The 124,717-nt window shown below is 40.6% G+C and overlaps 5 protein-coding genes and 1 pseudogene across 11 annotated transcripts in view; 1 reads left to right on the top strand and 5 right to left on the bottom strand.

Annotated features, from left to right (window-relative positions):
• The window catches only part of fam184b (family with sequence similarity 184 member B), a 25,738-nt gene extending 22,387 nt beyond the window's left edge, over positions 1–3,351 (bottom strand). For all 3 annotated transcript variants that reach the window (XR_004776489.1, XM_027016551.2, XM_027016552.2), the window contains exon 1: positions 2,854–3,351. Coding sequence is in view for 2 of the 3 variants with exons in the window: in XM_027016551.2 (XP_026872352.2) it covers positions 2,854–2,994 (141 nt within the window). In the remaining variant the exon portion in view is untranslated. The remainder of the gene's footprint in view (positions 1–2,853) is intronic.
• Positions 3,352–6,630: 3,279 nt separating this feature from the next.
• On the top strand, positions 6,631–17,134 carry LOC113581408 (receptor-interacting serine/threonine-protein kinase 3-like). 2 transcript variants are annotated; one of them, XM_027016535.2, is made up of 12 exons: positions 6,631–6,702; positions 10,348–10,511; positions 10,801–11,125; positions 11,329–11,480; positions 11,574–11,623; positions 11,841–11,996; positions 12,431–12,513; positions 12,822–12,885; positions 13,668–13,717; positions 13,860–13,899; positions 14,487–14,748; positions 16,340–17,134. In XM_027016535.2, the coding sequence occupies exons 1-12, from the start codon at positions 6,691–6,693 to the stop codon at positions 16,356–16,358; spliced, it is 1,377 nt and encodes a 458-aa protein (XP_026872336.2). In that variant the 5' UTR covers positions 6,631–6,690; the 3' UTR covers positions 16,359–17,134. The 2 variants fall into 2 exon arrangements, with proteins under 2 accessions (XP_026872336.2, XP_026872337.2); XM_027016536.2 differs by lacking the exon at positions 6,631–6,702 and adding an exon at positions 7,349–7,927.
• Positions 17,135–27,203: 10,069 nt separating this feature from the next.
• Positions 27,204–29,984, bottom strand: LOC118241964 (annotated as a pseudogene).
• Positions 29,985–65,718: 35,734 nt separating this feature from the next.
• fhdc1 (FH2 domain containing 1) lies at positions 65,719–93,801 on the bottom strand. The gene is made up of 12 exons (XM_027016537.2): positions 93,634–93,801; positions 78,412–79,307; positions 75,864–75,925; positions 74,632–74,734; positions 74,351–74,436; positions 73,990–74,090; positions 72,842–72,912; positions 72,500–72,607; positions 71,902–71,972; positions 70,779–70,896; positions 69,809–69,973; positions 65,719–69,411 (listed from the first exon to the last, which is right to left on the bottom strand). Exons 2-12 carry the CDS (start codon positions 78,850–78,852, stop codon positions 67,207–67,209), a joined length of 3,531 nt encoding a protein of 1,176 aa, XP_026872338.2. The 5' UTR covers positions 78,853–79,307; positions 93,634–93,801; the 3' UTR covers positions 65,719–67,206.
• A 974-nt stretch (positions 93,802–94,775) lies between these two features.
• On the bottom strand, positions 94,776–114,315 carry arfip1 (ADP-ribosylation factor interacting protein 1 (arfaptin 1)). 4 transcript variants are annotated; one of them, XM_035530173.1, is made up of 11 exons: positions 114,166–114,315; positions 112,120–112,637; positions 105,131–105,229; positions 103,458–103,566; positions 102,224–102,325; positions 100,540–100,652; positions 99,340–99,561; positions 98,303–98,460; positions 97,217–97,391; positions 96,807–96,989; positions 94,776–96,134 (listed from the first exon to the last, which is right to left on the bottom strand). In XM_035530173.1, exons 2-10 carry the CDS (start codon positions 112,447–112,449, stop codon positions 96,834–96,836), a joined length of 1,464 nt encoding a protein of 487 aa, XP_035386066.1. In that variant the 5' UTR covers positions 112,450–112,637; positions 114,166–114,315; the 3' UTR covers positions 94,776–96,134; positions 96,807–96,833. The 4 variants fall into 4 exon arrangements, with proteins under 4 accessions (XP_035386066.1, XP_035386065.1, XP_026872358.2 ...); XM_035530172.1 differs by having other exon boundaries at positions 94,776–96,989; XM_027016557.2 differs by lacking the exon at positions 102,224–102,325 and having other exon boundaries at positions 94,776–96,989.
• A 2,316-nt stretch (positions 114,316–116,631) lies between these two features.
• sfrp2 (secreted frizzled-related protein 2) lies at positions 116,632–119,722 on the bottom strand. The gene is made up of 3 exons (XM_027016534.2): positions 119,155–119,722; positions 118,844–118,924; positions 116,632–118,639 (listed from the first exon to the last, which is right to left on the bottom strand). The coding sequence occupies exons 1-3, from the start codon at positions 119,642–119,644 to the stop codon at positions 118,335–118,337; spliced, it is 876 nt and encodes a 291-aa protein (XP_026872335.2). The 5' UTR covers positions 119,645–119,722; the 3' UTR covers positions 116,632–118,334.
• Positions 119,723–124,717: the final 4,995 nt, after the last annotated feature.

Raw genomic sequence — 124,717 nt, 5'->3', positions numbered from 1 at the left:
GTGTGTGTGTGTGGCTGTATTTCCCAAGTATGTGTGCGGGTGTCCTGTAACGGTGTTTCACTGTTCCTCTCGTAAGCTTCCACACTTGTGGTGTCGTCAGGTTGCAACATCTCACTTACCCTGCCTGCGACTCATGTTGCTGGGACGCCAGGCTGTCTGTCACTAGTCCCCGGGGGCCGGGCATTCCATTTATGACGGACTGTCTGAATCTTTCACTGGCCTCCCTCACGGTGTTCATAACTCCTCCTGTCCTAGGTTTCTCTTTTTAATACTCACTCTTTTTCTCCCTCTCTCATATTCTACAAAGGTAATTTACAGAAGCAATTCATTCATCTATTAGACAGAAATGCCCCGAAGGGTGGTGTGTTTCCGTGCACGCCTGCGTGTGTGTTTGTGACAGAGGCAGCATCTTTTTATGTCAGCATATTTTCCTGAAAATCCATTATCAATAACTGAGCTCACAGAACATTGCTGAAATACTCATTTCTGGAGCTAAAATGATTATTTTTCACAACCTCATTAGAGTGGAGACATAAACATCACACCGTGGATTACACCTACACAGGTATTAGGAAAGGCACACTGTAGTAAAAGACTCAATCGGAGTAGTAGGAGGGTGAGAGTGAGCATATTTGTTTTGTTTACTGCCCTGGGCATTGCCAGGTCTCCTTAACAGGAATCGAAACATGAAGATCTCTTCCCAATCATGCAGACATCACTACCTCAAAACAGCAGCACTCAATCCTTACCCAAGTCTGAATTAACCATACGTTCTCAGCAGTTCTGTGTTTACTACAAATCAGAAATACACGTTGCATCCACAGCTCTCTTCCATCTTAAGCATCATAAATGTGCATCTTCTTCAAAGGTGGAAGTGAGCAAATTTACAGCTAGTTGAACGTAGTATTTTAGGTCTGGCCTTGTATCAAAGGCTAAGTAAAGCTATAATGACTATGAGAATACAAGAGTTTGCCAGTCACTATGTTGATGACATAGACAGTGGGCAACATGTGCTATCCACCTCGAGAATTCCTATTGTCTCTCAATGGATGTTAGTCTTATGGTCAGACGTAGCTAAATTAGAACCATGTACCATGTACTGTACATCTTCGTAGGGTAACGTTGGCAATAAAGTGTATATTCTCATACATTTCCTCCAGAATCTACATCATTATTCACCACCTTTGTCACTTAAACTTCAGAAACTGCACGTTTATCAAATGTAGATTTTTTTTCCCCCTCCAGAATTCTTTTACTAGTAGTCATGTTGTGAACATCTTCAGTTTAAATCTTAAGTGAGTCATTAGCTTCTGCTCAGGCTAGTACAGCAGTGCAGTCAGTCTAGGTAACTGTAGCTGTAAACCCTATGTAGCTGCAGAACTGAATGCTGCAATCAAAGCGTGGGACACAACTGTAGCCTGACCTCAGCAGTTGTCAGCCCCTTTTGATAAATTACAGGTAAGTAAAGCTGAGTGCAGATGCAAACAGGTGGTGTTTCTAGGCTGCACGAACAAAATCTTTAGATCAGTGGAGTCTAGTCATGACTCATAGGATTGAACTTACACACACACACACACGCACACAGACACACACCCCAACTGGCTAAACATAACCAGTAGGAGCATTTACATGATGCAAGAGGAAAAGACATTTCAATCTGCAGTTGCACTACTCTTGCTACACACACACACACACACACACACACACACACACACACACACACACACACACACACACACACACACACACACACACACACACTTCAGTAGACTTCAGCTTCCAGCCTTGACCTATTTTATTTATTGATGGTGTTGTTATATTGCCAAGGAATGCCATTTCGGCTTTATACCATTTGTGAAAGTGGCCCACAGTTGAAATATTCATGACCTTTAACCTATGTTAATATGCATGAGAACATCTGACATAGTGCAATATTAAAACACCTAATCAAAACCAGTTTCCTGTTAACAAACAAAAAACTTAACGAGCATGAGCATGGATGCACATTGTAGGTAGCTTTTTTGTTATTGTTGATTTGTTACATGTTATTGTTACATTTGTTATTGTTGATTTGTTACATTACATATAAGTCCAGCTTACAACAGGATTCCCCTAGTATTTTGCACTACTCGTGAGTGTGCGTACTGTCTTTACAGCAGAAAACGCACGACCTATGACCAAATGTGTCCAATTCCCTCATTCATTCATTCATTCATTCATTGTTCAAATATAAAATACTGATCTGCGCCTGCTAAGCCATCTGAAATCTACATACAACCCAAGTTAAGGCTATATTTTCTTTACATTCGCCAAACGGTGGTTTATTACTATTTAAACAACAATGAACAGTGAACGTAACATTATGAACTGCAAACAGGAGCAATCTCAGTGTAGTCTGTTATGACTTATATAAGCTAATGTGTGCAGATGTTATATAGATGGTCCCGAATTCAGTTCCAACAGTTGCAAAGTGAGCTTTAATACTAATAACTTAGCCAGCCCTGTGGTAGGCACTCACTTGTTGGCTGTAAGATCCGTGGGCTTGACCATTTTACCGTTGTTGTATTCGTAAAATGGGGACTCGAGTACTTGTGCATTATACCCAACCTCACCGTGCTTGCTCTCTCACTAACGCTGCTGTATACGGTAATGCCCTCTTAATCATTGTATGCCTATGGAATGACCCCCAGTCTACAGGCTATAACCTACCTATTTGTACGGCTTTCCTCACTGACGCAACGTCGGGCATATAGACAACGTTCAGGAACGCGCTTTGCCTGCATGTACAGCAGAGCTATTATTTATGTATACGAACGTAATCGTTTCCAAAACACCATCCTGTTCATTTCCTACCTTGGTAAGCTGCGCTATTTTCTTGCACATTTTTGTGTGCATTTGATAATCGTACAGCTCTTTTTCCATATTCGAGAAGTCCGCAGCAGTCCCGTTACATGCGCCCGGTGGCTGGCTTATCTTCCCAGAGCTAGAAGCCATAACCCCGGAGCCAAGTTTCCCGTTAGATCACGCTGATGAATCACAATTCAGACTGCGAAACGATCCATAGATAGCCTCTTTAGGTGATTCTGAAGACAGCGTGCTTTCGGCGAAGAAAAGCATTTTGTGAAACACTGGCAAACGGCATTCTATGATTCCGTGACACTCTCCTGTTCCGCTGTGAAGTTGGCCGTCCGTTGGGTGCCCCCGGTGCCCCGTACCGTCACAGTCTAATTCCATCGGGGACACGGAGGAGACTTCTCTTCGTTTTCCCCTCGTGGAAAAGGGCTCGCAACGATGGCATGCAAGCCTGTCCAAGACACCTGTCTAAAATCCAAGACGGTGACGACCTGACAGTTTTACATTACGAATGACATCTCGTGGTACTGCAATGTAGGCTGCTCATGCCCCTCCCATGCGCTACACACACACACACACACACACACACACACAAACAAAAAAACCCAGAAGGGTGTACTTAAAAAAATAACCTCTGTCTCTTCGGATTGCTGCAGTGAAACCTCAAAATATACTAAGAATGCATTCATCTTTACCTTTTTCTTTTCCTCGGCTCAGCTTCTGATCAATTATAGTGATCAAACTTGTTTATATATTCTCATATGTCCATGTAAACGGTTTCAGATATGGCAGAAAGAAGAAGAATGAGAAATGGAGGGGAATTATTGTAGTATGAGGTAAGCAGATTTCACGCTGTGCTGTTTACATCAGCAGTTTACCATCAGCGACATGGGCAACCCAAATATTGTTCTGGCTGGCAAAAAGGACTAATGTATTGTGGAGGCTGTATTCCTTTTACTCATGCAGTCAGCAGTTAACCTGTGTCAAAGTTTCTCCACCTATGGAGGATGACACAATTATGACTAATGAAAAAAACCTTGCTGGGGGGTTGATTGGGCAGAGTCTCCATCTTAGCTACTGATCCTGGCTCACTTAAGTAATAAGTAATTGGGGGAAAAACACAGGTGTTACTACAAAGTTCGGAGAGGAAATTCAGGAAGCTGACAATAAGCATGAATTTTAGACCTTTCATTGTATTTTCCACACATTATTTTACAAATGCTATGTCTGCAGCAAGAACCTCCTGTTCACCTGTGAAGTCTCACCCAATGTCCACTGTCCATTTCCTTGAGAAATAACATGCCCTCGAGGTTCCAAAGTGAAAGCATATGCCTAGTCCTTCTCCACTGTCTCTGCTAAAACATCAATTTTCTTCTTACCACCCTCATGGCCTTTCTCTGACCTACCTGCACAATTTCTTGCTGTTAATGCCTTATGGCTCCATTACCACTTATCTGGCCTCCAGCACATTGTAATTCCAAGATGGATACAATTAATTCTGCCTTATTCTTGCTGAGGTTCAAGTAAAGGTCTTATGGAATGTGTCTCTGTGCATCAGCATCCACCATGACACCATCTTGAAATATTTTGCCCTAGTCTTTAGTTTCACAAATGCTTACATCTCTCACTTTCCATGTGGTTGTTTCTAATGTCATATTGGGAAAAAATGAGTCATTTGCAAGCATCTGCCATTTATCCTAAATCACCTGATTTTAGTGAAGGATGTACTCAAGATTTACATCACCACTGAGAGGTCTGCCAAGCCTGGAGATCATCCCATAATCCTTGCCTCCTGAAAGCAGCTTTGTTGTCTATTTTAAATGCGACAATCCACTCAATGGCCACTGCTCCACATACCTGAGACAATAAACACCTCAGCTTTTCCATCTTTATAATATATTTCCCCAGCTAGCCTGTGCTCTCATTCACAGCCACTGGCTAGGCCTTTCAGCTACTTCAGATAATTCCTTCACAGCTATCCTTAGCTTAAGGAATGCAGGTAGTTTGAATTTCAGACTCTTAAAAAGGTTTTAAGTTTATCATTATAGCTCATATAGTCTAGTTAATGTCTGCGTTTATACAAGTACCCCCAACCCCACTCCCAGGGGAGTGGTATAGTAGCCACACTGTAAACAGCGGTGATTTGATATTACAAAGACACTGGCATACAAATAGTGACACCTAGAGGTCAACAGAAGTAACTGTAAAGAATGTGAGCATACAGAGTGTGCATCAGCGTGCAGAGACGAGCAAAACGTCATCTCCACTGTGGGTCATATAATGTTTTGTTGCAAAGTACACCACAGAATCTTGATGCAGTATTTGTAAATGGGCCATTAGAGTAGCAACATTTTTATTCATATCTGTATACATTTACAGTTGGTATTTTTTTTTAAAAGTCTTTAATTCATGATCTTAGCTCCAACAGATGTTTATGGTCAGTGCTTATAAGGCTCTGTCTGCCCTCAATAGCTTGTTGTATAATTTGGCATAATATCAAATCTCCCCTTTCATTCACCTCTTTCTCTGTAGAGAGTCCAAACGTGCCACAGCCCCAAAGATTCTGAGCTATACATTGAGGATGCATAAGACAAATTTTGATTTAGTGGTGAAAAATCAGTGTGGGACGTTGACATAAGATCAGGTAAAGTAACCCAACTGCAAAGCTATCTGTATAGTGGGGAATATCATTCATGAATTTGCCATTCTTGTGAGGTCTTTAGGCAAATAGAGAGAATGTTTATACTGGTAAAAAAAACTTGTTGTCTTGACTATTACCACAAAAATGAAAAATAAATAAGACAAAAATAGTCCATATATTTCTTAAACGTTCTGATCACTTGCCTTTTGTACGTTTATTTGGTCAGTCACAGTCATTAGTTAGCTAACATATTCTTGACCTATCAGGATTGAGAAATATGAAATCTTACTCATAAATATCTTCAAGCTTAAGGTAATTTTAGGCATTAGATTTTGAGGGTCTGGGTAATTCAACAAAGTATTGCTGCATTTCACCAATAGTGTTTCTGTATTAAATTTCGGTTTTATTTTAAATGTTTTGTTTTAATTTTTTAACAAAAACAAAATAAGGTTTTATTAACAAAATAACCCTCTGAGGTTTACTACATTGCCAATGTTGTGATAAAGACAATATGTAATAATCCTTTAATTAAAATAAGGAGTAGATTTACTGTAATAGGTGCAGGTTTTTGAGTAATTAGGCACATATAATAGTGATTTTATGGTAATGCACCTGTCAGTAATATCCTATTAAGTTGGCATCGTTGTGAGCGGATTGAGTGCAATAATGAGGCGTCTCAGCACTCTAAAGCAATGCAAGTGGCATTTTTACACGATTATTTAAATCATTACATGTACAAATATGATTGAATGAATGTTTATTATAATCTCAATGTCAGTATTTGTTGTCCTGGAATGCTGTGGAGAAAAATCTGCTGTGCTGGTTCTTTTTGGGTAGTAGATGTGTCTTCTATTTTGCTCATTAATGTTTGCCTTTTAAATATCGTTATTTTCCTGCCAGTAGTCGAGAGTACATTTTTCAAATTCACGCGGCACTACCTTCGCTCGCACCCGGAATATACACGCGCTCACTTGCGTTTGCTCTGCTCTCGTTCAGATTCGCGTCGCTCTGCTGCGCGCGCGCTCCGCTCGCGAACGTTCTCGCGCGCTGCCAAATATCTCCAGCCAATCAGAAAAGAAGTAGCGGATTTTGACCAATGACATTTTCGCTGCCCCGGATCTACAAATTCTATGGTTGTGGAAAGGCGCGATGAGCACATCTACAGATCGTGCTACTCCGAGGACCGATGTTGACCGATGTTGCCCCAAGTAATGTAATTTATTACTTTCATAATTTATGTGATATTGTTATGTCGTCTGACATTTGACCTGGAAGTGACGCTAAAGATGCCAACTAAATGGATGGGTTATGTTAGCTAACTAGAGGTCTTCTTTAATAGGGCTGGCTAGTTCTGATAAGGGAAGCACATCTGGCGCACAATATCTGTATTTGCTGAGTTTAACATATTTAGCAAAAATATGTTTGCAATGGAATTTCTCAGCCCTGGAATGCACATTTGCAACATTTCATTAGTGATTTCATTAGTAAAAACCGCTGTTTTTAGCTGGCTGTCAAGCCCTATGATAAACCTCAGAGAAACACTATATTGGAAAACCAGATAGTTAAAGATAGTTAAGATAGTTTAAGATAGTTAAATATATTACTAACTGTGCTTAATTACTAATAGTAATTTTGTATTTATAAATGTAGTAAAGTATGTGTCTAAACCAGAGCTCTTAAAAAAACACAAATAAATTATTTCTCTGCGCTTAGGTAACGTTATTTTGCGGTTAGCTCTGTCGTAATATAGGGTATACAGGCTTATTCAGATTTAAAGCGTGGATAGCCTGACCGTGGTCCACAACAACAGGCTTATCGTTCTTTGAATGATAAGAACACAAACTATATTTCTGTAAATTGAATTAACTGATACAGATTTTGCCTATAAATTGTTGAACCAAACTGAGGGCATAACTAGAAGTTTTCAGTGTAACAACAGCAGTGGACGATGCTTCATATTCGAACTTTCCACCTTAAATCGCCACGGGAGCAATATTTCGTTATTTTGCTATAATTAAAAGCAAGTGTAGGTGTTATCGTGTGGTTTACTTAGACACCCAGCATTATTCCTTGACTATTTGTTGCTGTGGTTTAAAGATTTCCAAACTCAGAAACTTTGCTATTTTGTTCTTTTACAGAATAAAGTCATTCTCATTGCAGCAGCAATCAATCTTATCGCAACGAACAGCCACCAAGCTATTTGATAACTCCAGTACCAAAATGGAGTGGAACCTGGGGCTGTGTGTGTTTTAGATCATATGAGAGGTGTGAAGACCTGAAGTGGAAGTCTTTTTAGCAACATTGTTAAGTCCTGAAGTGGAAGTGGTTTCAGGGAAGCACGCAATAGCTTCATGACGGAAGGGGTTGTGAAAAGGAATTTAGTTTCACTTCTTCTGTGGAGGATTTAGTAAGATCAGTCTATCTACAAAAAAGGTAAATTTTCAGATTAAAAAGTAATCTAGATTATTTACAGATCCTTAGAGTTTAATAGTATCGTCCTGGGATCCAAAGTATATTCTGACCTTTACTGCCTTCCTCAGTAAATCGAAATGGCTGCCAACCTTCTCTTCTGGAGAAGCTTCTCCAGAGAATCTAGATAACAAGGAAATTGAGTATGTTAAATTGTTTTTACAGCACGGTGTGGATGATTATAAAAAGAATTCCCTATTGTACACTGGAAGTTGCACCTATTCACTAGGTTAGGAGAGCCTACAGTGCTAGCAGTAAGGTTAAACCTGATCATATTCCATATATCCACAACAGGATCGCATATGTCGACATTACACTCTTTCTCAGATGCAGTATATGTCTTTTTCTGGGCTGTGATATTTACCATCTCCAGTAGGAGGCATCATTTCACAATGTTTGAGTTCTGGTTAACTAATTGCTTGTCTGTGAGTGTGGATGAAGGTCTTCTTGACATGTTTCCTTATACCCTGCATATAGGCTATTTAGCTGGGTGTGCTGCTGTAGTAGCGTTCCATTAGACCAATGTGATCAAACCCCATCTGTATATGGTTTGTTCCAGCTATCACATTATTCCAGATGACTAAAGTAGATACAACAAAAAGGTTTATCAGGAATACAAAAGAAAGTGTATTACAAAATACAAAAGAAAGAAAATAGTGGCGTGATTTGATAACAATTTATATTTTATACTGCTTCAAATGTTGCATATATGGAAACAAATAGAAATTTAACAGGAGTTTGCCATCCCATTATTGCAAATTTCTACAGTAAGAATGACGGAAACTCATATCATGGATACACGGAAAACTGCATTTCAAGAATATAGTGAAGTGATTTGATCATTTGTTTCATAAAATAAAACATTAAAAAGTGAAATATAGCGAACCAAATGGACATTTAACAGGGTATTGCCACCCTGTTACTCCAAATTCCTACAATAAAAACACTTGAAAGTCATATCAGTACATGAGAAAGCGTGTTTCAGTAATAAAGTGGAGTGATTTGATAACAATATGGTTCGTTTATTTTACAGGGATTCAAAAAGTGATATATAGTTGTCACGGTACGCCCCAAAAACGTGTGTGTGTGTGTATGTGTGTGTGTTTGTGTGTGTGTGTGTGTGTGTGTGTTTGTCTTTATTGCCAGGCCCTCTCGTGTCGTTCACTTGATCCTTGTTGTGTGGAATTGTCATGTGTGTATATAAGTCTTGTGTATTATCGTTGAGGTTGTCGGTGTTTGAAACTATAGCCTGCGTGCTACGTCTGGTTGTTAAGTGTGTCAATAAATGTCTGTTTCACCGTGCCTTATCCCCGCATCCTGCTTAAGCCTCCGAACGTCAGAATAGTGAACCTAACCCATTTTAAAGAGTTTGCCACTCTGTTAATCCAAGTTCCCACAATGGAAATGACCGAAACTCATATGATGGATACGTAGAATGTGTATTTCAAGAATATAGTTAAGTGATCCGATAACAGTTTGATTTGTTTATTTTATAGAGCTTCAAAAAGTGATAAATAGTGAATTGAATGGACATTTGCCATCCTGATACTCCAAATTCGTACAATAAAAGCACTTCATTTGTGAATGTTGGAAAGTGTTACCCAATAATATAGCAGAATAAATAGATAATTTGATTTGTGTTTTTATCTTATTTTAAAATATCCTATGGTGACCTGATTAGCCATTTGCGCAAATTTGCTATATAACTTCTCCATATTCTCACATTAAAAACATCAGGAAATCTTGTGAGTAGCTAAGAAAGTGCTCTTTATAGTGAATTTAACTGAAAAGAAATGGATTTTAACAGGGAAGGTTTGAATTTCCAACAGTTTTTCTCTTCTATATATGTTTTAACCCATTTTCTTTTCATACATTAGACGATAGTAAGATATGTTTAATTAAGCTGTAGTACACATCTCTTAGATTTCAATCTCCGCACTAAAAGTGCTAGATGTAGGCTTCAGTGTACATAGCACACCTGAGGTTTTTCGAAGGGCATATGGTGTGACCGCGATCTTCACCCAAGGAAGAGCAAGAAAGACATTACATCATACTGACACTATTTTGTCTGTTTGGCACCATTTCAGTATTAGAAACATCAAAAACCAAACAATGACATTATTTGCATTAGCATATCAGGGTATCAGTTTATGGGTAATTCTCTACACACGGATTATGTGTAGGGTAAGTAAACATGTTAAGTGACTTTGGCTATATGTCTAATAGTCCATTATTTTACCAAAACAAATTCAGTTATGCTAATTAAATTAAAATAATGTGTAATAAATTTTTAACCAGCACCTCAATGTTATTGCTGGAATTACCCTTTCTAAAAGGTCAATTCTAACCCTTCTATAATCAAAACAAATGTCCTTTTTACACAGGGAGGAATGGAACTGTTCAGCTGTCCTGTACCTGGATCGATTAATGATGAAAGTCTAGAGTCCTGGCAACTAATTGGCTCTGGTGGATTTGGACACGTCTATAGGGCAAAACATACAAAATGGGGGATGGATGTTGCAATAAAGTTATTACGTTGTAATGTTGGGTAAATATTTGTGTCTCATGTTTATGACTTTCTAGCTAAATGAGCTCTTCAGACATGACTTGTGTACCTTCTTACAGTACAAATTCTATGAAATAAAATAATGAAATGGATTGTTTTGAGAAAATAAATGTAACAATGGTAATCATTAGGCAGTCTAAGCTACTGGCAACCGACTGCTACTGAAAGCTACAGTTACTACAGCTACAGCTGCTACTGCTGTAGTTTGTCATATCCCTGATACCAAAACTCACATAATTTCTTCTCTGTAACACTTTTCTTTGGTTCCTAGCTCTGATTCCTCTCTTCTCCAAGAGGCGGAACTGATGTGTCATGGCGGGAATCCCAATGTGCTCAGAATCTTGGGGGTGTATGTAGGTTGCCCTCATGGACAGCCATGCCCCACCCAGTTAGGTTTAGTCATGGAGTACATGGAGAGAGGGTCTGTGGCAGACCTCCAGCAAGCTGTGGGCGGACCCCCTCCCTGGCCCCTCGCCTTCCGCATCATGCACCAGATCGCCCTGGGCATGAACTTCCTTCACCAGCTGTCCCCGCCCCTGCTCCATTTGGACCTGAAGCCCAGCAACGTGCTGCTGGACGACAGCCTCAACGCAAAAGTGAGGCTCAGGCTTCTGGCCACTATTAGGCCTCAGAAATAATGGGTCTTCTGAGGGCTGGGCTGTGCAATTCATGACAATTAATGGATGATTTTATCAATGGTATTCCAGTGGTCAATGAATTAAAAGAATGCTGTCATCTGTTAACAGTCTCTCTCTCTCTCTCTCTCTCTCTCTCTCTCGCTCTCTCTCTCTGTCTCCAGCTCACTGATTTTGGTCTGGCCAAACTGGCCCAAAGCCGTTCCAATGTGGACAGAGAGCAAGACGAGGAAGTAGGTGGAACCACAAGCTACATGCCTCCAGAAGCATTTCAGCCCTCTTCTTACACTCCCGCCTTTTCTTCGGATGTTTACAGGTGAAGCGTGTAAATGAAAACGTGCAGCTTTGACTATGAGTGGGTAGTATTGATATTTAGTGACCTTGTTTCTCTTTGCATATCTTCTTTTAGCTATGGTGTACTGTTGTGGTCAGTTATGTCTGGAAAGCCACCATACTATAGTGAGTATCCACTATATTCTTTAACTGCGACTCGGACACACACACACACACACACACACACACACACACACACACACACACACACACACACACACACACACACACACACACACACACACACACACTTTAATATAGGTAACAGCTTGTCCTCTTTCACTCTTATGTCCTCTCTGCTTCATTCTCTTTCACTCTCTCACACTTCACCTCCCTCCCCCAGATCGCCTCTCTAGCCTGGTGCGGTTTCGTGTCACTGAAGGTGACAGGCCTGATCTGGGATCTGTGGACAGCAGCCAGGCACATGGGCTCAGTAACCTCATTGATCTAATGAAGCTCTGCTGGCATGCCGACCCCACCCAGAGGCCCACCTTCATGAGTAAGTGGCTAGGACAAGACTAAACTAAAATGAAAGTCAGATGTATAAGCCTGGTCAATTTTATTCTAGTCAAATGATCCCTTCACTTGGCCAATAATGACATGTCTACAGCACTTACTATTTATGCTTGTAAACTTTTCTTGTGTTAGGGTAATCTTTGGTCTGTTCAGTCTCTTGGTTTAAATGTTGGCAGTGTTGGCAATGTACTTCATCAGCTCTAAAAAGTGTAGATTTATATAAAGTATATTATACAAATTATATTATTCACACTAGATTATCCAGTGTTTATTGTATATATTATACACGTATGTGCTTGGTTTACCTCTTTATTTTAGAGATGGTTAAGTATAGTTAAGGCCCCATGTTCTAGAACTTACCTTAGTTCTCCAGATAGTAATTTTAATGTCTCTGTTTTTTTTCTGTGTTCATTTCAGAATGTGTTAATGTCACTGAGAAGGTGTATGATTTTCACAAACGAAAAGTACATAACGCTGTCTGTGCCATTCTAGAAAAGCTGGTAAGAAATACTATTCCAGTCTTTGTTTCAGAGAAGTCCTGATCTGTGTAAGGCATTTTAGTATTGTTGAAAAAGATGGTTTTTCAACACCGCCCTGAAATTAAGTACCTTTTACATTATCATTTTAAATTTAGTCTTGAAGGTAATGTTCTCATATATTTACTGTTGCAAGGCTTCTTTCTTACTGTGAGTTTATTTTTTGTTGATTTCATATGTATTATTTGTATTCTAAGTGGTATGAATGGTGGTAAGTAGATGATACTTGTATAACTTTTAAACAGACGTTGCTCTCTTTCACTTCTCTGTAGGACAATAGTAACCAAAATAGTTCCAGTTTTAAATCACTTGGGATCACCTATAAAACAAACAAAGGTACTTTCCATTTTATACTTCCCGTGACCTGTCTCATTTGTTTATGTACCAGCCATTTAACCTAACATTTAATTATTATTTTTTTCTTTATTTCCTTGCAAAACCTCTGTCATTTAGCTTAGAGTTAATAAAGTCGTTTAGGAAAAGCCAATTATATAACTCATGCAGAGCAGCTTCCATGTGTAGCAGTGAGCGTACTGTTGCTCTGCATTGCAATTACATTCAGTATCTGGTAATCCTAAGACATTTTCCTGCAAGCATTGCACCATTCATTTCACATTTAATTGAATATTTTAATTTGGAAATACTTTTCTGCAGAATGTTCCTAACACATAGGTTTAGTAACCCTCATGGCATGTCTGGACATGCCTGTGCTAGGTTGCTACCCTGCTAGTTAGCAAACCATTCTGTTTTATATGTTAGGTATTAAAGGCAATATTTATGGAATTAACATTTCATTGTTGTAGCTGTGTCCATCAGCTGCTGAGGGTCTATGAGAATACTCAGTTAGTTTAGGGTCATAGTTAAAATCAGTGTGATTTAATTACTTATGGTGCTTCCTTTATTAAATGTTTGATGGCCTGCCACTGACAGCCAACATAAACACGATATTCCACAACAGTCAATTTGCCATCTTCCTCTTTAAAAGATTATTTGGCAAGTCATTGAGATCTAACAATGTATTTTTGTCTCTTGGCAACATGCCTTTTCATTTTGATAAGCATTTATTGTGGAATTCATATTATTTGAGTCATTTTTCTTTCTTTATTTCTTAACCATAGCATATATTAAAGAAAAATCTCATCATTCTGTGAAGACAACTCCCACACAGGTATTCTAAAAACTGATTTGAACAGCAAAGTGATCTTCCAAGCTGCTTAATGTTGGGGCGGATGTTAAAAAGGCAATATCTGCCGATAGCATGTTTGTTGTAGCTGGATTTGCTTAACAAAAACATGTGCTGTCTCTTTTAGGAGAAAGATGGCATTGTAATCTCCCAGTCCATGGAAACAGGTAATATGAGCCAGTCTGCTGGTCTTAGTATGTTGTCTTAGTATGGAGGCTCTTTATTTTGTAGATATTCCATAACAAAGTTTTAGTACTAGTAACTCAGCTAGAACAAATGGTTATGTCTCTACTCATAATCACAGCAATTGACACAACACCATAGGCTAATGCCAAGCTAGTCTTAGAAGAATTGTATGATGCCATCAACAACCAACTGAACAAATATCCAGAGGGAATGCTGATCATAGCAGGTGACTTGAGTCACGCAGAAATAAAGGTTGTAAGCCTACTGCAAATGCTACAGCAAATGCACCCTTATTTTTAAAGTTATTAAGTATGCCCTAATGATCTGCCACAGTGAAGCACTAATGCAGATAGAAGGTTTTTCCTGTTCTCTGTGGATAGTGTTTATGGAGAAAGTTTGTTGGTCTTGGTAATTTTGATAAGCCAAAAAAAAAGCAGCACATGGAACTTCTTCATATTACAAAAAATATTAAACAGCCTTATATCATGCAAATGAGTTCACCAGTTTTTTTTTATACATTTAGTGAAGTTTTCTTTCCTAAGATATAACTGATCAATCTTCCTTGTAGTACTATCAAACCCCACGGGAGTGAGGTTTGTGGAAATGTACGAAGCACAGCTCATTCAGAGGGTCTCACTGGTGGACCCTATCGCAGATGATCTGAAACCATTGATCGGGGATGAGAAGTACGCAAACATTATAAGGTCTGGAACATCTCAAGGCAAGATGAGGGTACTCTACTCTTTCCTGTCTGGAGGAGCAGCAATAAAGGAGAAGTTCTACCAGAGTCTAGTGAAAAATGAGCCGTACCTGGTAAAAGACTTGGCTAGGTAAGGCATCCATGTGCAGATAAATTAACTGCAGCTCAGAATTTGTGAAATCATTTAGCTGAATGTTTCTGTAAGAACATTTCCTTAACATCCCAAACGGTACTAACACAAACCACTAGCTGAAGTTAATTGTAAAGCTAATTGCATTTGTAAAGCATTTGCACCTGTTGGTAAGCACTGATTTACATGACCTTGCCAAAGTACTTAAAAATCATAAAAATCATCAGATTCATATGGCTTACTCTTGACACTTGGATTGCTCCAGACAGTATTTTTTTGTAGACCAATGTGCTCTTAAAAGTACATTTCCAAGGTAAAAATGTATTATTTATCAACAAACAAGCAAACACCAAATATAAGAGTGCTGCTTACATAAGTATCCAGTATGTAGCAGGTACCACCTTAGGCTTTTTTAAAAAGCACCACCACCAGTGCCAGGGCAAACTACAGGTTTATTCATCCGATTTAAGAACCATTAAAAAAAACAATGAGTGGAAAATGTGGTTCTGAGCACAAAGGGCTTTACTGAGATTTAACATGGTCACCATCACACATGTGCATAAATCACTTCATCAGTACAATTCATGATAAACTTTAAAATATTTCCACACCATACCTAATAAACTACCTCACAAAGCTACCTCACAAAGCTCACAGAATCAGAAAACACTCATAGTGGGAACAAAAACGTGACTCAACCCCCTGTGCACAAAATACAAAACAGACTATTCCACATCATAAAAAATTAAGCACAAATCAGCAAACTTTAAAACACATCATATTTAAACACCATATCACCTTACATCATATTCCATATTTACTGAAATTACGCTTACCCGCTTAAAATGTTTTTAATTTTCTCACCTCTTTCCTTTCATTCAGGACGCAACCTGCTCCTTTGTCGCATATACAACACATACATCAGCACTTTAAACAAAACCTGACTCCATACCAGCACCGGGATCGGGTCACATTAGAAAGAAAACTCCAGAATCACTTGCCGCTGCAACACTACTATTTTCTCGTGTCTGTTTGCACCGACTAGAACATTTGCCAAGTGCCACCCAGCCGCACCTTAGCCTATGCCTTTTTTTATAAAGCTCAATTTGTGGCACTAAATTACACATGCTCATAGCCGACAGGGTTCCCCCCTCCTTACACCGGTTCTCATCATTCACTTAGTCCTATTCACTTTCCACTATATCACAAGTACTTGGTAGAATGCTATTGTGGTATGTTTCTACCATCTTTGCAAATTGCTTGGGAGTGATTTTCACTCATTTTTCCTGACAGATTTGCTTCAGGTTGTTCAGGTTATTTAGATGGTGCTCGTGGACCAAAGTAGTACCACAGTTTCTTGATTGAATTGAGATCTGCCCTCTGAATTGGCCGTTATAGAATGTAGCAAGGATAGATTCTTCTGATTTAAAAAACAATTGGTGTGGTAAGGTTGAGATGTCTCGCCTCCTGCCCATGGACAGGAACCAGGACCCGTGTGGCTCAAGATGCCTAATAATAAACCATAAATGAGCTGTAGCTCAGGGTTTATCTCGCCCACCTGACTGTCTGACTTTCTACTTCCTTTTCCCAGGACATCCTCAGTGTCATAAATCCACAGACTGGAAATGCAGGAACCTTCTATCAGCCTGTTAGACTGCTTGATCCGTGATTCTAAATTCTATCAGACTAAGTGACCAGGACAACCTAAATATTCCATGCACACCCCATGGACAAAAGGCACTTCCACATGAACTTATTTGCAAGAGCTATCAATATGTATAAAAAATCTATTTGTCTTTCATAGGTCCATTGTATCATATGGTGAGGAGAAATATTGACATATATTTCTTTTCCAAAATGTACAAGTTCTACAAAGTAATAACAGTTTATCATGGTGTTCACTATGATCTCAAATGGTGTAACAAGGAAATTACTTAAAGTGGCTGTTTAATTGTTTATGATATTTATGTATGATACGTCTACTTAGTAAACTTCATTCAAAGACAATGAGGTATGAAATTGTTGAAGAAATGTATGATTATTTTATTTTGTTTTAATTTTGTCTGTGGTGATCCTCCTTAGAATGCCTTAAAGGAATTTCCCCTGTCATTAAAAAAGGATATGAATGTGCCCTGAACAGGTGCATCCCCTCCCTTTTTGTGTACCTGATATAAAAATGGAAGTCTGAACTAAGGAATGGAATTTTTTCGGAGAAACCAAGCCAATAGACTAAGCAAATTAAAACACACAACATTTTCTTGTTTAATGTCTTTTCTTTTAGAGTGTGATCAATGTAATCTGAACAGAGCTGACTGTGGGCAGTGGTAGCCCAGTGGTTAAGGTAGTTGACTTGTAATCGGAAGCTTGCTCGTTCAAGCTCTGCCACTGTTGGGCCCCTGAGCAAGACCCTTAACCCTCAGTTGCTCAAGTTGTATTCTGTCATAATTGTAAGTCACTTTGGATAAAAGCGTCAGGTAAATGTAACTGACCTGTTATTTTCTGGAAACGCCTACATGCAAATGCCACATAGTACTCTGGCTATTAATCATTGTAACCTACAGTCATGGCCAAAGGTTTTGAGATTAGCACAAATTTTGGTTTTCACAAAATTTGCTGCTTCAGTTTTTTGGCAATTTGCATTAACTCTAGATTGTGAAGAGTGATCAGATGAATCGCAATTAATTGCAGAGTCATTCCTTGCCATGAAAATTAACTTAATCACAAAAAGTACTGCATTCCAGCCCTGCTACAAAATGGCCTGCTAAGATAGTTTCAGTGATCTTCTGGTTAGCTCAGAAGAAAACGTTAACGAGGACAAGGCATCTGATTTAATTAAACCATTTATCAAAACATCAAGAACTTCAAGGAGGGAGGTTCAGTTGCAGTGAAGAAGGCTTCAGGGTGCCAAAGAAAGTCAAGCAAGCATTACCATGAGTCCGTTGTCATGCCAACAGTGAGGCATCCTGAGACCATGCATGGGGTTGCTTCTCATCCAAGGGAGTGGGTTTGCTCAAAATTTTGCCTAAGAACACTTCCATGAATAAGGAATGGTATCAAAACATCCTCCAAGAGCAACTTCCAGTGATCCAGGAGCAATTTGGTGATGAACAATGCTTTTTCAAGCATGATGGAGCACCATGTCACAAGGCAAAAGTGATAACCAAGTGGCATGGTGAACAAAACATTGAAATTTGGGTCCATGGCCAGGAAATTCCCCAGAGCTCAATTCTATTGAGAACCTGTGGTCAATCCTCAAAAAGAGGGTGGCCAAAAAAACCACAGAAACTATGTTCAACTCCAAGCACTGATTAGGCAAGAATGAGTTGCCATCAGTCAAGATTTTGCCCAGAAGCTGATATCCAGCATGCCAAGGTGAATTGTGGAAGTCTTAAAAAAGAAGGTGGTTTTCAAAGAATAACAGGAAACCCCTTTCATCATAGTGGTGGGGGAAGAACAAGAAACAAATGTAGTTTTACACCTGTTGGAAGTGTATATGTGGTGTCTTTTATCAAGTTTTTATGTCTGAATGATCAGGTTTTGTCAATCTACTTTGAAGGTACATTTTAGATACAGTATAATCCAAATCATTAAGAGTTTTAAGGGTTTAGAAGCTTTATCAAAAATAAGTCCAAGCTTTAACAGTTTAGCTCACCAAAAAAATCAAAAACATGGTCTATAAAAGCAGCATTTCAAGTCTTACCAAGAACATTTACATTATCATTTTCATTTAAAATATTTCAATGAATACTCAATATTTCAGTATTTTAATTGCTGATTTGCTCCTTGAACACCTAGAGAAGCTCTGGGAGAAGGGTTGGATGAGTTTACATGGCATCTGAGCCAAGATCTGCCTAACCTTGGTACAAAATCCTAATACCCATCAAAGCTTAAGATCTTCATCTCTGATATGTCATCAGTTGGTACTGGTAAAGTTACTATAGTGTCTATGCATTTGAACTGGATTAGGTGACTCCCCCATCTGCTACATAGCTTGTTCTAGTTAGTTCCCCCCACAGGTTGCTCTAATAATAATTTTTTATGTTCATTTTTCCCCCTTTTTATTTGTTTCAGTCATGCTTGGTTGCCCCCGAAGCTTGTTTAGCTATTTTTTAGCTGTTCATATTGCCTTTGTTTGTGTCCTTCATATTGTCAGTACCTGTGTTTGTGTTCGCTGTTTACGTTATATGTGAGTGCCACTGTTTTATGCATCTATTAATAAACGTCTGTCTCTGTTAAACGAGTCTGTGCGTCTTGTTCCATGCACTGTGGCACTCGGGCCGTTAAAATATTCCTCTTAATCATAATATTTCCCCCCTGCGGTACACAAACAGAGCAGTGATTCTTAAACTGATGTTTCACACATAACATGAATTATTTCCAAAATCCTAAAACATGAAAATAATTACATTAAAATATATACAAGTATGCGATTTATCAAAGCATGCTTCTCACAATAATGGTTCTCATGAAAATCCTAATTTGACCAGCAGTGCATTAGCCAGATATGATATATGTTTATTGTGATCCAAATAGTTAGATTTTACTTTTTATGTATTCTGTGGTATACTAGTGGTAGCTGTGAGAGGGCTAAGTAAATTCAAGCACAAATCCGAAAAGAAAAAATGTGAGCAGTTGGCTGAATCAAAGAGACTTCCTCAAATAGATGCCTACTTCAGAAGGCAGGAGAGACCTTAAATTCTACTGAATTCCACTGAAAATGCCAGAGACAGGAATTACCAGGCATGTCGCATGAACTTCTACTGAGTGATTCCATGCCTTGCGAGCATTGAGTTATTAAGGATATAAAATAGCAAGTAAACAAACAAATTATATATGTATGCATTAGTCAGGCAAATATATAGTAACATTTGTGTCCAGTTTTCATGTAAATTCCCTCTACTTATCGTCCTTTTCCCCCGGCATGGTGCTGGTGACAAAATCCTAAACAGTTCTGCGTTATTCCACCTCAAAATAACAGGTTTTCGGTCGGAAAAATCGGTGCTGTTCTGGCACCAAAATCTTACAGATCTGAAACTAACAAACCTGTGAAGCAAGCAGCTAAAGGTCCTAGTGTCAACCTTGTAAAGTTTATTTTTTTACTTGCCTTTTAGTTATTTACATCTAAAAGCATGAAAACTGCAGCAAATGCAGCAGTAATGAATCATCAGTGGTCCACAGAAGAAACAAACTGATAACATTCTTAAAAAGTTCGCTAGTTCGCAAGAACCAGCACCAGCTCTGGTATGAGCAGGTTCACTTTGTTGGTGGTAGTAGTCATTTTATCTATGTAAATTAGTAGCACTCTGAATGCTGAAAAGTGTAGTACCTGAGCTGCAATGGTTTAGAAAATGTGGTTGATCAAGGAAGCAGATTTCTGGTGTTCATTTCCGCTCTTGTGTGAGTCATATATTCTGAAAGTAGTAGCACATCTTATCTCAGTTATCTCTACATAGTGGCAGACGGAAAAGTTACACACACAATTCACTTAGAGATGCACATACCTTTTCACCTATTCCTCTTTCAGTTCGCAGATGCCATACTTGTAACCCTTCTATCATACCAGAATTCAGTTTTATTGAAGAAGTCTAAAATCATTTCAGTTTATTCTTAATATATGTATATATAATAGTTTTCTTTTCAACATAAAGTCCACTTCACACTCTATGGACTTCAGTTTGCTAAACTCTGTAGGTTCTGAAATTAAACCTATTTATTTTAATTAAATAATAATATACAGGAATCATTGGTAATTTTAACAGAAAATGGCCATTCATGAATGACCATTCATGAAAGACTAGAGGACAAGTAGCGCAACACTGAACTATAAACTATTTACCTAAAAGATGTTTCCAATAAAGTAGCTCACTGAGTGTATGTTTGCATACCTACATTTTATTAGTATAAGACCAAATGCTATAATAAAAAAATATCTAACACTGCTTACAGCTGGGTGATGTCACATCACCAACATCTGTATCCTTGCTCTTAGGACCTTCATCTCAACACATTTCGAAACCACATACCCATGGCCTTGGTCTGCATCAAATGTAGGTAGTGAGCTTGATAATTATCTCCTTTTACCACAAACCTTTGTTTCTTTCTCAGCTCCTGAGAGGTCAGAACATTTCATTCTTTTTTGGCAGTATGTTTGCATGGTTCATGTATGACACCAGACCATTGACCAGCCAGATGCAGGTAAATACATAAATTGCACTCTAACAATTACAAACACTGAGATTAGTAAAATCACTAAGGATATCTGTGCGATAGATCATCCTAGGTAGTCAAACATGTTTGCTAAGATAAAAAGGGTTGTTAATAAGATGGCTAATAAGTTAAAAACATGGCTGACATAGCAGGCACTGATACCTTAACACTTGTAGCATTCCTATTAATGATAGCATTCCTATGTTTTTACCCATGACAACTGTGGAAATTACTTTATTCAAAACCAATTCTGTTTCACCTTCAATCTGTAAATTTAATTTTCAGCCACCTACTGTAAATTAACTTTTAAAACCTGTGAAAACCTGATCTTGAATCATTCATTTGCAACCCTTAATGTAAAATGTTACTTTTTAAATGTTTTTTCATACAGGCATCTAAGGTGTTTATATATTATTTTGTGCTTAGCATGGTAGAAGGTTTGCTCTTAGTGGTCTATGCGTGGCTTCATTTGCAAATGTTAACAATCTGAAGTCTAAGGGCATTTTCTCTGTTTTTGCATATTTTTTAAAAATAATTTCACTTTAAAGGTTCTTACTTATAGCATGATAGCATATGTTTCATATCAAAATGTTCAGACCAATCTCAGCTCTCTTCCTAATGAGGTACAATTTGACCCAGAGCACCGCATAAAGAAATAATATGGCTATAAAGCTGAAAATATGAGGTCCGATTTTAGACATTTATCATATTTCATGTGTGCAGTCATGCTGTCTGCATGCAATCTAGAAAGAAATCACATATGGATAAAAGAGGCAGCATTACATAGTTTGCCAATGCTTGTTATAACTTTGCATGTAATTTTAACATATAATTTCATATGATATTGAAGATGAATTAGACATTCATAATCAGGGTTTTAACTGAGCTAATTGTAGTAATCTCACCAATTTTAATATGACCTAGTCTTTATATTACTGTCTCACCTTATAGTAGATCTGAAGATGAAGACAGAAGGAGCCAAGTTTTCTGGTGCACCATGGTGGCTACAATTGCAGATCACGATGGAAATCAGATTTTTCATCTTCCTCATTACTGCCGTTTTTGCAGGTGTGCCAGCTCTGATTTGGGCATTACGTGTTCATTATAAGAGCAGAGGCCGAATCTCTGTCTTCGCCACCCTCCTCCTTCTCAGTGATCTTCTGGAGCTGCTTCTCAGTCCAGTAATAGTGGTATACATACTCTTGGAAAACCCTAAATATTCAAGCATATCTATTTGTCTTTTATTTGGTACCAGGATCTGTGGTTATCACTTACACCAGCTGGTGGTGTTGGAGAGTATTCTCTTTCAGAGATATCCCTCTCATGCTTATATTTTCTCCCACCCCTGCTTCATTATCATGTGTGTCGTCATATGGGTGGTGGTAAGTGTGTGCCAATTTCTACACTGGGCTATACATATATTTTTATCTCTGTTGCCTTTAGGTTTGCTTGCAGTCACATGCTTACTCTCTTGCAAAGCCCTTTCTGATCAGTCCCTCTTTATAAACTGGAAGCTAGGCACCTTGGTGCTAAGTGTTGCCATGTTTACACTCATTGTTTTATATGTGCCATTTATGTTGTCGTTGGTGTATGAACCTCCTTTTATGTTACACAATCTAGTGTGTTTGAGAATGTTCTCAGAACCTCTCCTGTGTGTGCTCGTGCTCAGGGAGTGTGCTCGTGCTCAGGGAGTGTCTGCAACTGAAACTGGGAGGCAACACGTCACTGAACTTGGCAATAAGCTCTCGATAAGCAGCTAGAAATACTAGGTTTTCTTAGTTTACCATATTTTAATTTTGATGTCTGTTTATTTTGTTATTATCTTACTAATTTCTTTTTGTTAGTGTGTATTCATCAGAATTTACACATTATGGCTCTTCCTGAACACACCTGTCTGGTCAAGACCAGAATTCCAATACACTGCTGGTAAAGAACCCACTCTAATTTCAGAAAAGGTCTGCCTGTGAAGGCCTATGTGACTCTCACTAGAGCCAGATCGGAAAGTCCAAATCCTCAGTCTAAGAACCTTGGTCTCCACACAGTCAACGGATGCCAAGAACTACAAGGAAATGTGGACTGCTTCAGGGACATCGGACAATCTCACAGCAAGGACGCCACATTGATAGCCATTCGGGCAGGTGGACAAAACACTGCTCTTAACATCTGGCACACTGACCTGACGCCCGAATTCAAATGAACGCTCCCTCACACTCTCTGCGCTGACAATCCAATGGAACACACTCCTGCATCTCCAGACTGTTCAACAGGGTTGAACGCCTGCAAATCATAAGAGCAGACATTTCCCTCATTTGTTACCAGCTGGTATCATTATTAGCTTTAGTGCCTATTAATCAACTTTAACTCTTTTCCCTCACCTAAGACACAGCCTCATAACTCTTAATTAGTTCCCCACTTCACTGTTCACAACAGCTTTCTCTCCTGATCTCCCTATTAGACTGTAGGCATACTTTTATTATGAATTTCTTGATTAATAAGTTTGCTTTGTTGGTCTTGATTGATAAGTAGATTATCCGTTTCATTACTCCCATAGATTGTGTAAACCAATCTATTTACTTTTTTCTCTAATTATTTTGCTTATCTAGTTATCCTGTATCCACCACAAATTGTTTGTGTCACATTTAGTGTGTTTACACTGTTAGGCTTGTGATTATAATGATTATAGTGAACTAGACACTCCTGGCCATTAATTGAATCTTAGTCAATGATTGGTGTGCATGTTGTGTCACATCTGTGAGCGCTGAGTGATGATATAATGTTTGGTAGATATGTGAGAAATAATCACGTATCGAATTGGCGACTTTAATAATTCAGCCTCAACTCATGAGTCATTAAGACATTAATTAAAATGAATACATTTTCCCCATTAATCAGGGTGGTGCCCCAATTACATTGGTGGCTACAACTGCAGATGGAAATCAGATTTTGCATCTTTCTCATCTGTTGTTTTTGTGGGTGTACCTGCTCTGGTTTGGGTATTATGTGTTCATCATAACAGTGGAGGCCAAATCTAAATCATCATCAACTTTCTCCTCCTTAGTGACCTGATGGAGCTGCTTCTCAGTCCAGTATCTGGAGTATAAATAGTCTTGCAAGACAATGAATATTCCACCATACTTATTTGTTGTTTATTTGGTGCCTGAGTCTGTGGTCATCACCTACACCAGCTACCTACACGTCTCCTCCTCCTCACATTCCTTTAAACTCTTTCTGTACATCATCACGTCTTCTTTTTGCCTACTCGTCTGATTCTATTATTGTCTCTCCTTCAATTAGTCGATGAAATGGGCTTTTTTCTTCTTGGTATGGCTCAACCCTTGATTCTGATTGTAGTTCTCATCTTAACTCGTTTTCCAAGCATGGAGTCTTCAACTGGGTTGGCAGAGACCTTTGTCTTATACCTTCTGAGATAGTCAGTATCCTATTTTGGTTAAGCCTTGAGCTTGGCTCTATAAAGGGATTTCTTTTACTTCTGGCTGAATATCCACACTCTACCTGGATCAAGGAAGGTGGACCACGTCTCGTTGAGTCTGGTGTTAGAATTCCTTCTCTCAGCAAGCCTCCATTCCGTTCTTCATCGCTAGCGCTTATCTTCACTTTCCCTTCCACCTGTACTTCTGCTTCAGTCCATTCTCTTGTAGTGAGTACTGGATATAGATTTGATGTAGCTCCTTGTCTTGGGGCATATGGTAGTGGTACCTCTTTCAGTAGTCAAAAAGGCTGTTCACATTTCTCCTCTGCTTCACTCTACTGCTTTTATTCCAGTGCTTAATTGCGTGTTTTCAAAAGGCTTGTAGTACTGTTAATTCACACTGTTGTTCAACTAGTTGAGCTCTTATTCTAATGTCTCTTATTTGACATTTAGCTGACGCTTTTATCCAAAGCAACTTACAATTATAACTGAGTACAACTTGAGGGTTAAGGGTCTTGCTCAGGGGCCCCAACAGTGGCAGAGCTTGAACCAGCAACTTTCCCATTACAAAGCAAATACCTTAACCACTGAGCTACCACTGCCCATGACATAATTCATTATTGGTCGTTGCTTTTCTTTTCTTGCTAGTCATTTTGTTGCACTTCATAACTTTTCAGTTTCTTCTTAGTCCATATTCCATCTGACAATATTAAGCCAAGGGGTGTGTCACGTTTGGCCCCTCCTAGCGTCTTTATTGTCATGGATTCCCTCTCTCGTGTCTTCGTTTTGCTTTACTTTCTTGTTGTGGTTCAATTCCATAGTTTCGTTTTCTCAGGCCTTCATGATTGCTTAACTTATTAGTTCGCGTATTTAAACTCTGCCTTGTTGCCTTTGTTTTGCGGTCATTGTAATTCCAGCCTTCGTGTTTCAAGTTTAGCTGCTGTGATTCTTAGCCTGTTTGTAATTCCTACATGTTTGTGTATTCCTACCGTTACAGGGTGTTGCCTCTTTTATTTTCTCCTACTACTGCAGTAGCCTGCTAAAATATAATATTAATACTCATACATTTTACACTTCACATTTTGTTGCTTGTTATCTTAAAATATGTTCATCATTTCAAATATATTCTTTTTTGAGTTTTTCTTAACATTACATTTCCAACAACCATGCTCTGCTTTTGCCGTTACTCAAATATAACCTATTTAATTAATTTCCTTCGCTATTCAGGTATCCTAAATTGATAGCCACCCCCCTTGGGAAGTCAGATACTACGCTATTCGTGTGTAAGAAATAGCCATTTTATAACTAACAAAGCAGGGACAGCATTTTGCTTTGGATACATTTTCTGCATTTTTAACATCATAACAATGTATATCGCTAATTAAGAGGGACATATTTAAAGTAATCTTAACATGTTGCATTCGCAATTTCCGTCTCTAAAACTACGTAGCGTTACTACAGCTGCGTCTGAATTTATATCTGATGATGATGATCACCCCTAATTTCTTAACTCGTCGACTAAACAGCATTCACCGCCAAGCAATTACTTTCCTTTGTGTCCACAATTTTCCTCTTTACTAAAAACGTGTATTACAGAACTACGTCTATACACACCAATACCCTTATACACGGGCTCTGGTTTGCCATTCAACTTCATCCTTTTATTCCCAGTCTCTATGTTTCTGAAGATGTTTATCTCTGCAAATTTATAGGGCTAAAAAAAGCCATTTCTTTCCAGTTTAAAACTGACACTATCTTCTTCACCGTCACGGCTTTGTGATTAGGTAATTCCCAACAAGATCATGGGTTCACTGAATTAATTCTGTTGACGAGTAGTGATGTAGCCAGTCTTCTTTCCCGTATCACATCCCTTTTTTCAATTGTTACGTGCGCTTGCATCTTCCTGAGCTGCCTACCATCTCCTGGTGTTGGCAAAAGTTCCAATATGGCCTATAATAATTTAATGAAGTTAAACACTGCTATCAATAGCGCATTCGCTCCCTCTGCTGGAAGAAATGGAATTCTACACTTGACCTGCTCCACATAAATTATTATCTATATTGGACTTGGTCAGTATCTCCTCTTTGCTGACTGCAGGTATGTCCAAAGCAGTTCTCTCTCTCTGCTCCATCAATCCTTGTCCATTGATTCAGGTAAGTATTAAACTCTTCAGGTTTTGAATCAGTTTTGTTACAGCATTAAACATTACATTTATATTTACCGCAGAAGAACCTACTGTAGCACCTTTAAAAAAAAAAAATTATAAAAATTTTGTAAACATGTTTGTCACCACTTCACATATACATTGTCATATCTTTGTACAGGCCGTTTTTCCAGACATTCTTTCTGTTTTAAAAGGACATGGTGCCAAAATCAGAAGAAAAAAAAAGTTTTAAGTTTAACATCAACCTTTTAAAATAAAAGTTAACTAATTAACACCATTATCTGCTGGTAAAAAAAAGTGTCCCATTATCGTCTCATCTTAAGACCATGGTGCTTCAAGAGGTGATAAAACCCAGTGAAAATAATTAAACCCCAAATAAATAATCATTAAAAGAACCAGCAATAAAACATTAAAAGTCTCTACTGCCATAAAATTCCATAAAGGTTTCTGTTGCTGTGAAACCTCTTAAAAGTCTCTGTTACCATAAAAGTCTAAGGAGGGTGTGTGTGTGTGTGTGTGTGTGTGTGTGTGTGTGGAGGGGGGGGGGTGATGGTGACTCCTAAGTGGCTCCCCAGACCTCCTTTTGTCATCTTCTGGGGCCAGTGGAGATCATCCCCTCGTCCACGGCCCCTCTTGTCAGGCTGCCTCTTTCCCTCAGGGTGCATCTGCGGGGACTGGTGGCAGGGACCCTCCTACGTGTGACCTCGGCCCCCTCCTCCGAATGGTTGCGCCCGGTGCCCCCTGCAGCGAAGATGTCACCAGCCTCAACATTACATGCAGGGGCATCATCACATGCTTCCCCACCAGCAGGTTACGGGAGGTCCAAAGGGTGGCTTTCGCACTGTTAAGGGTGAGCCAGAGTGCTTCAAATGCCTTTTGCTGGTAACTTCTCCACACCCTGTTTACTGCTAGCCAGTAAACTTGTGGGTGGACCTCCCCTGCTGGCAGGCTCAGCCATTGCAAGAGGCCGATCGCGGCCCAAAGGTCCCTTGCCACACTGCACTCCCAGAACACGTCTCACCGTTTCCGATTCGCCACACCCCAACCATGGACACGTCGCCACCGTTGCCATGCCCTGGGAGCGCATCACAGCCCTGACAGGGAGAATTTCGTGTTCCGCCATCCATGAAAGGTCCTTGTCTTTGTTTCGGAGGGTCGGGGGGGCCGTGTTCCTCCACACAATCCGAGCCTCCCCCCTCGTGAGCCCAGGTATTGGGCTCACTTCTCCCAGTCCTGTACACAAAAGACAAGCATCTTTGCATTAGTTAAAACTCTGTCTCCTCTTTCCAGGTTATATTTCTTTAAAAACTTTCCGATAAAATCATATTCCTTTGGCAATGTAAAAGACACTGGTGTCTGTAGGTCCACTCTTAAAACCCCCAAAGTTCTCAGGTAGGAACCATCCAGAACTGCCACATTGTCTCTGCCTTATTTGTGGATGGGGTCATGGTGTACTTCATATGCAGGGCCACGAACTTGCTCCCTAAAAACAAGTAAGGCCTTTCCTTCCATTCTCCAGCATCTTCAGCACCTCGATTTTTACTCGTTCCAACTTGGAGCCCCACAGGAAGTAAAACACTGCTCTGTTCAGCTCTAAAAGAAAGTGTCTTGGAGGACTAAAAACAGAACATAGCAATAAAAACAGGGGTAAAACAAATGCTTTTATTGCTCATAAAACGTCCATACATAAAACCGTCACATCATCCATGTATAAGGAACAGGTTGCCATCAATCCTTGTGGCAGGTCCAGTCCTTTGATCCACTGATCCCCTCTCAAGAGGCAAGAGCCAAAGGCTCGATACATGCCACAAACAGGAGGGGACATAACGGGCACCCCTGCCGTATTCCAGAGCGATTATGGTGCCTGTTCACCATAATCCTGCTGGTGATGTCCGTATACAGCAGACCCACCCACTCTATGAACCTCCTAGGGAACCCCATTTTTCTGCAGTACCTGGAACAGGTACTGGTGCGAGACCCGATTAAAAGCCTTTTCAAAGTCTAAATTTAAGACCAACAAACCGAATGTCCATCTTGTCCCCTTTTTTTATGCAGCAAAGTCACTATCCCTGTCCATGGGGAGTCCATCTTCTCCAGGGTACTTACCCTGTTTAAACCTTTCAGACATTTAAAAATTTCTAAGACTGTGAACTCTTATTAAAGCCTCTGGATTCTTCACCCTATGCTCTAAAAATGTTAGGACTTCCTCCGTAACCTGGTCACGCACACTTTTCGTGTCATACAACTGTTTCTTCCTTGTGTTCTACCTTCCCCCTTATTTTATTTCTGTAAGCCCACCCCCCTCTTGACACCATTTTCTTGACACCAAAGTAACGTGTGCACTTCTCCCCTTCCTCTATCTCCTCCTTGCTTTTTAAAAAATAAAAAATAAATCACCCATCTGCTTATCAATTCCATCTGGTCAGCCCTTTCCTTTTTTACTTTTTTAATTTCCTTGTTAAAATCCAATCCGAGTTACCAAATTAAAATACCTCTGTAAATGGTTTTGCAGCCCCACCATGTGTCTTTTCTGTTTTTCTCTTTTCTTTTCCAACTTAAAAAAACAAACAAAAAAACCCAAAACAAAACGTCTTGGTCCTCCCCTTCACTGTCTCCAACCACTGTGCTCGTGTGTTGTAAAAGTCCCAGAGGGTCTGCCCGAAGCTGTACTGCTCTCTGCAGGCCCTCACTATTTCTTCATCCTGTAACAGGGAGTAGTTCAGCTTCCACAGTTCTCGCTCTTGCGGTCACATTAGTGGAAAAAGACAAGGTGCACAATAACGTACGGTGATGCGAAAAGAACATAGGCCTCACTGTAGCATCAGGAGAGCACTCTCTTGTAAAAAGATATGGGAGGCCCGGGTTCAGTCACCACTAAACCATGTGAAACCCTCCTCCTTCGGATGCACTTTCCTAGAACAGTCCTTCTAATTTAAAATCACTTACTACAGCCTGCAACTTTGACGGTGATTTGTCTCATTTAAAATCGTCTCCCACATTTTTTTTTCTGTCAGTTTTTGATAAAACACAATTCAAATCTCCTCCCACCCCCTGGGGGCCTCTTCCTAGCATGTGGGGCTGCAACTCCTCCAACAAATCAAACCTTTCTTTTATCGTTAAAGCCATAAACATTTCACATTTTAAAATCTTATCCTAAAAAGGTTAGCTGTAGTAAAAGGGCTTGCCCATCCACTGTGGCGCCCTTCACCTGAATGTGGAGATTTGTTATTGGCATGGCAACCCCATCTGCCCGACTGTAGTGCGACCCAACAGTCCACCGCTGCTCCCACTCCCTTTTAATGGCAAAAAGGGTACTGCACGCTCCTGCAACAAGAACACATCGGACCGCACGTCCTTCAAGAAGGTTAAAACACTGTGTGCTCTATTTTGTGCCTTCACACTCCTCATATTTATGGTGGAAATTGTAAGAGACATAAATACTATATAAGAAAGAAGAAGGAGGCATGTCTTAAAACCATTTAAAAAACTACATATCCGGAGGCGACATTATTACTTATGACACCTCCTCCTCTTTAATCTCCACCATTCTGAAGGTTTGAGGTTGGCTGGTAACTCCCACCTCTGGACCAGCAGAGACTTGCTGAGCCTTGCTGAGCCCTCTTGCTGAGCCTTTGGTGTTGATGCTCTTAACTCAGTCCTTAAGAAAGGAACCTCATTCGGTGTTTCATTAAGCCATACGCGGTCCAAACTTTCCAGTGAAGAGCTGTCCCCAGACTGTCTTGCCTGCTCTCCCCCCCTCCCCCACCAAAACAGACGGAGGGGACTCTGCAGACCTCTTTGAGGTTTGAGCTTTTGGGAGTGAGTGATTCCTCACTTCCTCCAGAAGGCCTACTTACCCCTGGTCCTACTTCCACAGTAGAGACCCTCTCTTTCCTCTTCATCTTCATTATGTTGCCTTTGCAGATGTACCTGAACAAGTGAATCTTAAATTCTGTGGAGAAACTGTTTGAACATTTTCTTCCCCGTCACTTCCCTCCTTGGTTTCCCGCCAAAAACTCAGGCTCCACCCATCCCCCCCCTTCCTTCCTTCTCATTCCCTCTATCCTCCATTTAGTCTCCCCTGGTGGTCATTTTCTCCTCTGGGCAACCGGCCATCCTCGTTGCCTTTACTTTGTTGGCAAAGGACTTTGGGCAATCCCTGTAGAGGTGGTTTGCATACCCACTGAGGTTGCACTGTCTGCCATTGGGACACTGCTCGAACGTGTTCCCAATTTCTCTACACTTCCTGCATATAACCGTCGTGCAGGCTTCTACCAAATGGGCGAGCTCCCCACATGCCTCTGATTTCTCTCAAGATTATCATTTGCGGCAAGTGCTTTAGACCTTTATAACAACTTGGGTCCAGCCACTGCTGGATCGGCACCGTCCATACACAGTTCCAAATTCCATCTTCATCAGCTACCTTCATTGGTAGTCCTTTCATGGTACAAACAACCATGCACAGATATCCTCTCCACATACTGTCTCATTGAACATTCTTACTACAGCTGTCTTCCTCGCAGTTTCGCTCAACTTCTCCACCTCAAACATTTCAAATCGCTCTTTTACTGTTGCAAACCAATTCCAGAATTCCATTAAAAACATTGCAGACTTATGAAGCCCTTATTCTGTGGCAATGCACAAACACAGTTCAATTGGTCTGGACTAAAACCCAAACTACCTTGAAGTAGTTTTCTGGAAAAATCCAGTCTGGGTATATGTAACAAGTTCCCATCCCTTCCCGCTTTAAAATTGAAATGGACACTGTGGTACCACCTCATGCCGGCTCGTGCCGCTGACATGGCGGAGGCACCTACAGCCTAAAACTACCTAAAAGACACTTAAACTTTACACACAAAAAGATTCAACATGACTCATCTTTCCTGAGAAAATGTCCTCTACTCTTCCTCCACACCAAGACCCACCAAAAGAAGAAAAAACCCCACAAAATTTACCCAATCCAATTTTTCCACACCAAACTCTCCTTGTTTCCTCAAGCTACATCTCTCTGATATGTTTTAACTGTAGCCACCAAACAGGTAACCGTCTACACACAGAGAGTCGTTTGCAACTCTACCTCCTGATCTTAGCCAAAAGGCCGAGAAGCGATCTTTACAGATATCTGAGAAACAATCTATCAGTTACAAAACAGACAAATATGCATCATGAAAACATCATTATGTAGTCTAAAATGCAAACAGTACATGCTGATGGTGCAACATTAGAATACTCACGTTACAAACATTTCTTCAAAATGATAATCTGAAATGCAGACTGTCCCCTTTGGGCCTATTACTGCCAACCCGTGAACTGAAAGACAAGGGTGACTTTGTGAAGGAATTGCACTGAACCATTTCACTGCGAGTTATACTGTGTATGTGACAAATAAACCAAACTTGAACTTGAACTTGAATTTAAGCTTTCTGACCATCTGAAAGAAGACGAGACACGTTTATGGCAAATCCCTCATCCAGTCTTGTTTTCAGAACACGGTACAGGTTTCACAATCCTCAGAATGCGTATTGTGGTATCTTGAATAAATGTAACATGTTCAAAGTAGGAGCAAGACACGGCTGGAAAGAAACAAGGAACAATAATATAATTTAATAATAAAAGAAATAACAGAAAGTAACACTCAGAAGTTTGTGAGTTGTAATAAGCTTGCAAGTTTCTCAGATGTATGGTATCAGGGACCATCATTGCAAAGTCCTGAACCTGTGCACCTGTGGGGTATAAATAAGGCAGCAGAAATAGGTTCCAGGTGTGTGCAATGATTAGTAAATGGGAGACTGTGCTAGAGAGCTGATTGATGCCCTGGCTGGGTACCGACCTGGGCGTGACAAAAGGTATGCAGTGACTATAAGAGTAAGATATGCATTCTCACACTGTAATTATATCTCAGTGAATGTTATTATTCATTTCACATTATAATTTTATTCTGCACGAGGAATTTGATGAAGTTGCATCTATGTGGAAGTGTGATAGAATATGAACATTCCACAAATTTTTATACAATTCTTAGCTGAACAGATGAGATCCACAACATTGCCATGTGTGCAGGTCTTTCCCTCTCTGAGTCAGGTGCTACAGTTAGGGATTTAAGGAGTTCTTTGTCCTCTTACACTGGAACTTTGGTCCCAAGAGTGTTGGTCTAAAAGGTGCCCTTTGTAGAGTTGTTGGTATCCTTTAACCCAGCTCCATACAGGCTACCTCTGTATCTTACCAAAGTCGGTTTCACACACTGTAGTCCAGGACTGGTGAGAGTTCACCTTTATTCTCCCAGAGTAAAGTCCAGTTCTATCCACAAGTCTCACAGAGTCTGACATTACACAACAAATTAAATATACACTATACAATGCAGCGATGACGAAATTACTAAAAAATATTGATCAGAGTACTCACTAAGGCCTATTATACTGCCAGCATTTGTTTAAATTTTGTGGGTAGTGATGCATAATGTTTATTTAGACCTCAACAAGAATTATTACTAGCATGACCTTGCAGAGGTTCACAGAAATAAATTTCTTGCAGTTAAAGTCTTTATACCACTTAAAGCAGTGGGGTATTTGCAGAGGTGGGTAGTAACACATGTAATGGAAAATGTATAGTTAATCAACCACTTGAACAGTTTGCGCAGTAAGTTAGGATGTTACAGGTGCTTGATCATGTCTCTCTGACCCCGATCTTGCCCATTATCTGACCCTCTATCCAGTTTGACGTTGGTGTTGGGAAGATAGATGCAGTGGGACAAAACAACTCCTAGCAGGGAGTTGTTCCTTTTTCTCACTGCTTAGGATGAACAGTATAAAGGTGGGCTGAGAAAAGGGGGAAGTTGCCTCTCCATTTCAGACGCATGTGTACGTGTAACTGAGATGCAGTTAGGTTGAGTCTTTGATTAAACTTTATTTTTCTTCTTTACCCTAGCATCTGAGTCAATTCATAGCACAGCAAATGCTGTAATCATTATATTGTTTCTCTAACCTGTCCAGGAAGATTTCCACCACAGTCATCACACCTATGATTTGGTAGTAGACACCAAATCATATAGGTAGGGGATGTGTAAAAAGACAGACCTGGCCTGGTGCCAACCCTTACACAAACACACAACGTTAAACCCTGTGTAGGTGCGTGCCATCATGGAGGACGTAGCTACAAATGAGGGTGAAACCCCCCCCCCCCCCCGCACATGGCAGGCCGTACCACGTGACCCGTGTGTTGGGATTAAATAGTGTGTGGAAAACAAGGGCCAGCTGAAAGCAATGATTCGATAAGTGAGTGATTGGGAAGGGTGAGTGGTAAGAGAGGGTGTGTGGTGTGCATGGTGCATATGTGGCCAGGGTAAGACTGCACCAATTATGTTTTCTTGAGCCACTGTTGATGTATTAATAGAGATATATCTCGAAAATGACCAGCAAGGCATTATGTGTCAAAGTGACACATAAAAAATGAACAATTGAAAGCATTTTTAAGATTAGTACACAAAATATTTAGTCTTACCTGCTCCAAGACTCCACACTGTACTGATAAAACAGTAAGTTTTTTTTTCTGTGAAGTACTGTGTTATTTCTGTGCCTATAACTCAGCTCATGGAGTTATGTTCATATGCTGTGTGTGATTGATATAAAAATGTCTGTGATGTGAGTCAAACAGTTGCTGTGCACATGGAGGGTCATGTGATCAGCATGTGAATGGAGCAAAGCAGCAGCCCTCATCTCTACTTACAGGTCACACCAGTATCACACCAACAAACTGAACTCCACCAGTATCACACCAACAAACTGAACTCCACCAGTATCACACCAACAAACTGAACTCCACCAGTATCACACCAACAAACTGAACTCCACCAGGATCACATCAACAAGCTAAACTCCACCAGTATCACACCAACAAACTGAACTCCACCAGGATCACATCAACAAGCTAAACTCCACCAGTATCACCACCTTCTACTTCTTTCACTACAATCAGTTTTTTCCCTCTTCAAAGTGACAGTAATACTGTCACAAACAGCTTTTCATATAGGTTATAGCTGTGTGTAATCGGTTGCCTGTGCATGTGTGTGTGCATGTGTGTGTGTGTGTGTGTGTGTACTCCAAACATATCTTTCTTTTTTTCTTTTTTGGTGTACATGTGTTTCTACTACAGCGACACCACTCAACAATGTTGCAGTGCTACATGATATGATTCCAGTGCTTTGGCCTAATAAATCCATAATAAGCACTTTGTAAGAACATTGTACAGGACACACTTTGTTCAGCCTTTTTTATTAACATTTCATGAAAAATAGATTTTTATATACTATATGTCCCTTATTAAAATGAGAGATGTTATGTCCTGCCTAACACTGCAAAGCAAGAAATAAACGAAATAAAAAATGTACCACCAAATATTGATTTAGATTTCTCTGTAATGCATTTACTGTGCATTATGTTAACTGAGAAAAGTAAACTATTAAAACCTGTATTTATCAAAGCATTCTTAGTTTGCAGCATTTTTCCACACCTGTCTAAGACCTTTGCGCTGTACTGTATATGTTACCACTTCACAGGAGTTCATCAGTAAAGCGTTTCCACATACAGAGAGCTTGGATCGGTTTGACTGACAGAGACAAAGAGGGATCCTGGAAATGGGTGGACAGCACAGCACTGACCACTGGGTGAGAGACCACAGAACTAATCCAAAGTCTTTAGAGACAAGTCTGTCCTCATGGGCAGCCATCTTATTAACACACCTGGGCAGTTATTTTCAGTGATACAAGACCAGGCTCTTCAAAAGAAAGAAAATGTTTGTCATGCGCACTGGGAATGTCGGCAAGACTTAATGATACAGAAGTTCAGGTAGTCTTAAATACATTGGTGCTGATGAGGGGCAGGTGCATGTGATTAGTATCTATGGTGACAGTTAGAATTCTGGAGAATCTGGTGTCCAGCTTTATGTATTGCAGCTTCAATCTTGACAGACCCATAGTGCATAGCCAAGGTAACATTTAAAAACCATGTACAAAATGGCTTTTAAAATCTAACAAAATAGCATAATGAATTTATAGTCTTTCAAAAAAATATATTTTTCCAGTTGTATGGTCTTGTACACATGTAGATAGCTCTGCAGAAAGCAAAGCCATAGAAAGCAGCAGGACCCAGACCAAAGGTACTGAAATATATGCTTCACAGTTAGCAGGAGTGTACACAAACATATTCAAAAGATCACTCACCTAAGTGATAATTCCTTACTGTCACTATACACGCCACTATTAATCCTGTCCCAAAAAAAGCATGAGTGGCATGCCTTAATGATTAACTACCAGTGATATTAATGATGGTTGACATGAAATTCCTGGAAAAAACTAGTGCTTAGACACATTATAACATCATTCAGGGGTCTATCATCTCCCTGCAGTTCACCTATAACCAAAACAGGTCTGTCAACAATGAAGTGGGCTTGAACAGGTGGACAAAAGGAATACAAATGTGTAATAGATTTTCATATAATACATATGCATGCAAGCTACACACACACACACACACAAACTCACACACACACACACACACACACACACACACACACACACACACACACACACACACACACACACACACACACACACACACACACACACACACACACACAGAGGGATTTAAGTTAAGCCTCGTCAGCATCACCTCCAACTATCAACTGAAAGTCAGTCTTAGCAGGCAGATAAAGTAGTGCTGGGCAATAGTAACAATCACACTTTAAATCACATAAATATGTTTTAAATTACAATAAATATGTTTTAAATCACAGAAATATGTTTGTTACGTTTGGCCCCTCCTAGCGTGCATGTTGTTATGGCCACCCTGTCTCATGCATTTGCTTTGCTTCCTTGTGATGGTGGATACCAATGAGAGTGCAGATGATGTAAGAGACCATGACACCAATATATAAGTAGAGGATGTTAAAAACAGGAGAAATTTATTTCTGTGAATTTCATTCAAACAATAATTATTGTGTTGTGTCCGCCTGTATATCAGCACTCTGTTTTCCAGGTTTTGCCTCTTCCTCTTTGGTGTCCCCATCCGGATCCACACCCATGCTGATCCACACCAGGTTTTCCAGTGAGCAGAAGAACAAAATAAAGGAAGAGGAAGAGAGGAGACCACAAACTCATTGGAGAGGAGTTTGTGGTTGTGGGTTTTGACTTGTTGCTACATTTTGAGTTTTTGTTTGCTAAACTTTGTGTATGACTTTGGATCTGCCCCTTGATTTACGGTTTGTTTTGCCCCTTTGGTTGATTGCTGGATGATATGTTTCTTTTATCTTGTATGTATATTGTCCTGTATATAGTTTCACACTGGTGATGGGGAGTGGCTGCCATTTTGTTTGGGTGCGGGTTTATCTTTGTTCTAACAGTGTAGTCAGTGTAGTCACTGTAAGTTTCTTTTTTGTTAGCTTGGTTGGTCGTCGTTTTGTTTGTTGTGTTGTCCTTGGTCATGCGACTGCACCAGTTTATTGACTTTAAACACCAAACACTTGTAAATACACTAAATCTATGCTGTCACCTTTGTCTGGTTATTCATCCCATTACTCATTTCTACTGTTGTACTACTCAAAGCCCCGTGTTACGGCCTCCCAGCCTAGACAGGGTCGTAACAATTGTTTAAGCAGTTTATCAAAACAAACAAAAATGGTGGAGGTTAAAGGGACCTATTATGTCCACTTTAGACCGTGGCTTCTTTTTTAAAGAAGATTTTTGTGGTTAAAGTGTGAACGCAACATATCTCTGGCCCCCATGCTGTCTTTTATATTGCTCTTTACAACTTAAGGTGAAGCATCTAAGTAGAAATAAACCTACATTGTACTAAACATGTGTACACATTTTGTGTATATATGATAGTTTAATGAATGAAAAGTATTTCTCCTACACAGGTATTCTTACAAATAATTCATGACACAGCAATACACTTTTCTCAGTCTATTCATCACTACTTACACATAACAAATGAAACCCAAAATCTGTGAGGAACTGTATCAGCAAGCTAAGACAAAGATTAATGCTTGTATTACACACAGTTATAATTTATATGCCAAGCCCATTGTGATGGTATTAATGTGACTTTTAAAAGGGAGGAAGCCAAACTGATTGTATTGAAAGAAGAAGAGGGTGGTGATACTGGTGGAGATTTAATATTTATCTTAAGCAAAGATGACACGGGGGTGGCCGCTTCATTCACACCTCGATCACATGACCTTCCATGCGCACAGCAACAAAGTCTGACGTCACAGACATCTCCATATCAGTCACATGACACTGCATATGAGCATACCACTATGAGCAAATGTTATATGTATAGAAAGAATGCAGTACTTCATAGAAAACACTCCTAAAACATATTGTGCACTTTGGAGCAGTAAAATGTAATATTTTTGCATGTGTCTAATTACACTTTTTTTTTTTTTTTTTTTTTTTTTTTTTTACATCTCAGTTTGACATGTCATGTCATTTTTGTTACCTACCTCTATTAGCACATCAGCAGTGGCTCTGGAAGACATAAATGGTACCTATGTAATGAATAAAAATGGTCTCCTGTGGCTAATACGCGGAGGGCACCATGGTGAAGCTATATAGGAGAACCTGGCATTCATAGTGGCTTGAAGTCATACTGAACTCCCTAATCTTGATGAGTTTATAGGTGCTGCATAGATTCCCCAAAGCTGCTCCAGGACAGCCGCAACTAGGGGCCGTAGATGGGGGCCATTAAGCCTCAGAAATCTATGCATAGCCTACACCTTCACCTACCCATGGATCCAGCAGAGATTCGAGCCAGACTTGCCCAACAAGAAGGCACTATTGCTGAACTATGTGAAACAGTTTAGAGACTCTCAGATAGCTTCTTCCTTGGCTGAGGCGTTTCCTTCACCGTTCCCTGCTGCTGCTCATTGTATCCCTGTAGCCATTCCAGAGAGGTATGATGGCTCACTAGACCTTTGCAAGAACTTCCTCATACAGTGTTCCATGTAGTTTTCCCACCATACTACACAATCAATCTCCAACGCAAAACGCATTCAATTCATTTTATCAATGTTGCACAGCGAGGCAGGTGCATAGAGAACCGTCCTCTGGAACAGCCAGGACACAGTATTAATATCAGAGACTGGATTCTACAAAATCTTTTTAAGGCGGTTTTCGATCATCCTGCTGATGGGAAAGATGCAGGAAATGCTTTATACGAAATGCGCCAAGGGAGACGAACAGCTTCCGAATATGCGAGAGAATTTCGCATGGTCACCACTGGTATTGTCTGCAGCAAGACGGCACTAAAACCCTTTGTCATGGACTCTCTTCAGAGCTCCAAATAGAACTTGCTTGCTGAGGAGAGTCGGCCACACTGTCTGAACTCATATAACTCACGATTACAGTAAATAATCCCCGACGTACTCAACGACCCATGCAATGCACACCATGGCCCCATACTTCCATTCCAGATGACCCTGTAAATAAACCTAGTGAAGTTCCTGAGCTGATGCAGTTGGGTCGCTTGTGCCCCACTCCCCAAGAATAAGCTACAGTAGAGCTGTTACACACTCTAGTGGGTTGTGCCTGTACTGCGGTGCAGATGGCCACTTCCATGATAGATGCCCTAGCCGTCCCCTTAGGACAAATGAGAGGAGTTCGACACCCACAACACAAGTAAGAACATCTTCTCTGTAACATATTAACAATCAACAGCTTACACTACCTGTGCTTCTTTCTGACAATAGTAACTGTGTTGATCTCTCTGCCTTGGTGAACTCTGGAACAGCAGGACATTTTTTTGGATTTTGGGTTAGCTGTACAACTAGGAATCACTACACTTACCTTAAATTTCCTTTTAGGTGTTAATTCCCTTAACGGCCAACCCATTGGTGAAGGTGTTGTAAAACATCAAACTGTTCCAGTCACACTTATTTCATAGTGAATTAATTCACTTCATGCTTCTACTCATGTCCCGTGACTCCATTATACTAGGCTTTCCCTGGTTATCCACCCATGACCCTAGTATTTCTTGGTCCACTGCTGTCATGGAGTAAGCACTGTTTACAAAATTGTATGTCTTTGCCGGTTCTCTCCACTACTTTCAAAAGCCCCAAATGCCCATTTCCACAGTCCATACCACCACCCTATAGGAACTTCTCAGATGTGTTCAGTAAGGTTAAGGCCACTGAACTTCTGCCCCCTCGACCTTGGGACTGTGAAGTGGAACTCCTTCCTGGGGCTCCCTTACCATGGAGGCCTAAGCACTACCCACTTTCCTGGCCAGAGGAGGCTGCTATGGCTTTATTTGATGCTTCACCTCTCCAGTAACTGCTGGATTTTTCCTTGTGGAGACAAAAGGAAGGGGATTAAGGCCTGCATCGACTACCAGGCCATCAACGAAGTGACTGTGAAGTACTCCTACCCACTTCCCCTCATTACACTGACCCATGAGTGTCTGCTGGGAACCACAATCTTCACTAAATTAGACTTTCATAGTGCTTACAATCTCATATGCATACATGAAGGTAATGAGTGGAAGACAGCCTTTTTTTGCATCACATGGTCACTATGAGTACCTAGTCATTGTGACGTTTAACGGGTTAAAGAGGATGCGGGGACGAAGCACGTTAAACAGAACATACGTTTTAATAACAAGCATGACTTAACGCACACACAAACACACTACGTGGGTCAAACACCGACAACTTTGACGATACGACACGAGACTTATATACACTCATGACAATTACACACAACAAGGATCCGGTGCACAACAAGACCGCGTGGCAATACGGACGTGCACACACACACAGACACGCACACACAAGGGGGGGGTGTACCGTGACAGAGCCCCCCCTCAAGGGCGCGACTCCCGCTGTGCCAGCCTACCAGGCTGCGGCCCCGAGACCAACACCAAAAGGCGATGTCGGAGGACCAGACAACCTGCCACGGGCCAGCGCAAGCAGGGTAGCGGGGAGAAGGACAGGGACCAAGACGATGACAGACACAGGGACGCACACACTAACGGGCATGGGCACAGACACAAAGGGGAACAAAGAGACCGGTACATTTAGCGTAATAGGGACAGACACGGTGTCAGGGACAGGCACATGAACAACACCACCCACATTCAATAGTCCGGGGAAGGGGGAATGAACCCCAACCAGTCCCCCAGTCGTTGGTTGGGTCGAAGACTGACCATCCTGGCGGGAAGTGTCCCTCGCCAGCCTAGGCAGCGGTGACTGTCCTGGTTCTGGTACTGGTGCTGTTGCCTTTTTGCCTGCACGAGGCTTCGGCATAGGCGCATACGCTCTGGAGCTCTTCGCCTCAGGCGGGGGAGTGTCCTTATCCGACAATAGTGCCTCCCTGCCAGCCACCCATGTTAGCCTGCTTGCCCCTGGGCGGCATACCCTGGGTGGTGCCTTGGGTGCTGTAAGATCCTTGCTCTCTGAGCTTTTGGCGTCACCGTGGGAGGGAAGATCTCTACGAGGGTACTCTTCTACTTCTACTGGAGCTTCCTCCTCACAATCAGAACCCCTGTCCGACTGCAGACAGACGTCGTGGCACTCCTCTGTCTCTCCGTAATCTGTGTCTTCCCTATGATCGTCCAGATAGGGGTCATAGGACCCAGCAGAGTCCATCTCCGAGTACCGATCCTCTTGGTCCGGCTGTTCTCCGTAGGACTCGGCACCGTCCGATCCCGGACCATACACAGGGCCCCCCCCCCAAAATCGATCAGCGGGTTCCTCCCTCCCGGTAGCTCCATGAAGCGAGGCCAGGATGAGGGAAGGCCTTACCGCTGGAACGTAGGGGTCCACAGAGTCCGACTCCGAGGACTGGAAATCGTTATAACAGTCCCGGGGTTCCGTTATACCAGTCTGCCGGGGTTCCGTATGACTCCCCTGCTTCCACACCAGGAGTTAGGAGGGTGCCCAAGAACACGGGAGGCTTCGCTGCATGTGCTGTGGGAGGGTGTTGACTTCCTTTCCTCCCCTTCTTCTTCTTGCCTTTCCCAGTCATCTTCGGTCGGTCCGTGTTTCTGTGACGTTTAATGAGTTAAGGAGGATGCGGGGACGAGGCATGTTAAACAGAACATACGTTTTAATAACAAGCATGACTCAACACACACACAAACAGACTACATGGGTCAAACACCTACAACTTTGACGATACGACACGAGACTTATATACACTCATGATAATTACACACAACAAGGATCCAGTGCACAACACAAGAGGGCGTGGCAATACGGACACGCACACACACAGACACACACACACACACACACACACACACACACACACACAGACATACACGAGGGGGGGAGGGGCCTTATGGTTTGTCAATAGCCCCTCTGTTTTCCAGGCATTTATGGACAAAATCTTCCTGATTGTTTATCTTGGCGACCTCCTTATATCTTCTCAGACTGAAGCAAAACATGTGGAACACATTACAGCCATCTTGACAACATCACCTATATGCCGAAGCAGAGAAGTGTGAATTTCACAATGAATCTGTCACTTTTCTTGGTTGAGCCATCAAGCCAGGTGTGCTCTCCATGGACCCACATAAAGTTTCTGCCAACTTTAATGGGCCTAAACCTTGCACTGTTAAGGAATTACAGCAGTTCCTGGGTTTTGTCACCTTTTATAGGAGGTTCATATTGGGGTTTGGTATCATCTCTGCAACCCTTACTGATCTTCTCAAAAACCAGGGCAGTAGGAGGCTTCAGTGAACTAAAGCTGCTAATCAGGCTTTCCAGACATTAAAAGAAGCCTTTACTATGGCATCTATTCTCCAACACCTTGGCCCTTTGCTTCCCTTTATTGTAGAGGTAAATGCATCATAAGCGGGGGTAGGAGCTGTCTTGTCACAGAGAGGTACACCATATTTGTACCCTTGTGCATTCTACTCAACTGCAACCTGCCAAGAGGAATTATGATGTAGGAAACCAGGATCTTCTCGCCATCAAACTAGCCCTGGAGCAATGGAGACACTGGTTGAAAGGAGCTGAGCATCCCTTCTTGGTATACATGGACCACAGAAACCTGGAGTACCTCCAGTCAACACAAGGCAGGCCAGGTGGTCATTGTTCTTCTCCTGGTTTCATTTCATAGTCTCTTACAGACCTGGTTCTAAGAATCAGACGGCTGTTGCGTTATCTCACATTCACAATAAGGATGAGACTAATCAAGATCCAGAGTCTATCCTACCTAATAGCTCCTTCCTAGCTCCTATATGGTGGGGTTTTCAAACAGACCTAGAGGAGGCTCTCAAGGATGACCCTAGCCCAGAGGAGTGCCCCCCAGGTAAACAATATGTTCCCACCTCTCTTAGAGGAACACTTCTAGAATGGGCGCACACGACCTTGTGGGCATCCAGGCATCACACGTAGTACATGCATGCTGATCCGGAAATTTTGGTGGCCTTCTCTTCCTGATCACATGTGTGATTACATCATGTCCTGTGTGGTCTGTGCCCAGTCATGTACCTCATGTACTCTCCCTGCTGGTGAATTGCTGCCCCTGCCTGTACCCTGGACCCACATCGCAGTGGACTTCATCACGGACCTACCTGCTTTGGAAGGGTACATTGTCATAATGGTAGTGGTAGACAGATTTTCTAAGATGTGTTGCCTCATTCCTTTTCCCCACCTACCTACTTCCCTAGAAACAGCTGAAGCTATATTTGCTTATGTGTTTTGCATCTCTGGCCTACCTGAAGAAATTGTGTCTGATCATGGTTCCCAATTCAGGTGACAGGTATGGAGGCAGTTTTGTAGAAAATTGGCCATAACAACTCCCTTGTTGAACCAAAAACAGGAGAAGAGTATTAAAAAATGAGACCCACCTTTCCACACCAGATGACCATAAATTAAAGTAAACAAGAAATCTGTATCGGATTCATGTGATTTTTTGTATCACTGGAATGGTATTTACACCTATGCACAGGCCATTAGACTAATCTAAGCAAGGTAAGTGCATGTAAAACATTCCCCTGGGGTGTTAGAAATTATTCATGTGACCAACATTTATGTGTAGACAGTTGCCCCAGACCTCTGCAACAGACTCTTTGGAAGTATTCCCCCAAGCCACTGTGCTGCCAAATTCATTGAGGTTTTTCTGTGGGCTTTAGTCAATCAATTCCACATCCCCGATGTGCGTGTGCGTGTGTGTGTGTGTGTGTGTGTGTGTGTGTGAGTGAGTGAGTGAGTGAGTGAGTGAGTGAGTGAGAGAGAGAGCAAGAACAAAACAAAACATGAATCCTGGTAACATAACACTTATAACACTCACAAGCTCAACCTTAGCTTCTGAATCTGCTAGCCTGGCTGGAGGAGTGATATGAAAGATACAGAAACAGGCCCTTCTTAATTTTCTAGCTGTGAGGGAAAATGCTTAATGCATGCTTAAAAGAGGTAATAAGAAATATGTGACCTTTGCCCTTGTCTTCACCAGTCTGCAAGAAAGGTGAATAGAGAAGTGATGGAGCATGACAGTTATTGCTTAACTGTTGCTGGGCAGGGTTGCAGTAGCAGTGAGTAACAACTTGTTTTTAACAGGAAAGAATGTTCAAGGACGCTTGAGATGCCTGGCACCTGGAGTCACGAGATTAGCACATGAGTAAACAACGGAGAATGTTGGGAGTATATGAACTCATGTGAGAGAGAAGTTTGAGGCTTCTCTCCCTTGATGCATAAGGGAGAGAACCAATAGAATTTGCTCATCTGGCTCAAGTCCAATTGATTTTTCCTCTGCACTAGCACATAATCAAAGGGGTGCAATTCCAATGGAAAGTCTTTCACTTCATATGACCTACCCATAGCCAAACATGACATGTTAGATGATGTGATAATATGCAGGTGAAGCAGCTTGGCTGATTATTATGGGGCTAAATGTGACATCACCACACCCTACCAATCTCACCCCACCCTTCACATCGCTGACAAGAGGAGAAAGGCTAAAGCTAAAGGCAGGCAGGACGACGTGAGGCGACTCAATGCTGTCTTCCAAAGAGAAGCCAGGAAAGACAAGAACAACTTCCTGAATGTCCGATGCACGAGTCTCGAAGAAGCCTATAAAAAGGGCCACACCCAAGAATTATTTGCCACCGTGAAACAAGTGAAGAAGACCTTGATGGGAATGAAATCAGTGAACAGCAGGACATCAAGAAGAGAGGGAAAAAATACTGAGAGGAACTGTACACTGGTGCCTGCACTGACTACCAAGAGGAACCTGAACAAGACCTTTTGGAAAGTGAAGTGGAGTGGGCACTGAGGCAGCTGCCAAACAACAAAGCATCTCGCATCGATGAAATCGCTGCTGAGCTGCTCAAACCGGTCCCAAGAGCTGCACTGACAACACTATGCCGGAAGATCTGGAGGACCAATACATGGCCAAAGAACTGGAAAAGATCAGTTTTCATCCCACTGCTGCAGAAGGGACACCAGGGATTGTGCCAACTATAGAATGATTGCCCTGATCCCCGATGACAGCAGGGTGCTTCTAAAGATCATCCAGAAGCACTCGGGCAACATCCTTGATCGAGAACTTCCTGATGTCCAAGCTGGATTTTGCAAGGGCAGAGGGACCCATGACCACGTTGCGAATCTGAAATGAATCATGGAAAGGGCACGGAGTAACAGAAGAAGCTCTACCTGTGCTTCATTGATTATACCAAGGCTTTTGACTGCATTGAAGATGACAAGCTTTGGGTAGCACTGAGAGAGGTAGGAGCACTAGTGCACCAAGTTGATCAGGTCACTCAAGAAGCCACAGTGCAAACCAGGTATGGGGACACAGAGTGGTTCAAGATCAAAAAAGGCACAAGACAAGGGTGCATCCTCTCTCATGAGGAAGCTGGACTTAGATGATTGGAGCATTGGGGTGAGAGTAGGTGGAAGAACCACCAGCAATCTGAGATATGTAGATGATACAACCCTGTTGGCAGAGAACTAGAAAGACCTGAAGAAGCTGATACTAAAGCTGAAAGAAGAAAGCGAGAAGATAGGACTTCAGCTGAACATCAAGAAGACCAAGTGTTCATTTAGCCCATTGGGTTCACCATTTTTCCAATAGCTGAAAGAGACAATCAGAATATTTCTCAGAATGAAGTGCAAGAGTCAGTCATTACATCTTGAACAGAGCTCAGATCAGTGACCTCCTACCTAGTGATCAGTGCCGTGCCATCCACCCATTTCAAATCCATCCTTTCAACTCTTTTAGTCAGACCAGTCCAAGCTTGCTAATCTCCCTTCACTACTTACATATATATCAGATGGCACAACATTAAAAACATGTATTTGTTAAAACAATCCCCCAGTTTTCTCTCTAACCTGTTCCTCTCTGCTGTTTGTGGTCACCAGGTCTGCCCAGGTTTCTCTGCAGTCCTGTCTGCTCTCATTCAAGGACTTCACTTCAGTAGAGAAAAAACAACGGTCTCATTGCCCATTGCAATAACATTGCTTCTTTCAGTAAGTCCCGTGATGTTCTGGTCTCAGTCCCAGGCCTGATGCTGAGACCTAATCTGAGTTTATTTTAAATCATCCCCATTTCCTGCTGTACATGTCATGGTACGGCCCCTCCCCCTGAATGTCTTCTCATGTGTGTGTGTGTGTGTGTGTGTGTGTGTGTTCTTCAATGTGGCCACGCCCCTCCCTGTGTCTCACACCTGCTCCTCATTGTGTCATTAGTATATGTGTATAAATGTGTATTGTTTACATGTCTATGGTGTCGGTGTTTGAACCAAATAGCCTGCGTGCTACGTGTTCTTTGTTAACTGTTTGAATAAACATATCTGTTTCTTACAACTCATCCCCGCATCCTGCTTAACCTCCCGGTCACAGAAACACCGACCGACGAAGGATACCTGGGAAAGGGAAAAAAAGGAAGTGTAACAAGGGACATAGACGCCCTCCCACAGGCCTTGCAGGGAAGCCCTCCTTATTGTTGGGCACATGCCTGACTCCCACAGCAGGGGAGAGTGCCACTGGGGGAGTTGGGGAGTGTGGTCCGGGTAGGGCCTGGGTGGAGTCGTACGGCCCCACATCAGGCTGATGGGACTGGTACAGCGATGTCCAGTACTCTGAGTCAGACTCTGTAGGGTCCAACTACCCCGCGGAGAGGCCTGTCATCATCCTGGCCTCACTCCACACTCCCACAACGAGGGAGGAGGCCACTGGACAATTCTGGGGGGGCCCTGAATATGGTCCAGGGTCAGACTCTGCGGAGTCCTGTAGAGACCAGCCAGACTACGAGAATCGGCACATGGAAGTGGACTCCGCTGGGTCCTACGAGCCCTACATGGGGGGCTACGCTGATTGTGGAGAGAGAGTGGAGTACAGCGACGTCAGCCTGTGATCGGACTTGGGGTCTGATTATGTGGAGGATCCACTGATAGAGATGGAGGAGGTCCTCTATGGGGATTCTCTCGCGGACAGTGACGTTCAGTCTGTCGTCTCTGGGAACGATGAGCCTATGGCTGGTGTGACTCTTGAGGTGGGACAGCAAAGGTTAACGCCCCCAAATTGGCGAGGGGCGATTCCCCACAGGCAGGGTGGACTGCGGCCCAGCCGACAACTGGGGAACAGCCCGGGGCTCTTGCTGGCTTACCTGGACTTGTTAATATGTGGAATAATGTTGTACCCATCCCAGTCACTGTGTCTGTCGCCGTCACGTTGTTTCTGCCAGTCATTTTGTCCCCTTTGGTGTCTATGCCTGTGCCAGTTAGTTTGTCTGTCCCAGTGTCTGTTGTCGTCTTGGTCCTTGGTCCTTGGTCCCTTCCCCATTTGTCTTGCTCGCGTTAGCTCTTGTCGGGTCATTCGGTCCTCTGGCCTCGCCGTTTGGCGTTGGTCTCAGGGCCACAGCATGATAGGCTGGCGTGCCGGGATTCGCACTGTTGGGGAGGGGCTCTGTCACGGTATGGCCCCTCTCCCCAAACATCTCCTCGTGTGTGTGTTCATCAATGTGGCCACACCCTCCCTGTGTCTTACACCTGCTCCTCATTGTGTCATTAGTATATGTGTATAAATGTCTATAATTTACATGTCTATGGTGTAGGTGTTTGAACCAAATAGCCTGTGTGCTATGTGTCATGCAAAATTCAAAATACAAAAATATCACAAAGCATATGCCCAAGTCCAAGCCCCCAGTGAGCAAGCCAAAGGTGACAGTGGCAAGGAAAAACTCCCTAGAGCATGAGGAAGAAACCTTGAGATGAACCAAGACTCAAAGGGGGGCCCATCCTCCTGGGCCCACCCTCCTCTGGCCGAATCCATCAACTCCCTGCAATTCCCCTATAACCCAAACAGGTCTGTCAACAATGAAGTGACCACCAAGCTCCATTCTGCCCTTGGACACTCAGAAAAAAAGGAATACCTATGTGTAATAGATTTTCAAATAATACATATGTGTGCTAGCTTTTCCTGAATTGCAGCTTGGCCTTCAATACAGGTTGGCCCTCCAAACTGGTCACTAACTGATCTTGGTATACCCACTGGACTTTCTAACAGATCACAAGTGGTGAGAGTTGGGAGTAGAGTTTCTACTCAATTAAAAATCACCACTGGTACTCCTCAGGGTTGCTGTCTGTGCTCCAAATTGTTATCACTCTGTACACATGATTGTACATCTCTTCATAATAATAACCTGGTCATTTGTAAAGGTACTACAGTGAGTTTATTGGAGGATAACATCACTGCCCTGGGCTTAATCTACAAAAATAATGAGTCTTCATATCAACACCTGGTGTGTAGCCAGACTCCAGATGGGAGAAGAATGACTTTGGTTCACTAAAATAAGAGTTGATCAGAGACGCTCCAGCTGATTTGTCCGTCTCGTGGGCGGGCACCTGTGACACTGCCTTCTTGCCTTTATGAGGCTTTGGCATAGGCGCTTGAGCCCTGGGGCTGCGAGCATTCGTGGAGGGAGTGTCTTCATCTGATGATGACTCCTCCCTGCAAGCCCCATTGGGCCGCCTACTTGTTCCGGAGTGGCGCCTCCTGGGTGGAGCCTTGGGTGATACCGGAGGCCCTTCGCTCTCTGAATCTGCTGACGCAGTATTCATCTCCAAGGGAGAATCCCTATGGAGGACGTCCTCCACCTCCATCACTGCGTTCTCTACCTGATGGACCTCCGAGTCCGAGCTGAAGCTGATGTCAGTATATTCAGATCAAAGGCTGACATCCGTATAGCCCTCACCCTGTTCATACTCCCCGTAGCTCTCCTGGTATTCCCAGTAAGGGTAATAGGACCCCAAGGACCCCCATAGGACCCCTGGATACTGGTCTCTCTTATTCCATCGAAGGACTGTAGGACTCCACAGATTTCGCCCCTGAACTACACCCAGCCCCCCCCCCCCCCATATTTTCCAGGAACACTTTCCCCTGTTGTTTCGTGCCCAGGAGTATGGAGGGTGTCCCCATAAAGGCTGGGGAGAAACGGTTTTGCACCTTCTTCCCCTTCTTTTTCTTTCCTGGCATCCTTTCCCAGTGATTGATGTTTCTGTGATGTGAGGAGGCAGTGCAGGATGCAGGGACAAGCGGTGTTAAACACAACGAAATGTTTATTGTTACACAAAACAAAGATGAATACATGAGCAGGTTAACCGGGTTCAAACATCGGCGACATTTACATTCAAACACAAGACTTATATACATGCACACTAACGATACACCATGAGGAGCAGGTGTGAAACACAGGGAGGGCATGGCCATATAGATGAACGTGTGCACGCACACACACACACACACACACACACACACACACACACACACACACACACGGGGAGGAGCCTAGGAGCCTAGGAGCAGGGGGCTGTGTCGTGACATGCTCTTATCCAGTGTGACATATATATTCATCAGTTGACTCAGTATAACATGATTAACATTGGTAAAATTAAATACCTGATACGAAGATAACATCACTTTGTCACACTCCTCTTGTTCCTGCGTCCTGCCTAGCCTCAGACGTTACACATGCGTTCTTTCCATCGCATCTTGGCCACTGTAACTCACTTTTTTTCAGGTCTCTCTTCCTATGATCACCCTTAATTCTAAAAAAACAAAAAATGCTCTTTCAAAAACATTCACTCTATTAGATTTACATAGATGTACTAATTACATTTCTCTACATTTCTAATTCCATATTTATTTTCCTTTCCTGCTTCAGCTGTGGTACTTTAAGCAAGTTTGTTTGTACATATGCTTGTTAGATATAACAGAAGTGGTTGGTCCTTATACATTGTTGCTGTTCTGCTCATCGGGCAAATATGAGTTATAAAGACATTTAGCAATTACAGTAAATTGGAGATTTAATTTGTCAAGGACAGAAGCTCTACATATTTTATTCATTTTGACCAGCAGAGGACAGGCATATGCCATCATGTTATAAACACTACTGGTTTAAATCATGACCAAAAGAAGGTTAATACCAGATGCTGTCAGAGCAGCAAGGTTATGATTCTAATGCTCCCCCAATGATTATACAGCCTTCAGCACTTTTTAACTTGTTTACACTTTACTTTTGTGCAAAATATCGCTGCAGCCTCAGTGAAAACATTCAGTCAAATACTGAATTAAACGAAGTTGCCACTGCTGTTTCAGAGCATTCATTTTTTTAGCGTATAGACTGGAATCTTTGACTATACAGAGGTTCTTTATTACACTTGTTACAAATATTGAGATACCAAGCAACTCTTGTGAAAGAGACAACAATATAAGGTAAGTGTGTACATTTGAGACTACTGTGCACCAACAGAATATCACACACCTCACTGCGCCTTCAGCAGACTACGCCAATCAGCTTCACCGGTGTTCTAGTCACTGGTCACACCCCTCACTGTGCACAAATGTGAACTAATCACTGGCCACCTGTGCGCACCTGTGGACTACCATTACTTGCTGTTTAAAAACCTCTGTCGCACTCACCATGTTCCTCCTGCTATTGGTATCTGTCCTGTGCAGCATGTTTTTGCCTGCTTGTTGGACCATGCCTTAACCTATTGTCTGCTGCTCCTGATCACCATGGTTACCTGGTGTGTCTGTTGATGATTTTTGCATTGTTCTGGTTGTTTCTTTCTGCTCCTGTTGCCCCCATTTGCCTGACTAATCTCCTGTATTTTTGTATTGGCCTTTGGGCACATTACAACTTGATGTTTTGCCTGCACATGCTCCCACTACTGGTTTGAGTCCACACACAGAAACTTAGCTTCAGATTGTTAAATAAAATCAGACTGTTGAATATTAGTCATTTTCAGAAAAAGAGGTCAATCCAGCCCATAGCTCTGCTTGTATTCTTCCAAAATAATAACCCTGCCAAAATGAATACTTTTCATTTTCATGAATATGAAATATTCATTCTAATACAGATCAGGTAAAAATATTCCTTGACACTAAACTTGATGCTACAGGGAAAATCAGCCGAGTTCTGTAGATTATCAGAGTTCTGGCCTGTAATGACAGTGTTAATTTGGACCATTGGGTTCCCCATTTCCCCCCATTAGCTGAAAGAGATAATCAGAGTGTTTCTCTGTATTGAAGTGTGAGAATCAGTAATTACATCTTGAACAGGATTCAGATCAGTGACATCTTACCTAGAGTTCAGTGCTGTGCCATCCACCCATTCCAAGTCCCAGTCCTTATTCTTTTTGCTTATTTTAGTCAGACCAGTCCAAGCTTGATTATCGTTCTGTTGAAGTGTAACAACTGGTTGTACATTTCTATGAAACTAATGCAGACACACTCTGCTTACATACACATCAGATGGCACAACATTAAAAAAACGTATAAAAAAAACACCCCCCCAGTTTTCTCTCTAACCTGTTCCTCTCTGCTGTTTATGGTCACCAGGTCTGCTCCTCTCTCTCTGCAGTCCTGTCTGCACTCACTCCAACTCTTCCTCTCGGTAGAGCTGTAGTAAAGACCGGAGCTGAAGTATCTGATCATTATCTGATCATACAGGTTCAACACACAAAATGAGTCAGAGCCAATGCATCTACAGCCAACACAGTTTGTGTGTTACTCTCATACTCTGTAGCCCTGAATTTCACACTTAGCTAAATATCAATAATTAACAGTTTAATTCTAAGTAGATACATCAAGTGTGTGGTAAATGATTCAAAAAGCAGTTACATTTAAAAACACCCATCCTCTTCTTTCTGCAACTATGTGCACCTTAATTACAGCATACATTTCTTGCATGGATATAAAAGGTAAGTTAATCTCTTATAGATTTCAGAAAGCCTCTTCTGGAGTCCATCTCTCTCCCTTATAATTGATTTGTAACTGGTCTCTCTCTTTATGGTCAGGTTGTTGTAGCTGCTCTCTAACTGGTCTCTCTCTGCATTTGATAACATGTAATGCATTTGATAACATGCGTAACAACTGAGGTACCTCATTAATAATGGGTAACCAATGTTAAATAGTCATATAACTACTCCATTAGTTCATGTTCTTGTCTTTCATTTACTGCTTTTATTCAGAATGGTTGAAAAAGCAGTGTAAATACAATCACAGCAATTGAAAAATGAGCTTCAAGGATTTTCACGAAATCCAATGTAATGTCAATCCTGTCAATGGTTTGACGTTTTAATGTTCACAAAATAAAATAAAAAAAAACATAATATATGGAACCAACCTAGTTTTCCAGCTCCTCCTCAACACTGAGTTTGGTTTAGGTTCAGTCCTAAATGTAGGCCTAAATGCTGACAGAAGTTTAAATGCATGAAGCGTCTGAGGCCTAACATATCACCGGTGATGTAACTAAACAAGTTGTAACACTGCAGTAAATAATTCAGAATAATAAATACCTAGGACTATACATTACTTACAACAGCAAAAAATAACTCTGACCCCTAGAGGACTACAATGATTTAAATGCAGTATTTATAACTCTTCCTCTCCCACTTTTATTCACAAATGTTAGGTAGCTACATATTTGTACTTCTTATACAAACTAAGAAAATAATAGAACACTAATTTAGTTGTGTGACATATTGACACCTGAGCAAGACATGAGTGAGGGATAAAAAGGCAGGATATTAGTCACACAAAGCACTGCCAAAAAGTTTTAAAAACACAGATGTGGGGAAGCTCATCAAGACAGGCTCATCTTTAGTCCACAGTATGCTAAATGGGAAACTCTGGAGCATGGCACCTATGGGGTTTAAATAGGGAGAGAGGTAATTAGAAGCAGGTGATCGTGATGATCGATAAGTGGATGATTGTGAATGGAGGAGTGGTCGCAGAAGGTGATTGGTGCAGATATGTGCGTGTGTGTTCCTGGCAGGGTGCCGACGGAATGTGACAACCTTTTTTTGCTCTGTATCTTTGCTGTTTTTGGACAGTTGAAATATGACCTACAATGAAGTACAACGAAACTACATGATGATATTGGAGCTGTATAACTCACCTCTTTAATATTGTATTCTCTAAAATGATGTAATTACACTAAAAATATGAATAAAATCATCCAGTGTTGTACTTTATTCTTTTTCAAAGCAGGCCCTTAGGTACTTAAAGCCATTGAGCTGTGTCAAATCAATGTGCCCTGTTACCATTAAATTTGACCATTACTAACTTATTACAATTGTAATGTGAATAATGTGATACAAATACAGTTAATGAAGTACAAAATCAAATTAAAATCAAGTTGAATTTATTTAAATATTAGACAAGGAATGAAAAGAAAGACAAAGAATGTAAGGAAGAATGAAGTAGTTGCTAATTTATTAAAAATAAAAAAACAAAAACAACACATGTACATAAGTATTCACAGCCTTTGTCATGACACTCAAATTTGAGCTCAGGTGCAGCCTGTTTCCACTGATCATCCTTCAGTTGTTTCAACAACTGGAGTCCACCTGTGGTGGATACAGTTGATTGGACATGATTTGGAAAGGCACACACCTGTCTATACAAGGTCCCGTAGTTGACAGTACAGGTCAGAGCACAAACCAAGCCATGAAGTCCAAGGAATCGTCTGTAGACCTCCAGAACAGGATTGTATTGAGGCACAGATCAGGGGAAGGGTACAGAAAAACTTTTGCAACATTGAGCATGGTGGCCTCCATCATCCATAAATGGAAGAAGTTTGGAACCACCAGGACTCTTCCTAGAGCTGGCTGCCCGGCCAATCTGAGTGATCGGGGTAGAAGGGCCTTAGTCAGGGAAATGACAAAGAAGCCAAGGGTCACTCTGACAGAGCTTCAGCGTTGCTCTGTGGAGAGAGGAGAACCTTCCAGAAGGATAACCATTTCTGCAGCACTCCACCAATCAAGCCTGTATGGTAGAGTGGCCAGACAGAAGCCACTCCTTAGTAAAAGGCACAAGACAGCCTACTTGGAGTTTGCCAAAAGGCACCTGAGGGACTCTCAGACCATGAGAAACAAAATTCTCTGGTCTGATGAAACAAAGATTGAACTCTTTGGCCTAAATACCAAGCGTTCTGTCTGGAGGAAACCAGGTACCACTCATCACCTGGTCAATACCATCCCTACAGTGAAGCATGGTGTTGGCAGCATCGTGCTGTGGGGTTGTTTTTTGGCAGCAGGAATCGGGAGACTAGTCAGGCAGGGTTGAGGGAAAGATGAATGCAGCAATGTACAGAGACATCCTTGAAGAAAACCTGCTCCAGAGCACTCTGGACCTCAGACTGTGGTGAAGGTTCGTCTTCCAACAGGACAACGACCCTAAGCACACAGCTAAGATAACAAACGAGTGGCTTCGGGACAACTCTGTGAATGTTCTTGAACCCGATTGAACATCTCTGGAGAGATCTGAAAATGGCTGTGCCCTGACACTCCCCATCCAACCTGACGGAGCTTTTGAGGTTCTGCAAAGAAGAATGGGAGAACCTGTCCAAAAATAGGTGTGCCAAGCTTGTACTCAAAGCAACATTCTCAAAAAGACTGTAATTGCATCATACTCAAAAAGGCTGTAAAGTATTGAGCAAAGGCTGTGAATACTTATGTACATGTGATTTTTTAATTTTTTTTTATTTTTAATAAATTTTAAACAATTCCAAACAAACTTTTTCCACTTTGTCATTATAGGGTATTGTGTGTAAAATTTTGAGGGGGAAAATGAATTTAATCTGTTTTGGAATAAGGCTGTAACATAACAAAATGTGGAAAAAGTGAAGCACTGTGAATACTTTCCAGACGCACTGTAGAAAATGCTCTTAAATACAGATCTAGCAGTGAAAAACACATTTCCCATTTCTCTGCATGATCCACTACCACCTTAGCAGTATAACAGTTTTTACCAATGTCACTGGAGTTTTTAAAAGTTGAAAGAAAACAAACAAAAACATTAATAAACAAACCATATAATCTCATTTACATTGTACTTAGTCATGTTCAATGAAGGAAATAAAGCAGCTAACTATTAACTTAGTGGCTTATTTAGTAGCACATTTTGTAACACAGTTGTCACTATTGATATGATTAGCTAACAAGCTACATAACTACATGTTTGTCTATAGTTGCAACTGGTTGCACCCATAAAGTGTTGTTTGCAGTGTCATGCCTTATAAATTAAGGTAGGTGGCTAGCTGGCTATCTTTAATTGTCATTATTCTATATTTCATATAAACACCTAAGCAGATTAGCTTACTTGTCAGCTACCTTCAGGTACAGGCAGGGACTCGACAGTCAGCATCGTTCTGCATTGCCGATCGGCATACTTGAAACACAATTAACAACAGCTAGCTCTAAATGCAGCCGCTACCCCGTATCCACGCATGGAATGGATGAGTAATTATTCTTTTTTGCCATTTTAGATTGACGTCACGTTCCATTTAATTTGTATTGCAATGGTTCTAAAATCTAAACTTTGGCTACATCTAAACAAATGGTGCATATGCGAGGTCACAATAAAAACAATTAAGTTAAATAAATGAATTGGTTGTGGTCTCACAATATATTCTTATTTTTCACGTTTTTGCTTTAGTTTTTCACTATGTACCATTTAATCTTTTCTCATAGAGCATCTAGGCCCCCTCCACATAAAATATGTCTCCTTCCAATACTATCACCTATGGAGTGTTTTTTAATTGTTTGAGTTGTTTTAATGTGATTATTCCCCCTGATAACTATTCAGTTCAGTTCAAAGTTAATCTTTACAGAGGATCCAGGTCCAGGCCCCTAATGAACAAATCAAAGGTGACTGTAGCAAGAAAAAAAACTCCCTCAACTTCCTAACTTAGAAGAAGCAGCATTGAGATGAACCAAGATTCAGAACCCATCATCTTTTAGTCAACACCAGATGGAAAACTAACAACACAGAGATGGATGGTCACCACAAGCGAGCAGAGTGGGATTGAGGTTTTTAGGAACCTCCAGTCGCATATCATCTCTCTCAGGTATCACTTTCGCCAGAGCCGGAAAACCGCCTCTTTGGTTTCAGGAGTAAATTTTGGAGTAAATTTGCAGTGTATCATCACTGTCTGTCTGCAGTACCTTATAGCATTTCCAACACATCATGTGACCTTGAAGTGTCATTGCGACTTGACAAGTAATTCCGACCCTGGACATGTAAGAGTACATCCGTAACATTGTGCGCTGAGATGTTGTGGAGCGACATAGCCTCCAAACATCATGTTGTATAATCTGCCAAGACTAACACAAAGCAGTACCCTCATGCACTTCACCTAATGAGGTCCATGACAATTCTTTCAAAGGGGATCCTAATTAGAGTCAGGGAGGAAATTTGGCAGCTGTTATATGCAGCTATATCAGGGTCACATCTTAGGAAATGTGCATTACCACATTTACCCTTTTTTGTTTCTGTTCTCTTAGCAGTGATGGTTTCATGAAAAGGGGAGTGAGGGACCTCTGCTATTTCAGAACATTTCACTGTCCCAGAAAAAAACACTGTAAAAGAAACTTCATGTCAGAGGTAAGACCAAATCGTATGTGCATTATGTGCCATTTCACATATTGACTTAGAAATTTTATGCAGAATTACTTTTTAGTGATCGTTTCAGTTATATGTTGCAAATAATAATATTGTGATGCTGAGAGGGAGGAAGTGTGTAGTCATGAGTTTGTACGATTTGACATTTGGGTGAAAAGGGATTAGTAGTTGTTATCCCAAACAACTCCATTTTGTATGCTGGTTGAAAAAGTCACCTGAATCGGAAAACACAAGCATCAATTCTCAAAATTGATCTCTGGTTTACTGTAGAACAGAAAATTGAATTAAAGACCAGCATGCAAATACAACAGGCACATGCCAAAGCTAATAAGGCAAACAGAAGGGAAAGGCAATATTCAAGGCAAAGCAGCAATACTAATCAATCAACTGGTGTATTACCTAGACCTAACAAAATTCCATGTATGAACAATTTGTTCTAACATTACATTCTCAGAATATCAGTATTTATAGAAGGGAGAGTATGTGACATTAGACTCTAAATTGTGGGATTTAAAAAGAGAGTAGATCTACTAATTAGTAATGCACATGACATGACATAATTATAAGCCATGTATAATTAAATGTAAAATATATGCTTACTCTTTTAGAAACCCAATAACTGTGAAAATATAATTGTTATATACCAACAATGGTGAGGCTACATTGAACCTGGCATGGATTATTAATTATGACATTAAAACTTTTTATATGAAATAGTTGCTTTTCCCTTTTCCAGTGTTTACTATAGATCTATTTTTATGACATTAACAGCTACATGTTGTTGCACTGTACTGAAGTTGAAGCATTTTACAATATTTACGACTCTTTTGCTCTTATTTGTGATTTGTTTTCCAAGTTTCTTTCAGCTTGTTTGGTGGTTTATACTCCATCACCCCCTTTTTTTACAGGATTGTACTAATCAATGCAAATATTTATTTTATTTTAAACATTCTACATCTGATCAAAATTTTATCACAGGACAAAGAAAAACTTTTAACTGAACAAGACCATGGCACATGTCCTGTTCGCACCCTATTATAAACTTACTGGATCTTAAGAACGTTTGGCTGGCAAGAAAAGGCTGTCCATCCTCCTCATTATTGGTGCCTGCGCAAGTGTGGCAGCTCTAATGTGTTCTGGCCGTGTTCTGTGGCGGCATCGTATGAACGGTTCCGAATCTCCGCCCTCATCATTATGCTGCTCCTTAGTGACCTGTTGGAGCTGCTTTTGGATCCATACATAGTATCAAAACTACTCCAGGATGAAACTTGCTGGTACATGAGCATGACGTGCCGGACATTTGTTTCTTTCTGGTCAGCGGCAAGAAACTACGGTCTTCACCTAAATGCAGTGGTAGTGCTGGAGAGTGTTCATTTGCTTCTTTGCATGTGAATTTTTTAGCTTGCCTTCTCTTTATATGTTGAGTCTACCTCTGTTGTTAGCTATGATAGCCATGACATAGATAGTCACTTGTAGAACACCACCCCTCACAGATGAAGCCTCTCACAGTACCAGGAAGCCACCTTATATGTTGGTCGTTCTTATAATGTTCATAGTTGTCCCATATGTTATGCATTATCATGATTTTATTTCTATGGCGTTCCTGGGAATTTCACGTGATGGCTAACTGTCTGAAGAGTTTGAGGATTATCTCAGACCCTTTCCTTTGTATTCTGGTCTACTGTGAGAATCTCAGTCAAACACCACAAACACACACAGGGCACAACCCAGCCACGGAGATGACAGCATCACAGAATCCAGATGATTCCAGACAAACACACATCTAGCAATATGAGGTAACTAGTTATGGTTTCCTCACTGTTTACAGCAGAATTTTCTTCCTGTTTTGGCATATTCAACATAAAAGGGATCAGAGAGTATTTTGTAACCTACCAGAGCATATTCTTGAGATCAAACTGATCAAAATCACTTTCCTATATATATAAAATGTATTCTTTTGGCATGTTGCATTGTCAATATTGTTTGCTTCATCATAAAATTAAAACCAAATTCAAAATGTTAAGATGGTCCAATTGCCAAATACTTTTCTTTATTAAACTATGTATGTGTTTCTTTATTTAAAACGTGTATCACCAGTCAAATCACCAAATCACCAGTGAAGAGTTTTTAGTCTTAGAGAAGGGGTAGTGGAAATGTTGGCAAAGATCTCATTTACAGAGTGAGGGTGTGATGACCACTCTCCAATTAAAAAATGAGAACACACAGTCAGTGCAACACACAGACAAATAACACACATCAGTAATTGGAATTTAATTTTTTCAATTTATTTATTTGAAAACATTTTTTTACCCAGAGTTTCTGCAATATATTAATTTTCCCCTGGGATTAATAAAGCAATCTATGTATGTATGTATGTATGTATGTATGTATGTATGTATGTATGTATGTATGTATCTATCTATCTATCTATCTATCTATCTATCTATCTATCTATCTATCCATCTATCTAAGTGCTTGAACATTAGAGAGTAAAATTAGAGGGTGTGAAACAAATGACACTTTTCATATAACAGTGTTAAAGTATGGCAGCAAATATATAGCAATGAAATTACAAATATTCTCACTACAAAGAGACAACTCAATTGTTCTAAAAGAGTATGCTGTCCTTCAAAATTAATTCTTACTGTACACTACTGTGGTTGTCTCTGCTTAGTATAGTATTTGCTTTGTTCCCTGTGTGCTCAGTGGAATCCATGAGTGGCAGTCCAGTTAGCCAAGAGTGCTTTTGAATATATTGACATGCTATGGCAGGTGCAAATTGGAAGAGTCATGTGGTCAGGTGATTCATTGAATGCATTTAATAAGACCACATCACCAGAAAAGAAGGCAATTGATGACTAGTTGTATTCAAACAGGGTGAAGAAACATGGCATGCAACAGCAGTGTTGCAAGAAAAACAGGGACAATAGAAAGAGGTGTGGGTAATGGATGTGAGTCACAATAAATGTTTGCTTTGAGTGGCACACATCCTTCCAATACCTCAAAACCTTGAACAGTAGGTAAGTAAAGATTCTAGTTGTAAAATATGTGCAGGGGTTCGCACACTGAAACATACTTTTTCAGCATATAAGGTTTGTTTGTCAGTTACAATATACATAGAGATATAATCAGGTGCTTAGCACATTAGCATGTTTATCAGATAATAAGCACTTTGAGTTTAATGCTTTGTCTAGCAATAATACAAATAAAATGATTAAGTTTGTACATGAGGGGCAGTTTACTGGAGGGCGTGTACAGGCTATAAATATCATTAGATGGGTTGAAACACGAGGCTGAAAATTGGTAGCAGATGAAGGTCAAAAACTACAGGTCTACTGCTATTACTTTAATGAGACTGAAACTTGGTGTTGTACGCTAAATGGATAGTTTATTTTATAGAATTCACAACACTATTTGAGGAAACAGTGGATGATGCATTTGAAACGAAGAAGCTGAAGTACACAGACTTGGTGGCTGAGGTGAGAGAATATAGGTGGCAGGGGAATATAAGGCCAGTAGAGACGGGCACAAGGGATTTATAGCAAATCTGTGACATCTTTGCTTGTGGAATTTGGTTGTAGAAGCAGTAAACTAAGTGTAACTTTGAATCAGTTATCTGAAGTAGCTGAAAGTAGCTAATCAGTGATTGTCGATGAGAAGAGCACAGGCTAGTTGGAGAAATACCGTTGTCGTTGGAATGGCTGAGGTGTTCTATGTTTCAGGTATATGGAGGACTGGGATGGTCAGTGGATTATGTCCTTGTGTAATATGCTAATGCAGATGGAAATGTTGGCACTGAGCCTTGAACCTTCTGGCGGTATCTTGGACTTAATTCAGCAAAACACTGAAAAGGGAGAGGCCTACCTGATGAGCCCTGTAAAGAGCTTGTGATTGGCGGGTTCTAGTATGAAGCCAGTGAGCTGGGCCCTATGTGATGCTATAATGGATTGGCACAGGATATTTGACATTGTGTGCATAATTACAACTGTTATACATTCTCTCTGTTAGTTCAGATCTGTAGTCAATTATTCACTAGGTTCCTATCTGTCTGTCTCTGTGCCAGTCTTTTGAGGATTTTCAAAAAACACAACTGCCAGCTCTCGTAAAAAAGTTATTTATTTTTTTTGTGACATTTAAAAAAAATCTTTATGCCAGTCAATGTGACCCCTTCACAGCTTAAAAGAATAACAAAAAAATAACAAACGTTTAACAAAAGAACTGAATACATGTGTGTATACATGAAAAAACACTCCGCTACTTAATGTACTGTAATGTACACATAATGAGTTTTGCAACACACTATAGGAATTTTTCAGACTCAGGAATGCTAATGTTTCAGTTTCTTATCCGGCACTGTATTTTCAACATTGTACAATTTCCACTGATGCTGAAGTAACAACGTTTAACAGCATCACAGTGCAAGGTGAAACAGGAGACACATTGATTACTGCCACTAGGTCAGTGTCTTCGCTGTGTTATTACTGTGATTTTGAAGGACATTTCATTAATTTCTTTTGTCAACTGATTAAGTGCTAAAACTATTTCATTTATATCAATTTGTGTGTATCTGTTTGGTTTGGTAAGTCACATTCATTTTTGGTTAAATTGTTGTAGAAATCTTACCCTCTATAATGGAGCTTCAACGGGTGCTGTGGACCCATGGCATGCTTTGCAGAGAAGCATCCAGAAAGCAATATTTGTAAAACCACAGCTTATTATTTTATGTTGAATAAATAAGTTATTATTTATACATACAATTTCTGGTCATTTTTATTTCTACATTCACTTGTTAAATCTAGCACTACGTAAGTTTGGGATATTGGCGACTATTTGATGGAAATATGCAGTTGCATGAATTGTAGAGAAGAACATTTCGTAACGTGTTGCACTCCATTTCTCTTAGTAGAATTATCTGATAATTGCAAGAGCGTTCACGCTGAAGGGATATTCAAAAAGAACGCAATCAGAACTCAGTAATAGAAATGTCCTCTGAGGACATATTTTGAATTATCTACTGTTGCAGTCATATCCTTATCAGTATAATGTTGAATTTGCATTTAAGACCTTTCATTCATATTATTCACCGGGTACTAGATTAAACTTCAGAAACATTAGATGGGCTACCCCAACAATGTCCTTCTGTGCCAGTGTAACCACATAGAGGCTGCATGTTAATTGGCTGATTTGTAGTCAAACTTGGAGCACAGTGGCTGTAACTGAGATCTAAATTATGCATGCAGTATTTAATTTAACAAACTACAATATTATTGAAAAGATCATTTAAGTTGATGTGGCACTTAAATATACATTTTTTGAAGTATGCTTCAGTATGTGCAGAAATATATGCGTATGTATACAAAAGTATCATTTAAAATGTTGGCCTATTACTCATACATTTTTCAATAATACACGTAGTTTGAAATGACAAAAGAAGGAGCAGTCCTTGTTTTGGTTTTCACTGTTCATGATTTGCACCTGTGTCTTGTTTAGTGTTCATTAGTTCATGTATTTAACCTTGCTCCCTGTGTCTTGGCTGTTGATTTGTAAGTCTATGAAATCCCATATATGTTCATTGTAAGCTGACTGTTCAAGGAAAGCCTGTATTTGTATTGAAGTCTAGCTGTTGGATGTAAGCCTGTATGTTTCTGTAAGTGTATATCAAAGCCTGTTTGTGATTCTAGCCGTTTGTTTTTCCTTACCTCCGTGTGTTACTTCCTAGCCTTGTTTAATATCTGGAACTTTTGTTTCTATTTGTTATCATATATTCTCAGTCTCTTCATGTTGGCTCTGTGACTCTCTATGGACTACTCTGACGACTATGACTCTGGATTTGCCCCTAATAAATCTCGCTCTTCTCTGCACATGCTTCCGTCACCTTACAGCTCACCGTTACACTTGTTGTTTATTATGTATTCCCAGACTCTCTGTGTTGACTCATGGACCGTGACTATGACTTTGATTATGGATTTGCCTTAATAAATATCGCTCTTCTCAGCGAATGCGTCCACCTCGTATACTACTACTACTAATTCAGAAAATAATGATTTATTTACTTATTCAATAATTACTTTGTTGGTCACACAAAAGAAAACAAATATGGTATTGAACATTTCATGAACATTAGGCAGTGTACACATATGGGAACTAGGTTTCTAATCTAATCCATTTTAATTCTTTAATTATGATAATCACAACTTCATTAACACTATTGCTTATTTATTACTACTACTAATAATAAATATTAAACAATTTTGGGCCCATCTTGGTAAATTGTGAATAGCACAAGTGAAGCTTATTGGATGACATGGATAAGTAAAACCACTTGTCTGTATTTAACAGTTTGCTCTTACCTGATCCTCTTCTGAGCAGTGATGAGCTCTAGAAAACAACTAACTCTCTCAAGTCATTAGATAGGAGCACTCCTACATTCAACCTGTCAATAATGCTTTACACATTCCCTTAACTGCTATCCATTGTATTTCATTTATAACTTTTAGCAGACACCTTTATCTAAAGCAATTTACAATTATGACTGAGTACAACTTGAGCAATTGAGGATTAAGGGCCTTGCTCAGGAACCATCCAATTACAAGTCAAGTACCTTAACCACTAAGCTACCACTTCCCAGGAAGTGGAAGAAACCACTTCTAAACCGTCACCTTTAGCCTATTTAATCACTTCAATTCAATTTACATTTTAGTTAGACTTACATCAGTGCTATTTAAATAATACATTTAAATCAACAAACACATCTATTTTGATTAAATGAACAGAACAGGTGCCTCACAGACACAGGACTGCCAAAACACAAACATCATCATTGTGCACTAAACTAAATATAGGCTAGACTTTGACACAAAAAAAGATACATTTTTCATCTTCTGGTTAGCCACATTCACACCAGACCTGAGCCAAATGATGTGTTCTGTCTCATCTTAGCTCCATTAGAAAGGCACATAACACGAGATAAAAATGTAGTCATTGTTTGAGCTAATTTATTTTGAAACACAAAATAAATTCATTACATCAAGTTGTACTTAACTATATATGAAAAAAAAGTCTATGAGAAACAAATTTTGTGTTAACCTTGAAAATTATATTCTGTGGGATAATACAGGGCAGAACTTCGATGCAATAATAGGCATGAATTTATTACATACAAAACATAAATAATACAGAAGAATAGGGAACTGAATAAGTATTTTTAAGGAATAACAAAGAATATATGCATCCTATACAAATACAAGGTGTACAGGTAGCTTGTTGTGTATACTTTATGCACAGTGCAGAACACAAAATATGGGTGTTCTGAAAGATACTCTGAATAAATTGGTCAGAAATTCACAAACAATTGTCCAATAACTAATGTATCAAACAGCTTTGATGGTAGTTTTAGATACACAACATTTAGACTGTGCTGTGACCGAATCTTGAAGAAGGTTTCTCAAATTTAAGTATTAGGAAAAGAAATCCAATAGAGGTCAAGGAGAGATACGTTTGGGACAGAACAAGAAAAACTACAGGAGAACACAGAGAAATGTATTTGTAAATCCATACAAGTCCCTACTTTCGGTTTTCTGCTGCCACCTTCTGGTCAAGCATAATATTTCATATTTCATAATATTTTTAGAAATTGGGAAATGGATGACAAAATAGCCTTTTTCCTGTTAACCGGATTTTAGACTGGTTGTTGGATAGATGATAGACAGGGCACATTCAATAATTCATCCTAAATTCTTGTTAAATTATAATATATATTTTATTATTAAAAATGACTAAAGAAGCTATGCATACCCATCCAATATGCCAGACTCCAAGGAGGTTTTGGAGACATTTAAAAAAAAATCAAGTTTATACTTGATGTGTTTGACTAAATGCTCATTTAGTGCACAAATTAAAACAAGGAATACACAGGATAATTAAAAAAAAACTTTAGCATTAAAAAAATCCCTCTGACTGATGTTGTATTGTCATAGTCAGGAGCAGTATCAAGATCTGAATTAACAAGAGAACATAGTAATTCTGTGTTTTGGAATGGAGTTGCCATGACACCATTACAATAAAACTTCCACAAAAGTCACACAGTTTGAAAAGGATGGCACCAAGGCCACCCACTGTCTCACGCGGTCACTAAACATGTCAGGACTATGGAGCTTTTTGGTGGTGTGAATGCCCTTTAAAATGTGGAAGTTCCCCTTTCTATGTTTGAGCTGAGCTAAGACCAGTTTAGAAGCACTTCATATTTGAAAAGGTTAGCGGTTTTGGAGGGGAAGGCCAGTCCTAGATCAACCCTAAACATCAACTTTTTATGCATCTATAAAGGTGCCCTGGATAAAAGGAAGATTGCCCGACACTTGAAGGTGATGTGTTACCTAAATGAACGAATGAGGAAGGTCCTAGTGAGTGAGATTTTTTTGAGTATTTTCCAGTTGTTGCTATTGTCCAGCCACAATGATGTATGGTCTGTCTTTCTTCCTCTGCCCTCATTCCATTTGGACTGCACTGCCCACACCCACACACACACAGACAGACAGAGGTGCTTTGTTTATACGGTGTGCCTGACCATACAGCACTGGAGGAGCTGGTGTCTAACTACCTGCTACTAAATGCAGTGGAATGCAAATTAAGTGAACCAAGTCCCATTATAACTTTAAACACTTATATTGGACGTTCAGGCCTGGTGGGCCACATCATCGCTTACATTTGAGTTTTCCCTGCAAGTTTGATTTTTCGCAAACTGACAAACACTTCATCAGTCAAGGATTTATGACTGCTGCAGGTCCCTGGGACTGCCTCTCGGACTGAATAGAAGTAAAAGCTTTCTTTTCTATTGATGAGAATTAATGAAGAGACTTTTGTTAATATTACATTTAGTGTATTGGCAATCACTGTCAGTGTACACCGACTGTTCAGTATGATGCTTCGATGGCATTCAAAACTTACAGTAACTATGATTTTTTTGGAGGGCAACATATTTAGAAAATATAGTTCTTGGAAAATGTACTATTCGCAAATAACTGATTGCGACTTTATTTTATAAATATACATATTTATCTCATATCTGCACATAAATCTGAACAATCGAACAAACTGTAGACTCTATAATTTTAATTAATTAGCTTATATTGATTGTAATTACACAGTTTTTTTTGGGGGGGGGGTGTGTGTGTCAGATATAACATTCAAAACAGAAAATTCAAGCAAGAACATTAACACCCCCCCCCCCCCCCCCACACACACACACTAAAAGTGTCATGCCAAAATGGTCCAAATATAACTCAGAAGAGGGTTATTTGGATCCAAAGTCTTCAGTAACCTACTTTAGCATGGCAAGCTTCTAACTTCAGCTGGAAAACAATTCCATTGTGTCATTCTTCTCCATGTTACCATGGACGTGTTCTAAAGCATGTCAACCGATCATAGGAGTACAGCACACAGACATAAATACACAGGACATTCTGATAAAGAACACTAAAAGGCATTGTAAGTTGCAACTGAGTTACTACTGCTAAAGCTGTGGGAAAAGTGAACCATTTGCTTGACACATGAATCACCAAAACATATGAGTGAGAGGTGGCAAAATGTGCTGCTGGAGAAATTACAGATGGTGCTAGGCCAGCCATATTGGAAATACTAGAAGTTGAACTTTACTATTAAATTGAAAAATATTTCATATTTCATTGAGAAAATGTAGCTTTGAAAGAAGTCTGATCATATTTTTGCTTCTTCACGGGAATCATCACTGGGCACTGGTTGTAGACTTCTGCTAAATGATGTAGGATTTTTTTCAAAAAAAATGTTTTTGCTTAGGAACAAAGGTCAAATCATTAGATAACCTTTACCACTCTTATTCCAAATAAGAACATTTTAAGTACACGCTACACAAGAATCTTTGCACTGTGAAATGAGTTATTAGTATAGTTTAGAGAACTATATTAGTGAACTTGTGAATTTGTGAACTTCCTAGCTGTTCCTCCAGCACCAGGTTTTGCCAATGTTGATTAAAATTATGGCTTTGCAAATAAGATCTTAGCAGTATATTCACAGAGAATATACAAAAACAGTTTTAACAGCAGCAAAACAGTCTTGTACAGCAGCTTAAACCCTGAATAAAAAGGCAAGTTCAAACTATATTCTCAAAGCATTTCAGCAGCTATTGAACATGTTCAGCATTTCTGAGGACACAATTGAAATGCCATTTAAAAGTACTTCATGTTGGTTGCATCAGCACCACCTGTGTGCACATAACATTCGTAGGCATTTACATTTTGTGAAAACATTTGTTACTTTGTCATCATGCACAGAAAACATCGAAGTTAACATCTTGATGAATCTGTGAGCTACTATACAGTATTCTTGTATGTTGTACACATTTTGAGGTCTACAAATCTAGTGGTACTGTATTTAGTTCAGTATATGGTTCAACAAATCAGGCAGAGGGGACAACCATGAATCCATGTTTTAAAAACATCAAATACTTCATGCAAGGTTGAAGTGTATGAAGATGATGCATCATCTGATGACTAGCATTATGTATCCAAAAGGTCATCAATAACATCCTTATATGGATGAAATGCTACTATTAAATGTGTTGTCAAATGTTGACAGCAGCTAGAATTGTTTGGAACACTAGCTGAGTATGAAGAACTTCAGCTACATGATAAAGGCTTCAGATACATTCCTAAAGAGAACAAAACTGAAATGTTGGTGTGGAGGATTGCACTCTCTTCCTACTGTCTTTTTTTATCTTCTATTTCCAGATGGGCTTAAGGATCCTGCCAGAGATGGAGTCTCTTATCAGAATGGATTTCTCAGAGAAACTGCTACCCTTGCGGGACTGTTCCCGGCCACGCTGTGGTGGGGGCGTGTCGCTGCGCTGAGTGTTTCGACTGGGTACCCGAACACTTTGAACCCTCCTTAAAGAACCAACTGACTTGTCCTCACCTCGGGCTGAGTGCCCACTACATATGGAGTCTGTCTTATTACTAGAGGCTACCTTGTGGGAACCTGTTCTGGATAAGGTGGAGCTTTTTAATGGAGTTACTGGAATAGGCTGTGAAGGCATGTCTTTTTTGGTTCGAGAAGAAGAGGCAACAGTGTTACGTGCAAAGCTTGGCAGGGGTGAGGGGACTTTCACGCTATGTGTTGGCGTTTGAGGGGCACTGCCTTCGGATGATGTCTGAGCATGAGCCTGAGCTTGGGCTTGGGCCAAGGCTCTCATAGTAGAGCGACACATCTTTTCCTCTGGTGGAGGTTTGGGAACATTGCGGATGGGTTTGGCATTTGGCTTCTTGAAGGAAGGCTTGTGTAGAGTAGGGTCTCTTGCCCATCGAGAACCTACATTGCTTGAGGCTGTTCCTCTTTGCTCTTTGGCCTCATCTGGGGGCAGGCTAGAGTGACGAGCAGGTCTACCTCGTCTTTCACCCCTTCTTGCAGGTGCACTCTGGTCACGCAGTGGACGTCTTGGTTCCGCACTCTCAATCCTGAATGATGTCTCAACTCTCCTAGCAATGCTGCCAGACCGACTCAGCTTGGTGATCGGCACCACCTTACGCAAGTTCTGTGTCTCGGTCACTGTGAGCGTCCTGGCAGGCCGGCTAGTTCTAGCAGCTGCAGATTTAGAGGGAGCCTTGGTTTTTGAGTGAGGTGGTGTGGGGCTGCAGGTCTGCACTGTCGTTTCACCCACATTCCGACCTTCTGCTGTGTCACAGCTATCGGTATCTGCCTCGTCTGTGGTAACGTGAGGAGTGACAGATGCTGGCCATTCTTCATTTGCCTTCCTTCTGAGGGGCTCATCAGCAGATGTGGACACGGATGGGTCATTGGTTGACAATGACTCAAAGTTGGAGGAAAGGGAACTAGGATCTCTAAAGAGACCTCGGAAGTTGCTGTCCTGTGGTTTCAAGTCAAATCGAGATCCTTCTTTAAAGATGGGGGAACTCTCCAGCTCTGAGCAGTCTAACATGACTGAGCAGTCCGTTTCAGTGCAGTCCAGAACATAAGGGACAGATTTCTTATTGGACAATGAAGGGTCAAGAGGTAAAGGAGTGTCACATGTGGTTGAGGAGACAGTGCTAGCGTCCTCCTCCTCCTCTTTCTGAGGGGAAGCTATTTTGCTATCCCATACTGCTCCTAGTCGTGGTGCGTCCTCCGAACTCTTGCTGGATGGAGGAGTGTCCAGAACAAGAGTTTTCGAAAGCTTTCTTTCAACTTCTAAGTCCATCACGAAAATATTTTCCTGGTTGTCCAGCTGTGTGTAACTGCTATTATTATTTGATAACTCAAAGGGCTGAAGTCCAGGCACCAGTGTGTGTCTTTCCACACTAACATTAATTTGTCCAACACCTTGTCCCTGCGACTTCTGACGCACAGTCCTAGTGAGACTTGGTCGAGAAATTATACCTTCAGATAAAGATGCAAAGTTATTATCGCAAGCGTCACTCTCCATGGTGTGGCCAGACACTGAGTATCTAACCAGAGGGCTAATCGGTTCAGTGTCTGCCTTTGGAGAAGTTGCCAAGTTTTCATGACAGAGCTCGTTTGGAGCGCCCAGTTCTCTGTTGTCATCTTGAGAGGCCAGCCAGGCCATAGTCCTTCTCTGGTGAAGGCGACCCGAGCGTGGAAGGCTGCTGAACTTGGTGCTGTTGGTTGTGGGAGACCCAGTAAACAGCTCCAGGTAGCCGCGGTGGTTGAGATTGGTTGTGCCATGGTGGTAACGGCGGGCGCTCGCAGAGCGTCCCAGTGGACTGTGGGGACTGTGAGGTCGTGGCTGCAGCAGAAAGTCCAGGAGGCCCTCCTTGGTGAGAATTTCCACATCATTCTCACTGCTGCTGCGTCCAAAACCTCCACTGCTGCTTTGCCCCCCATTGGCGGCAGCCCAGGCAAAACGTCTTTCTTCCAGCTCACGCAAGCGCCTCTGTCTAGCTGCTTCTTTCAGATCTCTCTCCTGATTATCCTAATAGAGGAAGGACAGAGACAGGATGAGGAGAAATGAGTTGCATGAGTGAATTTTTCTAAATACAACATCTAGCAAAAAGCAGTCCAGCAGAACCTTTGGCCAGAGGATGGCAGTGTATCTCAGGGGGTGTTTTTTACTCAAAAAGCCTGCTCAAGATGGGAGAAGAAGCCTTTTTTCCAGCCAGTGAATATAAAAGTGACTGTTTATGATCATGCTTTACACAAATATTGAGGACCAGATTTTTCTCGGTAACATCTTCTCTTCACTGATTGACCATTATTTTGCAAAGCTATGAATTAAATTCTTAGATCTTAGAAATAATTTCTTAGAACATTAATTTTCTGAGACCATAATAAGGACCTTGGGTCAGTGAGTGGAATCAGCAGGTTTCTACCTTCACGGCTTTCTTGAACTTGAGACAGAAGTCTTGAAAGATCCTGAAGCACTCATCAAGTTTGAATGTGTCTTTGTCTTCACAGAAGAAATCGATGAGGGCATTACCCTCCTTGCGCAGGTCTAGCCTGCGTCTTTTCAGGTCCTGCAGGGTCTGTGAAGAACTCTAGTACAAAGGGCCATATAAGGTGTAAAGAAAATAGAACTAAATATAAAATATAACTAAACTAAACTATATCTAATATATCTAATATAACTTATGTTATATTAGAGATATATATATATATATATATATATATATATATATATATATATATATATATATATATATATATATATAGCGCTCAGTGGTTAAGGTAATCGGAAGGTTGCTGGTTCAAGTCCCACCACTGCCAAGTTGTCACTTTTGGCCACCTGAGCAAGGCCCTTAACCCTCAATTGCTCAAGTTGTACGCAGTCATAATTGTAAGTCGCTTTGGATAAAAGCGTCAGCTAAATGTATGTATTCATGGAAATATTTTGGATAGAATACTGATGAGGTATTTCAGTAAGATAATATAAAATCCAGAGCACACTGTAAAATATGAGAGGGAGTAGCCTGTGTTAAATTTGTCTTATGACAAGAATACTCCATGATTTCAAAAACAGTGCATAAAACTCTAGAGTATGTCATTGTGGCTGTATATCAAGTACACACACATATAGTACATACACCTTTACAGAAAGCTTTCCTATTGGCTAAAAGTGAAACTGGAGATCATTTACATAAATAATTTCAGTTATTTGTTACTATTAATCACAGAAAAATTCTAACAGTATGTTAAGACTTAAAGAACAAAAGAAGTTTGATATGCAGGTGGCAGATTACAGTGGTGCTATCTGGAGCGGTGAGTTTACTGTCGGCAGTCTGATCTGCACGACAGATTCCAGTAGGTGTCTGGTGTCTTAACAAACTACTGTAAGAATCTGACCTGCAGGAATGGACCTAGCTGCATGAGCAACTCTGTGTCGTTCTGGATCTTCTCTTCCAGAGACCGCGTGCGTACGTAGAGTGAGGAGAACTCTGCCTCGATGTTGTCCACTGAGACCCTGCGAGAGCCAAGGAAGGCAAGGCAGATGGAGAGAGAGAGAGAGAGAATCACAAAGGGTTGGCAGCAAAGTGGTGTACAAAGAGAGAGGTGGATAGAACAAAGAGCAGGAGCGAAAGGTGTTAAAGTAGGAAGGAAGGGAAAAGCAAGAGAAAAGATCAGTGCAAGAATGACTAATAATAGTATGCTGTTTTATGGAGAGGGCATATTAGGGTTACAAAAAGGTCGAACCACAAGAGGGAGTGCGTTTTATTGCAAATAGATCTTAACTGCGAACAGATGCTGTAGATCATCCCACAGTATAAATGGCATGCAGTTTATATAGCACTATTAAGTAACGTTAGTTTGAAATGAAAGCAAAAATGAGGTGAAATTAAGTGAAGATGAAGGAAATAAAGGAAAAAACTAAAAATAAAATTACGTAAGAGATAGAATTGATTTATTTATAAAAGTTATAGCATTATTTTTATATGTTAATCTGCACATTTCCATTAGTTGTGCAGTTAGAAAAAGGTTTGCTTTGTAGGAAAGGTATTGGCATCAAACAGCCCAACTCACCTTGCTAGTGTCCACAGTGTGTTTAATCATTCTGCCATCACATTTAGAAAACATCTAAATGTTTTCAAAATGGCAAACTTGGAATTTGATGTGTGCCTGTGGACACACTCTCCTTTGGAGGTAAACCAAATGGGCTGTAGGTCAGATCTTATCTTATAAAATTCATTTTATTCATTCCTGATTTTGTATGTGCACAAAGCTAGTCGTTACTTAGCAAAAGATCAGTAGGATGATACAGTGGAGGCATGAAAAACCCATGCTGTTATTGCGAATATCAGCACAGTTAGAACACTTTTCAACCAATCAGATTGTGAGGTCGGTCCTAACTGCTGTATAATTCACAATAGTGTTTTGTATTCATAATACACAAAACTGAAAATGCAGTATTATGCAGGAAGTGCAGGAGTTGAAACGGAGGATTCTGATCTTTGTAATGCTTCATGCTAACCTGGCTGCACTCTGTACGTGAGTGAGCTTCTCTGGGAAATTAAGAAGATTCTCATCCTTCTTCTGTGCTTCCTGTTAGAAAGGAAGTAAATGTAGAATTAAACAACAAAATTTACAAATACGCTTGAGTCACTTATATTTATATAGACCCAGATCCGTAGCGTCTAAAATAATATAACAAATGTATATTGAAAAATTGAGAAAAGCTACAACTAAACACTTCATAATAAAGAAAAATATGCATTTGACAGTTCATTTTTATATTCCACTGAGTGCAATCTGATAGAACCAAACACTAAGCAAGAATTTGGTAGAATTTGGCTGAATATCATCTCTGTGCCAGGTCCAGTTTGAGCAGCACAAGACCAAAGCCTAAAATGAGTTCAAAAGCAAAAACCCACTCACTCAAGCGCACTCCTCCACACCCACTCACTCAAGCGCACTCCTCCACACCCACTCACTCAAGCGCACTCCTCCACACCCACTCACTCAAGCGCACTCCTCCATACCCACTCACTCAAGCGCACTCCTCCACACCCACTCACTCAAGCGCACCCCTCCACACCCACTCACTCAAGCACTCCTCCACACCCACTCACCAGGGCCACGAAGTGGAGCAGGTTCATGCCCGGCTTATTGGCCTTGGTGTCAGCCACAGAGAGCAGGGAGGATAGCTTAAAGCCGACAGCATTGCCCGCATAGCCCCCCTGTGGGAAACGACACATGTTAGTGTGCTGCCAGCACTTTAAAAGCCAGTGATGCCATCGGGAACCACGGTGACGGACAGGGGAGGAGAGGTGTGACGAGCCAGAGAGACACAATAGTAAAAAGTGGGACAGAAAGAGTGAGAGGAAGTGACATGTGGGAGGGAAATTCGGAGAACCAATGAATGGAGAAGAGAAGTTAAGAGGCGGAGAACAAGAGAGCGAAGATATTCTTACTGCATTCATGATGTTTCCAGCTTGGAGCACCAAGTGGAGTATGGCGTGGAGTTCCTCACATGTCATTAGCTCTGTTAATAGAAATTCAAATCAACAAAAAGATGTCTCATTACATAACCCTATGGTGTGAGATTTATTTTACACTGCCAATAGTAGTTTGATTGCAAGCCACAACACATGACGCCACTCAGATTAATTTAAAAAAGATCTCTTTCAGAGATGTGAATAGCAATTTGAGTTCATACTGTATAGAGTCTGGATAACATAAGAAAACCAAGTACATTTGGCCAAAATAAACTTCCCACTCCTTAGCCACCGATTACAGTGTTAAAGAAATACTTCAGTTTGGTAGTGAAATGTTATAGGACATGGATATCTGAGGCAGGGCAATTCCATGAGAAGTGGGGAATCAGCAAAGTCATCCCGTACACCTCAGAATTGGGCCCTGTGGAAAAATTTACCCAGCTATTTATTGATCCAGTTGTTAAGCTTCAAAATTGCTGAGAATGAAAGAATGGGCTATCAAACTGTGTGTGTGTGTGTGTGTGTGTGTGTGTGTGTGTGTGTGTGTGTGTGAGAGAGTGAGCAATAAAGTAATTTAGCAGTTTTTCTGCAATCATCTATCACAAAACTGTACTAGCATAAAACAAAAATAAAATACATGAAAAATAGAAAATACATAGAATATATTTTACCATCTTGGTTTATTACCTGCAAATTAATTTACAGATGGATTAGAATTACAATTGGTCTAGAACTGACTTCCTGTTCATCTGACCCCATTAACCAACTCCCTCTTCTTATTTCTCCATCACTTCACTCATCCCCCGCTCACATCTTGGCCTGTAATCTATCTGCCAGCCTTTCCATGCCGCTGAAATGGTGTTCAGGCATGGTGCTGTGCTAAGTATCCCCTTACGCTTTGAGACCAGGGTCACCTGTGAGTGATGACAGCACACTTTTCCCCTGGTGTTACATTTACAGCATTGAGCTGACACTTTTATCCAAAACAACTTACAATTCTGAATTCAACTTGAGCTCAGGGGCCCAACAGTGGCAACCTGGTGGTGGTGGAGCTTGAACTGGCAACCTTCTAACTACTAGTCGAGTTCCTTAACCACTGAGCTACCACTACCCCACCATCTTACCATCAGTGGCATGGCGTACGATGTTAATTTCTCCACCCATCACCGAACACGAAGGTGCAAACTCCTCCTGCAGTACCATGGCTTCGATCCGCACGTCAAAGCTGTCAGGGAAACCCGCACACATTAATCCTTCATCTGCATTAAAGGGGTAGTTCAGCCCCTGTAGCCTTTCATTCCCTGTTTTAAACATATTTAAACATAACCCTTTTATGGTCTTATGAAGTGAAAATTGAAGATAGATAGACCTGCTTCAATAGAGTTCTGTAAATGTGTCTGGGTTGTGAAACAATGTGTGGCTTGATGTCGTGAGCAGCTTTTGAAGTGCGGTGTATTAGTTAAAATAACTAAGTACATCTCTTACCGTGGTACCTGGATCAACAAAAACATAAAAGAATCTACTAGGGTCAGCTTCGCAGGGTCTCCTTTAAATTCCCTCAGTTTCTTGATCTACACATTCAGGGGAAAATATTTTATTTACAACAATTTACAAAGACTACTTATCGTTTTCAAACATACAACTAGCACAAAATTTAACATGGGAGTACCCATCCATCTTGTACAACACTATAAAAATGACCATATGCCTCAGTGGCCCTGCTTTATGCCATCTACTGGCAGTCAAGCGTTTGGAGGGTGTCTCACCTCCTCTGCCTCCGGGAGAAGTTTCTGCAGCTCTTCAAGCTGCTCCGCGCCATAATGCTTACTGTTGCCAAGCCGTATATCTTCCACTATGGTGTGATTAGACCTTTGGGACACAAAGTCCTGCTCGGTTAGTAGCAGACAAGCTATATTAGCTCATGCAATATAGTTGGTCAACCCTGAGATAGGAGACAGTAACGGAAGCTTGGAGGTACTGGGGGCACATGTGTACTTGATTGGCGTGTGAACCTGATCCTTACCCTGAAAAAAAAAAAAAAAAAATACTATTCTGTAACTGGCTCATGTTGAAATGAAATATCGAACAATAATACTTTTTAAGAGTTATTTGAAATGTTTGAACTTTGCCCTTTTATGATTCACTTCTTATACTCACTTTGGTTACAGGTAGTGCTAGTTAATATGTAATGTAATATGTGAGATATGTTTGGATGTCATAAAACATGAATGAACCGATATGAAAATTGACAGTAAAAATGCAAATACATGCTATATTCTTAATGTACACTTTCTGCAACTATCTGGAAGTCTGTTGCCCATTATTGCTCACCATGGGGCTTTCAGTTAATTTTCAGTTAGCAAGAACTTTTTCATCTTTCCTGTGTGGTAAAAGAGCCACAAACATCCCTCATCACTAACTTTGCCATGTAATCATTTTGTTTTAAAACCTGGATGGATTCTAGAGGTGTGTGAGTCACCTTGGGGACTAATTAGCACACTATCCTCCACAACAGGCAGACAAAATGAGAACTAAATCTGCTTTGATTACTCAAGAGCTGCAGGTGATAACACTGTCCCAACACACACACACACACGTTTGTCACAGAAATGACAGTAAATTAATGTACTCCACTAGCTTACTCACAAACATATTCTCATGAACACATGATCAGCCACCAGAAAGTACCATTACACAGAGGCATTGAGTTACACCCACAGCAAAAGCATCACATTTCTCCAGGATTAAAATGCACATATAGACCCTTGCTCATTCTCTCCCTCTCTCCCTCTCACACACGCACACGCGCGCACACACGCGCACACACGCGCACACACACGCGCACACACACGCGCACACACACGCGCACACACACGCACGCACACACACGCACGCACACACACGCACGCACACACACGCACACACACACACGCACACACACACACGCACACACACACACACACACACAATATTTTATGCAAGAGATTCAGTAATTTACTTCTTGAACTGTTTGAGGAAAATCCCCATATTCATCCCCCTCTTGGAATCCAAGATGCTGATCTGGAGAAAGAAAAGAGATGATAAGGGTGAAATCCTGTTTTCATGGACTTTGTGTGCTTTATTGTTTATATAGCTTAAGTAAAAAAAAAAATAGATGAGAATATATATTGAATTTTATTTTTCTGACATGTACCATATGTAAAGTGATTTCACACCCCATATAAACCTCACATTAATAACATCTGGCAGGTGATCAATTTCTATGCATTATAGATAATACCTTGACAGTGTTCTCCATCAACCTATGAGCTAGTTCAAATTATGACTCACTTCTTCCTTAGATAGAAAATAATTAGCACATATGTTGCTGGGGCTTGGTTGCATACACTCACACCTGAATGACTCATGAGTGTTTGTGATCTGCAATGTGACGTGTGATCTGCAATGTGGTGACGTGTGGAATTACAGGCAAATCCACACATAGGTTGAGCCGCCTCGGGTAAACAATTGTGGTGGAGGCTTCGTTAGATCCAAACAACCTCACACAGTCCCAGGTGACTACGAAGCTAAATAAACGAGTGGCTACTACAGCAACCACAGAAATCCATGTCAGAAACAGAGCAGGTTGCCTAGATGCCAAAGTGAGCCAGCGAACTTAGGTTTGGATAAACAAAAACATACTGCATGTTTATAAAAGTGGTGTGCGTCTTCATATCTGTAATACATATTTCCATATACGGATGTATAAAAGTGAAATGCACTTAGTGTTTCGCTGGGTTTATGTGACATTCTTACACCTCTTCTCAGGTATTCTTCTGAGTTGACCAATAAGTATATTATGGCAGCACTTCCTGTGCTATATTCAAAATATATTACAAATGGATCTAGCATGTTATATACTATACAAAATGCTTTGTATAGCACAGATAAATATTTACTGATGGTTAGTTTAGTTAGAAATCTTAAAGTAGAAGTATAAGACCATGTAAAGATGTTACATAATAGTATCCTTCAAAGACTAATATTATAATAACAAAAAAATAGCATTTTAATGTGCTATAATCAATCCTCTGGTAGATAACATGATCCCAAGTCTGGGCACAGACACTTTGCATTAAAACATACACTGTTAATAAAAGTATCCTTGAAATTCATGTTTTATTACGGTACAGAGTATTTGGTATACCGATATTTTGACAGTATACCAATATTTGGTATAGTAATATTTTAAAAGTATACTAATATTAGGAGTCTTTAAATTAAGATAATTTAAATGTGATCAGCTGACTAATCTTTAGGTGTTTTTTTTTAAATCTCCCTGCATAACACATTACACAGCAGGGTTTGAGTGAAACTGTGTCAGATCTATCTGATGATTCACAAAGCAAAGATATCAAACTTGGCAACTGATATCATAGCTTATTCCATTCATTTAAAGGCATGCCACATAAATAGATACTTTTCAATGATTTCACATGGAATATATTTTTTTATATGTTGGAAATGTCACCAAAATTACCTTCAGTATATGGATGAACATGCATACTCTAGTGGTTCATAATACTGTAAATAGCTCACACTACACATCGCTGCTCAGTGGTGAAGGTGCTTGATTTGTAATTGGAAGTTTGCCAGTTCAAGCCCCACCACCAAGTTGCCACTGTTGGGCGCCTGAGCAAGGCCCTTAACCCTCAATTATATTTAGTCATAACTGTAAATTGCATTAGATAAAAGCGTCAGCTATATTCTGTAACTGTAACACCTCTAACCTAGTGTATATTCCTTTTAGAAAGAGATTGTGGAAATAGTTTAAATGCACTGCAGGGATTCTCAGTGTACACCTACCTATCTTGTCTGTGTTTTGGGTATTTATTGACATACACTGGAATACGAGTCACACTATTATATCTATGAGCTCAGTATCCTCAATCCCTTGACACAGATAGAATTACTGTGATGGCCCATAAATAATGTCAACAACACCAAGAATGCCAGAATCCCATTGGATTACTGACAAGCTAACAATGAATGCCAAGATGTTTGTAATAGGAGCCAGTTCTGACAGTCTGGAACTTCAGTAGTCATGAAGACATTCAGGGGGCTGGTGCTTAAAATTTAAGTGCAAGTTTTAAGGAAACACTAAGAGATAGTGTCTGATCCTTTTTTAAATCAGAGATCTAACCTGCATCTTCAAATTACAATCCAAGTGACAACATTTATTCATTTATTGCCATGGGATCCACAACCATGTGTATATAAGCAACATACCACATAAAACAAAACAGTACTTAAAATTCGAGTATGACAGCCTGATTCCAGCTATTAAAAATGGTCAAATTGAAAATGTATAATAACATAACACTGACTTGGGACTGAAGGTTATAGCTGATTTAACCACAGGTTTATTATTTAGTTATTAAGCTTAAAGCATGTTATTCAGCAATGACTATATGAAAAAGAGGTAGTCACAAGGGTGAGACATGCTAGTCAGGACCAGCATCCATCGCCTGCGCACCCGCGTTTAGGTCGACTCCAGCCAAGCTCACCTCATCTTTGCTCTCTTTGAAGGAGCCTTGGGACCTTCTGGCCCTGGATGGGCCACCGGCTGCGTTGAGGCGCACCTCCTCCTGCTGGCCGAACAGCTCCTCCACCGTCCTCACATCGATCTGGTACTGCTGCTGCCGCACAGCCAGTGTCCATATGTTGGGCTTGCCGCGTACCTTCTCCTCAGGGATGGGCTTCCAGCAGAAGCTACGCACCCGACGTTTCCTCCGCGAGGTATGCAGGAGGCCAGCCTGGGCCGGAGGAGGTGGAGGTGGCGGTGGAGGAGGTGGGGGCACAGCCAGAGGTCCGATGGCAGAGTCTGGATTGGGGCTGTGGGCATGGTCAGGGCCAGGGGTTGAGCATCTGGGAGGGCCCGGGAAACCCGGAGGAGCGTTCACTGGCTGCTCGCTAGCTGGGTCAGCAACAGCAGCCCCGCTGGCCATAGTGGGCGTCACAGGGGCCACTGAGGGCGATGGGATCGGAGCAAAGCCTGGATGGCCAGTGTGTGGACTGGGTTTGTAGCCTCTTTGAGTGATTTAGTTAAAAAAACTAACTGATTAAGTGTAGCATTTCTTCTACATATAACAGGTTTATTGCATTATTTTCAATGTCAAGATGTGTCACATTAAATTACCTTTTAATCATATATTCATTCTCGCTTAAGCCATCATGATTTCTTTGGGTGAATATATTTGAAAAGATCTTACAAACATACATAATCTAAATAAATACATAAGTGGCCTGTTCCCTAACTGCCTCAGGAATCAGCCCACAATATCGCACAGGTCGATCACACCACAGCCCATCTTTCAGCTCTGACACAAAATGTCCGGCTGCTCCTTTCCTGGGATTCTGCCCACCATGGAGAGGTCAAAGGTCAAAGGTCAGTGTCGCCGAACTGCAGGAGGGACAAGAGCACACACCACAAGGAGAATTATTCCAGAGCGATCAAGCAAGGGATCCAAGAGCGAATGGAATTGGGTGGGGGGGAGGGGGGGGACATCAAAGAATAGTCAGCTGTGCACGATCAAGGAACAAGCAGCAGTAGGAGTATTGTTCAGCTGCAGCTATTGAAGTCAGCCTTCAATGTGTGAAAACGACGCTGACAGACGAGCTGAATCTCCGCTCGTTAGACTTTACATAACGAGCACTCTCCCAGGGACGTCTGCTTTTCACCATGCCATGATTTGACACCAGAAATTTCCTTTACAGAACATTAATTACATTAGTGACATCATGTATTGCTCAATCCTCTCAAAAGTGGATAGTTTTATACTACACCAACTGTTCATCCAAGCTCAAATATATTTAAAAACTAAACATGTTTTGCCAATCCATTCAGTGTACCTAAAATAAAAGGATAACTGTACAAAACTGCAAGTTTTTGTGAGGCAATGGACATACGGAGTAGATGAACTGCAAGCGAAACACATTTCATTTATTATCTTGTGTACGTGCGACCTTAAAATACTGTTTCCAAAATACAGATCAGCAGTCCTCAAAATGTAACTACAGTTGACAAAAACAAACTAGTTGTTCGCTAGGTATACTTCCGTTTTCCTTTCTGACCAAGATTTATAACTGGATTTGGCCAACTTTGCTGACTTTTTATGATATTTTCATTGAAAGCTAGCCTTCAGAAGGGCTTTTCAATTAGGTACACCACACAATGAGAGTCTGACTTGTAGTCACTATTTAAAGTTAGCTGGATAAAGGTAGCATGTAGAGAGACAGTGGCGTTTTACTAAATGCTGTAGCCTCTTCTTCACAAAGCTGAGACGGTCCAAGCTGCTATTGATTAGTATCACACTCAGATAGAAATGCATCAAACAGTTCCAAACCTATCTAAAGAAGCCTATATGATATATAAAAATCCAATGAAGATTCTAGGTGAGTAACGGCCATGTATTCTAGTAAGAGATGTAGTGAAGTAAACAAGGATTCCAGAGAAACAAAAAAAGTTTTGGACAGAGGTCCTCCATCAGCTGTGCAAGCAAAGTGCTTTTGAATTAATAGTAGGACGAACCAGTTTATATATGAAAAAGGAGATTTTAATCATAACATTAATTCCATAGGCTTCTTTGAGTTTTCTAATTTCATTGCTGCCAAAACAACAACTGGCAATGCATTATGTCATTAATGCAGTGTGCATTAGTATTAAATTGCCTCGCCACTGGAAATGACAAATCCTTATTTCTGTTGGCCCAAAGGTGTTCAACAAACCGATAAGAAAGCCTTCTCTTGTAGTATAAAATTGATTACATCTCTTGCAAGTAATACTGTCACGGAATGCTCCCCCCACTAGTCACGTGGTACGACCTGCCGCTTGCACTGGGATTCACTATTGTTATTTGTAACCACGCCCCCCTTGAATGCACACACCTGCACAGTTTAGTGTTGTATGTTCGTCAGTATATAAACCCCTGCTAGTGTGTCCGTTCGTTTGTATAACTATCGTTAATATTTGTAAGACCACAGTTGCTATTACTGTAGCCTGTGTTCATGTTCACGCTATTTAACGCGAGTTGTCTGTGTAGTTGTGTTCACCGTTAATGTTATGTGTGAGTGCCACCGTCGTCTTATATGTTCAATGTTAATAAATGTGCGTCACACTCTAAGGAGTCTGCGTCCTGTTCCGCGCCCTGCGGCACTCGGGCGACCGCGACGAAAATTTGCACTCTTGGAACTTTATTCCATGGAATAAATTATTTAAACATTACTTTTACACACACACACACACACACACACACACACACACACAGTATATATATATATATATATATATATATATATATATATATATATATATATATATATATATATATATATATATATATATATATATATATATATATATATTACATTTAAAATTTTTTTTTTTTTTCTTAACCTTCAACATTAGCATGCCACATTGTTTGCGTACAGGATATTCTAAACCTAAGCCCACACTTCTCCTTTGAATATGCAAATGAGTCACATTACACCAAGCACAAGCGACACAGGAGGTTGCCAGGGCGACATAACACTGACCAATCAGCACCTGCAAAGGCAGCTGTTTCACTCTCAGAGTAAGAAATATTCAGCCCCCAACAAAGACTCCACTACACATAAACTGAATAAACAAGGATTAGGCTAGCTAAGTATAAAGTCATTTATGCATCAATGATCAGGCCATTTTAAATAAAGACATAGCTATATATATTATATATAAGGAAACCAGTTAATAATCTTATTATAACCTTAATTTCATTAGACCATATATAAGGTTAGTCTGCATGAACCTGTGTGTCTGTATATGCAGCTGTGCTTCCATGCTATAACTGCTGAATCAGTGAAAGCAGCAGTTGTGTGAGCCACTGAACATTACTGAGCTGGTCTCATGCTCTTGGCTCCTTTGATGTGGGGGCCTTTGTGCAGGTGACAATGAGCGGCTGAAGGGTCCACTACTAAGGCATCGGGTTTCTTCTTCCATAGAACCGTCACAGCTGACACAGAACAGCTTTCAGCTGGGAGAGCCTGTGTCATCAGCCACAGTAGCATGAAGGAGACAGAGATGAAACTCCTGTCCCACCCAAACTGACACAGCACTTCTATTGCATGTAAGCAGGTCTAAGCAAAAGGAAACCACCTGTTACAATAGGAAAAATGAATGCATTTTTTCCTCTTTAGGTAAAACACAGTCACAGAGAGAAAAAGGATTCAGTATACTTTCTGCACAGTTGCTTATTCGCACAGTGCTGTGACTGAACCACGTGAGAAGCAGTGACGACTCTATATTTGAGGCACACAGTTTGATGCACAGTTAACTCCAGTAGGCCCTCTCCTCTGTCCCCCACATTTGATCCTATGAGGTTTTTACTAATTAAAGTCCCTGGAGTTGGGCCAGGACTCCGGTTCCACGTTACTTGTGCCAAGTTAGCCACTGTATGTGGTAATTAATTCATAGGCCGAAGAGGATGGAGCTCAGTTCTTGGCATGACTAAAAAAATGACCACAGGGCTACAGTTGGGTGGCACAGAAACTGACCAATGACAGATGGGGTAGAAGTTTGGTCTAGTTTGTAATAATACACTTATAAAAAGTACCTAAAAGAAAAAAAAGACTCCTTAAGAGTACAGTGAAAGCAGGTAAAAAGTGGCCTCTCTTTAAGTGGTCAGTGAGTATATTCGGTTGTTCTGCTAGCAAATTACAGCTACACTGGTTATAATAATAGAATGATAAACTTACATGATGGGTGTAATCATGTAAATAAATGTACAGACATAGAGTACATATACTTGTAGGCAAAATTATAAAAGTACTAGGTTTACATTCAAGTGCCGTCATTACTATAATTTAGAATATTAAGAGCACTGGAAAATTAAAGGCAGGCTAACATATCATTTAGAGATCAGCATAGAGTTAAACCACTACATGCAAATTTTACCCTACTGAGGAGGGGAGAGGAGAGAGTTAACAGTCTCAGACAATCCTGTCTTTGCTGCAATGTCAGACACTCCTTGGAGAAGCAATTCTCACCAAGAAGGAGCCCACCATTACTGAGGGCAGATTTTTAAAATCAGTTCAGGCTATTATGAAGTGCAACCAAATGCATTTAATATTATAATCTCTCCTCAGATTACACGTAACATTAAAACCATTAACAATTATTTTGAAGATTATATATCCAGTGTCAGCATGGATATAAGCACTTGGCAGGTTCTTTATCTGGGAGGATCAGAGCTCTAGCCCGAGGACACTAGACATGTCTGAATGAAGCTAAAAGTGTCTGGTGAGTAGTGACTCTACTAAGGTCTCCATTGAGAAGTCCATTTTCTGTACAAAGGCCATTGTTAATTTAATGGGCAGATCTATCTGACTATCTTCCCATCTCTCTCCATCTCTCTCTTTCTCTCTCTCTCTCTCTCTCTCTCTCTCTCCCTCTCACACGCACACACAAAATAGCTGGTAATAAGAAAAGGTCCCAAACTCCCAAATAAAGGAGGTGTGGGGTGGGGCTGCAGTGGGGGGCAGAAGTGGGTGGGTTATGCCGCAGAGTATCAGTGGTTGCCCTAAAGGAAAGAGTGGTGGTGCGAGTCCCTTTCCCACACAATGGATTAGTCTTTTGCTTTTAGGAGTTGAACATTTTTTAAAAGACTATAGGGCTGGGGCAGGGGTGCTATTCTTTAGCGCAACAAAAAGTTGGAAATAACTGGAGTCATGTAACTGGGTAGAATAAATCATGTGTCAAATAAATCAATAATGCCTGGTCTGATGAGTCTCGATTTCTGCTGCAACATTCGGACCGTAGGGGCAGAATTTTGAGTAAACAACATGAAAGCACGGATCCATCTTGCCTTATATCAATGGTTCAGGCAGGTGGTGGTGGTGTAATGTTGTGGGGGATATTTTCTTGGCACACTTTGGGCCCCTTAATACCACTGAGCACTCCTTAAAATGCCACAGCCTACCTGAGTATTGTTGCTGACCATGTCCACTGCTTTATGACCACAGTGTACCCATCTTCTGATGACTACTTCCAGCAAGATAACGCGCCATTTCTCAAAGCCCAAATCATCTCAAACTGGTACGTAACAATGAGTTCATTGTACTTAAGTGTCCTCTACAGTCATCAGATCCCAGTCCAATAGACCACCTGTCAATATGTACCAAATTCTCTGAGGAATGTTTCCAGCACCTTGTTGAATCTATGCCATGAAGAATTAAGGCAGTTAAACCCATTACTAGCAAGGTGTACCTAATAAAGTAGCCGATGAGTGTATATATAAAAACATACATAAACTTTTAAAACTACTTGGGCAATAGATTGTCTGTTCACAATTTTGGCCTATTTTCAAACAAACCGATCATACCAGCATAACATCAGCTCTCCTTTGTTTACCTCAATAATTTATCCCGTGTTTTCAAATTTGACTTAAAAATAGTCTATCGATCCCTGGAAACCGCATTCAATCTGCTAAGTGATTGGACTCCATGTAAAAGAGCTTTACAAAAACAAAGCTGGAGCATGCTCAGCCCACGTCATACTCTATCAAATCCACCAAAGAGAAACCATTGCCTCTCAGCTTCTATGGCAACAGAATGCTAGGGCCACAATGGACTGCAATATCTCTGATAAACTGCCACGTGAATTCAAGACCTTCGGATAGTCAAGCAAACAAGGGATGTTGGACACATCCCGCACACTGATAGCGGCATTCAAAAGGCTGTTTAAAGGGTGACATATGGAACAATGTGTGTTTTTTTTCTGATTAGTTGACGTTTGCGTGTTCCCGGGTCCATGCCAAACACATGCTAATGGTCACACAGGCGTGTGCAGCTACAATGCACATGCATTATATTGCTGGCTTTCTCAGGTCAGGACTTATGCAACCCAATCCCTACTCTTCCAAGCCAGTTCTCTCCACCCGTCGGATTCGTTTGGCACCTCCAGGTACCATGCTGTGGGTGAAGGCTGATATCTAATACGTCTGGCAGACGAGGCACAGGGCACTAACCCGACATGGTGACCATGTAATCTACTCCCTGTCGACACGAGGCACATCCATTGTCGAACAGGGAAAAAAACAAAAAGAGCTTTATTAATGGGATCCTGTTAGACGTGAGGAAAGACAAAACGATTAAGAAATGCTTAAGGAGACTCAAGAATTAACATCTAAACAATGCTTGCACTTCACGTACAACAGTGGGGTACTTTGTTGAATGTTCCGACAAATGGTCTGTTCTTAGCTAATTAATCTGATTTTCACCCTAAATAAATACTTGGGGTTTTAGTGCATTTTGTAAAAGGTTGTGAAACGCAAAAAGGCCCTCTGAAAAAAGTATGTCACTGTTTTTGTGTGTGTGGTGTGTGTGTGTGTATACAGGGCACCAAATGGGCATGGGCAGAGTTAGTATGATTCTAAGACTGACAGGTGGTAGCAACCTGTTGGTGCCCCTGTGTGTATTTTTGTGTGTGTTGTGAGCATCCTACCTAATCTCAGATACATAAAATGAGTGCTCTGTGAGGGCTGTGATTAACTGACATCCTCATGATCCAACAAGCCTAAATAACTTTGGTGAAAATAATGCTTTTTACCCTGACATTCAAGGGTTTACCACACATTTTACTATATCACTAGGCATATCACTATTACAATATGTAGCAATATAATTAGAATATGCCATTTTATCCTTACAGCCTCCATGTCCTTTCCCTCTCCACTGATCTAAAACCAGTTATGTGTCTTCTTTAAGCAAACCTTTAGCTTTGGGAAAGGAAATCTGGTCCTAGACCTGCTATAAGTCTAAATGGGGACCAATCCGATGTGTAGTTTAGAAGATCTGGCATGAGAGCTGACGTAACTTTCTTCTGACCCACAAGGTATTCAGGATTCAAAGTGCAACCTGTTCAGAGTGATGTAAATCTATCATCAAGTCTCGAGTATCTTAAATAATCAGCCTCTCATAAAACACCACGCCACTACACCAAGGACAAGAATACATGCGTGTAGGCAACATGCTCCATTTACAGTGAGAGCTTACTTGGGGCAGTAAGGCAAAAGAGTTAAATTTAGTTAGCAGCATCTGGCTGAGCATAAAAGTAGCACAGTGCCACACAGAGTGAAAACACCAGTTTAGAGATAGACTGTAACACCTGGGTTGGGTTAGGAAGACTTGAATCCCCATCTCTGAGAAGGGCCATCTTCAAATCAGATAAACAAAAGATAGTGTCCCTTGAAAATATAACAACATGGCCACCATTTTGTTGAGCAAAAAGTGTAATGTGTCTTATCCACCATCTGTCACGTTTGGGTACCTTTTGAGGGAATATAGTCTCTTTCCTCTTCTCTGATATTTATTCAACTTGGCTACGCATTTTTAGTTGTCCTCTGCACTTTGACACTATTCAGTAATGCAAAAGAAAACCATGGCAAATCAATTTCTGAAAAAGAGGAAACAAAGCCCCCACACTAGACTGCACTACTCATTTATTATATTTCAATCCTATGTGGATCTTTAGCAGTGACATGACCATTCCAGTGCTCCTCATACAAGTGAAATAGATTATCATTACATACTATATATAGCATTAATACTACAATACAATATTACTACTTTATGTTTTATAGTATACTATATATATGAATTATATCAAAATAGCAAGATAAAATTAAGAAATATGACCAAAATAAATATCTTTTTAAAAATTCACCTCTGTACTAAAAATACCTACTTAAATTTATGCAAAGCGTAATAAATAATTACAACTATGCCTTCTATAAAAATATCTTCATATCAGATTTCTGACTAAGGCCCGAAAGCAGAGAACTCAAACATCCAATATTGCTCTTTTTCACGCAGTGTATCACTCCCCCTCTTCTTTTGGAGTGTATGATCTGACCTCCTGCCACCATTAAATTCAAATCCACAAGGTCATTACATTTACAGCATTTAGCTGACACTTTTATCCAATATGGCAAAACATATTTGAGCAAAATCCACACCTACATTGTCATAAGTGCCTACTTTTTATTATTATCATTTTTAAGCACCTCAACCAGGTACCCATCAAGAGGTTGTGCATGTGATGCTACTTTTTGATGCAACAGTTGCTGAACACATGAATATGTACAATATGTAACGATGCTTTTCATCAGAAGATGACGAAAAATGAAGGAAATTAAATATGTCTTTGTGTATATCAAAAGGGTTAGCACGGTACAGCTGCTTTCCAAAGCAGCTAAAGAACAGCAGCTCAGTCAGGTGCTAATGACATTCAGGGGCAGGGGGGCTAATGGGAGTTGGCCAAAACTGCACAAGCCAGTTTGACCACATCAAAGAGAGCCAAGCGAACAAAACACAGCAGGAAGGTGAGTGCAGCCCCCCACACTCCACTGCGACTGGAAGCGTCTCTGTCGTTCAACCACGCCTGCACTTCCTCAGCCCTGCGGTCAGTTCCTGTGTGCCACTGGATGCCACCGCCTCAAGAATGGTTTTCCCAAGGGGAATCAGCCCCAATTAAATGGTGTTTGTCTTCACATCTAAATGACTTTTGTTAGCAAAAATTGTTTACTTTGAAGCATTCTCGATTTTATGCTGGTCCGAAAGCATTGTGGTTCTTTCACGGATGGTTATAATGAAGCTAATTTAGACTCAGCTGTGGGACAGAGTTATATTTGACCCAAATACAGCTATCTTTCAGGGAGAAAGAGGGGAGAGAGAAAGATCATTTAAAACTATAATCAAAGACAATTAAAACTGTGGCACAGCCGTCTCATGACTGGCTACTAGCAGATGGTAAGTTTATAGGCCGGCTTTGATTGATATATTACATCAGTCTTTGATACACGAGCCCTTGAGCACTGAGCGTTCATAAGCTTTCGTTTCAGTAGTACTATAACATTTTTGCTGCAATTGCTAACTGGGCCATTTTCAAATCAAGGGGTCTGCCATTTGCTTTGCATCCATTACACATTATGACTATGTCCTTCCACGTTTGCCTGCTCAAGGATAAGAGGAAGGCTTTGAATTTAGTTCTCCTGCCTAGTGGATGGATAGCGACACAAGATCTCTTGCTTGCCACATGCAGGTGTTCTACATCGATACTCCCTGGTCATTAGAGTAGACGATATCTAAGGGCAAAAAGAATCCACAGGAATGTGTTACTGTGAAGTAGATTAGTTGAGTGGGACCAAAGCAGAAGGAAAGTTTTAATAATTCTTAAACTTCAGACGCAGAGGATGAAAGCAGTGCAAATGTTAGTGACACTAAGTAGCATGATTCTGGAACCTTTACTTGAAAGGGCTTTAGAAACCAGCAGGGATGAGAATAGATTTCTCAAATAACACTGGGCTCCTAGACCTCATAATGTCTAGGGTGTAAGAAAGGGAAGAGAAATCACGCCAAGAAACACACCACACTAACCGCATACTGCATCACAGCTCACACACTCTAGAAACCCGGTCAGCTATTTCCCCTCCATAATTTTGTGGTATGGTGCAGAAGCAGAAAAATCCCATTTTTATCATATACAAGTTACCTTTGCTGACAGACTAATGGAAAAACAGTGCCACTAACCATTTATATTATTGCTTTGATGAAAAAAAAAGTAAACCTTTTAGTCAAAAGTCCTTAAACGGATCTTTTAGGATTTCATAAGTGTTCCTTTACCAATCTGTCAAAATCATTTTGCAGTTCACAGCACAGCGACACACCATGGTAGGCACACCGTGCTCAGTCATGTTTGTAAAATGACTTTTAATTGATTGTTTTTAACCCAAACACCAGTCACATCCACTTAACCTCATGCACAGCGACTGAAGGAATACTAAGCCTACTGATGGGCATGTATTCAGTTTTTTAATTGCTACAAAGATACAGGTGAGAATGTGTACTACACATTTTGCATGAAACAGCCGAGCAACATGTTGGAATTCCCTAAGCTGATAGCTGTTTACTCTGCTAGCAAACATGTTCAGATACACACGTCCGATAGTTTCCTAAAGAGCAATAACGTGTTTATACATGCACACAGTCATTTGATGCAGGCATCACATGTTGACAAACTTATATAAGATAAACAATCTGTATATCACAATATATCTGATGTATGAGCATTATAGTTTGGCTATCTAAGCCAGTTTAAAGAAGCAAGCCACTTTGAGAAGACTGAAATTATTAAAGTAAATTAAGCTTTAAATTGTGTAATGCATAATTGGGGAAGTCCCACATTTTACACCATGAAGTCATATGTATGCCTAGCTTAAAATGAACAATCTGCTGGGTGGATCAAAGGTGTAATGCCATTAACAATGTCACGCAACCCGATTGATGGGCACCCCCAATGGGCTGGGATGGAGCTTTCCAAAAGCAACCAAAATTAAAGGAGGGCCAAACCAAATACAGCTGAGAGTATGTCTCCCCATCTATACTAATTCTGTTTTGACAACCAGCAAAGTGCAGTAAATGTTCAGCAATTTAAGAGCAAGGTCATAATTACAGCCCACAATACTGAGGGTAAGCTTTTAAACATATGGCACCATTAACTAAGTCTGTGATCTGTCCTGACCTGTATAAACCAACAAGGGCATTGCAAGCAGAGATATTATATGGGCATCAATCTAATTTCATGAAGCAAACCAAGGATTTCAAATAGCACAATGTGTGCACCTACATACACATGCACATAGTCTTGTAAGAATACCGTTATAATGACTGCACTCCGCCAACAAATTGCTTAGTTGGATTCCAATCAAAGAATCACTCAAACAGAAAGCTGCACAGTTTACCTTGAATTAAATGAGTCTATATCTATAAGTTATATAGCTCCATGAGAAGAAAGATTATATCTAACCAATAAAAAGGACTGCAGCAATTTGGCCGGGATGATTAGTGGAATTACAAGTTCATATTCTTTCCAGGAAAACATGGGCATCCAAGGATACTCAGAGGTAAATATACATGTGGCCTAACAGATGACACCAAAATACGTGAGCAACTGGTACATTTCAATTCAATGGGTTTGACATGCTTGATCCTTTCACACTAATCCAATGTTGTTGCACACCTTAGATTGCATTGTGTTCATAAATCTATGTACATGCATGTAGGTATATATTTATGTAGCCTATGTATTTTTCAGTGCAAGTTATCCAATAGTCGCCAATTTCCAAATACATGTAAAACAGGCACTAAAAACAGTACTGTAAGTTTTGTCTCTTTAGAGAGTGAGAGTACCCTGCCTTATGACCACTATATAGTATAAATGATAACGGAGTATAAATTTTAAATCAAAACTTAGTCACAGGTTATTCAGACAAAATACAATAAGACATTAGATAAGACTCTAAAAAAAACTCTCACCTCTTTCAGAACTAACTGCAATGAACCAGAGATGGACTGCACTTAGCAATGGTAAAAGGACTGAATTACTATCTTTACCCTAAGGTTGTTATTACTGTTGCATTTTCAGACTGGCAATTTTTTTTTTAACATGAGCCAAGTTATCTTGGTATATCATCACCCTAGACAACAAGGTCTCATAAATCAGCTGTGGGTCTAGACATTAGCTACAGAAGCATAAAAATACAGCTTGGGAGCTGTAGAACAGCAGGTGGAAAGCAGGTGACCCAAAACACCTGATATTTACTTGGTGTTGGAATTGGATTGACTGGTGAATGCATTCCCTTTTAAGGTCCATTAGCGGGTGCCATAGGAGGGGAATAAGTTCAGAAATAGTGTGAAGAATGATTAGCCCCTTATGCAAGCCATGGAGGAAATGCTTATTTTGACAATCTGATCACATGCCATACCTTTTGATGAATACTGACCACTGTTTCAGGGAGTTCCTGCGCTCTGCTCTTAGCAACTAGAGATGGATGGTGTAAGCATCAAATGGCGTAATCCTCTCAAGTGCTTGTTTCTTGTATTCCCACAGTGATTTATGCTGAATTACATTATTGAAGGCCAAGGAAGAACTTCCAGCCAATGAACACTGACCAGATCAGAAATACCCGCACTCTTGGTTACCATGATCAGATACCTGACCCTGTCTGACTAGACATTTCATAGTGTTTGGAATACAACATACCCTAATGACCATAAGGATGCACAATTTCGGAATGGGTTAGGATTTGCCAACAGGACTCGCGCATTAAAGTGTCAGTTGTCATGGCGACATAGCAACAAGACAACCACCACCCTCCCCCTTTTGCGCTGACCCTTGGGGAAACTTTTTTCTCCTTGCACTTTGTTCCGGAACTCTTGAATGGATTCTCCCTGCCTCAATGCAGCATGAGAAATGGCCTGGGCTGTCATGGAGCCAGGCTGGGCAGGGTCGGGGGTAAAGCGAATTACAATTAAAAGCGACGCAAGTTGTGACCCAGCAAGACAATAAAGCTTACAAAGACCTCTGGAGCTCAGAACACCACCCAAGAGTTTATTTGTACTTAGAGGCTAGCAACTATAGGAGCTAATATATATATATATATATATATATATATATATATATATATATATATATATATATATATATATATATATATATATATAATATATTAGAGAGAGAGAGAGAGAGAGAGAGAGAGAGAGAGAGGCAACAAATTTTTTTACCTTCTTTACTTCCCTGGACTAAAATAGTTGGACTTTACAGTACATTATATTATGCCTTCAAATCTGCTTTTAGAATTATACTACAATGAACGGTTTCTAAGTGTGTCAATTGTACATTCATTATATATTACTTATTCCTAGATAAGGCTATTATTGCATTTAAAATGTGTACAAACATACTTCTAAAACGTACAGTGCATGGGTTTTGTGTATACTTTGCCTCAGGAACGTCCCTCTTCAGTGTCCAGCAGTATGACAACATAGAGAGTATCTACTTTCGCTGGTGCCACTTTTCCATACTATACATATTGATATATGTGTATACTGGAACAAAAAAAAAAAAACTATGGAGAAATTTTGAAAACATATTTAGATTCAGTATGCAAAAACACATCATAAACAGGGAAGCAAAATCACTGTTGACCAGTGTAATCAGACTGTGACAATACATTGGATTTGAAACAAAACAATGTCTAAGCTTTGTGTTGAGGGTCATTATATCTATTTTGGCATATATGGCAATACTGGCATCACAGCCTTTCTTGTTACATAGTTACATACAGTCATCCCCTTCTAGAAGACCATAACAGAGACTGTAATGGAGACCGTAATACACACTGTAGTGAAGAGGGGATGATATGGGGGCATTTCACTACTCAGCTGCTTCATAGACAGCTGTGTCACTGCACTACTGGTTGAAGTGCAGTGTAGCCAGCCAAAGATTGAGAGGTGATTTTAAATGCAGCAGTTGAGGTTGGTATCTTGGACTAAGAAATGTCATTGCCAGAAAAGCATTATGTTATGAGACTGAAAAAACTAAACAAACAAACAAAAACAAAAAAATCCCAAAACAAAATAAATCAAGCAGATGCATAGTCACGGGATTTGGTGTGTCTGTGACAAACCTGAAACACGCTCTCAAAGCTTTTAGGATCCACATGATTCAATCAATTGGCCCTGGCACTGAATGTGAATTTCAGTTACTGGTAACTGCAGGCACAAAGCCCCACCAAAACAAACAAGCACTGGAAACGGATGTATTATAGGCCTAGCAGAACATCACCAGGGAAGATATTCAGGATTTGGTGATGACTTTGGGTCACTGACTTCAGGCGGTTATCAACTGCAAAGGACCTACCACCAAGTGCTACACATTTAGTTTAATATTATGATAACTGACCAACTATGTCATTGATTGTACTGGATGGGGTTAGTGTGGGCTGTAAAAAAGGGCTCTGATTTCTATAGGCTTTATCCAAAACACATATGAACAACTTTTATTTAAAGCTGACATTCTGGAGTTTAACCTCATTGTTTCGTTTCAAAATCTAATGTGCCGAGATACAACGCCAAAGCTGCGAAAATGGTGTCATTGCCCATTTACTATTGGACAGTACAGGAAACACGTAATCATGGCATATTATGTCATGCAACTGTCCAGTCCATTCACTGAATGTCTTATAACAACTGTGGATTTAACCTCCAAGTCAGAGACGTACCGGAGTGTGTCTCTTATTTTTGGCTGTAAAATATGTGCCGTGCAGAGACAGCTTTGGCGCAGATTAACAATAGGCTGCAGTTATTAATTCAATCACGCACACACACGTAGGCTCGGCACTGACCAAAATTCTTTTAAAAAGACCTTGGAACCACTGTGGAATGGCGTCCTTACGGGGACTCTCCTGCACGTGATTAAACGGGAGGAAGAATCTCGGACTATACACCTGTCATTCTGCACTGATGCACAATCGTGGAAACACTCGAGTTATCTTATTAACGCAAATATATAACAAACACAGGCACCAGCCCATTGACAACCACAGTAATAAAACGATGAGCACAGCGAAGTGAAAAACCTTAGTGTATGCCATGTACGGGCTTAAGAGGTTGAAACATTAACGTAGAATAATAAATAAGTAAATGCATAGATATTGTCCTTTCTGGCCTACTGTAACACAGCGAAACAACGTATCCATTATGAAACACACTTTTATAGAAAAAGGGCGAGATAAGCTTGAACCGTTGAAAGTCACATGATGATACAGCGGTTCAAGTGTCTAGTAAAAAGACAGGCAATTCAAAACAGAATGTAGTGACACTGCAGGCGCTTTTGAAAGTGAAGGAGCTCTTACCGCGTTCAGTGTGAGTGAGAAGTACGAATATCCTTTTTCCTAAAACCGACAAGGATATTCCCGACCGGGAGATGTGTGTCGTCCTGCGTCCTAAGTACAAATCTCCGGTACGTGTGCATCACCTCAGCAGTCCCGCGCTGAAACCTGCTGGATATCGTGGCGTGCGGACGCTACAGGCGCCGCAAACGGGACTGGCGCATGCGCCCTCTGCAAAGTGCACGGCCCAGGTGAAGTCGCTGTCACCGCCCATTAATAACACATGTGCAAGGCAATGGAAATCACGAGAATGGAGAACTAGCTCAAGAGATTTTTGATTGTGTAAAATCTTTGTGCGGTTACCCTCTGTTAAGTAGGGCTTTTGGTTGCGCAATGTCTTTGACTTTCATAATATATTTACTAGTCTAATTCTACAACAAATTAAATGCGACACGATTAAATAACATTTCCACCCATCACCGTTAAACCAAATGGGAAGGTGAATGGATGATGGATGTTACGTCATTAGCCAGCATGTCATTAGCCAACAATGGAGTGAATGACTTGTGTATGGTTTATAGTTAAGCGTAAAGAGGGGGAATTGTGTTCCAGGAAAAGCAGAGAACTCCAAAATATCTTTAACCACACTGGAAAAGAAATACAGGGACTTATTCAAGCCCTGATGCCTCTGCAAATAACCAAATCTGCCTACGCGTGCTTCTCCTCCTTATATGGACGATCAAGTAGCCAATTTATGCAGATTCAAGTAAAAGGAAATAATGGTTGTTAGTTTATTAATGTATACAAACACGCGAGCATTCTGTTTTGAACAAGATTCTGGATAATAGATTGTTTTGAGGGGGTGGGGAGACTAAACGTGAAACCCCTGTTTTATTCACATGGATAAGTCGGATATGTTCGCGTCTCTATTCACGCAAGCAAAAATGAGAATCATTCCATCTACAGTAAACAAAGCAACTTTCTGGATCATTTAGAAGGCAAGGGCATTTGGCTACGTGGTTGTCATATAGAGTAACAACGCCCTCTGTGGGAAGTTGATTACACCGAAGCTAACCAACAGATTTAGATTTAGCTGTACTGTATGTAAGAATGGAAAAAAACAAGACACTTCAACAGATTTAATAAAAGCACAGTCCACGCGGGAATTTACGAAGGAAAACATTTAATTCTTCTCCTCTCAAGTCTTGCGCAACATTTGCAAATCTTTTTCAACATCCAGGCACTGTCAATTAGCAACTTTGCTAATAAAAAAATGCCCATGGCAAAATCATTTATTCCCTAAGTAAAACAGGAAGTTACAAATATATAGATATGACTGTCCACTTTTGTCAGTTCTCATCGGGTACTTTGCAAAGATACCAACGTGCTTCCATTACAGATCTAAAGGGTTACACAAAAACAAAAGTGGCTACATAAAAATCATAACTGAATAAAGCTGACAAGCTAGGTCAGGAGCTGAAGCTCTTTTGACATCACTGTCCCTCAGTTATGAAATAACAGAATGGTTTGAACCTCAGCCACAGGCCAACCTGATAAAAATACATATGTGCTATGTAGTGGAGTACAATAATGACCAAGAGCTTTAAAAATGTCGTTTTTCTGGCTATAAAGGTGCTGGGAGCAAATTTTGAACTAGAAAAATCTGCATCAGATGGTAGAGAAATATGGAACTAGTGCACCATTGTGCTGTGCTGGAAGGTTCAGATCATCAGAAATGAGAGAAACACAATAACAGACAATACAACAACTAATTTCAAAAAGGAGAAGACTTAGTCAGGCATATGTGCAAACACAGTGGTCCACGTCAATTTAATTTGGTTTCTATGTCCTATAAAAGTTTCCTGGTTGAGCAACTGTCTGGAATGCAATGTTATGACAAGAAGTAGTTACAAAAAATTTAAATAAATCGGAAAAATTCAACCAACAAGTCAAAAGAGGAGTGAACAGAAATTGTCTTTTTTGTTATGGAATATGTGCAGTTGTACTGTACATATATTTGTGTGTGTTGTTCCATAGCATGGCAGTGGGACCAAGTGTTGAGCCAACACAAGATTAAACTGCACATGACTGACAGAGTGAAAGGCACATTACATTTACAAAGATAAGCCCCTCCCCCCCTTTCTCACCCAATTGTCACCTATGAATGTCAAACATGGACAATTTTAAAGCAAAACATCAAGCATTTTTCTTTTTTGTCTTTGATTTTCCACGCTGCACAATCCCACCAATGGCAGGACAGCAAGTCTCACTGTAACATGTACTTGTCGGTGTCAGGACAGTATCTCGGACTCCTGGAAGTGGAACGTGGGTTGGTGTGTCTTGAAGAGTGCGAACATTGTGGATGCTTTCAACTCTCCATGGCGTGGGGAGGGGGAGGGGAGAGATGAGATCTTTCAGGCCAGTAATGAACAGAAGGGGGAGGAGAGGTGGAGGAAGAGAATGAAGGGGGAGGCGGCTTGTTCCCAGAGTCTTGGTTTGCGTGTGGTACAAGATTGTTGAACGCTCTTGGTCCCGGGACCCAGGACAAAATGTTGAGATATGAAGTTAAGAGGACCAAAAAGAACACACTTTTACCTAGTCTGGTAAGTAAGATAAGGCAGAATAACAATGATGTGAACATGAAAGAGGCCTTGAGAAATCCTAAGATGGGGCTACAAATTATGTTGTTGTTTTTTTTCCCCCCTTTGGACCCCATGTAGTACTGGGTTACAGTCATGGAGCTTCTTCTTTATTCTTATAAGCAATGTTCTATTAGATTTGTCCTACGTTTTATACCACAAAGTGCACGGTTGCTGATTTTGAAGGAACATCTCAAGGCCACTCTTTTCCTCCCCACGAAAGTAAAAAAAAAAAATTCCCTTCTCCCAAACAAAAGGAGAGTAGCATTCTTTAAAAACAAAAACAAAAACAACCATTCAAAGAGGGAAAACATGGTAGAAGATAAATATTTCTTTCTTAGGCTAACCCTCTCCCACTAAACCTTCTTTACATTTCCTGAAAGGTTTAGTGTCCTGAAGTGAAAAAGGAGACAGGGCAAGAAAAGGCCGCTCCCTTGCTTTCTTTTATCTTTGTTCCCTTTTTTTTTCAATTGATTTTTTTTTTTTTTTTTACTTTTTTACATCTCATGTAAGGAGTGTGTGGACTTCTTCTAGCCTTCTCTTCTTTCTGGAGCTTACCACCTGCCTTCAAGGAGGGTCCGCCGATCAGTGCTCCTCCAGCCAGGAAGGGACGTCCGCTCCGGGCATTTTCAGCTTGATGTGGAACTGCTTGAGCGTCTGCTCCAAGTGCTGCTGGTTGCCGGCGAAGTAGGCGGCGATGGCATTGTGAAAGAGGACCAGCTGATTGTGAAGAACCTTCACCTAAGTGGGATGAGGAGCCATTTAGTGGACAGCGTTCATCAGCACTTTACTGGCAACGCTTAATTACAAAGTCAACACTCCTCAAACCACCACACCATTAATATAAATGTTTAATTGCCAAATATTGTTTTAAAAACTTTTGATAACACTTTTGTTGTGTCTGTCACACCTACTACAGTGCTGAAGGCTTGGTCTTGACAAAGTCATGCCCCTGTCTGAAGGAATACCTTATTCTCCTCCAGGAACTTGAGTTTGATGGAGACGTCTTTGCGCATCTTCTCATATTTCTCACGGTGCATCTGGAACTGCATCTGTGACTGCTCGATCTTGGGCAGCGTGGTGGCATCTCGTGGGCCCAGGTTCAGCTCCTCGAGATCTGTGCGATACGCGTCGTACTCAACCCTGCAGCACAGGACACATGGCTTGGACTTCTTTCCACTCCACAGAAGTCTGGGAAGCATAGCTACGCTGGCTACATTAGAACGACGCCATGGTGACAGGTTACTTCTCCGTACTATGCAATTACTTCACCGCTCTTTTGTCACTCAAGTTTTTTAACTGAGAGCGGGTGAGTGCTGATGTTCCAGGGTGCCCTCATGCCTGTGTTTCCTTCTTGCTCCATCGTCTGAGCTGTGCTGCCATAGCTAGATCTGCCAGAGTTTATCTTTGCACATTATAGTTCCCCAATTTACACACCCATGTACCTGGACATGCCTAATGATCTATTCCGCCGAGGTACACCTACCCTTGATGTCATGATGTTACTTAGCCTCAACCCGTCTCAGCTGCCATGGCTACTCCCACCACCCCCTGATGTCCCCTGCTGTCCCACCACATCTCCACCCCAGCCAACTATTTCTCTGTTGCCCTTGATGGACGTTTTCGTGCGAGATGGGTTTTGGACATGCGCGCACCATCGGGTCCAGACTAGACAACCAGCCTAGGCAGTAATTGCTTATTTTTTCATTTTTAAAATTAATTAGTTATCTTTCTCGTTCACTATTTATTCTGCTCCTTATTGTCTATATTGTTACTGTTGTGGCGACTGTTGTCGGTCAGAGGAGCATGGCCCCCCCTTAGAGTCTTGGTTCCTCTCAAGGTTTTTTCCTCATGCTCTAGGGAGTTTTTCCTTGCCTCTGTTGCCCCTGGCTTGCTCACTGAAGGCTTGGACTCGGCCGTTGATGATTTGTGAGATGATTTGTGACAACATCTGATATAAAAAGTGCTATATAAATAAATTTGACTTTTGACTCTTTGCAGTCCAGGGGCTTAATTTGAAAACAGACCACCAAGGACGAATTTCTGATACATACCTGGCTGCCTCATACTGCTTGATGTTAATCATGGTATCCTCGATGGTCTTGTCCACCAGCGTGGTCACGCTGGCAATAAAGAAGTGAATGGCACCTAAAAGCGTCTCGCCATTTTTGGACAGTAGCTTCTGAGTTTCAGCATTGTAGCCAAACTCCTCCTGGAAACAGAGTCGCTCATCTCAGCACATTCATAATAATGACAATGCGAAATGGGGGGATAAAGAAAGCGACACGATCTGCAGATCTGTGTCTACAGAGAGCTCTAGTCCAGCATTCCGCTGCTCTGAGCAGTCACTGATGTAACAAAATTCATTGCACACTGCGCATGCATGCACAGTAGCTTCAACATGCAGATGATGCATTAGTAAGTACACCATACACCATTCCTCATGGCACTGTGTGGACTTGGGCCTAAGGCTAGATAACAATATCATGATAATACTATTTTTATGCTTGGGTCAAATGGACATACTCTCAGCAGTGCAAAATAATTCTGTGAGGGGATAAATTCTACTTACAAATTCAATCTCGGCACACCCTTGGTTTATTAAGCTTAAAGTCTGGGAAGCAGAAATATTTCACTATTCCATGGATTCCTTCAATGATTATGGGACCAATGTTTCAAAAGTTGGTCTTTGTGTACAGATAATTCTTAAACCTTTTGAGTCAGAAAAGCCTTTTAAGAAAAAGCGACAAACCATACACCTTTACAAGAAATAGTTTGTTCCACATTGCTCAAGACCAGGCTGCCATGTAAGATTTTGTAAAGGTCACTTAAAGCAGGTATGTCCAAAACAAGTGTTTTAACATACCTGAATGACAGGTAATTAACATAAGATAGGGCTGTATGGGAGAGACAAAAATAACACACTGGAATGTATTAAAATACTTTGTTGAACCATTGAGGCCCTCCAGCACAGGTTTGGTCACCTGAACCCAAACAAGGGGGGGAGGGGGGTTTCCATTGGATTTAGCGGCCATCTCAAAAACTACCATGTTCCTTGGGGCCGAAGTGCAGGACCTCCTCACATACTCACGTGTAGCTCAGGTGACTTGAGGCTGAGGTCGGCGAAGGCGTCACCCAGCTGCCTCTGCGTCTGCATCATCTGGGCCAGTTGGCTGGCCAGTGTCTGCGCCAGCTTCAGCACGTGCTCATATTTGCGTTTGTTGTCTCGCAGCACCTCAATCTGCGCCTCCAGCTCCAGGTCTACAGTGCGTGAGCCACGGCCCAGCTTCTCCGACAGGATCTGCTTGGTGCACTGTGGGAAATGTAGTGCACACGGTGAAGGCACGCAGGGGAAACCTCCCAAAGACAGACACACACAAAAAAATAAAATAAAAAACCATGGCACAAAGACAAGGCACAGGCAGGATACTCGTGCCTCAATGCTGATGAATACCCAAGCAAGGCAAAGCTGGTTAAACCAAATTTGACAGCATGACGGAGTCAGGTGTGAGCAGACAAGACCTGAAATGTTATTGTAAAAACAACATAATATTGCAATAAATTACAATAAATAATAAAATAAAAACTTTTTTTTGGCAAAGTTGGTGGTGAGTATAGTGTAGAAAATGTACTCATGTTGTATAGCATAATCAAATTTGAGCAATGAAGAGCCTTATAATGCAACATTCTGGAAAAGTAGGTTATTATCAGCCGTTCAAAGCAACTAGAGTGCTAATTAATCAAACAAACAAATTCAAGATGAACTGCTTCTCATTTGCATGACAAATTAGCTCCAATGAGAGCTCATTACTGAGGTTGGCTAACTGCTTTAAGTTAAGTGATAAAACCAGGACATTTGTACAGACACTTGGTTTCAGACGTACGTGTCTGTGTGTGTGTGTGTACAAATGCCCTGAAGGCAGTGGAGAGTAACTATGCAGATCCTAATTGGATTCATGAGAGAGGTTAATAAATGAAGAAGAACACGATCTGTGGCACAGAGTAAGTCTGTCATTCAGCTTAACTGGATCTTCCCTGTCCTGCCTCTTTCCATTAACATACACCTAGGCCCATGACAAACCAATTCATCAGATTTTCCACATCTTTTTGCATCTTTTGCAAAGCTTTTTACTGCAAAGCTTTTATATGTAAATCTCTAGCTTTAAACCCTTACAAAGAAACCACATGTGGGGAAAAAAAGATGTGCAAGTGTTTTTTTAATTAATTAATCCCCCCCCCGGCTTATAGGCCGTCTATTACCGCAGTAACTTTGGCCACAGGCGTCACTCACTTTGTATGTGTTGATGCTCCATTTTCTGACTAGCTCCAGTTTTTCCAGAGCGGGGCTCTTCATGTCATCGGCCAGGACCACTGCCCCACTTTGTGTCTGCCCGCTTGCACTGCCTGATCAAAATAACCGTGAATTACAGACAAACTGAGTTAGCACACAAAAATAAAATGAGTAAACATACAAACTTTACAACAGCTACTCTAGTAACTTTTAAAACCAGGACTTCGCGATACCTTTCTGCAGACACCTGAAAAAAGAGATTTTTTAAAAATCTATTGTGAACATATTTAGCCCCTTATGATGGCAAAAAGAAATGATATCATACCCATGCATGTCTGGCACACATTTGCAGCCCTGCTGAGATACAATGTGACCAGTGGAACAAGGCAAAATCACTTAGACAAAGAATGTCCAACCTCACTTCTGGCACTCTACTGGCCTAATCTAACACACATGGTGGACACCGAAGACCTTGATTAGCTGGACCGGGTGTAGCAGTTCAGGGTTAGAACTCAACTACACAGGACACTAAATCTCTAAAGTGCTGTGATGGGCACACCCCCAGATTAGGCAATCAAGGTCAGTTGTTTTAGGATATTTATACTCTGCCACAATGCAGAGAATATTTATCTGATATGCTTTAGTAGGGAAAAGGCTGAAAGAGTCAGTGTCTTCTTTAACCCTGCCCTGTTCTCAGATCAGCTCAGTCCATTGTTTCTCTACGGGGCTGCATTAGGGGTGTGACACAAATGCACTGGAGTGTGACGCAAAGTCATGGGACTAAATATGTGATCCCAAATAAGTGTCTCATATCATACATTTCTGCAGATTTGTTTAAAAACTACCCAAAGCCATATTTAAAAGCTGGAAAAGTGTTTATTGCTGTAATGTAATTGTTTTATTTAATAGTTGTAATGCAATATGGCACTGGCTATCAGGTGCTGGAAGAGACATCCTGTAGCAAAGCAGATGCGTTCCAAGAAATAAACAGACTAATGTTTCCAGCAAAAGGTGCTTCAGAAACACAGCAGAGACGAGCAGACCCAGTGGCAGCCAACTAAAGCAGTGCGAAGTATTAATGCTCACCTGGAGGGGCAAGGGCAAGTAAGAAGATCTAAAATGCTGACAATCACATTGCTTATCTTAGCCACGGGAATCGGGCTAGCCATGTCAAGAGATGGGGAAGGTGCTGCTTCAGATTCAGAGAGGAGAGAGCAGCTTAGAAGAAGAGCGTAGAGGAGATAATGGCACCAAACAGAGCACGAGCAAAAAACCCATGAAATCAGAGCTGTCCCATAACAAAGCAATGACCCAAAATCAGTATTTCAGTGTAACATCTGCCAAACTTGAATTAATTCACAAGAAACACTTCATGCATGCCAAGTCAATTAAGCTACACGAGGATTCAAAATAGTCTATAAAGGAATGGAGTTTTTGTGGGGGGGGGGGGTTTGTTGTTGTTGCTGTGTTTTGTTTTGTATTGTAAGAGTGCTTTTGCCCCATGCAACTGACAGTAATGTTTTTAAAAAACAGATGCCATTGCGGACAGCCGGCTGAACAAACAGGAGAGAAGGAAGCAGAGGGGCAGACATTGGGTTAGTGCAAGAGAGGCATGTCAGCGGGCATTTCAGCAGGGGAGAGTGAGGAATGTCAGGAGAGGAGTGTCAGCGGCAGGCCGCCGTACCTTTCTCCTTCTCCACCTGACTGTCACTAGCCGCACGAGCCAGCCGGCTAGCCACCGCGGGATTGGGCACTACAGTCGGCGAAGTGGGCTGGCTCTTCGTCCCTGGAAATGGGCGGTAGCAGCATTAAAGGCGGGGGTGGGGTGGGGTGGGGGTGGCTTATGGCTTATCTGCCATTGAAAATCATGTTCACATTTTGATTTGACTGTCAGTCACTGATAAGGGGAGATGAGGAGAGTATTGGCATTTTTTTTCCATAAGTGTAAATGCTGGTTTTCTCAGTTCTGAAATTAGAACTTGCAAGTTGGACACATTTTCTGGCTGAACTGATGATGTGTTTGGACAAGCCTGGTAAATTGAAGCCTGGAAGTGCTTGCTCGCTTGGAAAGCAGTTCAAAACACTTCCTCTCTTCACATCAGTGACGGAAAACAAACAGCTGTGGGGAAAAAAAAGGTTTCTGGGCAGACTGCCCCTGCAAAGCAGGAGTTCTCCAACCACTCTGGTTTCTCATCCCAGGCGAGACATTTTAAAGAGCTCTATAGGTATCTGACTCCAGAAAGACAGAAAGGTACAAATAATTAAAAATCGTTCATTTACCGGAATAAAGAAATAAAATACTAAATATTAACAAAACTGTTATAGGAAGGACATCGGCTCCATGGTTTCTGATACTCAAAATGTAGCAGGACTTGCAAGTCATGAAAGAGAGGGTGCTAACCATTATGTACAAGAGTGGACCAGTTGCCAAGGTCCAGGTCCACTAATTTATTCACATGCGCAGCACAAGGGAGATGCTAATGAAAGGGGACAGCGAATGAATATAGATCACAAGCAGCTCATTACAGACACGAGGACGTCTTGCTTTTCAAATTCAAATGCCCCTATAATTCTGTAGCTTGCCCGTAGAGGCACATGAAGTATAGCCATACAATTGAAGTGGTTCTGGATTCGTACTGAATGAGGCTCTCGGGTAAGAGGATATTCAAGCCATGTCCATTGGCTTGTGAATGGGGAAAAGCAAACCAGCAAACCTACGTTGCACTTGAATGTTTTTATTTTTTTAAAGTGAAAATACATGTCTTAATTCACTGAACCTATAACAACTGCATAAGAATATAAACGATCACACAGAAAAAATCTGTAAATAAAAATTATTCAAGTCATAGCACATTTGGTAATATTTTATTAATATGTACAACATGACCTGAAAACAGGATATGAAGGGAACTATGTACCTGTGTATGGTCCCACTGCAACCACGCCCTCAGTCATTCCGTAGCTGTCCGGTGCACTGTGGGCGTGCGAAGTGATTGGTCCAGCGGCAGAGGCAGCACGGGACAAGTCCTTCACAAAAAAAAAAACTGCATCATTTTAAACAAAGCAAAGTAATGCATCAAAAACAGCACTGCAGTCCAAGGACTCTGACATTTTTATTTCTCATATTGTATCATATTTACATATTTTATTTAAAAAAATAAAATGGCAAACTTGTTTCAAGATCAACCTTTTTAACAGCATTTATATATAAAAATAAATTCTGCACAGTCCTTGATGCTATTAAAATAAGACTAATGTTAAACCAGTGTAAGCTTTAAGTTCAAGTTTAAGCTTTATTTTATGAACCCATGATAAAATATTGTACATTTACACACAAACCACATAGCACAACACCTGATACCCCTAAAAGGGCCCTCAATTAACCAAGAGGGCAATATTGCATCAAGACCAACACAAAGTAAATCTGAATAGTTCCTTCATGAGTTCTAGCAATGACATCTTTTATTATGTAATAGCACCAGAAATCCCCCCAATCATCTGTCGACATGTATAAATGTGGATTAATAAAACACTCGTTTATGCCTCCTCTGACCTCACTGTCTTATGGCCTTAGGCTGTGCTGATCCATTTACTGTCAGGCTCTTTAATATCTCTTGAATATATCTGTCTTCTTCCCCCAAGAGTGAATAAGCAAACCACAGCAGAAAGGCCACTGGTATGAACTGCATGTTTGACTATATTTGGAAAAACCGCAAGATCATCCCAGAGTTTTGAATGTGCTCTGAACATAATTTATAATTTATAGTCTATCTGTGATCAGTGTTAAGATGAAGGCTCAGGTCTGGCCTTGCACTTTTTAGAGTGCAGAACTGCTCCTTGATCAGATAGCTGATGCAGTGGATGGGAAGCAGAAGGCCAGTCAGTGGGGAGTCAATAGCTCCAGCAGGCACCCAGTCTTACGGATAAAGAGCCTTAAAATAGAACCCAGTTATCACAGGGAAGCTGTGGCCATCATGTGCTGCTAGTTTGAATGCCACCACTCGATCCCAGCAGAGCCATGTTGCTAACAGTAGCCACCGCTGATCCACAGATTTCATAGTGTCAGCTCTCAATGAAATCTCAGCGAGTTACATATCCAATAATGAAACAACAACAACAACAAAGCATTTATGAAAAAAACTACGGTGAATGTGCTTCAACAGTTCTACTACAGTACACAGTCTGTGCGCCTGTAGGTGGAGGGATAATACTAGCTTTTGACGAGGTTAGTCACATGGCCAAATCACGTGCCAACAGCTGTCCAGTTCTACAGGCATGTAAAATATTCACTGCAGAAACACATTATTTGATGGACCATTACAACGCAGATTTTATGATGCTAGTATGCAACAAGTGCCTCCCAATGAGTAGAGAATACACAAGCAATCTGACTCTCTGAAACACATTTTAAACTGTAAAGTAAAGGGAATATATGGCATTGCACAATTCTATAAAAAGATCCATGCCATTTATCATATGAGAACTGGGTTTAACAACCTCAGAGTTAAATTCTTGAACATCTGCAACATGGCAAGTTCATGGTATGAAGCCAAGGTGTAGCAAAGAACACTGGCAAGTGCCATTCTCCTACCTGCTGAAACACTTCTTCATGACTTGTGTCAGCGTCTCCATTGCTGGTGACTGACAGTTCAGCAGCTGGGCTTCTTTGGGTCTCCTTTGCCATAGCCACCTATACACACATGGGGTTAAAGGTCAAATAAACTGAGACCTTTTTTTTGGGGGGGGGGGGGGTTACATTCAGGGAAATTTACCTTGTGACACACCTAAAAGTATCTTACATAACTGTGGATTTGCAATCAGACACTGCCATTGAATTCAAATGAACTTCAGTTAGCCAGCAAATAAGCGCAACATTTCACTGCTGCGTCACCAGATCCTTGATAGAACATGATGGAACACAAAGACAAAAAAGAGACACACACACACACACACACACACACACGCGCGCGCATGCACACACACACGCGCATGCACACAGCCTCTCCTTCAACACTAAAACTCAGGCTAATATCCAAATGATTACTATTTTACAACAACAAACAAACAACGGCCCAATGACCTGCTATTTTCTTGAGCAGATAAAAATAAACCACAGAGTCCAACCATGGAAACACCATAAGTGGCAGCCACTTGTTTCCATGGAAATGTGATCAGTAAAAAGGGAGAAGCCAGGTTGAAAGAGAGTGCCAAAACTCCGCTGCCTCTCTATGACCAGACTGAACACTTGCTGATTAGGATTAGTACTTGACAAAAGTAGGATTAACCAGATAGCCAGATACTTAACTTAAGTCAAAGGTCAAGACTGCCCAGTAGGAGGGCATGTGAGGGCCATCTTATTGGACAATCTACACATTGGACATTAGCTATACTGTGTACTGAGAATTCCTGCTTTGTGTATAACTCCCTGGCAATGGCAAGATAAAAATGACACATGCTCATGAAACCTGGGATCTTCTTCTAGGATGAACACAGTAAGAACCCTTAACATTTTTGTTCACTTACACAGAAAAAGAAAGTTTCATATTTCTGTTTAATCTTTAGGTGACACTGAAAGGAAGTGTTTCTGAACCGCTGTGCTCTTTCTAGCTTGGACAAAGAGCGTTTCCTTGTTTTGGACACAGGCAACATGATCTGTTTCATATCTCGACAGATGATGTAATTTGGCAAGCTTGGTATACCCAGGAGGCAAATGGTGAGGACAAAAAAAAAAAAAAAAAAGTTTGAAAAAGATTATCTTTAAGATTATATGCATTGACCAATTTATTAGTTACACCTATATCATCTTATTGGAGTTCATAACTGACTGAATTCTGGACTACTGCTTACCAGATGTTATTTAGGCGCTGGCTCATTCTCAACAGTGTCGCTGACCTGGCATGATAATAACATAGTACTAACATGGTAGTGACAAGTAAGTGGTTGCTATACTGGTATGAATGTTACAGCAGCGTTACCGAAGGTTTTAATACATGGTTGAGCGTTGTCTTCCACCTTAAAATACCCAGCCGACGATGGCTGTGTTGTCAGAAACCAACTGCTGATGTCAAGATAAGCTACAGTCTCTAACAAAACATCAAACAAAAAAAATGTAAATAAATAGATAAGCGCTTCTAATAGAGCATATGGTGACAAAAGCTAGAAGGTTTACAGATGGTGCCTATCAACACATTTACATTTATGGCATTTAGCTGACGCTTTTAGCCAAAGCGACTTACAATTATGAGTGCGTACAACTTGAGCAACTGAGGGTTAAGGTTCTTGCTCAGGGGCCCAACAGTGGCAACTTGGCAGTGGTGGGGCCATTCGGAACCATCCGATTACAACTCAAGTACCTTAACCGCTGAGCTACCACTGAGCGAACACAAAATACACACTTTCATTCTTCTGGGTGCAGCATGCATTGGAAATTCTAGGCAGCACTGGTTACTGTATTTACGTTGTCCCTTCCCCATGTCACTCAAAGTGCATGTATCTGAGAAGCTCAACTTTTATTCTAGATCACACCCAGAGACGTCATTCACCAGCAGGCTCTCCATATCCATAGGTATTTTCTTGTTGCTTTCGTTTTGTTTTTTAATGATTAAACTTTGTCATTTTCTCTCAGTCTCTCTGTCTGCACCATTGTCATGGTGGTGGTGTCTTGTGTGTACTTCAGTCTGCCACCTCAGTGAGCAAACTTGAAAGTAGTCTGTTAGCTAACTACAAACATAAGAACATTTTTGAGAGGAGTCACCCTTGCCAACAGGTTCAAATAGTTGAAAATGCCAAATGTTCGTGGTGTTTTTGGCTGTTCTAAGGACAGAAATGCCAAGTAACCTGGAATAACGTTTAACAGGTGTGAAGTTATTTTAGAATACTGTACTGTTATGAATGTGATGAGCTTGATATATGACAATGTTATCCTTATTTTAAGCCAACAAAAGTTACTGTCCTGATAGTTAATATAATTTAAGTAAAAAAAAAAAAAAACAACAACTGTTTATTAAAAAAATTAAAATGCCCCCAAGGCTGGGGCTAAGCCATGAATGTTTACCTCTGGCTTTCCCGCCCCTGTCCATATCCATAACACGTCTTTTTATACACATGCATCCACTGGAATGCATGTGTATTTATGCATGCAATTTGAGTGTGGTTTCCTCTGGTTAGCCTTTTCTTCTTTTAACAAAATGCACCTGTGTTCAGTCGCATGTGTGTTGCTCCTTTGTACAAAAAGCATTTCCTTCTACTCATCATGTGGTCCTGTATTTTATCGTACTATGACAGCTTGACTGTACCTGGCAATACCCAATGCTATCTTCAGTCATTTAGCTTATTGCACTGCTTATTTATAGACTCGTATAGATAACAAACAAATTGCCATGCCAAATGGACCCATATAGATAACTGGTTACAAATATGAATAAAACAAAGGTCATTCTTTCTATGTCAAGATGTTTATGATATCTCATAAGATCATCTTACATCAGAGGTACCAAACCTGGAAAGGGCTCAAATGGAAGTCAATGTAACATGTAATAGTCTTCTGAGCAGTAGTGGTGTAGCCCACATGCATTTTCTTATTGAGACTGCCTCTTGTATGTGAACTCCACAAACATTGGGTATCGCTAACCAAAGCTACCACCTGCCACACAATTCATTATTTATGACGAAAGAGGGCCATTTTTGTACTACAACACTACATCATTCATGCTGTTTGACAATAGTAATAAAAAAAACCCCAAAACATTAACCGCTGTATTTGTAGGGTACATTGCTATGAGATGAGATATAATGGCATACCAAATTGTATTTTGTATATTATACATTGTAACTGCTATATGGAAGATGGAATAAAAGGGCAGTTAAAAAAGTCACCTGCAAAAAATAAAATAATAATTAAAAAAAAATTAAAAATAACAAATAAATAATTTTGTACAAGATTTGACTTTGTCCTGAATGCTTTGCTTTCAAGGACAGCATCAATAATGACACCAAACAGATTCATTACATTACAGTACGTTATTTGCAGCACCAACAGAATACAGCCACCTGCTTCAGTGCACCGCTTAAAGGCAAAAAAAATCAGAGCCATCTAAGCAGATCTGATCTGCATCCCTTCCGAAACTGAGGATAGCCTGATGGTTCACAGAGAGCAGCAGTCAAACACGAGAGAGGCTGAGATACATATAGCGCCTTTGATGATGAGTTCGAGCATTGTGCTTGTGGCATTGTAACAAGGTGACAGAGCTGTTAAGAAGACTGCACACCAAGAATGAAACGCTCAGAGAAGACAGGCGATGGTGCAAACGGATCATCAGACAACCCAGAGGCAGACACACTGGCATCTAAATTTAAATGGCTCCTGTAAAGCCACGCAAACGCAGCCCAACAGATTGGAAATACGAACCTGCGACGTCACAGTGTATATTCCGCTGGACAGTTGTGACCACAGCCTAAAGAAAATGTTTCAACTCGTTTTTACAAAAGCAGTGTAGAGTGCTTTGAAAATTGTGATTTAAACCTTCAGTAAGTGCAGGAATTACATTTAAGCTGCACCAATAAATAAGTTAGACCTCGATTTTACAATCCAATACATCAAAACAGTGACGTTAGAAAAATAAATTAAATCCGAGACTTAGCGAGCGCCACTGTGAAGTTTCCAAGTCCATCCACGCTTGTGGGAATCTGGCAGGTGAAAGCAGAATGTGGTGTCCCATAACAGGTCACATGAATCTTTCAAAGCCATCCAATGCCATCATGTCAGGAGGTTAGCATCTCTAAACGTTCTAATGGATGAATATGACAATTGCAGTCACCCTTCTTGACCCATACGAGAGGGATCAGCAGCAGATTTGAGCCATGTTGCTGTCCCTTGCTGGTTAAGTGTGTTCATATAAACCTTTTGGAACTCCAGAATTTGGAATCCATAGATGGGTCTTGTTGAATTCTTATGGCACTGACTAGCCAAAGAGAACAAAACCAGTGAGCAAAACTGGATGGCTGAATGCTGTAAAACAAGGCCAAGAAAGCCCTGGAGTTCAGTTGCTTGGCGACGCATGAAGAAAGGGAGAGGGTGCGACAGCAACCTGATCAGCCAGGAGAAAGAGATGGTTATCTGCTCCCCTATTAACTGCTGAGCCAGTGTATAGTAATATTCCAGTACCACTGCAGTGCTGCAATGCAAATTTATTCTGGTAGTACATTTAGTGTGCTTTTCGTTCCTTAATCAGCTTTGCTGGCACGTTCACAAAGACACACACAGCCTGTGTATTTGTGCTTTGTAATTAGTGAAGGGTAAATGAAGGTTGGGGATGCTCAAAACCCTACAGGAATTTTTATTCTAATGCCACATTGCTAGCCAGTTGGACACTTCTTTACAAATGAGCAAGTGAGCAAATACAAGAGTCAAGTTACAAAAGTAAAGCACTTTTGTTTGCCATGATGAAGTCCCTGATTTAAGGCAATTAACTCTTACAAAATACCTTCACTTGTACGAACCCAGTAACACAAGCAGAGACTAGACAAGCACTTTGTCAAAAGATAGGCACTGGTCACTGACTCCGCAGACCTGCCCTTAGCACAAATGCAACACAGTATCTCCCTCATTTCAAGCATTAGAAACACATCAAATTTCTCAAAATGGGATTTTGGCTATGAACAATATATCCCAATTAACTACATGCAACTGTTTGGAGAGTCTTTTTGGGTTTTTTTATAAGGAAAAACAATTCCACTGTGACTAATTAATGTGAATCAAACAATTGGTCTGTCATTATGCACTGAAAATTCTATCATTTAAATTATTAGTCACATCACAAATATGTTTATTTTGTTCTTATCACATTGAATAATAATAATAATAATAATAATAATAATAATAATAATAAAGTATCATTGAGAGCCAAACATTTTGCCAATGGTGAAGTATGTCTGTTGGCACTGTCGTTCCTGCATGCTCAGTGGAATTGTCACTGCACTTTGTCGCTGGCTCATGCCCGGCTTTAAAAAGGAACAAGAGGAATCTGATTGGATACTGTGGCGGCATGGTTAACCACACCTGATGATCATGTATTCAGTCTAACACAACCTCTTTGTAATTGCGCTGCTCTCAACCAGATTAGTGCTTCTCCTGCCAGTCATAAAAATAGCAACCAACATTTTTGCAACGTAAACAGGTGCCGCAGTCTGATGCTGTATTTCTGCGTTTGCACAGAGAGCCCCACATGCTAACCTGTTTACCAAGAGCTACTGCCTTTAGTGAACCTGGTCTTAAGGGTATTTTCAAGCTGTGATAAACCCTAGCAATTGGGCCAAAGAGAGTGTTTATAAGGCTGTCTGTGAACAAGCACAGGTCGAGTGTCCTATAGTCCACAGAGCTAAGGGTCAGGCTGCTCTCTTCACGAGAGTCCACGACTGAGTGTGGCAGCTATTGACATGGGAGAGGCCCTGCAACGGTGAGCACAGCCACTGTGGTATGAGGTCTGCATAATAATGAAAATAAGTGAGGCTGTCAGACAGACAGACAGACAGACAGACAGACAGACAGACAGACACACAGACAGACACACAGACAGACACACAGACAGACACACAAAATAAAAATAAAAAACTAAATCCAGACAGTCTCATAATTGAATATGAAAATTGAATGAAAATGTATGTGTTTGCATTAAATAAAAAAGGTTTGGATCTAAAGGCATGATACAGTTTGACAAATTATATTAATTATTTAGTAACTTTACTACAAAGACCCCAGAGAAAGAACCCAGAACTAGAATAACTAAATATTTTTCTAATCACACCGTAATCACATACCATAATATGACCACAGCCCAAATCATAAGCAAGTCCGGAAACACCCACAAGAAGCAAAGGAGCTTGGCCAAATTTAAATTAATAAAAATCAAAAGAAGCAGAAAGCAAGAGGCTGAAGACCTGCACAATTTTGACAATGTGAGCTGTGGCTGTTCTAATCATTATGACACTATAATTGTGCTAATTGCATTTAAACATATTCAAATCTCAGTCCTCAAGGGATAGGTCAGATGTTCTGCCTTCCCTTTTTCTAGGAGTCAGGTGTGATAAAGTGGTCAACCAGTTACAAGAATCATTTAATCAACTACAAGGGATTACAAATCCAAGACCAGATTTGGATTGGAGGTCCAGATTAGAATACCACTGCAATAAGGGATATGAGGGACATAATGGATAGGTGAATGTCCTCATAGGACAAACACTGAGATTCCTTTGATGAGAAGTCCTGGTTAGCCTAACTGCAATTCAGAAGGCATACTAATAAACAATGTTTCAGTTAATTAAAGGTACAGGTCAACATTAGCATTTTATTTAACAATAATTTAGCTGCATGGTCCTAGGACAGACCTGGTTTGATTGTGAGCTTTGCTAGAGCAAATGCTGCTAGAAGTTCAGGAAGTGCCCCAAATCAGAGGCATTCAATGGAAGCATTTGACAAAATTGTGGGTGTGATTGTCTCCTGTCTGAAATTATAGCGGCATGGAGGAGATAGAGCAGAGGTTGCAGACAGGAACCCAACTAAGCCACGGCGGCTGTTCACATCACCTTCATGTTGGTCTGGGTGTCCTTTTCACAACTAGCTGTGCTTAAATTAGCCTCATCCTCAGTGTCTTTATAAACTCCGTTATGATCGTCATCATGGGCATTGCTGACATTCTCATCTTCTTCATCCTTGTCCTCAAGATAATGGTCAAGGTTTCTAGTTTCGTGGGTGTCATTTATATCAATCTCTGTCAAGTGTGCATCGTTGCTGAGACCTGCTGAGGCATCTTCCAATTGGCCGAGAGACTTGGTATTTTTTGCAACCTCCATCTTGGGGCCCGATTGGCTTTCCTCTGTAACATCCTGCTCGGGCTTAAAACTAGCTATTGACATGCCAGCAAGCAAATGTAGATAGGCTGAGTGAAGATGTAGTTCCTGGTGCTGTTTTGCTGATCCTGGACCAGTTGAATCGTCTCTCCTATTATAGCTGGAGTTGCCACTAAGGCCTGGGGTAACAGGGCAATTTCAGAGTCTTCTCCACAGATTTAGGATGAATAGCTTGGCAAACCCAATGGATTTTTCTGTGCAATGGGAGAGGAAGGCAAGTCTTTTCAGGAGCATTATGAAATCACCCAACCCACAAGCGGTATTTAACACAAAGTCACACACAGTACCTCCTTTGTGCATTACACAGCAAATACCATTCTAGAAATACTTTAAACTACTTTTAAGTCTCATCAGTTTACTGATGTACAGCATGGCTGCATAAAGCAGACACCTACATACCATTGTACAGTAGATTTCAGTGTCGTGTTAATGTATGCTATACTCAGAGACAATAGGTAAGGTCTCAATGATGTATCCATGATCTGCTTAATAAGAAGAAACAGTAAGTTTCGAAAGTGCAAATGAGCACACATACAATTCCAAGTAATACAGAATTGATGACTGTTCACAGGTTAAAATGAGATCAAAGTAGATCATAACAGAACATATGAAGTAACATTTGAAACAGCACGAAAGCTCACTTCATTTGTCTGCTGAGCTTTGATGAAAGTAAAAATACGCTCCAGTTACAAAGCCATTGATCACTTTCTAACTTGGTGCTAAAGTATGCTGGAGCGGGTTTTGTGAAGAGTAAAGAACTGAGCTAAAACATTACCGACATCAAAATAAATAAATAAATTAAAAACACACTCCACGTTCAAAAATAGCAACAAAACACTCATGGTTCAACATCTGTAGAGCACCTCTATGAAATCGCAAATAAAATCCTACCGTACCGTATCGTATCATATCATATCGTACCGTTACATTGCTAGTTGAGAAACAGCATGCCCTACTTTACAAGAATGGGGCGATCTGGATTCTGGCCCACTTGGATTATGAAAGGACCTGTGAGGTCATGAAAAAGGAAGTGCGAGATTGTGCGAGATTATGCACAGCATAAGATACTGTAACGATCAGTGAAAACAGAGAACTATCGATGTCAAACAGTTCTTTATTAAATGAACACGGAGTAAAGGAAAATAATTTGACAAGTGTTGACAAGAAGAATGTAGACGGCTCCTTTAAGAATAATGAAACGCTGGGTTAAATGTCATGGACACGTAAACGATATTCAAGTATCCAAGAATTAGACGATGAGCTCGTCCTTCCAGCCAAACGACACAAAACGAAGCATATATTTCTTTAATTATTCATAACGGCTTGTTGCTACATTCTGTTTACCGAGTTGCGCCCGCAAAACCGATTAAGTTCGCGACTTTCTACACGGAAACAGCTGTCAACGGGTAGGAGTTACAGTATCCACGTCCATACACCAGTGGACTATTTTACTTTATAACCTACCCAAGAAATGTGTCTGCTCTCAACTTTCCTGACCATAGAACCATTGGTGGTCAGAGATTGTTAGAATTTAATTGTTGCTAAAAACATAAAACTCATAAAATTGTCACGCCCTGTCAAAAAAAACAAAACAAACTTTCCCAAACATTTTTGTCACACAATAGTGACAAAACAAATGAGCCGTAGCTTCATGCTAGAGCCGTCGTATCTGCCGTCCTAAACGGCCGTGCAACAGATGGTTTCCGTAGCGCGGTGACTTACCTGCAAACGGTGCCTAACGATACTGCTCTTCGCTTTATTGTCGTGTGGCTGTTGTCATTTAAAGGTTAGTTTGCTAGAAGTGACCCACTGAAGATATCACTCGGCACCCGTTGGGTCCCTGAAATTCAGTTCAATAAAGTCGTTTCAAATACACCCGGAAGAGGACGGCCCCGTTCTTAAACGACGGACGCAAGGAGAACACACAAGCACCCTCTTGTGGTTGCAAGAAGTAATGCACGCTGGGTGAAGATGAACATTCCACTGTACAAGATACTATTAGTTTGTTAGTTTATTGCTGGAGGCACATCTGTGAATGTAGGCTACATGAAACCAGTTATGTATGATTATCTATTCTTTAAACAGTATAAGCTTGTATATATGTAATTTTATTACATACTTCATTTTTTATGAGCAATTAATTATATGTATGAATGTATACATAGAATATATATGTTTATCTGCATATATATTTTTCTATATGCACCCCTGTTTCTCTTCCTCAGTTTGGACAGAGCACTCTCCACCATTTCACTGCGAGTTATACTGTGTATGACTATGTATGTGACGAATAAACCGAACTTGAACTTGAACTTGAACTTGAACTTGAATGTTATAAAAAGTCTTAGTTGATTGAAAATCCTAATTCTATAACTGCTCACCTAATTCTAAAACTGCTCGCCATAGTCAACCACTAGATGGCATATTGTGCTCTTAAATTGAACACTAATTCTAAAATTAAAATTATTTATCTCCCTTGCAAAAATTAGCACATCTTATGCTTACTAAGATATTTTTTTTCCTAAATCTGACTCCTACTGATATATGTTTGAGGTCAGACAGCAAAAAAGTCTACGTGAGATTTACTTATAAGGTGTCTATGAGATGCTTCACCAAAAGTGTCCTACTGCTGAACCGACATCTGTGCATCTTGGCAGCTCCAGTATCCATGCCATAACACTGCTGCACCACCTAAAACTTGCCGACAGGTTTAATTTGGGCCATAGAGGTCAGTCACTGAATGACTCTGTCTATCCTTGAACTGTCATCAGTGAATTGAGTTCTGAAAATTTCTTATTCCTTTTTTTGCATATTTCAGTCACTTCATGGTGCCAATTATATTTCCCGTTATTTTCCGCCTCTTAGATGCTATCACTAGGCCTGGTTGCTTTGCCACTACTTGCTTGTCTGTCTGTATCTGTATGATCGCTGCCACTTGAATATGTCCTTCCGTTTATGCTGTTCCCGCCAGCATCTTACGTCCATCTTACACAGTCTATAGCGTACACAAGGAAGGATTGTATGCAGACTAAAATATATGTAATTTAACCATTTTAAATGTTAATATGTTTAGAAAAAAAGAAGAAAATGCAAGGCAATAAAGAAACAAATGTTTGCACGCTTGAACATTCAGTAAATTATTTTAGTCACAATGCTTACTCAAAAGACATGCTTTGTGTAAAGCTTGGTATGAAAACAATGTATCAAGACATACATAGCAGAGCTTCATTCTGTCCAAATCATTAGCATACTACTGCTGTTCTGGACTTATAGAGGGTTCTTCACATTATGTACATTACTACAGTGCAGCTCTGAGACAGACACTGCTGCAGATGTCTCATAAGTATTACTGAGTTTATCTGAGTATATCTGTATATAGAGCAGTACCACAGTGGAAATGAGAATGAAACAAATTACAGGGTTTATTTTTCTGCTAAAGCAAAGCAGAATTGCATATCTTATGTACTTTAATAAATCAAGTCCATGAGAAATGTTTATTTAAATCCCTGAGTATTACTCAAAAACATTGGTTACCCTCCACATTTTTTTCAGCACTTTAAAAGTGGTGATGATAAATTGGGGATAAATTAAAATTTGATCTGTAGGGTATGCTAAAATCCAAAAATCACAAAGAATGTATGAAGTGATTTTTATTGTCATTATACAAGTACAATTAAATTTATTTGCAACTATCAGTTTTGCATGCCACAAAATATTTTACTAAAGTCTTATAAATAGTCTAATGCTACTACTAATGTGATGTTGAAGTTACTGGTGTTGGGATTTTGGTTGAATTGCACTGTAGGTAGTGAATTTACCGGTATTACCATAGTAGCCTGTCACTCCTGCATTGTTAAAATGACTCATAATTTTTCTCCTTTTGGTTGGCCACTCATTATTTTGTTATTTCAGTGAAACTACTGAAATAAACATCAAGTATCACATTCGTTTGCTTCAACTTTTTCCAAATTAGATGAACCAAAACTGTGGATATTAGGCTGTGTCAAACTATGGGAAAGGCTTAACTCACTTTGGCCCTCAGGCATATGTTAGGAATAGCTCCCATAAGTCATTAAAGAAACAACCATTTAATCAGTTCCTTTCAAATTCCAATGGACTGCAGATCTTTAGAAAATATTGCTCCACAAATCAAATTGTAGGTCTTCTGAATATAAAACACGCAAATCATTTTGCATTAATCTGTTTATTTATTTATTGAATTGTGTGTGAAAGTTTGCATAACTACACAAACTAAAGCATTATAAAATTACATAACATAGTAGTGCATGAAAATAAATGTACTAGTACTCTTTTAATTGTGCTATAGCCTAATAAGATCAACAATACAATGTTATTGTGATGAATGCTAAAAATGTTTTTGATTCACAAAAATCTTGACTGACTTTTAATTTGTTGCCCCTAAAACTATATACAAGAATAAACATCAGGCTATTTACAGTGTCACAAAATGGGAATTGATGATGAAAGTGAGTGCTGTAACAAACTTTGACACAATAAAATGCTCGGTCAATAGAGCTGGCGCTGTTTTAACGACTCACCAGAAAGAAGCCCATGATTGTGAGCTTTTGATGTCACATGAACACTCCAACGCAGTGAGTTCACAGGGCCAAAGAATGGTAGCACCGCACAGAGCCATGAAAGTAGGCAATAATGAGAAACAGACCTGCATTGTGTAACACTACTGTTATAACTGACAAAGACAGGAAAAAGCATATATTAGACAATCACTGATTGTGGTTTAAAGGACATTACATGGTAACAGTGCAACAAATAGGCTCAGCAGAGAAGGTAAAAACACTGAAAACCAGTTAAATTCATGCACTTTGGGTCTGAATTATAAGTGTCTTGATCTAGTCAAGGTAAGGGCAAAGTTTTCGGCCAAAAGCTCAGAGTCACACTCAAATGGTTTAAAAGAGGATAATCTTTCTTCACACACTGAGAATATAGCCAGCTATCTCTCACTGCACTGATAAAAAGTATTTGTAGAAAAAATAGACACACAAAAACACTCATTAATGCTCCACTGCAGTTAGAAAAAGCCATGCAAACCATTCATAACTGAAATATAGCAATCTGTAGTGTTAATCAGTAATAACTTTCCTATGGGAATGCAAGTGTGCAACAAAAGGACTCTAGGTCTTGGGTGGCAGTGCCCATAATAAACAGACATTTTGCAACTTACATTTTGCAACTGACCTGTATCTTGCTGCTTGTTATACAACCACATTCCCAGTCTAATTCATCCATGGGGTTTGGCAACCAACCATCTAAAACATTTCATTTGATTTATGTACTGGATCCAGAGAAGCCATTCATTTGCACCCTTTAAGGCCTATTTTGGACATAATATCTTTAGAGAGATGTGATCTCAGCAGGGAAGATAAGGCTGTAAATATTCATAATTTCTATACAGAATCTCAAGTGTAATAGGGGAGAATGTGTATGATAGTAGGAGCGTCTGTGCATACCAGTATCCAAAAGGTATCCAAAAGAGACGCTGTTAGCTAAAGAAGCAGAGAAAGGAGAAATCTGACACTTGAGCTGCACTCTATTGTATTAAAGGAGGACCATATTTAGAAAGTAATGGGCCAGTTCTCTGGACACAAAGTAAATCCAGATTTGGTTTACCCTTTCAATTATGGATTCTTCATTGGACAATCACTAGTAGTGCATACCTAACCCTTAATTTGTAACAGAGGAAAAAATAGGCCCACACACTATTACTTAGACTCTGTAGTGATACATTGTAAGCACTGAGGTTTTTTGGGTTTAACTTCAGAGACAGTGACACCAGCTCTGGAGAGTCTCAGGCATAGTTGACTGGACCTTTGAGTGAGCCCTCTTCCTCCTCCTCCTCCTCCTCCTCCTCCTTAGCACTGCAGCTTGCGGATGCTGCGGGAGATGCGCTTGAACTCACGTTGACCCTTCTGCCAGCGTTTCAGCGACGTGATCACCAGGTTGCCATCCAGTTTCTGGCCCATCACGAAGTACGCGGCATCAATGTCATTCATCTCATCGCACACACACTGCAGGCCATCTTTAAGCCACAGTGCCGTCTTGCGAAGGTCCCGCTCGGTGACGCCATTCAGCTTGTATATGGTTTTGCTCTTGTTCTCTGGCACGATCTTCGTGTCGCCATTCATGTAGGAGATCTCCTTTACCTTGATCTTCAAAGCTAGGAAGCAAGGGGCAGAAGGTTTGGTACAGTGGGAATCGGTGCACATCTGAGGTTACTTTTATTGTTACACTTAAATCAGGGTGAATTCAGCTAAAAGCCTTTGGTTTTACATACATATTTTTAAGTTAATAAAAAAAAAACATGCAGGATACGTTCTTATTGACATACTTTTGTGGTAGTTGTAGTTTCATAAAGACTTACCAAAATCATTTTTGCAAAAACTGTCAACTATTTCGTTGTCATCCTCTATCTTCTCTTTGCAGGCATCACATACCTTTGGCACTAGAAAGAGAGCAATCCACTTCTATTAAAAACTGTTCTAAACCTTAAGGTTATAAAAGTACATCCTCCCCCTCCCCAGTGCAGTAATAAAGACTGCACTGCACTGTTTACTGTACACCAAAAATTACATTATAAAGAAACTGCAGCAAAACCTTGTCATGCAAAGAGTTTTAGTAAAAGCGTCAGAATTTCTTTTTAAAAACGTTACAAATCATTCTTGAACTCCTTACCTTCTTTAGTGACTGGTGCCAAGTTATCGACCCCAGCGGGTGGTATGCACAGATCGTTGTCCAGAGGGAAACGACCGCATTCCAGCATCTCCGGCCACGGGTACCCAAACGCAGCCATCACCGGCGCGCATCCGATTTTAACGTTCTCACATAACGACCTGCAAGGTTGAATCGGCTCGTCCAATTCATCCAGGCACACCGGGGCAAATAGTGAGCAAAGAAACTTCTTCGTGTCCGGGTTACACTGTTTTTGAACCAAGGGGATCCAAGATGCAGCCTGTTGCAACACTTCGTTCATGGTTTCGTGCCCGAGAAGATTGGGCAGCCGCATCTCCGTATATTCAATATCATGGCACAAATGAAGGCTTGCGGGTATTGGTTTGCAATTGCTTTTTTTCTGATAAAGCTCAGGTTGCTCAAAAGAATACATCCCGTGAATCGAATCTAGATAGCCTGGCAATGTGAACGCGAACATCACTGCCAGCATCATTGTTGCAGATTAAGGAAACCTAGAGAAAGTTTAAATGAACGGTGGCGTCTTTGAAACAAAGCGGCGACACTCACTGCGTCTCTAGTATGAAGACGAGTGAATCAAGATTCATAAAAGTCTGAGGTTTTCATATGAGAAACCGGGGCGGAGCAACAGCAGACCTTATCCCACCATTGGTCATGTTGCAATTCTCTATGCAGGCCTATTATCAGGTAAACCACGGTTCTTATGGACTGTCAAAGCGATAGATTTCATTTTTCCAATACATTTAGCATAACTGACAAAAAATCAATTACCATGCAAGTCAATTAAAACTTTGATTTTAAAAGGTGAACAAATAAGCCTAGGGAATGGACATGATCCCGACATAATATTATAGTCAGTTATAAATTAATCACGTTTATTTAAACTGTCATCAATTTGTCCACACATTAAAAGTATGATTAAGTATATGCAAAGTCCTAACAAGAAGCTAATATTAAATATATCCACTAGACTATATATGCAATTGACGCACAGGCAATGTTTGTACTTTTTGGCCAGTTGAAATTATTTCTTTCTGACTACTCTTTCCATATCTATCACCAGTAACATTTCACATGCAAAGCAACACATATCTCATTTTATGGGCTGATTTTTAAGTTGCACGCTTGTCTTGGGCAGTTGACTGCGTAATGTCTGTCGCGTATGTGAACAATTTCTATTGTCTCAGCACCTAACACAAGCCCCCTCCCACCACCGCCCCTAAAATTCAGCGTCATCTATCATCATTAAGGCAAAACGTGCGCGCGTATGTGTGCGTGCTTGGCGGGGGGGCGGTTCAAAAGAGGCATGAGCCGAGAACAAGCAGTGGAATGAAACACGAACCCCTTCTATAGCAAGCACTAGCTCCATACAATCTATTTATCTACGACTTCCACTCACCGCTTCCACGCAGAGTGTGTAAGACAAACGAGGTGAGCAAGAGGCCTGCGCTGCTCTCTCGCTCCTTTTACCTGCAGCAAGCGCTCGCTCGCGCGCAAGAATCTTTCCTACAGGACTCGTCATAAAACGCTCGCGGAAGGGCTGCAGGGGCGGTGTTGAAACTCCTGCCATGCTGATGCACTCTCTTCGACTCTGCGGGACATTTCTGCGTGATGGGGCGCCTTCATTTGGTCTCACGCTACACGCATTATCCTCTTCTTGCAGTGTGCAATAATGTTTGTTTGCCATGAAAGGGAATACTATTATAGAAACAAATGTGCAAAAAAAAAAGTGGCTGTTGTGTAGAGTTGTGTATTTCCTGTGGAATGAGAGCTAATATTGTATCTCTTTCTTTCGACAAACAATAGCAAGGTGTAATTAAGTAAAAAACCTCAAACATTAGCAGACTGTAAAACAAAACATATTCCCATGATTTATGCTGTTACTAATATATAGTTTTATTCCTCTTAATTTCAGTTCATAGCACAGTTGGGACACTTATGTGGTTAATTTAAAGTCCAAGGGTTGGCTGTGCAATCTATCCTAAAAAACAATAACAACAGTATTACATTTTAAGTAGACATAACATTTGTATAGGAAACAGTATGTTCTAGTTCAACTGTCCTCAAAAATAGGAATCTCTCCAGTGTTCATTTCCCCCAGATGAGCCTGATTCATTTTAAGAAGTTTGGATGGAGATTTGGATGCATGTGTGTGTGTGTGTGTGTGTGTGTGTGTGTGTGTGTGTGTGTGCGTGTGTGGCTGGTGGGGGACTGTATCATAATTCTGGGATTTTTAGTCTTGACATAAAACAAGACTCAACCTATATATATAAATCTATATATATAAATCAGAAGCCCTTGGCAAGGCAGCAAGGAAAGGAACAGTTCTTCAATGCTAATGAGTAGCTTAGTGGTAACTTGGCCCTTGAATTGACATGTTTTATTGTCTTTTACCTGCCATAAAATATTTAGCTGTTGAATTTGGAACATGTCCTTACACATTTTCATTTCTTTTTTTTTTTACAATGAGTGGGAAGTAAGAAAGCTAACTCACACCTCTGGAATGCCATGGTTTTTGACAGCTACTTATTACATTCTCAAAGTCTGGGCAATTATATTGTTGGAAAATCATATATGTAGTCTCTGTAATGCTTACAGCACTATGACTGCTCTATGTAAACACCTTTCACGTGAATGATTACGGTAATAACCACCTACCGCTTCTAATTTGTCATTGGACTTTTCCTTTTGAAATTAGGCTGTACTTTCTGAGTAATTCAGTATCATTGAAGTAAAAAGATGGGATTAAGAAGATGTTATATAGGAAAAAATGTCTCATACTCTCAACCACTTGTATTTTTTCTCCCCAAACCCAATGCTCACATTTGAGGAGGAAAGGTTAAGTCTGTGCAATCTGGAAGTTATGCGTACAACGGCTTACTCCTTTGTGACCTTTTAAAGGTTGCTGAGATCAGAGACCTACGATGCTGGGAATCTTTGCCGTTTACTGCCAAATCCAGTCCCAAAACCTCTTGTTGCTTCTTTGTGGAACAATTCCCTTGGGTCCCAGCCAAGACATCATAAGGGTCAGGAGTTCAGAGGCCCCATTAAATGCAGGTTAGCTCCTGGATGACTTTTCTGCTCAAAGGGGTACTGGTGCAAAGTGGCCAGTTAAACAGTTAGTTCTCTGTGTAAAGTAATAGCCCATGGTCTCCATGGTGATCAGACAGCTTTAACCAGGAAGTGTCGCTCTTCAGGAGATGTCCTCCTGAATATATCTGACCCCTGAAAGTGTCATACGGAAAGAAAACATCACCAAATCAAACATTCCTTATAAATGTGATCATCTTCGATTCTGAACATGAGCAATGTTTATTGACTTATTTGCCAAAAACCCAATAGCCAGCATGCAATGCCCTGCACCCATCCTGTGTGTTTAATAATTAGGTGGTGGATTTAACATTTAACCAAAGGAATGTTATTCATGGTTTACAGTGACAAATAGTTCTAGCATAAGTTAACTAATAGCCTAATCAATGTATTCCATTCATTCACTTACTGAATGCGCAGTGAGAGGCTTCCTGTAAATGCCATTCTCAGATGAGTTCTATTGTTCGTCTTCTGGTAACTAAAAGAAAGAGAAAGAAGGTTCCGGATCAGTTGTTTTGTTCTTTTGGTATCAGGGCAAACCCAGCCTGCAGCAGTTTCTCATTAGCTTCCTTGGGCAAAAATCAGAGCCAGCTTGCAGCTGCAACATCTGCAGTCTACTCACTCTCTTTTGACCCCTCTTGCTCTACCATTCTCTCACATCATCCTCACATCTTTCCTATGACAATTTTTTATTAAGATTCACGGGTCAGGCACTGTCATAACCAATTATGGAATGAGTGTTTCCCCAGATTGAGGCCCAAGCCCCGACCTGCCGGGAAGCTTTTGAGGTATAAACCCAGTCGAATGGCGGCTGCCTCCCCCCCCCCCCCCAACACACACCCCAGGGGAACCGCAGACGGCCTTTGTGGACCTCCAAGGCTCACGAGTGGAGAACACTCCCCCACCCCCTGTTTTCCTTTTATGTCTTTGTATCAAAGTTCCATTCCCAATTCCTACAGGCTATATGAGGGGCTGGCATTAACTGTAAATATGACTATTAGCTATTATATGGTGATTGTTTTGTTTTTTTTCCACCAAAGAACAGCTAGGCTATTCGCTTCATTCAATTTCCTGACCTGCTGTTCCAAGGGGCCAGAAATGTTGATGGGAAAGCAATTTTGTGGTGAGATCCTTAACAAGCAGGATTAACCTAAAACAGGCACATTTATATTCAAGAGATTACAAAAAAGCCATTTATAAAACAGCAATAATGTTAACTCACGATCAACAAATCAGAGGTAGTTGGTTTTAAGATAGACTAATATGAGCGGAGCATCGGAGATGTGAGCGTTATAGTTTTGAATAAAGAAACGTGCAGTGTGCAAAATGGCTAAGGACTGTTCCACCTGGTGAGTCTGCTATACCACAGTAAAAAGGTATAGAGTAATACAGAGAATCAGTCCCTTTGTGCCCCGCACTGGGAACTCAGTCACATCTCACAGTTAGTAATTTAACCGAAGGTCCTCAAAATCACACTGACTGCAATATATTTCATCAAATCACCCCGTAGGCACTCTGAGTGGATGGCAATTATGTCAGCATGAGATGGCTTGCAAAAAGAAGGGAACATTGCTATAATTATTCTTCATAAGTAGTCGCTTTCCTGTATGATTTGAAACATTTTTCGTTTCAAAAGTGTTTGGCATCTTGGCATATTTTTTGAAATACCCTGAAATAAAAAGTATTCCACCTTTTTAGATCCCTCAGTTTAATTGTGTCCGCTTCTTGTATACAGTTTTATACTTTATGTAGTATGAAGTGTTTTTGTATAGCTTCCATTAATGAGTTTTCCCATCTCCCATAGCCTATTTTAGTCTAAATTAGAGTGCAAAAAAGTTCTATTTAAATCAGTACGTAATAACATTAAGACCTAGTACTTGTAAAATAAATGCATTTATATACCATTTAGGCTACAATGGAACTTTAATGTTATTTGACTTGATCAAGTTTTCTCAAGTGCGTATTGTAGCTTTTCCCAGTACTGGAGAAAAGCAGAGGTGCACATATTACCCTAATATTGCTTACTAACAATTTGAGTGAGTACCCTAGGCCAAAGGGTGTAAACTATAGAAATATCTAACCCCCAAAATGTGGATTTTTCCAAATGAATGCATAGGTCTGCAACAAGAAACATCCCACAACCTACAGCCATGCGTAAGGGACACTCCTGAATGACCATGACCTTTCACCTGGTCATCTCTGTGGTGATCAGCTCAGAAAAATTCCTAGAGAGTAGAATAAAGGCGCAGTTTTATTGCACTGTTACAGACATCAGTGCAATTGCAAGTGAATGGAAGTGTGAGTGAGTGAGTGTGTGCGTGTGTGTGTGTGTGTGTGTGTGTGTGTGTGTGTGTGTGTGTCTTTTTCTACTAAGAAGAGCTGTGAGGGAATTGCACACTGAAATGTCAGGTAAGTGAAGCCTTGTATAAACTCAGATACTTGGGTGATTCATTCATTT

The sequence above is a fragment of the Electrophorus electricus genome, chromosome 9 (assembly GCF_013358815.1).
Source record: "Electrophorus electricus isolate fEleEle1 chromosome 9, fEleEle1.pri, whole genome shotgun sequence".
Classification (NCBI taxonomy): domain Eukaryota; kingdom Metazoa; phylum Chordata; class Actinopteri; order Gymnotiformes; family Gymnotidae; genus Electrophorus; species Electrophorus electricus.
This window is presented reverse-complemented; position numbering and strand designations above follow the sequence as displayed.

What these genes read in the sequence shown, in the direction of transcription:
- fhdc1 (XM_027016537.2), bottom strand. Translation starts at nt 78,852, where the DNA reads ATGGCCAGCGGGGCTGCTGTTGCTGACCCAGCTAGCGAGCAGCCAGTG. An exon ending in CTGGAAACATCATGAATGCA is followed by an intron (nt 72,608 to 72,841) that starts GTAAGAATATCT and finishes CGTTTCCCACAG; the next exon opens with GGGGGCTATGCGGGCAATGC. An exon ending in CACGTACAGAGTGCAGCCAG is followed by an intron (nt 70,897 to 71,901) that starts GTTAGCATGAAG and finishes TGGCTCTCGCAG; the next exon opens with GGTCTCAGTGGACAACATCG.
- sfrp2 (XM_027016534.2), bottom strand. Translation starts at nt 119,644, where the DNA reads ATGATGCTGGCAGTGATGTTCGCGTTCACATTGCCAGGCTATCTAGAT. An exon ending in GGCACCAGTCACTAAAGAAG is followed by an intron (nt 118,925 to 119,154) that starts GTAAGGAGTTCA and finishes CTCTCTTTCTAG; the next exon opens with TGCCAAAGGTATGTGATGCC. An exon ending in TTTTTGCAAAAATGATTTTG is followed by an intron (nt 118,640 to 118,843) that starts GTAAGTCTTTAT and finishes CTTGCTTCCTAG; the next exon opens with CTTTGAAGATCAAGGTAAAG.
- LOC113581408 (XM_027016535.2), top strand. An exon ending in TTTTCTTCGGATGTTTACAG is followed by an intron (nt 11,481 to 11,573) that starts GTGAAGCGTGTA and finishes ATCTTCTTTTAG; the next exon opens with CTATGGTGTACTGTTGTGGT. An exon ending in TGGAAAGCCACCATACTATA is followed by an intron (nt 11,624 to 11,840) that starts GTGAGTATCCAC and finishes TCCCTCCCCCAG; the next exon opens with ATCGCCTCTCTAGCCTGGTG.
- arfip1 (XM_035530172.1), bottom strand. Translation starts at nt 112,449, where the DNA reads ATGTCAATAGCTAGTTTTAAGCCCGAGCAGGATGTTACAGAGGAAAGC. An exon ending in TCAAGTCACCTGAGCTACAC is followed by an intron (nt 98,461 to 99,339) that starts GTGAGTATGTGA and finishes CTCTGTTTCCAG; the next exon opens with GAGGAGTTTGGCTACAATGC. An exon ending in AGTTCCTGGAGGAGAATAAG is followed by an intron (nt 96,990 to 97,216) that starts GTATTCCTTCAG and finishes CATCCCACTTAG; the next exon opens with GTGAAGGTTCTTCACAATCA.